Source organism: Lonchura striata, chromosome 9, assembly GCF_050655825.1.
Source record: "Lonchura striata isolate lonStrDom1 chromosome 9, ASM5065582v1, whole genome shotgun sequence".
NCBI lineage: Eukaryota > Metazoa > Chordata > Aves > Passeriformes > Estrildidae > Lonchura > Lonchura striata.
In genome coordinates this window covers 19,238,166-19,382,344 of record NC_140711.1, presented here as the reverse complement: position 1 = coordinate 19,382,344, position 144,179 = coordinate 19,238,166, and the positions used below count along the sequence as shown (strand labels likewise).

Below are 144,179 nucleotides of genomic sequence, written 5' to 3'. Positions count from 1 at the left end.
GTAATCTGGGCAGGCAAGACTGGCTTCATACCTGCAGCTCTAAGGGTTGTGTGGATTTGTGGTGGTGCTGCCAAGGCAGCAGAGCCCCAGTGCTTGTGCCAGGCATCCAGCTGTTGCTAGAAAAGCTGTGAGCTGAGGCAGAGGAATTCCAGGACCTACAAAGGGAGGGGAGGAAGAGGAGGCACTCCCTGGCACAAGGGCAGCCAGGCTGGGTTTCTGCCCAAAAGGATGCCCTGGTGCAGGGAGGGCAGCAGCCAGGATGTTGGCATGGCCATGGTCACAGGACCCAGTGCATTTAACTAGGAAATCCTTGCTTTAAAGCAAGAGCAGCATCAGCACTGGCCTTGCAAACCTCAAGCCCTGGCAGTAACTTCTCCCCACAGCAAGGGGGAACAAGCTGTTCCACAGGACCCGAGCCCATCACTGCTGCAGCTCCTCAGGCCCCACTGCCAGTCTCTGCCAGGATGCAGCACTGGCATCAGCATGGGGACACCCAGAGAGTGCTGAGAACAGCTGGCACATTGCTGCTGTCCAGGGCTGTTCTGAGGCCCTTCCATTTTGTCTGAGATACTCAGACTATATAAAATTAGATTTAGCCTTAGTGCTAAAAAAGAAGTGCTAATACCATTCAGCTGAGGGCTAAAGATGGGGCCACATCTATTAATACCCTGTCATTTTCACTCTGGAGTGGCATTTCAAGCCAGCCTGCTCCAGCACAGCTGAAGACTCTCTGTTACTTGAGAGCCACTTTTAGCCATGACTCCATTTCATGCAGGGTGGCAAGAGCCCTCCCTGCAGGTACATCTCATTACAGGGATGCTGCTTCTCCTGGGGTGTTTAGTTAGTGCTGATCAGCAGACAGATGCCATTAGAGCTGGGGCAATCTCTGCTGGTCAGCTGGTCTGGAAGATGGTCAGGCAGCCCTGGGAGCAGGGCAGGAGGAACAGAGAGCTCAGGGCATGGGCTGCACTCAGCAGGCACAGGTTGGTCCAGCAGTACCAGAGGCTTTGGGGCCCCAGGGACATCAGTGTCAAGCTGGGAAGGCAATCTGTGCCAGCAACAGCAGGGAAAGAGAAGAAGGCCTGGACAATTCACAGTGTTCATGTTCTCATGCAATGCATGTTGCAGATGGGGAAGGGAAAGTTCACTGCCACTGCTCCCCTCCCAGTGGCACCTGCCCTGTCTCAGGTGGAGCAGGGAGACATGAGATAAGATGAGGTGATGATCCTGTTTTCTCCAGTCCTGCCTGCATTCTCATATTATTTGACTTCTCAGAGCCCAGAAAAAAAAACCCCAAAACAACTCCTATGGTCCATGTGAGGGTTAAGTATATTAATCAGCTGTTAAACTAAAGTTTTGAGTTAAAAGGTTCCCAGAAAGGTGCCAACTGCATGCAAAACAGGAGTTACCCAGTTCACATTTGGCTGAGCAGGAGTACAAAACATACCCCTTGCAGTGAAACAAAAAAGCCATTGGTGGATAACATACCCAGAGAGCAGAGCTTTGCTTCTTCCCAGGCATAAATCATCCCTGAGTGGGCTGTGATGTTCTCTGCTGTGCCTGTTATCTGCAGTGTGAAGCTCCCTGCAAACATTCCCAGCTCTGCAGGCAGCTTGAGTGCTGCCTCTGGGATGAGCAGGCAGCACCCTGACTTGATTATTTTACTGTCAACATCCCCAGGGTCCCTGGGCTACCACAGCCTCATGAAGCAGGGCATCAGCTATCCACCAGGCTGCCTCCATGCTGAGCCAAGGACGATTTTTCTTGTTCTGCCTCAAAGCATGTCCCATGAACATGAAAAGCACCTTATATCTCCACAACAGCTACACCTCTTCCCCACAGACCCTCCATTGCTGCAATGCCCACAAAACCCCCAGTAGATTGCCCTCAGCTGCTTCCTGCCCCCCAAACCTGCTGGGTGGGGGGCTGCTGGTTGCAGTCTGCATGGTGAGCGAGTGCCAGGCACCTGCTGCAGCCCTGCCAGGCACAGAGACCCCCACAGTGCCTGCTCCTGCTGCTCCTGGGGCCCCAGGAGGAGGCATGCCAGCAGCCATGGCTGGAAGGGGAGGAGATGACCTCCCAGGCACCCATGGTTGCACAGCCCCTAGTTTCCTTAGGAAACCAGCACAACAGCAGCCCTACTTCTGCCTGAACAGGTGAAAGCAGGGATGGAGCTTGTTGAGGGAGAAAAAGAGCAGTGCCAGAGACAGTCACTTGAGTCACCAAGGAGAGGACAGTCCTGCTGTGGCAGCACAGCCAAGCTCTGCAGGCTTGCAGTGGCCAGGCTTGGTCCCCGTGGATGCACCCAGGGAATGGCTGTCCTGCACTACAAGCCCTGCCTGCAAGGAAGGGCTGGCTGCTCTTCCCAAAAGCAGCCAGAGCCATAAATGTTGGGTTGTGCCAACAGCTCTGTTGCTCATTTACCCATCCCTGGTGCTGCTGGTGGCTGCACTGGAAGCACTGAGCACAGCATGTGCTGTCCACCAGCCAGCTTCACACTTCTGATGAGCAAAGAGCAGGAGGGATGGCAGGTTTCTCCATGCCACGGGGTGCTGGGAACCATCAGTCTGACTGGGAGACTGCAGGTGGGGCTGCAGGGCGGCCGGGAGAATTTATTAATTGCTTGCTTTCAGATGCTGTAGTTTGTGTGAAACGGGACAGAGACCTGCTCGCTTTCAGGCACCCTGCCAAGGCACACCGACCTCGAGGGGCTGCTGGGGCACGAGCCCAGCCTGGCTCTGCCTGTTTCCTACCGAACTATTTCCCTGGCAGCAGGCATGCTGCACTGGCAGGGCCAAGGCCAGAGCTGTTGCTAGCAGACAGTCAGGGATGCTGGGGGCTGTGCAGTCTCCAGGCTGGGTCCCTGCATGCATCAGGCCAATGCAAACCTTCAGGAGCATCCTTAGCCCTTACTCCTGGTGGTCCTTGCTCTTCCTTGGGACCTTCATGTACCCCAAAGGCAAGCTGATGGGCAGCACACCCACCATTTGCTCTCCAGCCATCCCAGCGTGGCTCTGGCTGCTCCAGCCTCCCCATTCAGGCTGGCAGGGGGGCAGCAGAGCCGTGCACCGAGCACAAATCCCATTAAACGCTCCACGGTGCTGAGCTGCAGCTCCAAGCTCTGAGCCTCCCAAAGGACATAAGGCTGCTTAGGACACCCTAAGCTCTTCATGCAGATGAGTACTTGAGGCCATCAAAGAGCTCTTAAAAGCTTAAGGCAGGTAAATGTTTAAACTGCTCTAAGCCTTCAGTGTCACAGCCGGGCCAGAGGGAAGTCCCCAGCTAAAAGCCATCTCTGCTAGTCACCCTCTGCCACAGCAGCAGCACTCAAGGGCCACCAGGCCCTCGCCTCCTCAGCTGCATTGCTCCCCCAGGTCCGTCCTTCTGTCCCTGCCATCCTTCCCCAGCCACATCCTCAGTGCAAAGGCTCAGCCTGCCGTGTCTCTCCCACCATATTTATTTTCTGTCTAGACAGTGGTAGTTTTGATATGCAGCCCTCCAAATCCCAGCTGTGCATTCTGCTACCTCTCATCAGGAGAGTAATGAAATGAATGCTTTTTCGTGGGCAGTTACACACTTAATTCAAGCTCTACCCCTGAAAAGCCTGAATGAAATTGCATGGAGTATAGCTGATGCCCCAGGAGTGTTTTCATAAATAAATCTGGAGGTTTCAGTGGGATCTTTAATACACACTAAATAGCAGTCTGTCACAAACTTGTCCTCTTGCAAAGACACAGCAGAATATCTTTTATCCACAACAGCAGATCAATGCACACAGATTTTCCTCAAGTGGTTTCTTGCTGTCACTAATGACTTATTCCTTCTGGTTGCAAAGAACTGTATTTGCACTAACAGGATACCACAAATTACTTCACTTGCTTCCAAGATGCTGAAGCTGCCCTTAAGCTTAATACTTCAAGTTATTGCAGGTATCTGCACCTCTTGCCTCTGAGGTACCATGAGAAAAGCCTTGCTGTTGGTCTCCTTCCCAGGTCTTGTGTTCCTACATGTTTATTGTTAGTGTGGGAACAAACTCAACTTTTCAGTTTTAACTGTGCGTTTGCCCTGGAGAGGACCCTGGACGTGGAATGCTCACCAGCTGAGCTTCCATCCTGCACCTGCAGCCATTTCCCTCCCCAGGCTCTGTTAACTCAGGAAGTGCCACCAATGTAGCATTTCCAAGCACAATCCCACAGAGCAGGATTGCTGTGCCCCTTCTGAGAGCTGCGTGCCTTAGGGCAGGACTTACTTTCAAACTACCTCTTCATTTTTAGGAATATTTGTTCTGCCTTGTTATTCACTGGACTTGACAGTCCTAGAGGTCTTTTCCGTCCTAAATTATTTTTTTCCCACATCATCAACCTTCAGTTTGCTGTTTAACTGTGCTGGGATACACACCACCTGCAGCACACATGCATTGCAAAATCAAAGCAAATCAATGTTTTACTTTAACACAAGAAACAGCACATCCAGCCAAGAGGGCTGACACCTGCACACGTCCTTTTCAGCATCCTCCCCAGCCCAAGCCACTTTTCCACCTTCCCATCTTCATCTCATCTAGTGCACAGCACTGCTGCTCCTCCTGTGGTCAGTCTGGTCCCAGTGTAAAATGACCCCATAAAGGACATCTTGTGACCTTCCCAGCTTTTGCAAGGAGCAGTAGTGATCAATGCTACCTAGCAATAAGCACCATTCCCTCAGTCATCCCCAGTGCTGTGCGAGGGAGGGAGGGATGGATGGATGGATGGATGGATGGATGGATGAATGGATGGATGGATGGATGGATGGATGGATGGATGGATGGATGGCCAGCATGCATCACCATTTTTAGCCCTCCGACAGGCATGGGAATCTACTGTTGGGTCTTTCATAGGTTTTATCTCAATGCAGAGCCATAAAGAAAGTGGAAAATGCAGCCAAGCATTTTGATGTGGATTGGCACAGAGAGTTCCCAGTGTTCAGGCAGTCACCTCAGACTCCCCAGGTCACCAGAGGATGTTTTCTTCTCCCAGCTAAGAGCAGAGACCTCTGAGAAAACCCTTCTCCAGCCCCAGGAACCTGGCATGCATGAAAATATATTTGGAGGGAGGGGATAATTTCCATATGAAAGAAGGAATTGACTTCAGAAGAAGTAGGGAGACTGCAGCATGACACTAACATGAAAAGCACATTCATGAATATGGACTGGGTAGGAGAGCCCAGAAACACTTACTTCCACATTTGCAAATGCAGATTTATTTTGCATGCAGGACAAATGCTAAAGGGGCTCCAGGTCCTTCCAGCAGAAACCTGCAGCAGCCTGCTTGGGATGCTCCTGGGCTGCTGTACCAAGCTCAGGCCCTATGGATGGGGACACATCTGCAGGTTTCCTCCTAAAAAGCATTGCATGTCACAAATCCCACTGTGGGGATAGGAATGAGGGATCTTTGACACACTGCTTGCAACACCACCTATTCTTCCTCTTCCCCTCTGTAAAACTTTGCTTTCTAACTCACAGTCTGGGAGACTCCAGACCCCCAGCACAGCAAATACTGGGATATATGATTCATTAAGGTTGAGGTTCCCTTTCTGTTAAGGATTCTCACATGTACTTCACAGTTTCTTTTAAAAAATCCAAGCCTGGTCCAGCAAATTGAATCTTTTACCATGGTGCTAATTTTCATATCATTTCTAAATCTAAAAAAGCAATTTATTAAGATGCTATAAACATGCCATTTCATCATGAGACAGGAAAACAGTGAGAGAACTTATTAAAAAAAAAAAAAAAAAAAAAAAAAAGCCAGGCTTACTCAGCTCTTAATGTAGCCCAAGTGATCACTCTGGCATCCTTGGAATGAGAATTTTGAATTAAGGGTGATGATAGCCTTAAATAATAACCTCCATACTGTCTACAAGGCTTTTATTCTACTAACTCAAGCATCTCAAGCAGGATGATAAATTCACTCACTAATGGTCAAATAGCACTTTTTCTTAATAGCTTGTATTTTATTTCTTTTTGGCAGATACCATCTCTGCAATCCAGCCTGTGCCGGTGCTGACAGCACTTGCAAGAAGCCTTTCTATTCAACTGACTTTTAATGACTGAGCAGCTTTGCTGCTAGGGAAGTTTTGGTCCCTGGGATGAAAATAAATGGGATATGCCTTTATTTCTAACTACTCTGTGCTTTGCCAGTTCTTTTTTTTTGCACAGAAATATCACCCGAGTCCCCAGGACATGAAGGAGCACATTCACAAACCCAACCCTCTGGTCTCTGCTGCCTGGTTCAGCTTCACTTCTCTTTTCTAGATTCACATACCTTCATATTTTTTAGAAGTTCATGATCCCCTGTACTATCATTTATATCCCACACCTGGTCTGTCACTAAGTTTGTGTCAAAATTGCTTCAAGAGTGACAAGGACCCTGCCACTGCTCTGGAAATGCAGTGATTCAAACAAAACCTTGCCTAAATGCCATGTCTTGTCTATGGACAAGGCAGGCAGCAGCAAATAACTTTTTTGATTTATCCTCAGGACACAGGTACAATAAACAATTCAGTAAATAATATGAAATGCTAGCTGGGAAAGGCTGAGGCTCTCTGGGAATTTTTATCTTCAGAAAAGCTGACTATTCAACAATATGACATTTAAAGTATCTTAAATTTCTTAAACTGGACACATATCTGGAAAATGCAGTGGTGGCTATCACCTCTGTAGTGACAAAGGGGAAAATCCAAGTTCTGATTCCCCTGGCCCCTTCCCCTGCCTGGTATTTTTCCATGGCCTGGTTACCCTTTGGACACATCCCAAGTTCCTTCCTGTGGTGGTCTCTGAAATTCATTTAAATCAGGAAATTACTCTGCCTGTTTTTCTCCACAGACTACACGTGTCCATGCTGACAAATCACAGCAGGATGGATGTCAACCATGATTTAACCCTTCATGTCCATGGCTGGGCCCTTCTGAAGGCTGCCTTTCCTCTCAGTTCAGTGTGCCAAGACCACAGCTTCTGGAAAGGATAATTTTATTTACCCTGGCCTCCAGTTCATCATGCTCAGGACTGCTCACAGCCCTGGGGATTCAGGTGTTTTCTGTAGGTGCCTGCTTGGCTCCCGGTGGTGGCCCGTGGGTGCCATGGGCACTGCAGCACTGCCAGGACCCACGGCAGAGAGACCGACAGCCCTGGTGCCACAGCCTGGGCAGGAGGGAAGGAGCCACAGGGCTGTGCAGAGGCTGTTGCTCAAAGAGATCAGAGGTTTGCAGGTGTTGCTGCAGGATGGGACATGGCAGCTGCAGCCAGGCTTGGGGCAGCTGAGCAGGTCCCATCTGCCTGAGAGACGAGCGAGCCACAAGTGCCTTCAGTGATTAACACCAGCTCCTGACAGCTCCATCAGCCTGACAGCATCAGCCCCATGGGGAGGACCAGGGGCTTTTCCAAGTCTGGAGGCACAAATGCCTCTGCAATGACCTGGCAGAGGTGCCACCTGAGCTCTTGCAGTGAGCACTGGCAGGTGTGGAGGCCAGACCTGTTCAACAAGGTCACTTCTGCTTTTTTGAAGGACTTTCCCAATCCCCATGTGGGAACAGATCACACCCACAGTGGGGCATAGCAGCTGTGGCAGATAGCCAGGCATAGATTTGGGGTTGGCTGTGGCCTTTAAATTCACATTGGGAATGATTTGGAGAGACCCCAGGTCCGCATGCAGCCATGATTAATTTGGCAAGGTCACGTACGTGGGAAACCTCCCAACCTGGACCATTATTCCAAGCAGGACAAATAGATGGTGCCCACTCTCACCACCAGCAAACTGCCCAGGCTGGTGCATCCTGCCTGGCATGGCTTTCTGCAGGGGACCAGGGTCAGGAGGAGGGAACTTAAAGAGATGGGCTACACCAAGGATAAGGCAGCCAAGGTTCCCATATCCTCCAGCTCAAACAGCCAAGCAGAGTCTGCTGCTAGAAGACAAGAAGTTGGAAAAGATGATTAATAGAGGCTTGGGAACAAAGTTGTCTTGATTTCTTTTGAAATGGAGAGCAGTTCCTCAGACAGCAGCTGGCATGAGCCTGCACAGCTTCCAGTGGGATGGGAGATAAACGCCTGCCTGGACACAGTCCAACCCAGTGTGAAAGGAGACACATTAAGGAAGCAAACAAACCTGTTGCTCTCAGTCCCAAGGCGCTGAGATGGGCTTGTAAGCCAGCTTGGGCAGGGGCCACCCCAGAACATGCTGCCCTCTGCCATTACCCCGGCAGGCAGTGCCAGGCAGAGTCACAGCCACTTATACACTCATCCCTGTGTGAGCAGAGCAGGGGCAAGCAGGAAACAAACCCTTCCATCAAAGGCAGCTGGACCAGGAGATGTGGGCAGCTGCTTTACAGCCCCTGGAAAAAAGTTCCAGAGGTTGGCCAAAATGGATATCAGAGCTGCTGGTTGTTTCAAAGCCTACATTGCATTCACCCTATAAATCAAACAGGAAGATGCAGCAAACTCATCAGTGAGATTAAATGGATTTCTCACTGATGTTATGCCAATGCCATGGAGCTTTGCTTCATCTGACTTGTTTCCAGGGGTTTTAACTAAAAGCTTTTTCCCTGCACTGTTTGTGATGTGGGTAAACAAAGCACTAACTCCTCGCCAGAGTGACAGGGAAAGCAAGACTGAGCATCTGTGCTGCACAGCACCTTCTGCTCAGTGGGGATAGATTGGGGTAAGTACTCCAAACCCATGTGAGGGTGGGGCTCCAGTCCCCCTCATTCAGGAGGATTAAAAAAGACCTGCTGGTCTCCACTGAACTGCTCCAGCTTGCAGCTGTGGCAGGTAGTCAAGCCACAAACCACATAAGTGAAGGGAATTATTATTTTAATTAGAAACAAGCCCCAGCTCTTGAGTAGCCTGCAACACCTAAAGGGCTGTTTGTGAAGAAAATGTTTTAGTTTCAGGAAGATGGCTCGCTTTTGATGGCTGTAAAACCCATTAATGAATGGGTAAGGTTTCTAGAGCTGTTATAAAATCCACTAGCTCATTTCTTCCTTTAGTGCTGCTTGCTATTCAATTTTCACACAGAATCATTTGTTTAGCAGACGTTAATGCAGCAAAGGTGAGCTAACTGCATCCAGCATTCACTTACTCCCAAGGCACACTCACATGCTCCCAAAAACCTGTCTGCATAGCTCCTCTGCCAGGATGGGGCCAGCACACAGCCTCTCCCCACCACAAGCACTGGTGCACATGGTCCCAGTGCTGCTTGCTGGTCCCTTAGCAGTTCCCTGGGTCTCACCAGGCAGCTGTCCCTCTCCAGCCCACCTCCACCCAGGGGCACACATACGTGACTGCCTGGGGCAGATCTGCAGAGTCCCAGCATCATCTTCTGGGCTTTGCTCCTCATCTTCACGGTGCTCAGAGTACCCTGCAAAACCCAGCCCAGGAGGACAGGTCCCTTCTTGGCAGCTACTTTCTTGTACAGGGCAGCCTGGACTATTTTATCACAGCAAATGGGAGTGGGAAGAATGAGGCAGCTACCCATCCTAATGCTAATCCCTCTTGCATAGGGACAATAAAAAAACACATCTATTCCCATAGGAACACCACTCAGCTTTGCTACATTGAACAGAGAGTCTATTAAACCAGACAGCTTCTCCTGAAGCTGGTTCTGTACAGTTCAGCTAAACTCTACAGACAGCTTCACACACCCAGCTTTAACAGGAAGGCAGAAAAACCCCACTGCAAAAGCTCCAGCAAAGTCACACCAGGGCAGAGACATGGCTCCCCATGGGTAGGAGATGTCTGGGGCAGAGGCACCACTGTCAGTGCCAGTCCTGGGCACCTTCTGTCAGCGATGCCCCCGCGATGCAGAGCTGTGAGTGCAGCCTGGGCTGGCTGCTGCCTGCACTGAATTGCAGTGCACTGTCTCCATTTATTTGATTTGTATCGCCTGAAGGAAAATGCTTTTGCTGTCTTCATGCACTCTAAGCATTTGGCTTCAAAATAAAAGCTCTTGGGACTTGTCATCACATGCTTTCCTTCCCATAAAGAAAAGGCAAGTTCCAGTCTTTTTGAGCTGAATTGCAGAAAAGTGCTCAAGCCCACCACTGGTGCTCCGCCTTGCTCAGGGATGACCTTGCAAAGGTTATTTTTGAAAGCTGCTGCCTCCTCCTGCTGCAGTCTGACATTGGAACTGTCACATCCTGCCTTCCTGCTTTACCTGGAGAACTTTTTGGAGGAGTCAGAAAAGTAGCAGCATGGCTCAGGTTCTTCCCCCTGAGCAAATGCTCTCAGAACTTGATCCTACATACCCACACGCATGAGTGCCCCCGCTCTTCCACTGGCATCACATGGATGCCCACGTGCATGGCAGAGCCCTGGGCCTCGGTGGGATGGGAACAGGTCATGTCTGCTGGAGGCCTGGGTCATTCCCCTCTGTATCCGGTGAGCTCTGGCAGGATTTCCTCCTCTCCAGACATGCAGGGGCCATGGGGGAGGCATGAGATGGTGTGTGCTTGTGTGCTGTGCTCAGTGCTGCTCCTCCTGCCCCATACACACACACATGACCCAGACCTCGGCTCCCGGGGACAGTGGCGTGGATGTCAATGGCCTGGGTGGGTCCAAAATGAAAACCCAGATCAGAGTTGCTGGGAAAGAATTTCTCTGTTCTTGGGAATAAGGAGAGGAAATTCAGTCCCCTGATTTCTCCCAGTGCAGATACTGGTTTCTTTCTCACCTCAGACACTTTTGTGCAGTACACTTTCTGTGGTCCATTACACAGACACACAGACCATGGAGGATGTCACAGCTGGCAGGGACACCAGACAGCTGCAGCGTGCTCTGGGCTCCACTTTCTTCAGACACCTTCACACAGCTGCCTGGCACCTCTAGAGCTACCCCGGCAACCAACCACGGGAGCACAACTTCCCTGCCAGCCCACCACCAGCCAGGGAACTCATTCCTTAGTCTAAGAGGAAGAAAAAGAAAATTTTAATTATTTAATTTGCAATTGACTCCAGTCCCTCAGATCAAGACAATCAGTACAGCATGGCCAAAAAACCCAACCTCTGTTTTGCTCTAAAATATTTCGCTTGCTTCAACAACACTGTTACTGCAGTAGCAGATCTCACTCCTTCTGTCTCTCACTTTATCTTTGCCTCTGCTCCCTCCCCCTCCTGTTTTTCCCATCTGTGTTTGGAGCAGAGGAAGCGGAGATGAAACACAGGCTGCTGACTCTTCCTGCAGGCTCTGGATTGCCCAAACCAATCGACTTCGTTCAGCCTCTGCCTTTCCCTGCCCGCCTCTGACAAGCTCTGCAAAGATCACAATGCATTTACTCTTCCCCCAGCGCAGGGAGGAAGATGAAGCACGAGTGCTCAGTGTACTGGTGCAGAAACTACAAAGAAACGCTCTGCAAATGCAGTGGTCAAAGGATTCTGAAAGCTCTGGCCTGACCCAGCACAGGGCCCTGGTTAAACAATTTGCTGAGAGCTGCCAAGAGGCTGTGCAAGCATCAAGCAATGTGCTGCTGGCTGCACAAACTACCTGCTTATTCCCTTTGTTAGGGTTTACACACACACACCGTGCCCTCTGAAGGAATAAAAAATGGGTCTTGAAAGCTCCTACCGATTCTGCAGTGAACTGTGGCAGTAAGGATGTGGAGGGAGGTGACCCCACCAGCTCACGGTTCATTCAGCAGCAGCTCGTGGGTGTTGCTCACCAGAGAGTGGAGCCGTCTCTGGCAGCTCCCTGCCCTACTTCTCTTTCAGAAATACATAATTCTGACACTGTGTTACATAATTTATCATGTTACATCGAGATTGGGGCCGTCCTTGTGCAGCTTATTCTTCTGGGTATTTGAGCTGCCAGGGAGGAGAGACAAGAAGTGCAACCCCACAAACAGCCACTACTTTAGAGAAAGCTTTTAGAGTTTGGAACAGTCTGAGACAGCCCTATCCTTGAGCACACAGTGAAAAGGAATTGCGCAAGCAGAGCTTGGTCTGACCAGTGAGATGGCAGCTGCCTGCACCATGTATGTGCACAGCTCCCTGGCACACTGCTCTAACTTCAGGGTGTTGGAAAGGACCCCAGTGCATCAGCAGAGCTCTCCCCAGACAGCCTGTTCCTTTTCCAGTGCTTCCTTATGTGCTGACCAAAGGCCCAAGAAAAAGGCAGCTGTGAGTGGGTGAAATCCTCCCCACACTGCCAACCTCACTGGCAGCACCTGCAAGGTGGGCTGCTGCAGAGCCAAACCAGCCAGTGTTTGCTGGCCAGGCACCCTCCCAGGGCAGGGTTACACACTCACAGCCACAGACAGGCTAAACTGGCCAGAAAACATCTGTGCAGAGTAGCAGGAACTGTGGTGCAAGGGCTCATCTCCCTGAAGGTGCTAATGCACGCAGAGGCTCCAGGTGCCAGCACCCCATGGCAGCCCCACACCTCCCACAGGACAAGCTCCTTGTGCACTGTGTTTCCTCCTCCTTCCCTCACCAGGAGGATGAGGTTCAGGCACTGCCTGGAGCCCTGTCTTTGCACTCCCAGTGCAGCCTGAGCTGCATCTCCCTGTCCTTGGCATGTGGGATGTCACTGGTGTCCAACACTCCAGGCTGGCATCTGCCTCTCTTATCCCACCAGTGGCAGGATGGGCAGCTCCAGCCTTCATCCTCCCCCGTGCCAGAGTGGCAGGTGTGTGTCACCTGTTCGGGTCATGAGTTTTGCAGGCACAGCAGAAATTCCTGCACCAACCCATCCAGCTGTTTAACCTGGAAATGAGTCTATTAGCCCCAGGAATTGTGACACTGCCCCATCCCTGGGGCCTCCAGCCTTCACCCAAGCAAAGCATGTCCAGCTACAGGACCATCAGGAAGGGGATACTGACCATGCCCAGGCCAGAGCAGAGGTGCTGTGGACAGTCACTGCTCATGACTCACTGCTCACTTGTCCCAGTGCCACCTGTGTGCCCTGTGCCCAGTGTGGCCCTGTATATGCCCACCATTGGTGAGCCCCAGAACAGCCTTACAACCACTGCCTTACAACCACTGCCTATCCCAGACCTTGTCACAGGACAGGGATGCTCAGCAAGGCATGCCCAGGAGCTGATGGCAGGTAGCAAACGTCTTTGCTGTTCCCAGAGGGAGCTCCCTTGTCCCATTAATGTTTCTAAGCAATTGCCACAGGCAGCCAGTGGGACCCTGCAGCTGTGGGAAGGATGGATGCAAACCCAGCAACAAGCAGAGCATGGAGGCCTCAGCTGGAAGAGTCACAGGGCAAGAAATCTCCCAATACCACCAATCCTCCCAATAGCCCAACAGCCAAGGCACTCAGTTAAGCATCTTATTGTCAGGAGAGAGAGGACAGGAAAACAGAGCTGTTGTCCTTCATTTCTGAAGAAGACCACAGCTTGTCCTGCCTGACAGGCTGGGTTGATGCCTTGCAATCCACTTTCCTCAAGGGTTTTTAATGCCATCTGACATGACTTAAAAACACTGCATACAAACAGATGCTCTGACCAAGTCTGAAGGGCAGAAGAGAATTAGAGATGCCATTTGGCTATTACAAGCAGCTCCAAGGGGATCAGCTCATGGTGTTGCATAATTTAATACTTTAACCAATTAACTAAATGACTAGAAAAGTCTTTCCTGGTAAGACAAGCAGATGACAGAAGCTGGTGGTGCCATAAACAGCAAGGAGCACATGCTGCTAGTGCCAGTGATCTGAGTCACCCAGGGAACAGCCCCAAATACACCTTGAAACTGTGAGCACAAGGGCAGGCAGGGACCTGAGGGCACAAGTGCTGTGAAGGATGAGACTCTGTACAGGAAGCAATGGCTGAGGACGTGACCTAGGGAGCACAGCTGATGGAAGCAACCAGGCTGCCCTGCGGTGATGAGGTCATTGACAAATCACTGCTCTGTGCAAGACACAGCACACAGAGAAAAATAAAATAAAGGTTAGAAAAGATCTCTGGAGGTCTCTGGTCCAACTTTCTGCTCCCACCAAGACTGTTACAAACACTGGACCAAGACATTTGAGTTTTGGAGATCTCCAAGAACAGAGACATTGCCCTGCACCCTCTCCCTCAGTGACTCCTCCAGTGACCTGGCCCAAGCCCACACAAAGATCCTGGCACCAAAAAAATGGGGGAGAGCTGCCTGACCAATAAAACAAGGCTTCAAAGTGAAGGGGATGAAGGATCAGATGTTCTAGGTGTAGTTGGTGTACACAGACATGTCAGAGGAAGAAATGAATGTTCCATCACTAGAGACCAAATAGCACCTCATGGCTAAAATGTAACACCTAACAAAAGTCACTTGAATAGCATTAGCAAATGCAGTGAGATAGATCAGACACTGACAAACTTACTGCAAACTGGAGGAACCAACTGTTGCTGCAGATCTCAAGCATAAGGAAAAGCCACCCCTTCAGCATGAGCAGAGGGGTATTTGTACCTGCCTGCATCCACCTAAATAGCCTAAATACCTGCAACCACCTAAACAGCCTCACCAGAAGCATCTGGGTGCATGCAGCCAGTGGATGGCCAAAAACAAAAGCCAGTGAGGGCAAAGTTCAGGTGTGCTGTGCCATGGGACTGGGCTGGGTGCCAGGAGAGTTGTCAGCCTTATGCAGCTGTCCTTCCAAGGTGGCAGCTGATGTGCAGCTGTGAGGAGGCCCTGTACCAGCTGAATCAGCCTTCCATCATAGCTCTGTTAAGCCTTTTTGTGCTGCTCATACCTACAGCCATCTGTCATTGCATCTGCCCAGGGTGTGGGTGCAGGGCAGGGGTGGGGAACAGCAACCTGTGCTCTGGGATGTTGTCCTTCCCGTGGCCATCTTCCTATTTCCTTCCCCCTTCTTGTGACTGAGTCAGCCCCTGAGCAATCCCAGAGTGATGACAGCAAGCCAGGCACACGAGCTCTCACACGGGGCCTGCATCCCTGTGGACATGTCCTGGGGCTGGGGTGGCTGGGGACCTTTTTGGGATGCGGGGCAGCAAGCTGGGAGACAAGTGATGCTGGACACACAGCTTGGGGCTACCACACAATGTGGTCCCCACTCTGTGGATGTGCAGCCCTTGGGTTGCAGCAAACTCTGCTTCTGCTTGCAGCTCTGCTCAGGAAGTGCTAAGAGGCATTAGGGATGCAGAGCAAGCCATGCATTTGTTAGGACAAGGGTGGCCAGGCAGGGCAGGTGCAGGGGGCTGCAGCAGGGTCACGGCCCAGGGCTGCTTTCATTTAGCCCAGCTGGAGACCTCACCATTCCCAGACACCTAAAATATCTGCCACCTAGCTCTTGGGTGATCCACAGGCAGAACTGTGCCCCAGCCATGCAGTGACCTCCTTCAAAGAGTATAATTAAAAAGCAAGTTTGTAATTTGATAATTTGTAGAGAGGAAATTAATTGCTAGATGTATCTTGCCTATCTGCTGTGATGACTGGGGCACCTGCTGGCTTGGGAGCCCTTGGGAAGGGTAATTACTGGGGAGGGATCCTCAGGATTGCAGCTCAGTAGTGGGAGATGCTGCTCACCTGACAACCTCAGCCTTGGCCATGCACACGTGTGCACCCAGCAGTGTTAGAGATATTCTAACTAGGGATACAGCATCTATTTCTGTTCTAACAAAGCATTCAGCAACTATTTCTATTCTAACTAGGGATACAGCATCTATTTCCTGCAGCAGGGGCAGGACCCTTCCTAGATGTCAAATGGGAGTGTCCCCTGCTCTGCCACAGCCCCTGTGGGCAATCAACAACCTGCTCCAGGTCATCTTCTTTTGGGGAAAGAGGGAGCTGTACACCTTCAAAAGCAGGTTTCTTTGTATCTTCTTATTGCTATTGGAACCAAACTTGTTTTCTGCATAAGATCCCATCATCAGAGCCAATGTGCTGCCTGGGAGGGGTGCATGGAGGGACCCCATGCCTGCAGAGAACAGCAGTGAGGAGCCACTTGCCTCATGGGGCTGCTCCTTCAGAGCATTGCCTCACAGGGTGCCCACATTTCCACTCCCAGGAGAGCCCCCTCCCAGTGCTTTGGGTGTTGGCTCCTGTGCTGTAAATCATGTGTGGGGGTAGCACAAAAGGCTTATCTGCCCCTCCTGGGAAGAAAGGCAGCCACTGCACCCACCTGCAGGAACCTGCCCAGCCACCCACCTCCACCTCTGCTCTGCCTTGGTGCAATGGCTGGAGAGCCCAAGGGGAGCAGCACCTGCTGGTCCATGCCCACAGAGAGCAGGAGAGCACCGCAGCCCACTGGAGCAACCAGAGGGCTGGAAATCTGGAAATCATTGTCCAGAACAGGGTGTGCAAATAGACACCCCAAAGCAGAGGCCAAGAACTGCCCCAACACATGCCAGCTTAACCCCCAAAACTGTGACCAGAACAAGATACAGGTCTGCACATCTCAGGATAAAGGCAGTTGCAAAAATAAGGATCAGAATAAAAGGCATAAGTCTGACAAGCTGCTTGAACATCACGAGACTGTTGAAGGAAGCGGTGAGCACAAGGAAAAATCTCTGCCCAGACCAGAAAGGCAGAGGGTGACAAATCATGTAGGCAGCAACCCAGAAAAGGAGAGGTATTTGATAAATATTTCTGTTCAGCATTTGGGAGGCAAAAGCCAAACAACACATCATGCTATGAAATAAAATATAATCACAATAAAACACTTTCCATCCTACGAGGGCTTCAGGAAGATGTTAAACAATAGCTACTGGGGTTAGATGTTTCAATCGGCAGGTCTGACACATCGGCGAGCGTAGAAAGGAGCACCTGATTAGCTCCTGTGGGTCCCTGGGACTTCCCCTGGGGTCCCAGCGCTGGCACACTGCCCGTGCCTCCATGGAGTAAACAGGATGTCCCAGGCCCCTCCAGCTGACATTAGTCCTGTGCCGAGGGCTGGAACGGCCCCGGCCGGATTTGGTTCATAAAGGTTTGAAATGGGGAATTATCATTAGTGTCAATTAGCACTGTTTTATGAAAAAGAAGTCTTGGCATATCTCTGTTCTTGCAATTGTCCCTATCAGTCACGCTGGTGACGGCGCTGATGTAAGCAGCTTTGGCAACCCCAGCGGCCGGAGCGAATGTGCCGAGTCCCTGCTTTGGAAATCCAGGCTCTGGAATGGAAATCCAGGCTCTGCATTGGAAACCCAGGCTCTGCATTGGAAATCCAGGCTCTGGAATGGAAATCCAGGCTCTGCCTTGGAAATCCGGGCTCTGCATTGGAAACTGGGCTCTTCACTGCAAGCACAACCCTGCCCTCAGCCAGGTGGTTCCAGCAGCCTCCTGTGGGGATTCGTGCTCAGCCCTCCATTATTTAACACCAAGAAGGTGTTTTAAATAATTATTAAATAATTATTTAACACCCTCTTGGTTTCCCAGCAAAGGCTGGAGTTGCCCAGGCTCTGGTGAAGCTGTCCTGGCACAGGTAGCAGGAGCAGGCTGTGCTGACAGCACCTGGCACTGTGTCCTGGGTGCCAAGGGACAGTCCCCGCTGAAAAAAGGTGTCTCTGGTAGGGAAGGGACTGAACAGAGCTGTCCAGGAGGGATCTGCAGCCTCCCTGGGGGCCAAGCCCAGTGCAGGGGCAGCATCTCAGGAGGCAGGGAAACTGGAAAAAGCCCAAAGGAAAAGCCAAAAACCAACGAAGGGATCAGAAGATGGAGAGAAATTTCTGGGACACCATCAGTGTGGGCCAGAAAAAGAGGTTAAAGGGCTAACTTGATCCCAGCTTATTAAAGCTCTTTTTGATGTGATTAAATGTTTGGCAGTGCCTCTGTTTGGCAGACAAGGATGAGAGAAGGCTGTGGTTATAAATAAGGCATGGATTCAGTGTGTGAGCACCTTCTGAAACACCCTGACAAAGCCTGGGTGAGTTCCCCATCCAAGGTGACCAAGGTGTGGGTAGGCTCAGCATGACACAGCCCTGCAGTTTCACTATGGACAAAATCTGTGCTGACAGAGCAGCTCCCTGCCTTGGGCCTTGTCCTTGTGCCAGCCCTGCTTGGTGGGATGCACTGGGGCTGCAGGCAGAGGGAGAAGCTGTTGATGGGCTTTCATAACTATTGACATAACAACAGTATGAGGGAGGGATCTGGATTTACAGCTGGCCTCTCCCTGCCTGGCTAAGCCCTGTCCTTCATCATTTACCTGGAGCAACAAATCATGCTTCCCATGGGCTTGTCACTTACTGGCTTTTGATGGACACCTCTCCTAGGCAATTCCAGGTGAAGGCAACTGGTTGCTCCATTTTAGAAGACAGTTTGCTGCTGACAAGAAGCAGTGAAGAAAGCTTGGCTGATTAATATACTGTCTCTTTTGACATGCAGGCTAGAAATAGAGGAGTGGATAAAAAGGTGATGATAAGCAGTGTGATTACAGACCCACGAGGGAAATGAACATATACTTCAAACTGGAGGCAGCAGAGCACAGCCCAAGCGACAATTAAAGATGGATTCTGCAATCTGTCCTTGTGTGGAGGCCACTGGCTTCCCTGTAATTTGGAGTGTAATTGGAGTAATTACTTAGAGCTCACCCTAAGGAGCATGGTGGAACATCATTTTGGGTTGTTTCTCTTGCTGGTGATGTGACAGCTCCTTGTAAATCACTCTGAAGTACCTGGGTGTGATGCTGAAGGAACTGGGCATAGGCTGTGCTGGCTTCTGTGTCCAACCTGTGAGAATAGAGCAAAAGTCCTTCAGCAGCAGAGGTAGTGCTCAGAAATTAATTGCTGGGCAATTTAATTCATACTCCTGTTTCCTCCTCAGTTTTCCCAATAAGCATTGCTTGGCAGGCTGGGCTGCCTGTAATCCCTACTCCACATTCAGAGCTGTATCTAATCCCTTCCAGCAGGCAGCTGCCTTTCCTGTTTTTCCCCCATCCCAGTCTCAGCACACCCCTCCTACTAAACAGCTTCTGCCAGTGAGTGGCTGCCTCTTCCCTGGTGGTTCAGTGCTGCTGCAAACCATCCCTCAGTGGTGCAGCAGTGCTCACTCACTCCAGTGAAGGTGTCACATGCATGCCATGGTATGGTTATCATGGCAATGCCAGATACTGATCCATGGGCTGCTGCTGGCACTGACCAGTCCCCAGACAAGCTCTGTGGCTGCAGTGAGTCTGCAGCATCCCCTGCATCCCTGTCCCACTGGAGACTGGGCACTGGAGCTGGCAAACCCCCCCAGCATCCCACCAGTGAGCCAGCTGGGCTGAGGCGCCTCCCAGCTGTGAGCCATGGGCAGACAGGCAAAGCAAAGAGGGTGAAGCCACACACCCACCCAGGGAACACAGCACAGCTATTTGCCACCTTGGGAATATCAGCTGAGCAATGGGTTTTGCAGAGGACACTGGGCAGTGTATGGCTACAAGGTGCCCACGCCATGAAGCCAGTGGGACAGCAAAGCAGGGGCAGATGCACCTGTCCTGTCTCAACGTGTCCATCTCCAGCAAAGCCAAGAGCAGCACTGACAGGCCTAAGGTGGGGGTGATCCAGGGGGAGCAGGAGGATGCTGTATTTTGAAAGTCAAAGGGCAGAAGGCTTTGTGCTTCATGAGCAACAGGGCCCAGACTGGCCCACAGCCCAGTTTCTGTGTCTCCTCTTTCCAGTGGAGCAGCTCAGCAGCACTGGAAATCAGACCGTGGCATTATGCAAGACTGGTCGTGGCTGTTTATGGCTTCCCAGAAGCCACGTAGCAATCCTGCTCCCCGGAGTTAACCTGCGAGAAGCACGTGTGCTGCAAGCCATGAGGGTCCTTCCCTAGGGCCCTGCTCTCAGGGAGCCTGGGACATCCCACCCCAGCAGGCAGGGAGCCTTCCCTGAGGGGTGCCCCCTTGGCTGGGGCTCCTGCTGCTTCCCAGCACCGGATCGAGAGCACAGTCATTCTTCCCGGCTGGGGCAGTGCTCTGCCAGGAGGTGCTGATTAGCCTGGAGCTTGCTGATTGCCAGGAAGGGCCCAGCACAGAGGTCAGGGTGGCTGATCCCTGGGAAGGGGGAGGTCGGGACACCTTGGTTAAGTGTGTGGATTCTTGGGGAGAAGGAGTTGCACCAGTGCCAGGGCTGAGAGAGCTCTGCTGCTGAAGCATGGCTCTCTTTTCATCTCCACTGGGTTTGAAAAAACACAGCCAAATGTCCATCTGTGTTTCACCTTGAATCAGCACCTCTCGTGCTGGAGGAAAACAAAGTCCACAATATCCCAAAAAGCTCCTCCAAGGTGCACTAAGACAGCTGGGCAACAGCTGCATGGTGAGCTTCTCCTTGCCCTGTGCTTAATAACAACCAGCACCTCCCTCCCCAATTTTAATGTCTTTCTTTTACATTATTTTTCCCCCAAATCACCTGCAGCTCTGTTCTGAGGCTCCTGCCTCAGCTTATCCCAGCAAAACATGGAGCAAACATCCTGTTCTGCAGCAAAGCCCCCTGTGCCTGTGTGCCAGGAAAAGCACCTTCTCACCCTCCCGTGGGACACTGGCCAGGACTCAGAGGCTGGAGAGGGTGGCATGAGGAACCTCACATAGCCACACACCCATGCACAAACTCACACCCACGTGCACTTGCCCTCCCTCAGACACTGGCTCCCCTCAGCCAAATGTTCCATCGCCCAGACAAAAGGGACACCTGACATTTTTGGCCAGCTATTGAATGATGGTGGTCTGATGGTGAGGGTGTTGAAAGGCTTTTGTTTATGATGTCTGCTAAAGATAAGCCTCCAAGAAAGATGAAAGATGCCCTTTGGAAGCAAGAGCAAGGCAGGTAGGAGTGCCAGCCTTAAATTACTGTGAAAGCTGACACTAGCTTTTAACATTTAATGTGCAAAAAGCCTGTGTCCCACCACATCTTGAAAGAGCCTCTTGGATTATGAGCATGACCAATAATGACTGGAGGTAATTCCTGCCTCCTCCTGGCAAGTGCATAAGCTGACAGTAGAAATTGTCTTCCACACTATTGCTTTTCCCTTGGAGGCAGAGGTTCACAAGGTGTGAATATAAATCCATGCAGAAAGCCCAACTGATGTTCTCCTAATGTGGAATAAACAGTGGAGAAGATGAGCCCTGGCTGAAGCAAGGTCTGGGAGCAAGGAATGGCCAAAGCTTAGGGCTTTCACCTGGGCAGGCAGAATAAAGCATCACTTCTTGATCTATTTTACATATTGATTTATACTCTCAGACTCTCAATGCAAAGCCTTCTGTGCAACACACATGGCAAGTGTTTTTTCAGGGATGAAATTGTTTACTGGACTTATTACAATCAGCAGCAGGTTTTGAGTTTCCTCTCAGGCTCTCAAGGCTTTAAAGACAACACTGTTGGCAGGTATTTCACCTGGCATCAGTCTGAAGGAAGAAAGATATCTGAGGCCTCCAAGATTAACTGTCCTCTCTGTGAGAAACATTTATCATTGTTCATTCTGCTCTCCCCAATCTTTATTTCTATCAAATGCCTCTGACCAAAGGTCTTTGCCCTATCTGAAAGCATTTCTTCCCCATCAAACTCAGATCATGCAATGCTCTCCCACACATACAAATTTCATGTTGCTAGAAAATTACAGTTTCCAGATCAGCCATGGAAGCACTTTTGCTGTCCCACTGTACTCTGTGGAAGCCTAGAGGGGAGGGGAGGACATGGGGACTCTTAATTAGTGGTGATGCTTCCATCCTCCTCATCCACAGAACCCTGAGATGCCCAGCTCCAGGAGAAGGGGTCTCCAGTCCTCAGGACCTCCCCAGCATCTTCTCATCCTGGTTTGAAGCATTCCCCAGCAAGAACCATCCCCAGGCCAGGAGGGCATCATGGACCTTCCCAGGAGATGTTCCAGGGAGCCAGGAACCCACCCACTCCCTTTTCCAACACGGGTGCTCAGAGAGGTCCCACAGGCTTGGCACTGGCGCCAGAGAGCTGGGAATGAGCTGAGTCCTGAGATCAAATTTCCTCCTAAACCAGTAAAACAGCCTCTGGTTGTTTGCAAGGGCTGTGGGACAGCTGTGACCCACATCTCTGTCCTGCAGTGGGACATTGCAGAGGGACAGGAAGCAACCTCACAGCCTTCCCCACTCTATTCCAGCCACAGGCAAAAGAATGAAATTGTGAGGGACCCCTCTGATGTACTTTGCTTTGTTTGACCAAGGACAAAAGTGGTGCAAGCAGAGGAGCTGCAGGAGAGCCATCCCAAACAGCACCAGAGACCTCACACTCAGGGGGGAGCTGGGCTGGGAAGTCCAAACCCTTGCACACAAACCCAGGACAAACCCTGCTGGCAGTTTTCCTGCTACACTGAACAGAGAAATACAATGGCAGTGATCCATGTTTATCCATAACTATGGAAAAACACCTATCTGTCTCCACCAAATCCCCCTCCCCCAGCCCTCCCCCAAATTGTTGCAGAGGTTTATCCAGGGGCTGGAAGGTAACAGGAAGCCTGGTTTTATATCAGTGCTGGGTATGGCTGTGTTCCCAGAAGGGTGTAGGAGACACCAGAGATGAGCAGCAGACAGAAGCTATGTGCATTAGATACAATACCTTGGATCTTCTTTCATCCAGAAAATAAACTATTAAAGATTTGCTTGAAAGGGTCGTTTTCCTTGCCATTGATACTTTGAGCTGTAGAAATAACAACATATTTCCAATGCTTGTTTGTTACAGCAGTTTGCAAGGAGAAAAAAACCTTGCCTGATTATTTCCAAGGCAGAAATGAAACTGAATTTACAATATTTGATAATATAAAAAGTAAACTACAAGTAAATAGTTTGAACTTCAGCAATATTTGCAGTTCATAATGATAATGTTGAACTGGTGAAATGCTATCCTAATGACACAGTCACAGAAAATGAGGAGGAATATTTGCTTCCAGCTAATTGCTGAGCCTGTATACCATGTAACACCACAAAGCACATTCTGAATAAATCATCATTTGATCTTGAAGGTTATGCAACAAAACTTTTCAATAGCCTTTTCTCATCATCAAAAGAATTTTATGATTACAGGAGAGAATTCATTTTTTCAGCTCTGAGAGCGTGGCAAAGCAGAGGTGTGCCCTGACAAACCAGTTATCTGTGTGCTTTGCCACCTGCGAGGACCCGGGCACGATTCCCAGCTCAGACATTTCCTCGTGTGGAAGGGCAGGGATGGTGGCACTGGGCAGAGAAGCTGCCAGTGCTGGAATCCCACTGGTGCTGCTGCCCAGCCCCTGCGCTGGGCACACTCCAGAGGCTGGGCAGGGGGAAGCAGAGCAGCCCTTGGCATCACCCTTAGCCCAGAGCCATTCCTCCAGCAGAGCTCCACAGAGCTCCAAAGCCAAGGAGGCAGGTGCAGCTCCTGTGCCCCTGCCCAGGGAGGCTCACGAGGCTCTGGGGCAGCAGCTCCTCCCTCCAGTGCCCACTGCACCCAGCCCTGCAGCTGAGCCCTGTGTGTGCCACCTCGGACCACTCCTGTGCACCACCAGCTCCTCACCATTTGCCCTTGATATTTTTCAGCACAATCCATCATTTCAGCATAAATGCTGTCTCACCTGGCCTTGCAGCTCACTTTGTACCATACAAAGCAGGTGTCCAGGACAAAGGCTCCCCTCTCCTGGGGCCAGCACCTGCATCCTCCCCTGCCAAGCTGAGCCTCTTGGCTCTATACATGACTCAGCTTTCCTCACAATGCACCATATACATTTTTTTACAAGGATGGTTAAAAATATCACAGTTTGATCTTCCTTATGCAAAGGACTGTGACATTTAAGGGAGAAATTAGAAAAAACTGGGCTCTTAACTAAAACTGGACAGCAGCAGAGCACAGCACTCCTCCACAGCATCATGCCACTCCCAGGGAGCTTCTGCAAGCAAAATGAATGAGCTCAGAAGCTCTCCCCGCTTCTGGAATTTGGAGAAATTAGCATGCACCTTACTGTGTCTTCCAGTCTGAGCCCAGATGGTGTGTAGGAGGAACTCTGAGAGCTTGGTGCATGCCCATGTGTTGGGCAGTGTGCTCTGGGCAGGCTGGTGGCAGTGCTGGGACCCCAGGGTGTCACAAATATCCCAGTGCCCTCCCACAGCTGACAGCTGCAGATGGGCCCCATGGGACAAATGCCTTCCCTGGGCCTGTGTGGGTCAGCCACAAGCATCCCCTCCTTCAGCCCAGCCCTGCTGCTGGCCACAGCACTGATTTAGCTCTGGTCAGGTCCTCCACCCTGCTCTGGCAGTACCAGAAGGTTGCTATTCTACAAGCATCTATAAAGGGCTCGAGCACTAGGACAGTATCAATTGTGGTTTTCTGACAATGGTTCCACAAAAAGCAAAGTTATTTTGAGAAGGGTAAATGCAGCCCAGACCATTATATTTAATTCATGTCCACCCACAGCCCCCCTGCTCTGCTGAGCACGGTGGCACTTCAGACTCCATGTCCTGCCCTAGATACGACTGTGGGGGCAGGGGGACTTCACTTTATAGTGCTGCTGCTCCTCCAGGAGGAATTCTGGCTGCAGAAGGTCTCCCCCAGACATGCTCTGCCACCCTCCCATGCCACTCTGGGCACCCATGTGCACCCTACCTGGTGCTGCAACAGGCATGTCCCCAGCATCCTGCACCACATCCTTCCCAGCCTGTGCAGGAGGCTCTGGGTTCCTGCTGAGCTGCCCAAACCACCAGAGCAGGACGGGCATCACTCCCCTGGGAGGAATATGGAAGTGACACTGGGAGAAAGACCCACATCACCTCTGGACACTGGCTCCAGGTCAGCCTCCCATACCTCTAGTCTGGGACTTTTGGGATTGGAAGCTGAAAGGACAGCCAGAAAATCTTGAAATACTTCTAGGCCCCATGTTGGACAGTGTTTTCTCAGCCTCTGCTTCTTTTTCACTCCTAGAATCAGGACAATGTGGTCCCTTTGCAGGGAGGCTTGGCTGAGCACAGACTGCAGAAACTCCTGGGCAAGGATGAGCTGCAAACAGCAGTAATCTCATACTGGAGACCAGAGAGTAATTTTTCAGGATTTGTACTTGATGCTACCAGCCCAAATCCACCTGACACATTTATTCATTAAGAACCTGGTACTGTGTTTTTATGACAAATGTATGACTGCCTTGGTACTCGCTAGTCAGCCCAGCATTATTTAAAATCTTCCCTTATTATGATTATCTGATAATGCAGTCTATTATACACAGCTCTTCAGGGAAGGAGAGGATGAAACACTGCATTTTATATCCTCTTTTTTATTTGCTGGTAAAACTTCACCAGAGCAATGACTGGTGAAAGAAATTTAGTGGCATCTGCTGAAAAATATTTGAGGTTTAAAAGTAAATGACTCATGATAGGATATTTCATTACATTTGCTTTAATAATGCTGACTTCTATTTCCTATTTTTGCAACATTGGCTGCTTTAAAAATGTGAAACACTGAGGTGTGTCAGCACAGGCAGGTTTGCTGGCCTCAGTTTCTTTTCCACCACATGGAATTTTCTTTTAGATCTGTTCCTGCATCTTTTTGACCTGGAAAATTTACTATCTGGTGAATCTTACACCAGTTTTCCCATCCTTTTGCCTAACTTGGGAATCAAGCTGCTAACTTGGGGTTGACAGCCTTCTCTGTTGACACTGGTGCAGTACTGGCATCCTCCTTGCCTTCTGCATAGGTGTTACAGTGAATTCCCATTACGTAACTGGAATACACTCCAGCCCTGCTGGACTCCAGGCACTGCTGTTTCCCTTATGCAGAGCAGTGGTTCACAATGCTGTAAAATCGTTATGTCTATTCCAATTACTGAGCAAAAATTGCAGCTGGACACCCTTGCTTTTCTGTAGCACTAAGAGTTCCCCAAACTGCTGAGCACAGACCCTGCAGAATTGCAAGGTTTTGTTTTTTCCCAGGAGAGGGTGTGAACGTTGCTGATTCTCTCAGCTGCACCACCCTCGTCCACAACCTGAAGGCTGCTTTAATCCCTGGGCGATTCCCCAGAGCTGATGCACCTGTCCCAGCTCCAGGGGCTGATGGAGCACAGACCAAGGGTGGTTCAAGGCCAGAGCCGTGGCTCTGTAAGTGCAGCCTGCAGGATACAGTCAGGCAGAGCACAGCCTGGCGTTTTGGCCATGCAGCCCACCTGCCTGCTCTGCACCAGCGTTCCCCCTGCCCTGTGCCCACAGAACAGCTGCTGCAGTGGGTGCTCCTGCTGAGCCCACTGGGGCAAGGCTGGGCATTAGCAGCAAGGAGGGAGATCCCATCCTGGTCTCCCTCCCAGGTGGGTGCTTGGCTTCAGCAAGGAGAGGAACTGGGGGATGTGCTGCCTCCCAGATCACCTTCCTGCTCTCCTCAGCTCTTGTCTGTACCCTTGGGTTATGCCCTTCTACATCTGCACTACCCAGCATCTACCGGTGATGAATTTTGTTCCCATTTTATTACCTACTGCTCCATATCATCCATATTTTCTGCAGTTCTTCACATTGGCTCTACATTTCCCTCTCCTGAATAGCTCAGCATCATGGCAGGTTCTGCCATGGCACCATTATACCCTATTTTCCAGATAATGGTTTTTATTGCAGGACCATAGGGCCTGTCAGGTCAGCTGAGCATCCTTTACCTGGCCAGCTCTCCATGTCCCCATTCCACAGCTGAGGGCCCAATCTCACATTTTTTCCCTACTGCTGCTGGTTTTTAAGCATTTCGTATAAAACTCCCCTCTCTCTTGAGCTCAGTGCATTATGCTGGAAGGATATGTCTTTGCTCTGTTTCCAAGGTATCCAGAGAAGTCCTCCAGCACAGATAAGAAATGAATTTTAAAGGAAAAAGCACATTGGGAAAAAAAAAATTACACCTTTTTTTTTTTCTGACACATTGCCTAGAGCCCCATGTGCCACAGAGCACCCACCAATGATTTATTCTCTAAACTGATCCTGTCCTTAGGACCTGAACGTGTCCCTTTATCCTGACCAGCTCTAAGGAGGGGATGTGTTGTGACAAAGGCCACAAACATTTCAACAGCTGCAGAATGCACTAAGAGCAAGAGGTCTGTAAGTGATAAATGGAGGCAGTTCATGCACTGTCTTCTGAGAACAGGGCTCTGCTGGCAGCCTGTGGCTTGCACAGCTTCAGGATTGTCCCCAGCAGGGTTACAAATTTTTGCTAAATGATGGCTGACCAGGAGTAGGAAGAGAAGCTGGCACTGGAGCTGTGCTGGTGAAGACTCCAAGACAAGCACCCTGCCAGGGCTGCACGGAGCCAAATCCATCAGGAATGAGCCAGGAAAAGAGCTCGAAGGTGTCCATCTGTTCTGAGGGGATTTGGAACACCAGGACATGGTTTTCTACCTGCCACAGTGGCAACATCTGCCCCAGGAAAAACACATCTGGCTCTCAGAAACCCCCCACAAATGGCTGAGCGTTCCCTCTTTGGTGGGCAATGCCAAAGCCTCCTGCAGGTCCAGACCCTTGGCTCATTCTGGCAGCTCCAGGCTCTGCTTTGTTACAGCTTTTCCTTCAGGTAGGCAAATTGTCTAAATTAACACTGAGACTTTTGGTACAATACAGCTAATGCCCATGAAATACCTCAGGAAGGTAATTTGCTCCAAGTGCTTCCCTCGTTAGCAGCTGATTAGTGGATAAATAATTTCCAGAGGAGAACTGGACAAAGCAAACCCTGCTGGCAATGCAAAGCCTACAGGACTGGGCAGCAATTTCTTTGCAATTAGTAATTAAATCTGCAGAGGGTCGTGATGGTCAGAGATAGAGCTACTGAAAACCTGGCTGAAATATCTACAGGTGCTGGGGAATGTGTCCCTCCATGGCTCTGCAAAGCTTTTGAGGAAACGCTCACAAAACATTGCAACAAGCTAATAAAATCCATATTAAAAGGAAAAGCAGGCAGTTGCTGACCCGTGTCCCAGGCTTACCGCTCTATTTTTTTTTGCCTTTTTCTGTGTCCCTCAGGACAGATTTCAGGCTGCCCATGGCTCTGTTGAAGGCTGAGGGGTGGTTCTGGCGCCTGCCTGCTCTGCTACTGCCAGGCATTTCTCAGCAAAGGCAAAATAATAGGTTGGCTTTTTATTTTTTTGGTTTGTAAAGCCAGGAACTCCATCTTAGTGCTGAAGCCCGTTGTTAGGCTTTGTGTTATTCTTGGCACGCTGACCGAAGTGCGCTCAGTATGAATAGCAGAGCTGAAAAGTAAATACTGGATCCTCTGGGATCTGTGGAGAGGGAGGGCAGTGATATTTCTTAATGGTGCACCCCGGTGCCTGTTTGGGTTAGGCTCACAGTAATTGCTCCCTAGGTGAGTTTATACTAACAATTGATTATTTCAAATGGGAAAGAAGTACAAATGAGTAAGAGAATAAACACTGATGGTGTTACGAAACACAGGAGAGGAGAGCAAAAATCTCATGCGGCTCCAGGACAGGGCTAGAAGCAAAGCTGGGCAGAAAATCATGAATACTGTTTTCTGTATATGCAATTTCTTATGCATGCTGAATAACATAAGAAACTGCATTTTCCCCCAAAGCTTAAGCTAAAGAGATATTTCTAAAGTCTGATCTTCTACAAAGGACACCTCTTTGCTCTCCTGTCTCCTTCTCCACACTGGAAAAACATGGGGCTCTTGACATGAGCAGCACTTTGCTGTGAGCCAGCAGGTGAGAAGACAAGGAGCAGGAATATGTGATGGAGGAGCTCTGGGCTGAGTAACCTGAAGATAAAGCCCACCACGTCCTTGCAGAGACACTGGCTGGGCCACTGCAGCTCTCCCATGGCTGCAATGCGCCCCATCCCTTGTCACCAGCCTGTGCTGCTGGGACTGGTGTCCTGCTCCCCACAGCTGTGTCCCCACACTGCTGCGTGTCACAGCAGCGTGCCCTCACTTGCCACTCACCAAGGGCTGCCTTTAGCCTGCTGCATCTCCAGAGGGGCTCCAGGCAACCCATAAGCAGGCTCTGGAGTCTGCAGATGCCCTTCGCTAGGCAGGGGACCAGCGCTGGCCCAAGGACATGGTGCCAGCCCTCTGTCGATGAGGAGCTGCCTGTCAGTCCCAGTGCTGCTGCCTCAGGGTCACCACAGCAAATCCCCAGTGCCCAGGGGCAAACTGGTGCTGTTTAATGGTTTCTGGGCATCTTTCACCATGATTGAACTGACAGCTGCTAAGTGCTGGCTGTCCTGGCCTTGGGCCAGCATCACAGGACCAGGAGGGGATGCTCAGGTCTGAATTTGTGTGCCTGGAGCAGCACCTGTGTGAGGATGGGCTGCAGCAGGAGGGTGGGCAAAGAAGGGTTGGGAAGGAGAATCCCCATTCTTCCAGGAAGGGAAGGAAACGCAGCCGACCGGGCACTCGGTGCAGGAGCTGCCTGTGGGTGAGGGCTCCTGGGCCGGCGGAGCCCTCAGGGACGGCTGCAAGCTCTGCTTCTCCCCAGAGCTCACCCTGCGCCGGGCTGCACGGGCTCCCCGCAGCTGAGCTCATTAGTGCGGCAATCAGCAGGGCATGAAGGGGAGATAATTACACAGAGCAGGGCTCGGGCTACGTGCGGGCTCCATAAATAGCTCGGTGCGGTGCCCGGGGCTCACTCACGGCCCCGGGCACCGCGCGGCTCGGACGGGCTCTGCGCTGCCTGGGGAAAACCCATAAACCTCCATTAAATGTTTCATTTAACTACGCTTTTCCTAGCGGAAAAAAAAAATGCAGTGAGTTTCCCAGTGGACTCTGATTTTGAACCAAAAAAAAAAAATAAAATAAAAAAATTATTTTTGGGAAAATACCCAAGCAAAAGGTTTCAGCCTGGGGTGATACGGTCACGTGTAGATGTTCCCCCACATAGACTCTGGGACTCCAGAGAGGGAGAAGTGCTCCTAACCCTACAGAGAGCATCCCCTGGCTGCAGGTAGAGGGGGCCTGGCCCAGCTGCAGGGATGGCTGCGGGGCAGGGAGGGCACCTGGCCCCACACAGCCTTGTCTCCTAAGATGCCACCCTGCAGCACCCATCATGGTCCTTCTGGGCCAGCTCTGACACCCACAGCCACCCCAGAGCAGCTCAGTCACCAGTAAAAGCCATGTTTGCTCACCACCCCACCCCTCCCCAGTGCTGGTGACACAAGCAGCCTGGCCTGTATTTCCAGCATGGCCATTTCCAAACTGATGGCAAGGTCCTGCCCTAGCATGTGATGACCCATGTGTCACCGGTGCCACCAGTGTGCCCTGACCAGTGAGCACCAGTAACCCTCCTCATCCTTCAGGGAGCATCATCACAGTGCATCACCTGCCCCAAATCCTCCTCTGCTGCAGCTTCCAGCAAGGCTGGCTGCTTTGCCTTGCATAGCGAGGCTGGATCACCTTGTTTTTTTCATGAAAATGTGAGTCTAACACAGCAAGGTACTGCATCTTTCCCTTACCTTTAATCACCTCTTTGCTGTTCCTTCCCTGGGGATGAGAAAATACTTGAAGACAAGGTTTTGTGCTACTCGGACATGGATTGGTTCAGCACATCAGAGAGGGCAGGGTTCAGGATTCAGCCCATACCACAGCCTGCTGTCTCTGCACATCAGTTTGAGGGAGGAGAGCCTCTCCCCCAGTAAACTCATCCATGGGCAAGAGAGAAGGAGCCCAGGAAACTCCTGCCACGTATATGGTGCATTCTGTTATTAGGCTAAGCCACAATTGGGTCCCCACGCCTCTTTCTTGCATGTGCACATCACACAGATGCACACACAGTGTAAAATAAGCTGGGTTGGGCTGGACATGCTTAATGAGCCGTGGGCTGGACGTGGTTAACGAGCCATGCACATCCCTGACACAGACCTGTGCAGGAGCTCACCCACCAGCCAGGCTCACCAAGGCAGCATTTATTCAAGGAACAGCGTGCTCAGCCTGAAGCTCACTCACTCACAGCACAGGCAGCTCCCAGCTCCCTCCAAACCAACCCTGGCTAGGGTGGCAATCATCTTTAAAAATCCAGCTTGTTTATTTGCAACATCACATAGGACAGATCAACTATGTGGGTCACCACACTCAACTGCCCAGCAGATACACATCAGCTACTTTTTAAGCATGATAAGTACAGGAAACCTCCTATTGCACAGGACTTCAGTTGTGCCACAGAAAAACAGCCAAGTGTGTCTGATATCTGCAGCTTTATTCTTGTATAAAAGATTAAAGGCAAAGCTAGAAAAATGAACCTATTGCTACACACTCACTGAACACTTCTAGGACAACATAGGGCAGTAAAGCTTTTATTGCTAATAAGAACCAACAGAAGGCTTTAAAGCTTATCTAGCATTCAATTTTTGTTTGTAAGTAACCCAATTTAAAGCAGCTTTCAGTCTTTAAAGCCCTCTCGCCTTTCTGGAATGCTTCAAAAGTAAGATGGCCTGAGGACAGTGTCTGCTTTCCAGAGGGACCAGACCAATTCTCTGCATGAGGTGCAGAAATGGGCCACCCAAGGAGTGACAAATGAAATCCAACTGCCCACTGGGGACTCCTGCCAACCATCAGACAAGCCCAAGCTGCACAGCACCCAGGGAGCTGGACCCTGCCTCGTGCAAAAGCAGCAGTCTCTGATGGCCCCTAGGTTGTTCCCATGCGCCAGCAGCTGAGGCACAGATGAACTTAGACTTGGCACCATGGACTCGGCCAAGCAGAGCCAAGAGCTGAGCCCTGGATACAGGGGCTGTGGAGGTCCTGTTCCAAGAACTGAACTGCCTTTCCTCTTGAAGGGTGAGGCTACAGGCAGTGGGATACTGAATGCTCTTGGGATCCTAGATTCCCTTAGACTATGCTGGATCAGCACTGTTCACCCTTCCTGAGGGACTGTTAGTGCCACTATGGCTTTACAGGCCTTGCTGCAGTCAAGAGCTGCCCCTGGGGGCAGCGGGTGCCTTAGTCTTCAGGGATCGGGGTGTTGCAGTTGCCATGGTAAATTCTGACCTCCCCCTCACACTGGAAGTACTGGTCAAACACATCGCTGTAGCCATGGTCCCTCCACCACGTGCAAAGCTGCCGGTTCCATGTGCAGTCAAGAACATGGAAAAGCTCTGGATGCTCCATCCCCACCATAGTGAAGAAATCCTGGTCCCCAAGGTGGCCCTTGAAGTGGTACTTCTCCGTCAGCTTCTGCACCATGCTGGGCTCCAGCAGCTGGTTGTAGAGCTTGGATTGCCTCATGGCTTCCAGGTTCAGGAGCAGGACACCACTGTTGAAGCCTGGCAGCCCATCAGGAGGGGGCTCCCCCACTTTGGTTTGGGGGTTCTCACGGCGATACTGCCAGAAGGTGTGCCTGGAAAGAGAGGAAGAACAGGCACAGGGATATCAGGGAGGGCAGCCTGAAAAGCAGCCACCTCAAGTCTAGGCAGGTCTGGGTCACAGCACAGGATCTACCACACAACCAAGGGATCTCACCATGCTTGTCTTCTGTCTGGAGGCACCCAGCCTACCAGAACAGCCAGTGCTTCACAGGCTGCTTTTCTCTCCATCCCCATGCACAGGATATTGTCCAGACTTCAAACCACACTGCTTACCATATCCCAAAGCTCCTTTTGTTTCTACCAGCATCACTCTGGTGAGTCAAGTGGACACAGGATCGTGTGACTGCTCACACGGCTGTGCAGAGAGACAAAACCACATCCCCAGTGCCTTGGGTGAACCATCAGAAGTGTCCTAATTTCAATTACCTAAGCAAGCAACCAAGAAATTTCTTTGGCTCCTTTCTCAGTCCTGTGTCAGAGCATATGCCTCACCATACATACACTGGCTACTTGCAGGAATTGAATTAATCCCATGCTATTCCCCAGGTAGTTAGATCTGCCCTCCAAAATTGCACCCATTCAATCTGAAAGTCTTCTTCCCTCACACAGCATCCTCTGCTGCAAAGCTGAGCACCTGAGAGCAGTCTGAGCCTGTTGTTTTAGAGGAAGGCAAGAGGGACCCATGACCCCACCACCATCTCACAGCCCAGGGCTGCCAGCACTGCTCTCTCCTTCCAGCCCTCACACTTAAAGTTACAGATGGGTTTTTTTACACCTTGCTGTGAAAATGTCAAGGAGAAACACTGTTAGAAAGAATAAGGCAAGCCTGCCACTGGTTCCTCTTCAAACCTGTCAGACACCATCCAAGTCTCCATGCAGCTCAAGGCAACGAGAACTTGGAAGATTTAGCACCCAAATGTTTAAAGTGGTCTCATGCTTGGAAGCTGAAGCTGGACTCCCTCAGATGTAAGAAGATGCAGGGACATTTGCCCCTGGGACAGCTCCAGATGCAATGCTCTCTACTCTAAGCATTTAAATTTAAATTTTTCTTCTAAGAAGACGTGTTGACCTCCCACAGGCACTTCCTCAGGGATTCCTACAGCTTATACAGAGATCAGACTATCAAATCCATCCTTCTGGCCTGTGCTCTGGGTCCCGTCCCCAGCAAAGCAACTGGCCAAGGATTACACAGCCACCAGCAGAATTATCCCAGCAGAAAAAGGATCTATTTTTTTTCTATTTTTTTTCCTCAGCAGAAATGTGGATGTGTTAATGATGTGAACTGTGAATATCTTTTTTATTTCCTGATCTGGAGAACCACAAGAATCATGCAGCATCACTTCCTTAAAACTTTCCATTAAAGCATAGATATTTCCCATTTCATTAAGGGTCTTGACACCACTCCCTTCCACCTGATTCAGAATGGAAAGGGTTTTTCCCAGTGCCAGTTTTCCATGGAAGGAGGGCACAGTCTTGTAGCAGTCATATCCATGCTTCCTAGGGAAGGGGAGTGAAGGACAGACTGCCTCATCAGAGCTCATGGGCAGCAGTGCTTGTTGGATCTGAAGGGTGGGGAAAGGATAAAGAGCTCTGCCTCTGTGAAGAGCAGCTGTGTCTTGAGGACAGGCAAAGACAACTCATGGATGAGTTGCTCCTTAGAAAAGGGAGGCAAAACATTCTCCATGCAGCATTAGAGGGAAGCTAAACCTGCAAAGATAAGCCCCAGCCATGTACCAATCAGCCTCCTGAAGTGCTCAGATCCAGGGAGTGGCTCAAGCCCAGCTCTGCATCCTCTGCTCTCTGCTTCTCCCTAGCAGTGCCAAAGTCATCCCCCTGCCCAGAACATTACGCTGGAAGCTGACAGGAGGGAGAGGTTAAGCAGTGCCACAGAGGGAGCACATTTCCAGCTCCCCAGCAGTGAAGCTGATTTCTTTCACATTCTTACCTCCAAACATGCTGCCCAAGCTAAGGGACAAGATTACAGCCACTGCAAGCAGCCAGGATAAAAACATTGGATGCACCCAGGCGCTCAGCATTGCCAGGCCATGGTAGGGCTAAAGCAAACCTGTATCACATGACTCAATTTTTCAGCAATGCTGTTCCCTAGATGATTTGTGGATGGCTGATAACGTGCCCTTTTCTACAGGAAGAGGAGACAGACTGACTGACAAGCAGCAATTGTTCAGCCCTTCCTCCCAGCACTGGCTGTGACAGGGCTGTTCTCCCCCCGCTCTGTGAGGGGTGTGGGGCTGACAGGGAGGGCAGGGCCGTCCACAGGGAGTGATGCTGAGGTGAGATCCAGGATGTGATGAGCTGCAGGTGGCTCTGCAGTGCTGATGTTTTGGCAACCTGCTCACAGCTGAGCACAACAGCCTCTCCCTTACCAAGGGAAAGGTATCCTGGCAGGGCCACTGGCAGCAGCTGTTTAGACAGGATTTATCTTGGCTTTTGTCTTTCAAGCAATTTTGGTCCTGTCCTGTAGGAGCCAGGACAGAGAAGAGCATGGCTGAAAGGCACCTCCACCCAGTTAGAAGTGGAAGGAGTGACGAGTATGAGAGCATTGTTCTCTTTGGAGGAGATGGGACTGGCAAAGCACAACAACCAGCCAAACAGCTGACACAGCCTGCACCCACTCCACTCTGTCCTGCTTGACATTGCCCCTTGGCACCCACCTCAAATTTTGGCAAAACATAAGGGCAAAACTCCAGGGGCTGGATGAGTGTGCTGTCAGGATGTGTCCTTGAGATAATCATCAAGGAACTGAACCTCAGCTGGATGCAATGGAAATGTCTCCCTGACCCAAGCCCCTGGAGTGGCTAGGATCTCCCTGGGAACGGGCAGCTCAGGCAGGGCAGTGTGCCCTCCTCTCTGTGCCCCCAGCAGCAAAAGCCTGGGCAGGAAGGCAGCACCACCAGGATGCATTGGGACAGGAAGCTGTTAGCCAGGAGAAAGGGAGGAGAAAGGAAGAGGAGACATTTGGGGCTTTTGTTAACTGCTCTAACCCATCTAGATGGGAGGGGACAGAGGTGACCTGTGGCCCCAGACCCCGTGCCATGGTGCAGGGGAGCCGTGCGGGGCCTGCCGCGAGCACCCGCCTGCAGCCCCAACAGGCTTTGCTTTGAGGAGCTGTTTATAAACAGAGCTGGCGTGTGCTAGGAAACATCTGGAGAAGAGCATTTCCAAGCATTCAAAAGCAGCCCAGATAAAAAACGCTGCTTCCAGCAGGACTTCCCTTGTTGGCCCAGCACAGGGCGCTGCGGCCGCACCTCCCCTGCCTCGCAGCCCAGCAGTCACGAGCCCCAGCTCACAAAGCTGCCATCACACCTTCCAAATCGCTGGGGACAGCGGCCAGGCCAGCAGGGACCCCTCCACCCACCATCTGTACTCTGTAGGGCCTTCTCAGCAGCAAGGGGCAAACAAGTATGGGAAAAACTTTGTTAAAATCTGTGAACTTCCACTCATGTACTTCAGCTCTGGGTTATGGAACAACTTCATGGGATAAGCCGGAAACCTCTGCTAAAGCAGCTGGATGCCCGAGCTTCCAGCCATCCCTCTCTGAGCCACTCTGACAGCAGCCCTGCCAGCCCAAACACCAACTAAAACAAGCATACACTCTCCTACCTCCAAATATGTTGTTCAGCTCCTGAATCAGAACATGGATGGCTGCCCGTGTTATCCCCAGCTGCAGGCACTTACCCAGCTGGCAAACACTACTGCTCCTGTGCAATGAGCAGCGAGGCACAAGTGCACCTTGCTCCCTGCTCCGTGTGCTGCCAGGACTCCCCCAGGGTGGCAGGAGGACATGGCACCTGGCTGTGGTCCCACCAAGCAATCCCTGGCTGAGCTGTCCATCTGGTGGTGCCTGAGACCTGCAGGGCCCCAGAGAGCTGCTCTAAGAGGCAGATGGGATGGGGACTCCAATGTGAAGTATGCAGTGTCCCGATGGGGACAGGGGATGTGCTTGAAATGGCAGAAAGCAAAGGGGAGACCCTGATAGCAGCTTCTGCCCTGCCTGGAGGAGAGGGTATGGGCAGTGGGAAGGGAAGAGTGATGGAAATGATGGCATGGTACATTCAGAGGGTGATGGTGGCTTTCCCCCTTCATCCTTAGCACAAAGTAAGATCACAGCCAAGAAACCTCCCTGCACCCTTCTCCTCTTGGCTAATCCTCACTGTGGCAGGCAGCTGTCAGCCCCTTACCATCTCTGTGTTCAATTAAGATTAACATGCAGGAAAAGGACAGCTCCCCTTCTTCCCTCTGCTCCCACCTCCAGAAGATAGTGCTGCAATGAAAGTGGGCCTTTCCAAGCTTCTGCCACACAAAGGGAGGCAACCATTCGGGGCAACATCCAACCCAGCTCCCTCCTCCTGCCCTAGCAGCCAGACCTCAGCCTGGTGAGCTCAGCGGCTTTGCAACAAAGCAGCCCTTGTTACTAAATGCTTATTTTCCATGTGCAATTGCTAAACCCCTTAACGAGTCAGGGCAGCAGGTTCAGTACCAGCCCATGCCACAGCACCTGAGCTGAGGCTGAACAGCTTGTGCAACCCAGGAAATCCCGGCTCCATGCTTCTCAGGAGCACCATGTACCCAGTGATATGCAGTGGCATCACCAACACAGCAGTAGTCCTTGCCCTGCAGGGGAAAATGTCAACTCGAGGTAAAACAATGCCAATTTCCATCCTAGAACAAAGGGCAGGATGTGTTGGTGTGCACACCAGGACTACCTTACACTTCTCTGATGGGTTCAGGGTAAAGGTCCAACTCAGGCAGACCTTCAGCCCTCCCATGGAAAATACTGATGAAGCAACAGACTGAGCTCTTTGATGAGGACATTAGTAATTCCTTAATAAACTTCTCACGTAATGCACAAATTATGTCTGTACAGTGCTGGTTTCTACCACAGCCCAGCCAGCATGCCAAACTTTTAAAAGGCCTGTATTTAGAGCAGCAAATTGATTCTCACTGATGACATTTCTCCGTGGACTTAGTCCAAAAATGGGAACTCTTAAATAGATGACAAATGACAACTTGTGAACACAGCCTGTGAGCAAAACCTTTCTTTGGGACAGATTTTCAGGTGCGGCCCTCCACACCACCAAACATTTGTACACCCCACACCAGTGCTAAAATCATCTGCAAAACAGAGGTGGGACCACCTCTGGGCCACAAATTCCTGTCTGGGTCACAGCAGTTCCCTTCCATCTGTACAGCAAATGGCACTCATGGCACCACAGAGCAACAACTTGTGTGTGTGAGACCATCCTCTATCAGCACCAGTACAGGAAGGGGGGCAACCCATCCACAGGGACACTCTAGAACACTGTGGGCCTAATTACTGCTAAAATGGCAGATTTCTATTAACAACAGCAAATAAACTCTGTTCTGGCAGTGTTTTCCTGCATGCCTTGGAAGCACAGGCTGCCTGTTCTGGGACACCTTTGCCTGCCAGTGGAACTCAGGAACAGGGAAGATGCTCTCCCTTCACAGAAGCTCACCTGCTGCTTAATATTATTAATACTATTTGTGCTAATCAATGCACAGCTCTGGTTGTCAGATCTCATCCAATTTACTCATTGTTTTAAATAACATTTCAAGTTTGCATCGTAGTGGGAATAAATTGGACAGGTCCTATATATTAATGATATTCACAGTTGTAAACAACACAACCCTTTACCTCTTTGGATAATTTTTTAAATCAGAGGTAAAGCTGAATTCCTGAAATTAATTCTGCTTCCAATTCCTTGCTGGTTCTGTTTGTTCTGTAATTTTGGCTGCTTCTTGGCAGCCACTGCCAAACCAATTCCTAGAACCGTTTTCCCCATGCATTGAACAGGAGTGCTTGCTACAAACCAAATCAAAGTCTTGAAATGGTTTAAAATCCAAAGTGCACAGGGTTTGGGGCTTGCAGGACTGTGGGCAGGCAGCATTGACATCACCATGGCACAAATGGCAGGAACAAATTCTCCTGCCTTTACTCCTGAAGGGCCTGGGGAACAGAACCTTTTGTGGAAGCCAGATCCCTGCTTCCTCAGGGCAAAAGCCCTTGGAAAAGAGTAAAGTCTCCAAGTCAGGGCCACCTGCCTGCATGAAAAGTTCACAAAACCAGGAAAACTCAGACAGGAGGACCTGCCTGCTGGAGATGGTTATCTTCAGTTCTGGAAAGCTCCATCGCAGGCAGCAGCCCACCTGCAGTGTTACATCTTACAACCACCACTGCTGCCTCAGCAAGGGAAAATCCAGCTGCTCCTGGCTCGCAGCTGTCAGCTGTACTTTGGGGATTTTTTTAGATCCCAAGAGAAGGTACAGAATGTACCGTCTCAGCCCAGACTCTGACAGCCTGGCCCAGCTATGGATTTAGCATTAGCCTGCTCACAGTCCAGGATAACTCCTTTCCTCTTCCAAACATCTGACAACGTGACTTAGCGCCGGTGCCGCTGAGGTCCCACAAACACCCAGCACCGCAAGCGCCGCGGCTCCGTGTCCGGAGCTGCACAGTCCCGCTTCCACCCACTAATGGGCCTCTCTGGGTTGTTTCAGCAGCTCTCAAACAAACAAAACTCATGTCACTGAGCACACAGCACACTTACAGCAGCTCCCACATGATTACAAGCAGAAACAAAGCCTTTCCTTTCTACAAAATAATGTCCTGTTTGAGTTCTTCCTAGGTTGTAGGCAGAGGCAAAGGTGAATGGCCTTGCAGCCACACAGAGACCCAAGTGTCGGCCCTTTGTAGTCTGCAGCTGCCCCTTTGATGTAGATATCCCTTCCTACTGGACAAACTTTTATCATTTCCAACACTGTAGATTCCCAAGACGCCTCAAGCTTTAATTAACTTCTTGACATGGGAGATAGCAGTAAAGATCTCACCCAACAGCAGAAATGGAAGCAGTAGCCACCCTTCCAGCCCTGGCTGTGTGCATTCCCGGACCTGTGAAGCTCTGGGACTTCTCCTGAGGCCCATCTTCACAGCAGATATCTTCCTCCTACCTGGAGGGGGTAAAAGCACCCATCTGAGGACCTGTGGGTTAAGTCCTCCCTGTTGCCAGCTGACCATTCCTTCCCAAGGAGACCTTCAAGGGGAGTGTGATGGGGGCAGTTCTGAGGGCCCCAGGTGGTGCTGGCACACTGGTGAGCACCCAGAGCCCACTGCCACTGGCAGTGCCAGCAGCAGCAGTGCTTAGGCAGAGGAGAGGCTGGGATGGCTGTGGGAATGGGAGCAGGGAGCACAGCGTGGCACACGGGCCCAGGGTCAGGCCAAGAGCAGCTGTGCAATCAATACCACTGCTCTGCTTCCTCTCATATGCCACCAGTGTGACCAGACGGGTCTAGAACCAGGAAACACAGTAAGAATAGGGCTTAAGCTCTGCCTTTAGTAATCTGAGAGCTTTCAGGACATTTTGGGGAGTGCCAGAGTATTTCCCCACCCTGTTCCTCTCAATCACAAGGCTGCTTTGAAATGAGGAATACTATCCTTTAGCACCTGGCAGCACTGAGCTCCTGTGTCTGGGAACAGGTGCTGAGCCAAGCTAGGCTGGCAGGGAGGCACAGATAGGTCCGGGCTGCACTGGTGTGAGGATGCCATTGTCATGCCCTGCTGGAGACTCTGCTATGCCCCAGGTGAGGCCCCAGTGCTCACACCTGGCCAGCAGGCTGAGGGGCAGCAGGCCGTGCTTCCATCACCAGCCATGGCACAGCTACACTGCTGGGAGCACGGCTGAGCTGCTCCACAGGTCGGGCATGTACCCACACACCCCCCCAAAGGACAGTGACCTGCCTGCCCATCTGGTCACTCCCATGCAGGCTACATCTGCAATGCTTCTCTGCAGGTTTCTTAGCAGGGCTCAAGAGCACCAGAGAGCTTAGACTTCTCAATTTGACCACGATCTGGCACGGAAGGCTCAGTACAACATAAATATTTATACAGACCATTATCACTCACTCTATGTAGCCTGGTGAGCAGGATTGGCCAGCAAAACTGAACAGCTGAAATGCTGCAGGGGACAACAGGACTTTTAATTAAGATTCTGACTCTGAAGAAGCACCTCCTCGCATGGAAAGCCTTTTGGATGATGCAAACGTCAGAAGCAGAGTCTAATCTTTAGATCAGAATCACTCCCACTGAAGCCAGAGCTCCTGATCTTGGCCACAGTCTGAACCCTCTGCAGGCAGACACATGAGCAGACATAAGTTGGCCTGGGAAGAGGTTCTTCTGCAGGTCAATATTCAAACAACAGCCTGCCAGGGCGAATCTGGTGCTGCCATGGAAAGCCCAGAAGCATCTAGAAGGCGACTGCACAGTACCAGTGTCCTCAACAACCCCACCATGGTGGCAGCCTCTTGTGGGATGAAACTCTGCCCGCAACCCTATCCACAGAGGTGTTGACCATAGCCCATGTCCCACGCTGGATCCAAAAGCCACAGGAAGGACAACATGCCTGACCCATGGACGGGTGCCTCTTTTCCCTGCCGTGGCTGGAGACAGAAACCTGACGCCGGAGGCTCGGACCTCAGATCACTTCCTGCACATGACACAGGCTCCTGCCACCTGCCCCCCTGCATCCAGGGACTCCCTGCCAGACACTGCAAAGTAATCTATGTCCAGCTTCAGCAGGAGCTACTGCTCTCCACAGGCCCCTCCAACTCACCCTGAATGGCCCTGAAGGACAGATCAACTCCAGACTGTGCAACAGTTAAATCCCAGCACTGGCCTGGCAGGAGGGCCGGGAGATCCTGTTGCTCAGAGAAATGTGTTTGTCCAAGACAAACAGTGGCCGGGCATTTTTTCAGCATGAGTCAAGCCAGTGGAAACACTCCCGTGCCATCCTGTTTTGCTGTCTGGAGGTTTCCCCTACCTTCAGGATATGCAGACAGGCTCCGGGATGTTTCCGATTCGCTGTTCTCTTACTCCTCCATTTCCCGTAAATGTCTGTGCCCAGCGCTGCTCACTGCACTGGTGCAGCAGCCTGAGCCTTCTGCAGCCCCAACCTGTGCCTGCAAAGAGCAGCCCACAGCCAGGCAGCCAACAGGTAGCTGATGGAAACAGATGGTGGGTTGATCTCCATCCATCTTTCCCATTGCTACACAGCAGGAAAGATGGCACCCAGAGCCTTTCTGGCTTACTCTGACCCAGGGAACAAGTCCACAGCTCCATCAGCAAGCTCAGGACAGCTCTGCTAATTTGCCCCAGGTCCTCTGATGCTTTGGGGCAGTGCTAGTGCTGCAGAGAGCTGTGTGAAACGGTGAGGAAAATGTGAGTGGCAACGCAGAGACCCCACAATTGCCCTGTAGTCCTCCTCCCTCCCCACAACCATCTTCCCAACTGATGCTTCAAGCCTGCACACATGGCAAACAACACAGCTGGAATTGACACCTGTTATTTCACACCTACAAGATATTTTTTATCTTTCTAAAAGTATAAAAATAGTCAAGAAGTTTTTTTTTTTTACAATGACATCCATGCTTTGTCAGCTCATGTTTGTGTCTAGAAACCCTTTTAGCAGTGAGGTGCGAGCCCCACAGGGTGCAGGGTTTGGCAGGAGGGCAGGTTGGAGTTTGCACAGCTCGCCCCACAACGGGTGATCTGGCGACAAGAAAGATCAAGAACTTGTTTTCACATGAAGATCAAAACAACACAAGAAGAAAAGCACAACATAGCCCAAAGTGACCCAAAATGTCAAAAATGCAACAACAGAAAGTTCAGCCCAAGAATGCAGCCTGTGAGGGCTGTTATTGCTTGGCATGTTTGTCCCCACCGCGGGTGGCAGGAGGGGGAGAACAGAGCTATGGCTTGGGTCAGGTATTCAGTGCTCAGCCCCATGATCCCCTGCCTTGTCCCCTGCCATGCTGAAAGGCTCTCCAGCAGAGCACCCCAAACCTTAATTCAGTCCCCTCAAGGCACACCCAGTCCCACAAACCACATCCAGGCAGCAGATCACCATCCCCTCTCCTTAGTTATGCAGTGAAATAATGCAAAACCCTGCAGAGACAAAAACAAAGTGATTCCACCCTGTACTAATTGCAGGCAAACGAGTGCTTGATTTACCCCGTTCCAGCACCACTAACAACAGGGATCTGCCCTGCTGGGCCGAGCAGCCCCGCAGGCTGTGGCTCTTCACTCCATCCCCCTTCAAGCCCTAACAATTGGATATGATTAACTGGGGCTGGATTTACCATTCTGGGCACCAAAATCCTGTCAGGACACCCAAAGCAGATACAGGAGCCCTCTACTCTCTGAGCATGGTGCCACCCTATGGAGACAAGATCTCAGCATCTGTGCTCCTCTAGTCCCAGCTCTTCCTGCCAAGAGTACAAACCAGGAGAGAGGCAACACTTAAGCCACAGAGAGATGTCTTTTTTCTAGCTCAGAAATAGTAGTGACTTCTGCAGTTTGAGCAATCACATTCTGTCATACGGTTTAGGCTTCCAGGAAGCAATTGGTGGTGATTAACAACCATCAACCCCTGTTGATGAACCTCTCTCTGCCTCTATCCTCTTCTCATCTGTATGCACAAGCAGCAAGAAAGGCTGGTCCAGATCTTTGCAGCTCAGCCTTTGCCCAAGAGTGCTGCTGGTCATGTCTTAAGAGGCTCAGTAGGGAAGTAGGCTTCCAGCAGGGAAGGAAAAGACATACAGACCTCTTAGGCTTTTTTATCTTTCTCCAAGAACTTTTCCATTAGGATTAGCAAATCTAGCCAACCCATCTCAGATGCTCAAACTCAACTCTGCTGAGATCCATTAAGGCATTCTGCACAGTTGGCAGTGGCTGGTGGACCAAGGGTCTGAAAAGCAAGGGACCATATGGCCACCTTCATGCTTGCAAGCCCAGGTCAGCAAGAGTTGTATCTTCAACCTTCCCTGGGGCAAGCAGGAAGTGCACTCCAGGGACACAGAACCTCACTGTTGCCCAACCTCAATCCCTATTCTCTGCAATACTCTCAGCCAAAACTTCAGAGTGCCAACACACAAACAATTACAGCACCTCAGCAGGCAGCGCTGGGCAAACATGCCTCTAGATGTACTAGAGTCCAGGCATGGATTTTGGCACTGATGATCAAGAATTTGTCTCTTGAAGTCTTGTGATGGTGTGTGAGAACAAGTAAACAAACCACAGCAACACTGTATGGTTTGCTCAAGTTTCAGATTAAGTCCCCCTCTAGGGATTAAAGCAAGGAGACCATTGCTCCCCAGGTATTTTTCCAAAGAGCAACCTGAGCTGAAGAGAAGCCACCAGCCACCTGCTGCCCACTCCCTGCTCCCCACGGGAATGGGCTGTACCTGTACACTGGTTGCATTTCCCTGGCAATCCCAATGACTGCTCCCTCTGGGAAGTTGTCAAACTCATCAAACAGGTCTCGGATGTTGGTCTTGTACTTCAGGTCCAAGTCTACCTGGATGATCCGTGTTATTTCTAAAAGCACAAAGAGAAAAATCAGCACTGTAAGACAAGCCTGTAACCTGTGATTACCACCAGCTACCGGAGGAGCTGAACCCAATGAGCATTTGGTGGTCTGCTCCATGGGCAAGACTCAACCAACTCAGAGCAAACACAATCCAGCTGCAACCTCTGCATGAAACAAATAAACTTCAACTACCATTAAGCATTTACCACTGTGTGCTTACTTCAGAAATAATTTCTGGTGACTCCCTGCTTTTATCCACTCCCTCCTTCCTTCCAGAAGACTTGTTTTCCATATAGCTGACAAAAACAAGAACTTCAACCCAGCCTCTCTCCCTTTCTGGAAGTGCTTCTGTAGCACCAGCCCTGCAAAATCCCATGTTTACTTTCAGGTACCAACTCCATGAGTGTTTCCCACCTGCAGCCCAGAGAGCATCCATCCCTGGCCCAACATACCAAAGCAATTCCATCATTGACAACATCAGTTTGCCACATGACACCTCCAGAATCACCTGCACAAACCCATTCGCTCTCAGCAGCTTGCCATGGGCTCCCTGAGGAAGAGATTACAGAGACTGCAGCCCTCTGCCTGCACAGAACTGCTGGTGATCTGCAGCAGCCTGGAAGACTATTATTGATGGTGGAATCCTCAGAGGCAAGGGGGGTTGCAAAACATGGAAGCATCTTCCACTGGCAGTGAGACATCAAGAGCAGGGAAAAGCTGGAGGACATTATTCTCAAGACTGGGCCTAAGTCCTTAACACAGCAAATGCCCCTACCCAAATTTGTCCCAGTCTTCTCTGCAGCACACAAGACTGAAGGATGGAGATGCTGCTGGGGAGAGTGTGTAAGGAGATGTGTCTTGACAAGACTGCTGATCCCAGGTGGATCTGGGGATGCTGCATGGATTGCAGCAGGCCAAGTGCAATGCAGCAAGTACAAGCACTACAAAAGATCAAACCATCAGATCTCCCAACCACGAGCAAAGCCATGGTTATCTTCTGGCCAGGCCAGCTCAGCCCTTCTCAGGGACTGCGAGTGGAGCCATCTCCAGGGCATTATGTAATGCCCCCTCTATTTATATGTGTTATAAAAGCCAAAAGCAAATTGGCCAGGTTGCTTAGCACTCGGCACTAATTGGATTGTAAGGCCATGTCAACATGTTTTGGTCCCACTCATCATGCACAGGTGCCCTTACAGCTCCCTGCAGGCTAGACCTGCCTGTCACCACCACTTCCAGAGCAATTAGCAAACCAAGCCTTCATCATTCCTCCTGCCCAGTTCCTGCAGGCAGGAGAAGCCCTGCCTGCCCTCACCTTCTGCTGCCTGCATCTGCTGTGCCTACGGGCAGGCTTCCCATCAGGCTGGTGTTGCTGAGGCAGTGCCACCATGGTTCCTCATCCCCCCACCCTGTTATGCTCGGGACAGGCCTACTCCTGGCTGCTAGAAGGCAATGGTTCTATTTTCAGCCCCCAAAGCCACCATGGAACTAGAGACCCAGAGGCACTGAGAGCAGCCAGGCACCAGCACAGGAGTGCAGATTTGCATTTTCAAAAGTATTCATTGCTTGGTGTTTGTGTTTCAAGCAGATGCTGGACTGTACAGCAGCTCCCAGACTGTACAGCAGCTCTGAATTTTTTACAGATCTTGCACTAATCTGGGACTCTTGGCAATTGGTCATACCTACCACATTGTCCTCATTTAAGAACTAAAAGGTCCTGTGAGGTTAAGCAAGAAATATACTGCTTACACTGCGAAGCACCCAAGCAGAAATATAAATCAAGGAGAAATAGTACTACAACTTGGGCTGTATCTTATTTTTTTAACACCCACCACGTTCTATCTGCTAAAGGGAAAGGCCATACTCCCTTCAGCTGTCAGTATGGCAATCCTCAGGCCTACCTAGTATTTACCATCACCATAATCCTCTGTTTGCAAAGATTTAAACCCCAGGCACAGTAATTCACCACAGGCTAAAGCAGGTCTTGACCCGAAAGCAATTTCCCCCAGCCTTCTGGACTGCCTCAGAAATGGCCAGTGCAACTCAAGCATATGAATCAACAGAGCAGTGGATTTCTGCAGTGAGGAACAAGTATCCCAAATGCACTAAACCTCCCCAGTGGCTCAAACTACAGTGGGACAAACCCCCAAATCCAAAACATTATCACACTTGAGAATACCCAGACTGGTCACAAAACTCCAGGACAAGAGGACCTTGGACTTACAGCACAAGCTCAGCTCCAAAGAAATGTGGGGAGCCTGAGCCCTACAAGGCCGAGGCTGGGAAGAGGGGATGGGATTCCCAGGAGCATCCCAGCACCACTCACCCTGGTGCACAGCGGCCTCATCAGGTTTCAATTAAATCAACTGTGAGCCACGTCATCCAATTGTTCTCTAAAATTACAGCTGAACACCAACTGCAATCAATCACAGTGGAGAATGAAAGCTGAACTTGGAGGAAGCTCCAACTCCAACCCTGCCTGTCCCAGCACCTCAGTGGGTGAAAGGCTCTGGAGAGTCCCTGTAGCTCAGCCAGCTGTCCCAGAAGCCTCAGCTGAGCTGAGCACAGCTGCAGTGCCAGGCAGGGATGTAGTGCCACAAGATCCCAGCATTGAGACACACAGTTTATTTACACAAACACCCTGGGTTCTCAAGCCTGCCCTTCGTGAGAGGCTTCCCATGTTTGGCTCACCCCAGCACACTGGTCCATGCTGTGCCTGTGCTTCCCCCAGGAAATACTCACTAAGAAATTAGACCCAGAAAGCACCAAGTACTTTTTTTGTTTCGATTTTTTGTAATTTTAGGGGCTTTTTTGAACTGCAACACTGAGACGTAAGTGATCATGAGTGACATTAAGCATCACTTTGCCAGATGCAGCCTGCACGCACAGATTAATGGCCGAGATGATTTCTCTGCCTGGGACTGGCAAGGGGCCAGGCACTAATATTTATGATGTATCATGCTCTTTCACCCTTCTGCCAAGTGCTTTGTCCTGCCTGCCATGTGGGGGTGGAGGAATCGCATGCTCTCTTAGGCACAAGCTGCTCAGAGGGATCCAGCTGGAAATGTGGGAAAAGGCTGAGTGTTCTGCTCAGCAGTAAGTTTTCTAACTTTGCCACACTGTGTAGAACCCTCCACTTTGTTCAGCTCCAGCTCTTCCAGCCACGGCATGGAGAGGGGAACCGTGCCATTCAGACCAGAGATGGTCTCCATTAGCAGTGACAGCTTTATAGCACAGGTTGGCCCCATTTAAAGCTCGTAATCTTTTACTGTAGCCTTCTATCAGCAGCTACAGCAGGGCTGTGCTCCAGGCTTGGCTCAAAACCTCCCCCCAGCCCTGCCCAGAGGTGAATGGCCAGGTTCAGAGATGCCTCACCCCGCAGCATCAATCAGTGAGGGGGCAGAGGCAGGCAGAGGTCATGTCCCTATGCCCTGCTGCCCACATTCTCTGCCAGGACCCAGTGGGGCTATGACAGCACACAGGCATCCCTTTGGTGTGCTGGGGGCACAGCAGGTTGTCTGGATGCTCAGAAAGGCAACCAGGAGCCCCTGTGGCAGCAGACAGCTTCTGCAGCAGGTCTGACAGCCCTTCCAAGGAAGCATGGACTCCAAAAACTGCCCCAAGGCACAGCAGGGGTAGAGGAGGTATGCAGTGAGCCAGGCTACCCCACCACTCGAATGACACTGAGTAGCAAACTTGGTCTAGATGAGCAATCTGATCTACCAGGAGGCACACCTGTCCATGGCAGGGGGGCTGGACACAGATGAACTTTAGGGTTCATTCCAAAACAAACCATTGTAAGACTCTATGAAATTGCTTTTCCCAGAAATGTCAGGCATGATCATGATAAAAAATGGCAGCAGGGGGCACAGGGAGGAGGTGAGCTGCTTTGGTGGATCTAGCCAGAGCTCTGGGCATGTCATGCAGTGAGCCAGCAGCAGCAGCTATTACCCCTGTAGGACCTGCTCCCATTGCTCAGAGCACCTGGGGATGCGCAGCCTTGAACCTGCCCATATAGTAGGACTACTTTCCCCTAACCTGAGATGAGAGGATGGACTCTTAAGAAATGTAAATAGTGGGTTTATGACTACAGGATAATGGATGAAGGGTCAGGTGAAGAGGAGATGCAAAGGCAGGAGTCTGCTGAGAGCAGCACAGTCTGTTCTGCAGCCAAATTAATTTAAGCTCATCCCAACAACTTTCTCTGTATAAGGGTCACTCCCCTGGCAAAGCTGAGTCCAGACAGAAGGAGCAGGGCTGGGATCTAAGTGCTGGCCTTGGCTCCAAACCCTCCACTTCCATACAAACCACACCAGATCCAGGGAAACAGCATGTCACCACTGGCAGTGGAGAGGGGAAGAGCTGTGTCCAGGAACTTAACAGTGAAATGGAGAGCTGCCATCACAGCACAAAGGGCAAAAGCTGTCCAGCAAACATTGCAGTCTGTATTGTTGATAACTGAAAAGTGGTTTAATAGATGTAGAGTAGAAGCAAGAATCAAAATACTGGAAGTGCTGTAACTCTCCAGCCCACTGACAGACTCATGTTAGCACAAGCTCAGCACCCTCAGAGTAAAAAATCCTGCCTGCAGCTGGTCTGGCAGAGGAGATGCTGCAAGCAACAGTGGGATACCAGGAGGGGATAGGACATCACTCCACCAGGCTGCACTGTGCTCAAATCTCACACACACTCCTGAGGCCTGCCTCCAAAACTGGTGGTAATTTGGCCATGCTCCTGCCATCCTCTGCACTGGCACCTCCACCTGTCTCAGCAAACCTGTTTTTAAGGACTTATGCATTCTGATGCTTCATGCCAATGAGGAGAGACTTCTCCAACACAGAATAATGAAATTATTTAGACTGGAAAAGACCTTTAAGATCATAGAGTCCAGCTGTTAACCTGGCACTTGGCACATACCAGGTGGGAGCACCTTGACCTCCCCACACCTCCGCATCACAGCAGTGACTTCTGGAACCAGAGGTACTTCAAGAGGTCAGATCAACAAGAGCACTGCTGGGATTGCTGCCCCAGCTGTGTGACTCAGGCACACCACTTTGCCTTTTCCCACGGAGCCAACACCTGCCAGTCCTGCGACACAAGGAGGCAAGACCCCACTCCATCCTTCAGGAGGCAGAGCGGGGTGGTGGCCAGACAGGGCTGGGACAGGGAGCTGCTGGAGGCAGAGCAGCTCAAAGAACCTTCTGCAGGGCCAGCAGCAGCTGCAGCCAGCATGGGTCACACAGTGCAGCCAAGTGACGGGAGTGTCCCCTGCTGGCTGCAGCTCTGGGTGTTGCAGGGCTGCAGCAGGCTGTGGGGAAGGGCCAGAGGCTGGCTGTTCATTTTGCCATTTGACTTGGACCACCAGAAGGAAGAAAGCCAAGTAATCAAAGCTCTCTGAGTTGGAGTCAGAAGGGCTGGGGATCTCTGGTCTGCTGGTTTACAAATGCTGGGCACATCTGGACAGCTGCCCCTCCACCTCTCTGAATTGTTCTTTTTCAGTCAGGTTTTTTAGCTACCCCCATCGTGACAGGACAAGATCCCAAGGGAAGAAGGAGCTGTAAAGGACCAGAAGAGACTTTTAGAGGGCTGCTTTGGAGCAGGGCAGTGGCCACCAGCTCCAATGGGCAGTGTGCCTGCAGGAGCAACAAGTGGATCCACAAAGCTGCCTGTGCTGGCTGTGAAAGCAGAATCCTCCGCCCTCACTGGCTCAGAGAGACGTGTGGCCAAGAAAAACTCCACTCCCACAGCCAGCACCATGGCCAAGCAAGGATGCAGAGTGGGTGACAGACTCCAGAGGTCCCTGTGTAACCCAGAGGGTACTGCCTAGCAGCAGCAGACAGCTGTCCCTAAAAGCCTCAGCTGCAGCAGGACACAAGAACAGCTGCAGTGCCAGGCAGGGATGCCAGCACCTCAACAAGCCCAGTGTAGAGGCACACAGTTTATTTACACAAACATGCTGGGTTCTCCATCCTGCCCTTCATTACAGGCTCCCTGGGTTTGGCTTGCCCCCTGCACTGGCAGTTGCCCCTGGCCGCTCTCCCTGCTGCTGTCAGCAGGGTTGTCAGCAGCTTCCTCTCTGGCTGTGTGCTCCCCTGGCCAGGCCTTGTTTCCTCCACACACAGCCTCCCCTCTGTGCCCAGGATTAATCACTGCTGCCTGCCCAGCTGACCTTGGCAGCACCAGAGAGCCTCGCCCAGAGGAAGCAGCCAAGGCAGGGGCAAACGTGCATGTGTGCAAGCACGACACGCTCCGCAGAGCATGCTGCCACTGTGCTGGCAACTGGGGGGGCTGCAGTCCCCCTTCCCAGGCCATGGTGCTGCTCCAGAGCCCACCCTCCCAAGAGATGAGGCTACAAAGCACCATCAGCAGAGCTTGCCAAGGTGCAGAGCAGCTTACCTTGCAGCTGCGTGCTTCAACTCGGGTCCTCCCGTCTGCCGTGCAGCCAAGGGTCCCCTCTGCTCCCCAGGACAGCCCTGCAGCCTCCTCCCCATCACACAGCCTCCTTCTCTGCACACAGAGCTCCAGGGAAGTGCAGGGGCCAATGTGCTCCAGTGGCCCGGCTGATAACCAGGTTTCTGCAGCACTGATTAGGCACCAGCAGAGCAGAGCAGTGGCTGCAGCACAGCAGCTAATCAGCCTATCAGCTAATTAAAAAATTAGGCTGTCTGCCAGGGATAGATGACAAATCATTGCTACCACCCACACAGGGCAGGCACCTGGGTGAGCTCAGGGGTCTGGAGCAGCAGCAATGTTCCCAGGTATTGACAGCAGCATCACTTTGATCACCTTGCTCCACACCCTACAGCCATCTCCTGAGGGAAGGGGAAGACTCAGCAGGAGATGGATGTGTTTTGTTTCAGGAAATTAATTTTTCCTGTGCATCCAAGTGTCCCCTTGTAATCCATCAAGATCTGAGGGACTAATATTTAGCACTACTCAACACTTTGGCTCTTAACTGGACTCAAAGGCAGCAACATTGCTAAGCATGCAATAGGTTTCAGGATGGAGGTGGAAATGCTGTTTGCCTTGTATTTAATATATGCTACTGCTGGGGGAGGAGTGTGGAAACACTTTTTGGAGCTGGAGGAAGAGCAGCAGGAAACCTTTTAATCAGACAAAATAAGGTTTGATTCTAGGTTGCTATAAATTACAAAAGAGTGGATGGAAAACTGCAAAGTAAAGAGCAAGTGAAATGGAAAGGGAAACCAAAAAGAGATAGAGGAAAACAAATTTTCTGGGCTCACATCCCAGTTAACTGCACACACTGGGGGAAAGGGCTGCAGGCAGATTTTGTCCTTGTTTCTTCCTGCTAATCTCTAATGAGCTATGGCAGGGCAGGGAGAGGCTGTGGGGGAGAGCAGCCCTGGCATCAACACTGGGTGACCCCCAGCAGCTCCCAACCCTTTGGGAATGGGGCAGCTGGTCTGGCTGGGGAGACAGGAGGGCAGCACCCACCACAGCACTGGGTGATGAGACCCTGCTGCTCTGTGGGAGCGGGGGGAGCAGCCAGTCCTGGCCTGACAGATCTAGGACATCCAAAAATAATCAATGGTGACACTGCGGCAAGGGGCAGGCAGTGGAAACGATGAGAAGTGACACCACCCCCGGGAGCTGCAGGCCACACTGGCCCCAGAGGCAGCAGTGCTGCAGGGAAGGGGTCTGTGCTGTGATGCAGCACCCAGGAGGCTTCCAGGCACTTGCTGAGCAGCAGCCACATCCCCCTCATCACAGCAGCCCTTCCTGGCACCTCCTCCACACCAGGGCTGGGGCCAAGGAGCTCTCCTGCCAGGACAGGCCTGTCCCACAGGCAGCCAGATGGGGTTAGTAGCTCATTTCAGCAGATGTGGACCCCTCTAAAAGGTCACAGGTGCCAGTGTTTACCTGGGGTGAGCTTATTCAGAGGTCTGCTCTTGTATGCTCCTGAAAAGCATAATGAAAAAAACTCTGTCAGCACAACAGGCTCACCCCAGCAAGGAACAATGGCTGGCTATAATAGCTATCCCTATTGCTTGCAAAATGATCACTCCAGCGTCTTCCCTTCCCATCACAGGACTTGACATAAGTGCATGCTGCTCAGAGACAGGCTGGGAAGGGAATCTGTCTGTTTTTCATGTGCTTGTGGCACAAAGCAGGGAGGGAGGTTACGAGAGCACATCAGAAACTATTAATGCTCCCTCCATCCCTGTAAAGATGGAAAAAATTTTGCCAGAAAGCAAACCCTTCAGCTACTGCAGCATCCTTTGGGAACTGTGGTTTGGGAGCACATGGCTCTGGAGCCAACTCCCATGACTCCACCACAGAATCCAATTTTCTGTGCCTTTTTCCAACATCTCCCCGTTGGTAGCACACAATCAAGCCTGAAGCATCTGGGACATGGGCACTCTCCTTCCATTCCTTTCCCACCCAACAGCTGCATCTCTGCATTCCCTGATGTGGTGGGGCTCAGCAATGATGGCAGTGCTCAGCCAGCAGGAAAGGATCAGGAGTGACGCACATTCAAAATGCTCACTTATTACAATTATTACAGTGATTTGCTGAGTTCTCTGGGCAGTTGCCCTGTGCACCAGGAATTGCTCTGCAGCTGACAGGAGGAAGAAGGGCTAGTGGTGCCTCCCCATCTCCTCTGCCAGGCTCCACCTCAAGACCTCTGATGCCCTGTGTGATGCAGGATGTGTGCAGTGCAGCTCTGCATGTGGGTGCTGTTGAGGGGACACACCACACATGGGCACCTGGCACCCTACAGGCAAACAGAGTCTGACCTGGGCAATCCCATGCTGTGGATTCAAACAGTGCAGATGCAACAATGAATGCTCATGCACACATCCCTACCAAAGCAATCAACGTCTTCAGGATGCTGCCTGTAGGACAGAATTCCTCTCCAGAAGGACAGTAGCAGAAGACAGTTACTAGTCGAGGCATTATTCCAGTACACAGACTGTTTTCCTGGTACCTCTGTGCTTAACCCTTCCCCCAGCTCCCAGGCTCTCCACCTCCACAGCCAGTGCCAGGAGTGCTCCAGGTACCCAGCCTTGGCACAGGCAAAATGCCCTGAGACAGCACAGCACAGCTCAGCTCAGTGCCTGCTCCAACACGTCTCCTGGCTGGCCTTTGCCTTCCCTCCAGCTCTGCTTGGTGGGAAAGGCATAAGCTGATGTTCACAGAGGCCTCTGTCTCTGGGCTGGTAATCCCAGAGCAGACAAAGGCTGATATCAGTTGCGTGGGAGACCAAGCTGGAGCCAGCAGCTGGATCCTGCTGCAAGCAGCACCAAACCCCAAGTAACTGAGGCTTGGTCATTATCAGGCTGCCTGGACAAACATCATTATAATCTAGTTTATATTAACTATCAGTACAGCTGTTGATAATGAGCTGGAGAAATTGCCCCATTCAGAGTCTAAAGCCAGGGAGAACACTGGACTTCCCATGGATCCTGATGTGTCACAAGTGCTGTCTGGACACCTGCTATGAAGCCAGGAAACTCTGCTACCTCCAATTTGTCAAATACCATCTTCAGTCACGTTCTGCTGAATACCCTCACTCCATGTGAAGCACAGTACTGTCAGCCAGGTTTCTGAGCCTCCCCTGAACTAATGGGACTCCACTCCTCTAAGGTGGCAGAGATAAGCCACAGAGCTGCTTCTGTGTCATGTCTCATTTTCCCTCTGCTCCTTTTTCTCCCACATGGCCATCCTGGTGCAGCACCATCAGCAACACCAATGGAGTTGAACATCAAGTGACAGTTTTCAAAACTCGATCCAAGCTGCTGGATGCTGCTGGCTCCTCCCTTGGCCCACCAGCTCCTGAGGAAGAACACCTGTTAAACAGCTTTTTTCTAAAAACTACCTTGGGCCAAGAATGGGCTTCAAGAATTCCCTGGGGAGCTCCCAGCTTTCCCAGGCTGCCCTTCTGTCACCTCAACTCCTCCTGCCCTCACTTGTGGCACCAGGAGTCTGTCCCTAGACCTTGCCTGTCAGACAGACCTGATCAGACATTACTCCTTCATGTACCCATAGAAGGGTGATAGAAAGCCTGTTGGGCTGCCTGAAGTTACACAACTAAAATGACAAGTGATAGAGGGATCAAAGCCAGTCAGGAAGGAAGAGGTCCCCTCTGGATGAGCATACTGAAAAGGAAAGTGAAAAGTTTGTTCTCCCTCCTCCTCTTTGCAGTGCTCTGTAAGTCTCAAGACCATTTCATGCTGGCATTGTCCTCATCCTGGCAGCTCCTTCTAAGCTTGAACCTGCTTGTCCTCTCTGTGTAACTTTCCCCTGACTTCCCCCTTGCAGAACCATTCTGATGGATCAAGCACCGCTCCAGCTCCCTGGGTCTGGCCACACCACATTAAAACAGGATTTATTAGCCTCGAGCACAGACAAGAGTTATGCAGTCTGCACTTCTGCGTGCTGCATACCAACTCCCCAGCTGGTTTAAATCAGATTAACTCCACTGATGTAAGACATTTAAGGCAAGAGTGTTCCATGATTTACACCAGCTAAGAAGCTGTTATATTATAACTTGGCAGCTGCAGGTTTTAGATGTGAAGTTTTTTGGGCAAAGATCCCAAGCAACAATAAACGACAGCAGCAGAGTGGCAAACCCTATTTAACCTCAGTGCAATGTGCATGCAGCCAGCACATGTCCCACAGAAGTCCCTAAAAAAAATAGAAACAACCTGGTGTTCAGTTTTCAATGCCACCAGTCTGCAAAGTCAATACCCCATCACAATCCATAGATTCCAAACAAATCACTAAATCTTTAATCTATGGAAATGCCTCTCTTCAAAAAATTATATATTTGGTAAACTGAAGCCTGGCAATTTTAGTAGAAAGGTTGCTTGCTACTGAAAAAAGCACTATAGACTGATTAATGCAAATGAACACACCAGGGAGTTTAATATTCAGATCAGGGCCTTCATTTCTGCTAGAGGATGCTCAAGCTTCCAATCAAATCTGGATTCCACAAAAAGTGGTGCCAATGCTATGGAGCCAGATGTGTTTGGAGAGGTGCACAAAAAGTCACAGCACTAAGGGCAGGACACAGCATTCAAAGCAGAAGAAATAGTAAAGAAATTCACCAGGAAAACTGGTAATACTGCCTGAAAAAGAGGGTTTGGTCCTTTCTCCTCCAACTTACCAAAGTGCTTTCTCCAGACCAGTAGATACCAGCTTGTCAGGTCAGGAGGGCAGCAATGTGCCATTCCCACATCACCTGCAAGTCTGCGAGTGGGCAGCACTTTCCTGGTGCCTCTCACTCAGTGCTGGCTGCACAGGGAGGAGACCCGTGAGCCCTGCCAGCACCATAAATCACCAGGCACCCAGCACAGTAAACCTGACCTCCCTGGCAAGGGAAATATAAATCAGCTTTACTAGCAGCTTCTGAAACAAAAACTAAACTCACTAAACTGTAAAAATGCCTCTTTAAACATCCTGTGCCCGGAACAGACCATTGAAACCCCTGTCAGGCTGAGGGAGAGCAAACAAGCTTTCCAAGAGATGAGGGTTGATGAACTGAGAAAAGGCATTTCAGACTGAGCAGCTTCTTGCTGGCAGGCAGCACGACAGGGATATCTTTAGCTCACAGCAAAGACAGAGTAGGGAATCAGGAGGAGTGAATTAGCCAGCATTAATACCATCATTTGTATGCAGTGTACTTCAAAGTGTTCACAGTGCAGACAGCACCAGACACACACAAAATTACCCAAGTCTGAGGAAGAGCACATTTGCTGGAGCCCAAAGAGTAATGATCAGTGAGCTTGGATGGCCCCCTCAGGGCCACCACTGCCCCACTGTTAAATGAGCTAGTGTGGGAAGGCCATGCCAGCAGCACAGGGGCAAGTCCACAAAGGACAGAGGAAATCTCATGAAGCAGAGCAGAAGTAAGAGCTCCTGAGTAGAGCCAAACTGGGACAGGACTCAGCAGGGGCAAAGGGGGACTTGTATCTGCTCACGTCCCAGCAACAGTGCACCTGAGATCCATGGTAGGCAGTCTGCAGGGAGTATTAGAGCTGGGCAGAGGCTCCAGATGCCAAGGAAGCTGCTGGCGCCAGCAGTGCTAGCCCTGAGAACATGCACACATGTGGAACAGGCAGCCCACATCCACAAACAGCTTTGAGAGGCTGGTCACCTCCTCCTGGGGCAGGTGTATGGCCAGGCAGGGTCCTGGGGCTCCCTGCCACCACTGCCACCTGCAGCCTGCCATGCCCAGGCAGGACATGTGACCAGCCCAGGAAGGGAGGCTGCCATCACTGGTGTGTCAGGCCACCAGGCAGCTGGCAAGGAGAGCCCAGGGACCAGCACTGGGAATGAACAAGTAGGGCTGCAGGAGCGCCAGTGAAGGGGTTTGGAGCCCAAGGACACAAAACTCTACTTGTGCAACCAAAGATTAAACAGCATGTTGGTTCCACAAGAGGCAACTGCACAAGGCAGGGGAGGAAAACAGCATCAGCTGAGCCGAGCCCCTTCTGCCAGTTGCCTTGTTTTCCTGCAGAGTTCTTGGTGTTTCTGCACTTGATAACAGCAGAGGCACAATAACTTAAGTGATCAGTGGCTGCTAATCAGCAAAAGCTCCATAAAGCCAAGGGAAAAGACTCAACAACTACTCTCTGCTGATACTCCAGAGTACACAGCTACACCAGACACACAGCACCTCTTTCTGCTGGCACCACAAGGGGAAGGGGGCTGTAAACACACACTGAACAGTGCTTGCTCCTGTCTCACCTCTCCTATCATCTCAGGGTGTAAAGGCAGGCCAGCTGCCATGTGACAAGGAGAACCTACTGTCACTCATGCCAGTGGAGACCTGGATGTGATCATGGACTGATGAGTCCATCACTCTGCAGAAAGGAGCAGAATCCCATGAGTCCATCCTAAAAGTTTATTAACTTTGTATTTGAAATAGCACCAGATAACTTCTCTGTGCAGAAGAGAAAGAGAGCCTGTGTTGCTGGAGGGAGCACAGCAGAGACCTACCTTTGGGCATGATGCGATGCATTGCAACTGACAGGAAGAAGATGGAGTCGCTGTAGTAGGTCCCCGATCCAGCGCTGAAGTGTTTCTGCATGGCCTCAACGATAGGAAACAGCTTTTCTGTCAGCTCATTCACATCATGGACGATTACCTGGCAGAGACACCAGAAACACCACTCAGCTGCTGCTTCTGGGGACAGGCCCAGCTCCAGCAGCTATTGAAGCAGTGTGACTCCCCTCCACTCTGGCTCCATGTTGCAGAAGGCTGAATAAATTGTTTTTGTTATATTAAATTATATTACATTAATACTCTACTATACTAGAACTATATGATACTAAAAAGATACTAAAGAAAAACCTATGATTGTCTCCAGACAGTTGCAACACAGCTTTGACCCAATTGGCCAATCAATCCAAATAACCTTCACCAGTGTCCAATTAACAAATCACTCTTTGGTAAACAATCTCCATAACACATTCCACATGTGCCAAAAAACAGCACAGTGAATAGAGATAAGAAATGTTTTCTTCTTTCTCTGAGCTTTCTCACTGCATCTCACAACTTCCCAGGAAAAATCCTGGGAGAAAGAATCATGTCTCTCTCTCTATTCAGAGAATGTGAATACCACACAGCAGCCTTTGCCCAGCCCTCACCAGCATGGGGCAAGGGGTAGGTTGGTAAAGCACAAACAGTGCTGGTGGCACTGCCGCTGCACAAAGCGGCCTGGCTGCCCCGGCCCCTGCACATCATCTTAATGTAAGAATAGGTCAAGTGCAGGGAACGGAGAAAGACTTTTCCAGCCATTTTGTAACTGTAAGGTGGGCAGAGACTGGAATCCCCTCACACAACCAAGTGTGTTCCATGTTTTGGGCTATTTCTCTGGCTGTTCCCCCTGCCTGATACAAGCACATATCTGGTCTCCCATATGGAGTCCATCAGAAGAGGCAACAGTTTGCTCCAGGCTCTGGTGTGCTGCTGTTCAGAGCCAAGCCAGACCACATCACTTACCCTGAGGACCAAGGCTTGCTCTCTCCTACAGAAGCAGGCTGTGACAGGGCCAGGGACACAGCCCAGATTTGCTGCTCCTCAGCCTGGCATGGAGGCAAGCTCTGCAGCACGTCCTGGTGGGGCTGCAGGGGGAAAGGGAGGACAGGCCACAGCACGCTGATGAAAATCCGAACATCAGGAGCTACAGCAGAGCAGAGCAACTTCTGTAGATGGATCTCAGCCTGCCTGTGCTGGAATTCTGCTGGTGCTCAGCCAGCACTGCTCTGCATCCCTCAGCCCTGTGGGAGCCCATGCACCAGCACAGGCCCTGGCACGCCTGCGCCAGCTGTGGCTACGTCCTAGAAACAGGAGCAACCCCAAATGCACCTTGCCAGCTACTGACATTTTACAAGCTTATAATTTATTTTGGTCAAAGTCCAATGAACAGGAACTTTCATGCAGCTTGTTATACTCACAGAAGGATACAGGTCACTGAATCACACAAGATAATTGAGAGGGATTTTCAGGATAATTAAGAGAGATGAGGGACACGACCCTGGTGCAGATAAGGGGGAGTGCAGGAACTTGAGTGTGGAGACTTGAGGTCGTGCCGCCTTCTTCTGGTCAGGGAAAGCAAGAAAAGCCCTGCTGGAACTAAAGTACAGCAAGGACATGACATTGCAGCAGTACTTGAATTTTGTATAGGGGAACCTATCGCTCTTGTTTGAGGGATACCAAGACGCTTCCACAAGGTGGCACCGCCTTCAGCAGGGAACACAAACCACAGTCTTTGTAGATCGCTTTCAAATTAAATTATTTCAACAGTTCTACAGTCTCACTTCTTTCCTCTACTTAAACTTCATCTGCTTAAGAAAAAGGGGCTCTGTACTATATACTTAAAACATGCAGGATAGAGCACTTACTTTTTAATTATTTTTTTTAATTAAAAGAAAAGCTAAACTAAGCCAAATGCTTCGCAGGAGAAGGTAGCTCTGGAGCCTGTGCTGGTGCAATGACCATCCTCTCCATGGGGTGCACAAGGGGCTGCACTGATTGAGGCAGTGAGCAGTCTGGAGCTTCTCCTTCCACAGCTTTTTGCAGAACACATTGCTCAGACCAGCACGCTCTCAGCGCAGAGCACAGCTCGCTGGATGCAGGGTTGTGCTCGTGGCACCCACGGTACGCTGAACGCGCTGAGGCGATGCCTGTCCTGGCAGTGGCCAGGACGGCTGAGCCCATGGCAGGGCAGTGCAGGACAGGCACAGCTGAGGCTCTGTGGACCTGTCCTGGGGAGGGCCCCCTGAACACCCACGCTCAGCCCTGGCCCTGGCCACCAGCCGGGTGCCGCAGGAGCCCTCACGCAGGCCCCGTGGCCAGCACGTCCCTCGGCGGGGCGGCCCCGCTGCTGCCGTCCGGCTGCTGGGCTCGCAGCCAAGGCCTGCAGCAGAACAGCAGGAAAGACACAGAACAACACGTACCAGGAAAGTCCATTGGGAGAGCTCGTCAGCAGTCACACCTGGCTTTGGATAGCACAGCACAGTCCCCAAGACACCGCAGGGAAGGAAACTCCGTTACCATTAGACAGCACCTCACCCTGGCCCTGCTGAGCTGTGTCGTTGGTTGTACCACGGCGGTGACAGCGGCCACCCCAGGGGACCAAACAAGCAAACCACCACTACTCTCCAGGTACAAAGGCACAGACAGCCTGTTCATGAAACTGAGCACCACCAGCACAGGGATGTGAAATGCTCTGCTCCCAGCCCAGCTTGGCAGGGGCAGGTTTGGGGTCTGGCTGGGCTGGAGAAGCATGGAAGAGAAATACAGCACCTGTAACCACCCTTCTGCATCCAGCAAAGGCAGCCTGAGGTGTGTACAGTACCTAGGAAAGCAGGAAAAATACCAAACCAATTCCAGTCACCTCTAAAGTGAGCACAGTGCCAAGCACCAGTGGACAAAAGTTATAGGAAAGATACTCCTGAAACTTCAGACACAGCATCATCTGCCTTTTCACTCCTGCCAAAGAAAACAGGAAAAACGTGTCTTTTGTACTTCTGCAAAGCAAACTCCTGAGCAGCTGAATTTTGCTCCTGCAGCCACAGGCCAGGCAGCCTCTCTGGGACTGTGAAGGCTTCTTCCCTCCTCACTGCTGACTTTAGCACAGCTTGTTGATCTGCTGCTAATTTTGTACTTCGTTATTTATTTGTGTAACAGCTCTTAGTAAATCCCTGTAGCTAAATCCAACCACGTTTGCTGAGGACATTAAGAAAAGTTCTAGGGGTTTCCTGTGCAAACATAGTTTTATAAACACACATCCCACACTGATGACAGATACTTTCTACTGATTCACTAGGAAAAAACAACCTGCATTTCTTTTCCCTTTAACTCTCCCTCCTTCCCATGTCAATCATCCTCGCAGGTCTTTGTAAGCGTGGCGTGATGGCAGCCCAGTTACATCCACCCAGCAGTGTCCTTCGTGGGGCTCATCTGAACAGGAAACCAGGATGAGCAGAGAGCCGAACATGCAGTCCGTGTTATTATGGTAAGGAAATGGAATCAATAAGAGATAGGAATCGTGCAAGGAGTTGCAGCACACAGCCTGGAGTGGCAGGAAACGGGGCAAGCTGCTGCTCTGTGTAAGCAGCGTCAGCCGAGGCTGGCCCAGGCTCGCTGCCGGACACCTCCCGCTGGCCGGGGGTCGGGAGAGGCTACAGAGATCCTCCTGCCAGCCGTGTGCTGTCACAAAGCCCCGGTAAAGCCCACCGAGGCCCCGCACGGGCAGGAAAGCCGCGGGCTGGGTCCTGCCGCCGCCTCCCGGCCGCAGAGGCGGAGCAGGAGCTCCCTCTGCCGCCAGCTGCGTTCCCGGCTGCACATCTGGGCACATCTGCACGGCCAGCGCGGGCGGTGACTGCCCACGCCCGGCCAGCCCTGCCCTGCTGGGTGGCTCCAGTGCCTAAGCTGCTCCCACACACCCACCGCCTGCACCCCACAGCCCCTCTGCCCTCACTCTGCACACTGCCCCCGGGCTGCAGCCGGCTGCCGCAGTCTCCAGGACACGCTGAAAGCCCTGAATCTGCCTAGGGAGAGAGAAAAGCTGCCCATAACCTCCCCCAGTGGTTATGATCCATATCTGACTCTGGGCTTCACTCCAATAGAGAAGCTAATTGATCCCAGCTTTGCTAGGATGGGAGGGCAAGGGCAGCTCCAAAAGCTGGGCCTGAATCACTTCCTCATGAAGAAAAGGTAAAGTTCAGGGAGTTTTATCAGTCTGGCCTTAGTGGTTTCAGCTGCCCACTGAGCCCTTTATCAAGCCTTATATCTGGGCCTGTGCTAGGAAAACAGCATAACAAGCAGCAGAGAGTTCTGCACGCACCATGAGGAGCAGGAAACGAGAGGTTTCAGGATAGAGATGGGTTACTGCTGGAGCTAGCCAAGCATCAGGATCAATCATCTTCAACATTTTAGCAGGGACACCAGAAATCCAAGCTAGGCATAAGTTTCCTGCTGATAGAGAAGAGGAATGGGGTGCTACAACAAGAATAAAGAGGTGCTGTCACCTGCTGGTGTTGCAGTAACTGGCACAGGATTAGGACAAGGCTGCATGCTTGAGAAGCAGCCTCTGCACTGTACCTAAAAGCAGAGAAATGGTCCGGTCCAAAACACACTGGCAACCACAGGCTGGCCATTGAAACCAGGGCACATCAGGCTCTGCCAGGAAAGAGAAGCAGCTGTCCCACTGAGCAGATCTCAGTGAGATCTCACCTGAGGCCTCCAGATCATGCTGCCCTGCTTACACCCAGGAGACCAGTTCTGGTACCAGACATACTCACCAAGCCATGAGCCAGGTTTCACTGTGACTCCACAGGCACCTACAGACAGGGGCCAATCCACAACAGACAAATCACTTCATGCCTCCAACTCCCAGCCATGTTACTCTGGAGAAAGGAGGCTGGCAAGGCTGCCTGCTGAGAAGCTTGTTTCCCAGAGGGGCAGATGGCAGTAAGGCAGTTGCCTACACAAAGGGGTGACTGCAAGGGATGTGCACACCATAGTGGCATGGGGGTCCTCCCACTCCAGGAGACATAATACCACCAGCCTGGGTTAGGCTGTTGCACCACATCAGCACAGCACCATCATGGGGCACTCAGTCCATCCTGCTGTGGAGTGCAAGAATCCTCCTGTGGGAACTGTGCACACCCTCCAGATAGCCAAGCACTGCTGCATGGGTCTCCCAACATGGGTGCATAACCTGAGGGCCACTACTAGGAAAGGACTTGTTTAAAGAAAACCAGTGGTAGAATTTACCAGGAAAGTGTCTGTATGAAAAATGTTAGGGTTACACTTCTAGTTTCATCTTGGCAGAGTTCAGCTAATATGAAATACAGGATTTATGAGCAATAAAAGTTACATCAGGACTAGAGGAAACTTCCAAACAATGCTCTGCAGCAGCAGCTTCAGGACAGGAGAGTCAAGTTACCTGGAATCTCTGAACTTAACACTCCTCCAGTTTTCAGACACCTGTTTAATGAGAAGGAAAGCCAAACCTCGCATAAACTACACTAGCTGTGGATTTGGGAAGCAGAACCATTTCCCTGTAAGTAGAAACATTTGGACGTAGATGCACTAGAGCCCCTGCAGGCTCTCCATTCCTGCTCTCAAGAGCCACCAGCAGCAGGCCAACCTTCTCTCCTGCTCGGGAACCCATCGAGATACAAGCACACGTGGTCCTTGTGTCGAGATGCTGAAGCGGCACCAACAGGGCCTGCAAGAGGGCAGCACTGCTTAGAGCAACTGCTCCTCTCCAGCACAGGTGGTGTGCCAGTGGTGCTCCCAGGCCACGCTGCTGCCCAGTCCCAGCTGAGAACCGCCGGGCTGCACCAGGCCAGCTCCCCGGAGGCAGCAGCGGCGGGGACACTGAACGAGCCCCGCAAGACTCCCGGGACCGGAGCAGGGGGCGCTGCTCCAGCAGAGAGCGGGAGCGAGCTGCTCTGCTGGGAGCCGCACAGGGCCGCTGGTTGAGGGACTCCTTCCCGCCGGCCTGCGGTTCCCAGCGGGAAGAGCACCCGGGACACGCGGGCAGACCCCGCTCGCTCCCCGCGGGCCCGGCCCGCCCCTCGGCCCCCGCGCACCTGGTGGCGGAAGGCGGCGCCGCGCAGCAGGTCCCGCAGCAGCCCGAGCCCGATGTCGCGGCTGGCGCCCTCGGTGACGAGGTGGAGGTGCAGCACGTCGGCGGCGCCCAGGCGGCCGTGCCGCAGCAGCGAGCGCAGCGCCGCCTGCGCCTTGTCGCGGAGCGCGGGGCTGCGCTCCGCCTTGGTGAACATCAACAGGAGGTGCAGCCCGCGGGGCCCCGGGCCCGCCGGGGCGGGCGGCGTGGCGCGCAGGCGGCGGGTGGCGCTGGAGAAGGTCTCGCCGCCGCCGCCCAGGTAGTAGAAGGCGCAGACGGCCACGGCCGCGGCCGCCGCCAGGGCCGCGGGCTGCGGGCAGCGCGGGCAGCCCCGGCGCGCCGAGCCCCGCAGCGCCGCCATGGCGGGGCGGCACCGCGCCCGGCCCGCCCGCAGCAGGGCGGGGCCGCCGCCGGGCCGGCCCGCGCGATGACACACCACACACACCGCAGCCAAGTTTAGATACAAAGTCTACAGCCGTACATAACGCGAAGGAGGGCGAGGTATACAGTCTGTACAATTACAGCTTAAGGGGAGGGGTTTTTTACATTTTACTGCTGGAATGCTTGAAAAACACCGAGTACAGAGGAAGGCGCGGAGAAAAAAAAAAGTTCATTATTTTGGAGAAAGTAACGTCTCTGCTTGAGGAAACGATGATTTCTTGGCGATTTCTGTCAAAACGCGGAAAACTTAGGCTCCTAACAGAAAAGTGAGTGGAATTTTTCCTCCTCTATCATCTCCTTCCATGGGAAGAGAAACAAGAAAATACTGTATGCAGAAAGATAAAGCAAGCATATGAAAGGTTATATACCAAAGTGGTACACTCATCCTTTTCCCCAGTAGTGCCTCTCCAGAGTTGACCCTGTTTTAAAACTGTGCCGCTGTGTAAGCACGGGAGCAAGGCATGTTGGTTGTCAGACTGCACAAGCCATAAACTCCAACTTGGGAAAAAGTGTCCATAATGAATGGGGCAGACTGTAGCCTGAAAAATTGATTCTCAAAATACTTTGTGTGTTGAAGAATCAGAATAATTAGCTAAGTCCTTCTGACACTGTAAAAATATCATGTCCTTTGTACTTATATATTATTTGCAGTTTCATCAAAGGGTCATGTTATAGTCACTGTGTAATTTGAGATTATCAAATTGAAGCAGCAGAGGTAACATCCACAATTTAAAACAGATGGCTGCACAGAAGCACCGAAGTCCTGGAAACATGACCTCAACCCTCCGCTCGTTCTAGTTCTCACCTTTTTAGTTTAGTGCTACAAAGTTTGTGCTCTATCCAGGAGACCTAGTAATTTGGACAACACGTGTACTGATGCCATAATGCAAAACAGGAGAAACTTCCTCTTGTACAGGGATTTGCTGACAGCAGTTGGAAGGTCTGGTTGCATTTTCTAAAACTATTTCAGCTCAGTATACAAACAGGTAAAATATAAAACCCCACAGAGCAAAAAATGCAGTATTAATACAGGATCCTTTAGCAGTCTAACATTAAAAGCCCCAAATGGTATAATCCATAATCTCAAAAATCAGTGGAAAGACTGCCACTGATATCAGCGACTTCCTGGATCAGGTCCTAATGGACAGAGGGGCTGAAGTCCACAATGCACTAATGAGCACCTGGAACACACATCCATCTGATTGCAATGTGGGCTGTTTGTGAAGGCGAAGAAATACCTCTACAATCCAAATACACCTTCATCCAAATTAATGTAAACAAATTCCAACTCTCTAGCACAGACAGTGGCATAATTCAATATGATAATTCAGAAATTTAAGTTTGTATGCAATGTACTGACACTAACATAAAACATGAAACCTTATGAACAGTCAAAACAATTGATACTATTAATGAGCCACCACAGACACTACTTTAATCAATATGCAATGGACATACATTACACCTCTGAAATCAAGATGAATTAGAATGTAAGTTGAATTCCTCAACATTTGTTGTTCCAAGAGACTTTTGGAACACATAGGAAAGATATTATACTATCCTTCAATGGGCTAATATAGAAAATTACTAAAAATCCATATGAAGAATGGTTTTAAAATGTGCTGGGGATCTTCTGCTTTGTCCCGCACTACTGTATTTCATACCTACAGAGAAACATGAACTGGAATTGAACCTTTCTATTGTCTGGTACAAAGTACAAGATGTTAACCCACAATGGAACCTTACTATCTACTATTTCACTTAGATTCCCCTTGGAATAGAAATAGAAGTTTCCTAACATTACTGAGCAGAATATTAACATGAGTCAAAACTCGATATGGAATCCAGATCTTCAGAGCTGTGGTGTTAATCACACTATTGAGGGCTGAAACCTGTGAGTCGCAGAGGACCTAGAACACAGAGCCTACCAGAGCCTGGTGACACTGAGCCATCAAATTTAATGGTACATTCATTTCTGCCGATAAGCAACATGTTACCATTGCACCTGACCTGAAAAAGGCTTTAATTGAGTGCAGTTTATACTGGACATCCTATCATACCCAAAAGGACAGGGGAACAAGGCTGAGGATCACAAGTTACACAGCTACTCCCTAAGCCATTAAAACTCCAGTGCTCCTGATGAGTCACACCAGCTGTCAGTCAGGTGGGATTCATCCTTTAGCACAGAGACCGATACTGTTTCCCAGACAGATGAGAGTCGGGAACAGAATACATAATGTGTAGAGCTACAGGGAAGCAACTTCTTAGTCTAGAGAAGTCATCCTGGAGAATTTGTCACAGAGGTTTTGTGGCCAGTGAAGATCTCCAGCAGCCTGGACTGAGACAGCAATTATGCCACTAAGCTTTAGGCAGCTTTACATTCCAGCCAATCACACTACACACTGCCTGCCAGCCAGGCTGAGAAAAACAAACATTTAGAAAAACCTATGTCTAAGGTGGATATTATGCAGTTATATTGTCACATGGTCCCATCTGTACACCAGGAGTCTTACTTTCTCCAAGATCTACTAAAACACCCATTTGCTCGTAAATACTGCTGATTAGGAAGTATATTATCAATTCATAGGCAGCTATCTAAAAACCAACTTACTAAAAATTACTGCTTACAGGTGATATCCTTAAGTTTCTTTTTATTCAGACTAAATGTGCACTTTAAATGGGCAGAATTTGCTTTTCCTACCATAATTAGACCACATACAAAGCAAGAACTGTCTTGTAAGATTATTCTGCTTGGAAATAAAATCCACTGGACAATTCTACAACACTACTAATTTTGTAGCAATAATAATATGCAGACTATTACACATTTGATTCAGAATTATAAATGTTTGAAATACTTCTTAAAACTCAACATGCCAGAAAGTTTAACGTTACCATAGTTTACAGATTTCAATTTGTTTTATCCCAGTTTTGCTTATCTTTCCATGGAGAAAAGCCAATTAATTTCCTAAATACACTTAAACAGCAGGTCAACATAATGCCACAGCTTTCAGAATTACTGAAAACTGATTACTGAAAACTCACATTGGTACTGTGTCACCTAAAAACTCTGTTTAAGTTGTCTCCATAGGGTAAACAAAGAAGAGGATAAAGAATTGCATCTGCTGATTTGAGGTTTAGGAGGATTATTATCTAGGTATAAATAATCTGATATATAAGCATATATCTAGAGACACCATTTATACATGCACAAGGGCAGAGTGGGGCTCACAACTACATAAAGCAAATTGTCTTTGCATAAAGCAAATTGTTGTGCCCTCACAACACAGTTGTAGACTGTGATCATTCATTACTTGACAGAAATGTGCACTGAAATTCTAGTTTTTCTTGTGCTCACCTAAGTTTAGACAACACAAACATCCTTGAAAATTATACAAGGGCTACTGCTTCCTAATACAAAGGCTTGATTGCCCTAAACTTAGTGTGGCTGCAAGACATGAGACTTTTATACTAAGCTTAGGGCCTGTAATGAGAACAGCAAAAAGTAGAAACAGCCTTTCTACAACTATTCTACACAAACTTTGTTGGCTCAACATTTACTTTCATGTCTCAAATTTCAAGTTTTCATGTCAAAATACTACAAACAAACCCCATATCATGTCCAAAAGGATTGTTTATTTTTCATGAAAGGTTCCACATGCTCATTTAGAAGGATACTTGCTGCACTGGAAGTTTAAGAGGAAAAGAAAAAAAAGGAAAATAGTCTGCTCTTAGGAATTTGGTCCCCAGGATATATCCCTTTGCGACTGACCTGCAGTCACCAGCATAAAGGCCAGCCTGGTGCTAGAGCTCCCAGTGTGAAAGAGCTTGCAGAAGAGCAGGAGCTATCACATCTGTTACAGCCTACCTCCAACCAGAGCCACCGCAGGAACAAGAGAATCTGTTGAGCTGCAGTCCCACAAATGGAAGGACAACTCAGTAAATCATTACCCAAATTCCCTTCCAAACAGTCCCAGAAAATGCAACCCAGACCTTCTTGTCAGAGGCACATTCTTTATGGTGACAGGGGACAGAGGGCAGTGGATGACCCTGGGTGGCAAAGCTGCTGTGACCACCCTGTGCTCAGAGCCCACAGCGCTCCAGCCGTGCTCTGCCACCCCCGAGTGCGAGCTGCAAATGCTGGGCGTGGAACAGGGGCTGCTTTGCACTCAGCTAGCAGGGACTCAGGCTTTGAAACATCTTCAGCTGCTGAGGTATATGTACTGTAGAACATAAACCAACTCATACACTTCCCCAGCTACCACAATCTAAAGCTACATTGGAGTGGTCATTTTATCCAAACTATCTAACAAAATGCATACAATTCATTCTGTTAAAGTAAAAAAAGACTTGCACTATAAGCTTCAGGTTCTTTTCCTTCTTGACACTTAAGACTTCTGGGAATCTGACTGCTGGAAGCGGTTTAACTTCTCTGGATTATTTGATGCCATTTGAGAAAAGTCACGAAAAATGTCCTGATAAATTTCATCTCCTAGACAGAAAAGAGAAGAGAAACAGTTTTAAACATTTGTAATAGTCAACATCACCCACCATTGCACAAATGCCCTACTGTGCTATCAATTACTGCATAACAATTCATGTATGAATACTGCTTCTAGATGGAGTGATGCTGATGTGAACTCTGAAAGACTGGTTACTTGCATGCATGTTCTGTAGAAGCAAATTAAACAAAGCCAAACTATACCTGAAATAGTACCTCACAGGCAGCCACACAGAGGAAAGTTCAGAGTTAGAAAGGAAAAGTTAAAGCACTTTAAAGCAACTTAAAAAGAAAAAATATTTATTAGCAGTTAAAGGATATAATCCTTGTTTGGGCAAGGAAATGCTAACCAAGATTTTCTACAGAAAAAAAGATTTATGACATAAATAAAGATTTACTTGGAAACAAAGATCAGAATTCTTACAGCCAAACAGAATTCTTCATGAAAGAAACAATCAGCAAGCAATAAAATATATATTTAAAAAGAGCAGTCTTACGTAGATAAATTATTGTACATAAATTATTTTTGTCTATTACTTCAGCAAAAATAAAATTTCTACATTCACTTCATCTACATCTTTCATTACATTTTTCAGTTTGATCTCTAAGAACAATGATACTTCCCCTAAAAATCTTTTCTTTTTCTTTAAATCTTCTCCCTTTGTGCTTAAACACAACCCTACTACTAAAACATATTCCAAAATGTGTTCCTCCCCCTCCCTGTCTACACAGGAAAACACATTGAGGAGTGATTATTTCTTGAGTCATTGCCAAGTCACTATTTTGCCACTTTAAAATGGACTTTTTTTTCATTCATTCTCACATTTTTTCACCTACCGGAGAATTTTGGGCTTTGAGTTCAAGTTCTGTTTTAAAACATGAACCATACCCTTTCATCTTCAAGAGGAATTAAATGCATCAAACATTGGGTTGGGCCAGGAGCTATGTAGCCATTCAAATTTTAGAGTCTTCCCAACACAATGGTCACACAGGACACAAGATCCCAGCACTACTGTTTCTTGCTGACAGCTTGATTAATAGCATGACAAAGAAATCAACCCCAAATCCCTCTCATCTTGTATGTTGAATATGAAGATTTTTTTTTCCTAACATGATTGTGGAAGAAAATAATGTTGTGCTTAAAAGTTTGCACTACTGGGAAAAGTTACATTGTTTTGTTTTTCTATTTTTTAATGCACATTTCCAATGTCAAAACTATCATTCTTTTGGAGATGAGACTCCATTCTTTTAAAAAAACTTTCACAAATAATAACTGACCTTCCAGAAATATTTAACACGGCAGTAACTCAATTTTTCCCAGACTTTAAAATATTAATACATTCAATACTGCTCTATTAGGAAAAGTCAGTTCTAGAGAAATTCTCTTTTGGTTTTCAGATTTAATTTCAAGTATGGTGTCCCTGCTCATGGCAGGGGGGTTCGAACTAGATGATCTTTAAGGTCCCTTTCAACCCAAACCATTCAGTGATTCTGTGCTCTAGAGATGAAGCAAGCACAGGACAGGTGAGAACTTCTTCCACTGGGAGACCAGCACAGAATGGAGCTGTAACATTTACCAAAAGAACAGCTACAAAGGGCAAAAGCAGAATTAGGCTTCTGTGACAAAAAGCCAATGATGCTTTTAATACAGAAGTGGTCTCCACTGGTGAATGAGAACTGCAGTTCAAATTGCCACATTTGGTTCTTTCAAATTAAGTTGAAAGAAGAAAAAGCTATTTTTGGAAGATAGATTGGCTCTAGCTTTGTCTCTATTACATAACAAAAATGTTACATACAAAAATAGACTAAAATAAAGTGCCCCTTTAGTTTGTACGTTGCATTAATATGCTTAATACTGTAAACCTTATAATTATTTTTAAATTCTACTTTAAAATTGAATTCTGGAAGTTCCCGTTCCAAGCAATGTTTTCCCTAAAGTGCAGCTTATATGTACAAAAATACTGTAACACTGCTTTACCATTTCACACCAGAGTAACTCAAAAGGCACACATCATACATTCAAGAAAAGGTAGGAAGAAAAAGTAGCAATGCTAATATCAAAGAGTTAGCAAGACATAGTGTAGCACCAGGAGATGAGCACTCAAGTATTATACAGAAACAGTACCATGGTGTAATATGGCTTCTACACCAGAAATAACTTTTTAAAGCTGGTTTCAGCTAGTTCCCATTCCAGGAATGTTTTGGAAGACCAACTGTACTTTGCAAAGCAATATATCCATTCTCTCAGTAGCTCAAACCAGCCATATATATTTAAATTATAAATTTTGATGCCATTAGCTACATGAGCAGTTGTTTATCAGCTGCATTGCCAGAGCTGGGAAGTAGGCAGTTGGCTTCACTCTGATGACAACCAATTCATACAATGATATTTACCCTCACACAGCTACCAGCAAATATACAATTATCTTGCAAATCCTTATTTTCTTCTAGAATCATAATTTTGGAACACTGGAGTTCTAAAGTAAGGGCAGTGCAGGTAAATTAACATGTATAAGCAATGAAAAAGACCTGCATCCCTTAAAACCACAGAAAGGTGTGACACCTCATGACAGCAGACAGGTTCTTACACTGACACAACCCTTCTATAGCAGAAAAAGCATTCAAAACACTCAAATATTAACTCCAACTTTTAAAAGAAACTTCAACAAGGGTGCAGAGCTGTGCTATCCGAAGATACGGAAAGTTCTCTGGCTGAGACTCTGTGCTCCAGCTTGTGGCATTAATTTCAGAAGTTACTCTAATGAAAGCCTGCCCCTGATTTTGGTCAAGCTCTGCCTGTTGTGGCAAATCTACTCTTTACTGTCAATCTCACCTTACCAGCTGTAAAGTATCTGGATCAGATTGCATCAGCTGCAGTCTCTAGATTCTACAGCTCCAATCTGGTAACATCCCCCCTGCCCAATCCTCATGAGTCAGTGGAAAACACATGAGGGCTTTATAGGAGTGAACTGAGTACCCAGCACTCAACCTGAAAAATAAGGTTCACCTTTCACTTCTGCCAGGAATAGCAGGGTATTTTTAGCTGTCTAACTTCACAATCAAGAGTGCCTTCATTATTGGTACTTGCATGATATTAAATTACCTTCCTATGGAAGCAAATATCACATCAGAACATGGTTTAAATTAGATCTGAGTGCCTGAGAATAAAGTTGCACATATGCATTAAATGTAATTTGTTACTTTCTTGCTGGAGTTGGCTCAAGTATCTGCCAGCTTCTATTTTTTTTTAACCAAACAGAAAGAAACTCTGCATACAAAAATACATAGTTAAGAATGACTGCTTTGTTTCTTATTAGTATCTTAACAAATAAAAATATTTAAAAATAAAATTTAAGGAAATAATACTTTCCTATTTTTGTCTGGAGGCAGTTTGAAATATCTGATGTACATTTTTTACACTGGTGTGCAAGCATTTTTTTCTTAAAAAAGAAAAAGCAGACCATTCCACAGGAAGGAGAATGGTGTCCTGGAATAAGATGAACTCTTCAACAGTCTCTAAGCAAGCTGAGTCAAAAAGCTGCTACTAAACAATGTCAGGTAAATCCTAACATGACACAAATGTCAATGGAACAGCAATAGGAGAAAACTGTGGACAGCTACTAGCAAAATAGGGTGGTCATGGCTGTAGTAACACACTGCTATAAGGATGCTCTTTAAACAGTCTCCTTTTAGGTTCCCTAAGTACTCTGATGAAGTCACACCACTGAATTTCTATGAAGCTTTAGAATGTGTTGGTTTATAAAAAACATTATTGTATGAAGCAATCTTAAATTTCCCTCAGACACTAAGAATCTAATTGCAAACTGATAAATTCCTGTATACACTTCTTATACTGCATTTCAGTGTGGTTATTAGAAGAGTATTGACCTGGCTGCCCATAGAGTCCTTCTGATTCACGCATTTCTTCATTCATCCTTGCTAAACGCAACCTGCCATTCAGAAAACAAAAGGAACAACATCATCTTTAAAGCACAAAAAAGACTACAATGCAAGACCTGCAACACTCTCCCGAATCTCACATCAAAGAGGTCATCTACAGATAGAGTATTTTGACTTTTCTTTTGTTCTCCCTGTTTTTATGTACAGGAACTTTGACATTTCTTTTATTTTTAACTTGAAACAGAATAGGAAAATATAAGTTACCAAGTCAGAAAACAGAATGTACAACTTACAGTGTAACAATATCTGCATTTGCAGCTTCCACTGCTATACTCAATGGATCTTTCCCGTCTTCATCAGTGGCATGCTGGTTTGCTCCTCGTTTTAGGAATAAGCACACTTGTCTGTTTAGAAAAAAAAAATTGAAGAATATTTTTGACAATAAAGGAAGAAAGCTAATAAAGTTAAGCTAGATACAATGTATTTAGCCTAAATCATCAAAAGTCTCATGTATATCAAAATAGTGCAGTTCATCTAGAACATGTTAACAGGGTAGTAAGCAAACAATTTCTTTAACCCACGTGAGAAAACACATATGTTTTGCTATTGGATGAGACTGCTAAATCAAAATATTATTTCCTTTCTCACAACTAGAGCTTGAGAAAAACTTGTATCACCTGAAATAGTACTAAAATGTCAGAATATCTGGGGCCATGAAGAAGCTTCCCATGAACAACTACAGTAAAGGATGGCCATGTACAAACTGTGGGGCAGTGAGTTACCCAGTGTGTCCTAGAACTGTGGCATGGTGCAGGGGCCCCCTTCCTTTCATGTCTCTGATGTTCACGTTGGCCCCATTCTGCAGCAAAAATTCACAAGTAACCAGTGAACCCTATGGAATCAAAACAAAGAAACAACTCAGCACCAGATCTCTAGAATCAAACCAAACCTTTTCTGCCTTCTCACCACTGAGCCACCCAGTAAATGAAACAAAAGGGAGTTGCTTCCAACTTTAAACACAGAATTCATAAACATTCTACTAGACATAGAATTCCAAACAAAGCATTAACAAGAAAAAATATTCCAGAAACAACTCTGAAAGAACACTGTAAGCATAATTTCAGCATCACATTATCATTCATTATGGAAGCAAACAGCTCACAGTGACACAGAAATATCATCATTTCCCTTGCTCTCCTCCCCCATATCACTAGTGCTGTATATCACATACCCCTCGCACTGCCTGAATCAGTGGTGTTGCTTTGTTTTCTTCCATGTTGACCCAATTTACTTCAGCTCCATGAGCCAATGCTTCTGCCATGTGAGGAAGATTTTTCTCAAAGGCAGCTTGATACAACTGCAATCCTGGACTAGACTGCTTGGAGTCACAGAAAACTGGAGACTCTTGCTTGTCTCCTTCTGAAAAGAAAAAAAATTGCTTACCTAATTCCTGTTTTAATAAGGTACCTCTTGGAAATCTGATCAAAACATCATTTCTCTGGCAATAGGTAGCTCAGCTTTTGCAGAATGCTATGTATTGTTGCCCCATTCTGCCAGGGGAATTTCACAGATGCCTTCAGCTCCAGTGTTCAGGCACAGTCTCTTCATGGAATTATTACTGCATTGAAAACCTTCTCTCCACATTACTGACACTTGTATATACTTCAATCTACATATTCCATGTAATTTCTAAGAAATTATTTAAGGTCAGAATGTGTTTTATTGTAAACTGAAACATATGAATAAAACTCATTTTCTGCAAAGATGTAGTCATACAAATGTATCTTTATGTGAAACACCAGAGTATGAGGCTAATACTATTCTGACCTAATTTTTGTTAATAGATACCATTGTCATTTACCAATTACTTGCTGTGGCTATAATCTTTTGGACTAATGCACAGTCTTTCTCTTCATCTCAGTTATGGTTATATGGAGTGAAGTCTGGGAGATAAAGAGGTTACTACATAGAAGCTTTTGTGAGTTACAGCATCATAAATATTTCTACAACATAATCACAAAAAATCCAAGCCACATGCTGCCTGTCCGCAATAACACCTGTGAACTACTGGATTTAAAACATACCTTAAAAAAGAGTTTGATGTAGAATAATAGGTCTGCTTTATAAACAAATGTTTTGGAAATTTTGAGAAGCCATACTCAATATATCTGTCAGAACAGCATGCTAAAAATAGCATATAATTTCATTCATCAACTTATAGAATTTCTGAGTTGAAGGAACAATGTTTAAAGACTTGGTCAATTCCACAGAAATAAGAAACAGAAAAATTAAGCAAGAATGCACAAATAACACATAAAAACCTACTATCTGTGACTCAAGAGGAATTCTACCTCTGTGGATTTATTTACTTATAAAAGGATCATGCATTTGGGATCAGCCTCATCTGACTGGGAAAAAACTATAGTTCTTTGAACCCATTTAGAAGGATTAAATGTCATTTTTGGTAGCAAGCCCAAAGAAAGATTGGTCAGGCAAATTTTACCCTTGCTAAAAGCATTTCAACCAGGATAGTAGACACGAATTGTATCACAAAGCATTAATCTGTTTTACAAAAAGAACATGCTGCCAAGTGATTAAATTTTCATCTTACAGTGCAAAGCCTAACACACCTGGTTCATACAAACTGTTGGCTGATATAGTAGAGGCAAGGTGTTCTCTGCTGTCATCAGTGCTTGGCTGGATCCCACTGTCACTGCTTCGGACTGTTTTGGGGAAAAACTGTAATTACTATGCAGAACTGAAGCTACCTGCTCCTCACGGATCCCATGATAATAAAGCAAGCTCTTATACTTGGTCCTGAATATAATTTTTTAAAAAATGGCTTGTTCTCATTCAGTATTCTTAAAACATTCATAGAAAAATATGAAGTTACATTTTGTAACCATAACATTTACAGTAATAATAACTGTCAAAGATAACTAGAAATTAAAAAAATCAGGATAAGTAAAAAAGCTTAAATTATTTCATGAAAATACTAAGCAATGCAGCAGCCTGGAGACAAGAGACAGAAGCAGGGAGATGGCCACAACACACAATGGATCACTAGTGCAAACAGAGAACACGCCACAGCTGTAGTACTTACTACTACGGAGTTTTGAAGAGGTATCAAAGTAGGAGAAGAGTGAATCAAGCTCATCAGGACAGAACAGAGACTCCCGCCTCGCCTCGTCGCTACTTACAGCAACCGCTGGGACATGCAGGTTAGCAAAGCACAAAGCGGGCAGTAAGGAAGGGACAGGGCAGGAAAGAAAGTTATTGGAAAAACCAAGAAGGATGAAATTACTGAGGAAAGAAGGTGGTTAATATGATTCTGAGTTATAAGCATCCCCATTCCAAATCCTTCCCCATGTGAAAAAAAAAATTGCATCTCTGAAGAAGTCTTTTCTTCCCTACACTCTACACTAGGCTACAACCCATTAATAAAATAGATTCCATAGTCTCTGCATGAGGCAGAAGTCAATTAATATAAAAATATATTACCTTAAAAAGAATATAGGTAATACAGCTAAGGAGAGAAGTGTGTAAATACCTTTTTGGGATGCTGCACCTTGTCCCCCTGCCAAAAGAGATTTTTCAGGGCCACTGTGCCTTTTCTCTTCCTGAATTTGAGGCAAAACTTTTGTTCCAGGCTCAGGCAGAGGTACTGATGCAGCTTGCTTCTCTACAAACTTTCTTTCCACATATTTTGCTCTGATGTATGCCTCCTTCTCCTGCCTGTCATATACAAAATTCTTGGAGTTAGTAAGCTAATATTTTAGTATTTTCATGTATTAAAAAAATATCTATTTTTACTAAAGTCAGTAACCAAAACTGTAGCTTGGCATTGCACATAAGACACACCTATAGAACATTGTCAGAAAGATGCAAAGCACACTGTCACTTTAAGGATTCTTGATTAAATTTTACAATAAGGCTCAAAAGGAAGTAATTTTTTTAAGTTCACAAACATGTATTTACTTACAGACAGAGACTTTAGAAAGTGGTATGTGGAAGAAATAAGCATTAGTTACTCTATGTTACCTGCATTAAACCTTTATACATGTTTATATTGTTAATAAACATATATTTAGTTTCTAATGTAAATATAAATTGCAGCATTTGTTACAGGAACATTAAAATTACAAAAGAAAACAATAAGTCCTAGGTAGGCACAGCAATCAGTTCCATATCACATATTGAAGTATTTTTCCTCATAACCTGAAGCTATCAGTTTAAAACACAACAGCAGTTGTTCCGAACTGATAAAAGTGGCTGTAATTATTGCACTGAAACTGCTGAAAAGCAGTTACCACTAGAAAAAATATCTCACAAATTCCTACTTTGTTTATATTATCATCACTGTCTCCAAATTGCCAACACTGCATAAAATGCAGTTTTCTATACTATAAAACTGCTGGGCAGCAAGCAGCACAGAACTGGAAAGGTAGTAAAAAAGCAAGTTTTAAGAGACAGCCTATACAGCAGCACAAAGCATTGGGAATCTACCTTCAAACACAGATTAGCATCAGAGAAATAGAAGACAGCAGTAGTATGATTTGAAGGCTGCTGTAAAGCAGCAGAGCTCATGTACAATGTAGGTAGGAAGATGAGAACATTCTGAGGCTCAGGGAACAAAAGGCAAAAAAGGTAAAAATGGAAGAACAAAGTCACTGTAAACAAAAGGAACAGACACAGGCTCCTTCCAGGAGCACTCCCACATCAAGTCCAGCTGGCTGAGCTGGTATCCAGCAGAGAGGAAACAAAACCCACATGTTCAAAGTGATACTGTCGAGCTATCATCAAAAGGAGGGAGTGTGACCACAAAAAGAACAAATGAAGAGGAGGAGCAGAAAGGGACCAACAGAAGGAATGCCCAATAAAGAGAGAGAGTGAGAAAAGGGAGAGAGCAAGACATAGTGGGGATACAGGAAAATGAGTACACTAAAGGAGTGTAACACAGTTAAGTGGCAGCATCTTTTACAGGTGGAGGCTGAAGGAAGCAACAACAAAAGGAAGCAACAGGCACTGCTGGTAAAATACTACCTTTGACTTCCAGATTGTGGCTTCTTTACTCCCACTTTTTCCAACTTTGCTTCATATATTCTATTTATAACATCGTTTCCCAATTCACACATAAGCTATAAAGCAAAATGAATAAATTAAAATATAGTTGCAAAAAGCTTTATCTACGTATTCAGTTGTTTTTAACCTCACTCAGCTTGTATTTACAACTTAGTGTTTTCACTGGTAAAGGTACACTTACAGAAATAAGCATTGGTTTATACAATAATAATGAAACAACCAGTGAATAGAAAGACCAAATTCTGAGTAAGGTAAGAAAAAAATCTAGTCACTTTTAAAGTACCTGGAAAAACAACCACCAGAATGACACCTGCAGGTCTCATTAACAAAGGTGTTTTTCCATCAGCTTTGCCAGGAGCTCTTCTTAGCCCCTTAGCAAAAGACAATTCAATCAACTGTATTCCACCTTACCCAATGGACATTTTTGCTAAACCATAATCTGATACAACTATGGAAAAGAAACAGAGACAAAAACCTACTTACAGGAGAATTTAACCCTATTGATTGCAGTTAACAGACTTCTTGTTTCTAATATCAGGTAGAATACTAGAACACTTAGCTCTGGTATTTACATGAACAGTACAAGAGGTACAGCTTTTTTTTTTTTTTTTGGACTGGGCAAGGGAGTTGGTTGATTGTTTTCTCAGCATGCACACATTGATAAAAAATTATTTAACCACAAAACACGTTGTTTTTTAATTATTCAGAATAGAGAAGCAATTTCTAAGTGCCAGGACATCAAAGCTAGAAACAAATGCTTGCATGAATTATCCAGTTGCATACATGCATCCATGCATGAGTTCCTATTTCAGGATTTCAGTGTCACATGATTTTTATAACCATGGTTCAAGCTAGAAATTTGGCACACAAGAGCAGTTGCATGAGTATTTTTCTATAGGCCAGAAACATCTCACTGTTAAGAGCTGACATTCAAATTTTTGAGTATGATTATGCTTTAGGCTGATATATCACTTCCAAAACTTTCAGCCCACTGAAACAACATTATTGGTATGTATACAGATTTGCCTTTTTATATGTTGAAAGTATCAGATGAAACTTGCTACTCAGAGTGCACTTGGAAACCTGAAGGTGTTGTAAGTTGTTCTGAATTGCAAGTTTGTAGCACAAATTACTGTGGAGTATAAGAAAGTATGAATTAAAATAAACCAACACACAAGTATAAACATTTTCTGCTCGAAACTGCAAGACATACACTGGGTTCAAATGTATTTCCTGCATTGAACTTTCTGATGCAGAGGCTTTAGAACAACAATCTAAGTACCAAAGAGAAACCTGTTTCAAAAACACTGTACCTTTAGTAGTTCAGGTTCCCATGAATCCAACGTTAAAGATCTTACTTTTGAAAAGTGGACTCCCAAGCTCCTAAACAACATGGAAAAAAGCATTACCTTGTAACTTGTTACACCTTACCTCAGACAGATTTACCATTAATTTATGCAAATAAAGCAGTTACCTTAATTCTATTTACAAACAAGGGTCTCTAATTTTCTTTAACTATACCTTAGAAGAGGCAAACACCACCCTTGCTAATTAAGCCAATGCACAAATGAACTGCAGTTGTGAGTGTCCCCAACCTGTGTATCCCAGAGCACTCGATGCACAGTGTGATTCCCAGGTTGATGCTGGCCCAGCGAGGATCTGCCAAACCACAGTCACAGCAGGCAGCATTACCAGCAATGCACTGGACTCGCTGCAGAGCACTCTCTCCTTTCAACAGCTTCTCTTTTGTCTCACTCCCAGATTCTAGGCTCCCAGTAGAAGGGGATGATTTCTTTTCCTGTTTCTAAAAGAGATAAGACACAAACAAACCAATTAAGAGACATGCTAAACTAAAGAAATTAAAGTCCCACAGATACTGACTGTACACTAAAATACAAGAAAAGTTCTCTTCTACCAAGGTCAAGGAAAGCCACAGAATTAAAAAAATGTTTAGGTTTTTAGAAGATATATAAAACTGAATATAAGAATATCCTATGATATTTAGTCACACTACAGAGATCTCAAAAAAATATACAGGCCATAGTGATATTAACATGATGAAGTGAAAGACAGATGAGATACAATTCATAGACTTCAAAATTTCATTGTATTTCCACTGGAAGACAAACAATGGTTTGTTTCTTTCCTTCTCTCTCATAAAAAACAGCTTTATGTATTTAGAATTTTCAGGATTTAAAGGGAGGTTGTTGTTTGGTGGATTGTTAAACTCACCTCAGATTCATCCCCTTTTTCTCTATATGCTGTGGCAATACTGGTCTGAACAGCTTTAATCCATGCCTGCCGCAGCTTTTCCGAGTCGGCCTGAAGCATGCAGCTCCTGTGACAAATCACAAAGTACTCAGAGACAGTGGCCAAGCAGCTGACATCCAACAACTCATTGTGCAGAGGTCTGTTTTCATGGAGCAAGATTCTTCCTATCACAAGTTTAGTAGGCATCATGCAATAAACACATTTATTTTAAGATAACAAAGCAGCTGAGCCTTTGTGAGCTGCAAACTCCTTATTTCAAAATTATCTGTAGGTAATGCTAATAGATACAGAAATGGCTCTTTCAGAAACACTGACAATGACTTAGCTTTCTTACTCCAAATTTTTCTTTTTTATGCCTTCAAATGCATTTTACACCCATGACACAAGATACAGGTATCAGTCCTTGAAAACACACTTTCATTCACTGAGATTAAGACAGAGTAATTTTAAAGCTCTCTGACAAAGAATGAACTACTTTTCTCATCAACAGTAAAAGAAGCAAGTCATGAAGTATAAAGCTGTTCCAATACTTATGGGTTGAAAAAGCACAGGCAAGCAAGAGCAAAATGCTGTGGCTCACATCTGGGAATGCAAACATCAGGATGGACAGCAATCTACTCCGAAGAGAAATGTAAGGAGCAGTGGAGAGTGTAGATAACCTCCAAACCTAAAAGCAAGTTGACCTCATATGGAAAACTTAAATAATCTTCACATCTCACAATTACTAACGAAGAATCCAAGTCCTGCCCTTGCTGTGGCAGGATGCCAAAATTTCCCAAGTACAGCCCATGCACTGCTGGAGCTGAAGAATAATTTTATTTGGTAGTTTCATTTAGTGCATTCTGAAGTATAATTTATCATCACTGAGACAACAACTTATTTATGTGCTTCTCTCTCATTGCACCAATCAAATGTGGAGAAACTGAGACCTATTTTCTACATTACTAAGCAGCTGATAGTATCAGCTACTACTAAGCCACAGCAGAGCTCTGCACCACAAGCCATTTCTGCAAAAAGCACAAGAACGCATGTTTATTTTAATGCCAAAAGTAAACTAAATACCAGGGACACTTCTCACAGCATCACTTACTCTCAGCCAAAATTTCAGAGAGCAGAATTTTTCAGATACTTTCCCTGTTTTGATCTATCCCAAGAGAAATATTAATCTTACATTTTAAAGCAACCACATGTAATGATTTTTATTTTTAAATTAACATACTCAATTGCTTCTCCTTACTTTGTTGGAGAAACCACCTCAAAACAGAAACGTCTTTCTATGTCTTCACAGTGTTTAACTGTGCAGAGCCGCAAGTCTTCAACAACTACTGTGGGATTATCCTAAGAGATAAAAGTTAACAAGAAAGTCAGAGAGAAAAAATAATATAGTTGATAAGAAGATAATAATTCAATCCTGAATCATTAATCATTGAATTCTATTTGCCTGGTTACACTAACTTTTTCCTTCAAAACTAAAATTTGAACTCAGTGGATTTGGAGATCTACAATCCGATCTACTGAATAATCAACACATTAAACTTAAACATTATTCAAGGAACAGCCTCTGATCCCAGTCGGTTTGCAGTGAGGAGGAGTTAATTGCCAGAAGCTCTTTCCTCTTTTTTTCCCCACCATCTCCATACAGTTTCTGTTTTTATTCCAACCTGAAGAACAGATACAGCTCCTTGGTGTAAAAGCAGATTCTAGAACAGCAAACAAAGGAGCAAGGGCCCAAAACCTGACTGAAAAGGCTTCTATGGCTTGGGGCAGAGCTGAACTTGCTGATTTAACATCAAACAGCTGCACTTCCCACCAGCAACAAGGCAGATACTGACTGCTGAGCCACTGTGCATTTTCAACACTAACTACGTGTATATAGCTGCCCTGACTGCTTTGTAACAAGCTTTTGTGCTTTTTTTCCCCCAGTTGCTGAATTGGGTGTGTGAACCAGTAAGTAACTGGTGGGAACAAGTCCTGAAAGAGTTAAACACAACTGCTCAGAGAACAGCATGGAATGACTGCCAGCAAGTAAGCACAAGCCCTTTGGGACCAACTTTTAAAGCTCTAACTAGGTTACCAAACCCACAGCAAAAAGAGTATGTGCTTACAATCAGTGCACAGGAATCTCAGAATCTGTCAGTGTAGCTATTAGGCTCATTTTACAAAGGGAGAAACTAATTTAGAAAAAACCAGTAGGTTGTTGAAGATCACACGGGAGGCACATCAGCAGTTTCCCCAATCAATCAGGAAAATCATCACCCAAACCCCAAACTATCCCAAGCCAGTTTTCAACTCCTACCTTAAACTTCTTCTGGTACACAAGTTGGTTATTTTGTATTGAGAACCAGCGCCTATTCAAATGAAGAGACAGCCAGAGAATACATAACTGATTTTACAGTGCTTATGGGACTGAGATGTGCTAACATACAGTCTACAAAGAGACTGCATAAAAAAATTCAGGAAAGTAATACTGCAGTCAATTTTGGCAAATATTTCATGAGAATAATGAACAAAGGGGAAGCAGACACAAAACAGAAAAGAAAGCAAGGTTCAAATAATTTGAGTCATAAACAAACACATTCATGTTATGACAACATTAGTTAAGCTATCACACAAAACATTTTCAGTTTAAATAACATTTCCTTCAGTATTTTAGCAGCAAGTTACAATTTTAAGTAGTTGTTTGATAAATGAATTCAGATAGTTTGAATAGAAAAAAATACTTAAACCCATGTAAACTAATCCTGAAACAATTTTGGGAGTAGAACTAACTTACTAAAGCAGTAAAAATGCTTCAGTGTTGTTATCCCATGCAGGTTTCATATCTGTCTACATTGGGCATGTCTGAAATAAAAACACTGCATATAAAAACTAAAAAAAAAAAAAATCCAATGAAAACCTTTTAAGTAGGATCCTAAATTAAGCCTCAGTTTTGATGGAAAATCAAATAAATCAAATAAAAGATTTAATGAAGGGATCCTGTAAAATTAAAAAGATAATATAATGCTTAAAAATTCCTCTGAACTGTATCCTTCCTTGTCAAACTCACTGTTCACACAGGATACATCTCAGAGAATGGAAAAAGCACTCACATTTTAGGAAAAAACCCTCTCAGATCTGTAACAATGACCACTTAATGAAAAAAAATCCATTAGATACAACCATGCCTTTCTAGCTCTTCAGGGATGTACAAAATAAAAGCTAACCAATTATCACAGTTTCATTTTCACTGACAAAAATGAAGGGAATGTAAAAGACAATTGAGTGAAATTTACACCTTGTTTTGTTCAGGCTTATAATGCAAACGTGTATTTACCACAGCATAATTCCTCATTTATCTCCAATACCCCACCTTTAGCACACATCACTTTTTCCTGCACTGCCAGTTAATTTGAATTGTAACAGTACACAAAATATTGTGTTGCAAGAGATCTTTTTATTCTCCATAGGCTGTTGAGCTTCAAGCTACAGTTTACTACAATTAGTAACAAGAGGGCTCCATGTATTTGTTCAACCACCACAAGCCATTCCTGGAAAGAAGTGCACAAAGATGGTTAGGAAAAATTAATATATACAAAAAATGTTAGATCCAAACCAGAAAAACTAGTATTTATTAGAAAGGTTAGTGTTTCATAGACAGATGAGATTCTACCTTTTAATAATCTTTTCAAATGTTGTGCAGATATATTTAATTTAAAAAGCAACAACAGGATCTCCTGTCATTCTTGACTTTTTAAATTTATTAACAGCAGTAGTTTTAGTCACTGCTATTGAAAAGGTGTCATCTTTACCATCTATTTGCAGATGCAGTAAGTATGCCCCAAATATAAGGCAGGTTATTGCTAATATAAGTATAGAAAGCTAAACAAAAAAGCAGACTTGAAAAGGAAATAAACTCATGTAATTTTTCATGTGCTTTTTTTGAATGTAACACAAAATAGAACAACATGAAAAGCGGTGCCTAAGTGATAAAGGGAGCGGTAAAGGAGAAAAAAAAAAGCAGCCTTGCCCCAAGACAACGAGCAATGGAGCAAATCCCTAGTAAGAGCCTTAGGAAGTGCAATTAACTTCATTAATGCAATGCTTCATTTGTTCTACAGCTAAATATTTCATGAGTTACTCTAGTAAACAAGCTCTAATCTCATCAGTTGGATATAAGTGAACACGCAAATTGTAACACGAATTTGTGCCATCTTTAAAATCTAGTCTAGAAGGTTTGAAAGTATTTCAGTCCCTTTTTTTTCCTAGTAGAGAAATTAAATCTGTTAAAGAAAAAATTTCCGTCCAGCTAGAAAAGGTACAGGTTTTAGTGCTTTTCTAAAATAAACTTTTACCAAATGAGATCAAGAATTTAGAATGTAGATCACAATTTAGAAGTAGGTGTCAGAGTTAATACATTTTGTTTTTTTCTTAATGAGATTAAAGTGTCAGACTGCCCTTCAAGGTGTCAGCACCACTGCAGCTTTATTCAGGCCAAAAACTTGGAATTATTCCTCATTAACCAAATAACATCAATAAACTCTACACTTTACTGAAACAAACAGACTGCTGGGGGTTTATACCAGCATCAGCCAGGAACTTCTGAGGTACAATCTCTGTACTGAAAGTGCTGCTGTAGGGTAACCCACATCTATCAGGTTCTAAGAATAATTTAATAAATCTCCAGGCATCATGTGTGCAATAAGTACTGACTATTACCAAATTTTCCTTAAATGTGTCATTCTGTCAAAAGCAAGAGAGAAGTATGGTGAAGGAGAAAACAGTCTTTGGAATATTACAGTAGTTTACACTGTTTTACTTCATAGTGGTTAAATACAGTTGTTCCTGTTTAGAAACTGAATACTTTCCACCATGTATACCTACACAATTCAAAACTGTATTTATTAAATAGGAAACAATGAAAAATCTATAGAAAAAAGTCCAATTTCTGAGAACTGAGAGTAATACTGAAAAAAATAATAAAATTTTAGTTTGACATAAAACAATGAATTGTGCTTTGTGATTCTCAGAAACAGTTTTCTCCTCTAGTTGCTACCAGCACACAATTAAAACAGAGTAATTAAGAAAGCACAACATTTAAAAGTACATGTCTATTCCCAATGCAGTTGATAAGACAAAAAAAAATCTCATCAACAGCAATTGGGAAAAGGCAAGGCAATGATCTTGTGCAGAAACTTGGCTTTAATTCCTTTTTTAGCTAAAAAGTAGCTCAATCTTTCTAAATCTTTTAAAGGAATTGAGTAGCAGGTATATGGGCATCCCAGGCAGAATCCTTCTGTTATTTTCTTAGACTGAGTCACTTACACATCCATTGCAAGTAATCAAAATTAAATGCAGGGTTAATGAAGAGCTTTTTGCGTGCCACGGAAACATTGGGAAGGTATAAAAGAAGCTGGTTGGTACCTGATGTGATCTGGCTTTTTCCTGTCATGTGAAAAAATGGGGTAGGATTAAAACATAAGGGAAAGGAGGAAAAGGGATGAAAAATGCAAAATGACCAAAATAAGAAAAGAATTAGCATGATCTGAAAATACAGCAGAATTAAAAAGGAATACATCTATTGCATCCAATCTATTTGGACTCAAGCTAGTGGTCTGACAAATGCTTTTCTCCCTACACACATTTATTATTTCTTTGTGATATGGACTTATTTTTCATTTGAATTTCTGGGAACCAAAAGAGCTTTCCAGCTACTGTTCCATAATAAATGCATCTAACTCTTGTCCTGATGCCTTAAGAAACCTGGTGTACAATAACGTGTATCATTTACCAACAGACAGACATACATTCTAAACACAGGTGTCCATACCTGTTACTCTAAAACTTTGCAGTACAAGGATATAATTTTGATTCCACTGAACTGTATTATCTGAAATACTTGGGTGCATTATGTCCTTTCAGTCATAACAAAGAGCGATTACAAAAGCTCCATCTCTTTCAAAATATAGTGACACTGAATTGCAAATAACTCAGGGTTTACTTTGCAGCCTGCTCAAACACTTATTTGTTTCTAAAGCCAGTGTCACACAGAAGTGTCCCAAGAAAGGAAACTTGATGCAAAAGCCCAAATAATTAAAGTCTTGAGATGATGAAACATGAGCTGCTAGGTGCCACAGGAAGAAATTTCATTATGCTAGCAAGACATTAGTTTGGACTGCAAACAAATTTTTATTCACCACAACAGATTTACCCCCTTCAAAGGGCTGTATTATAATCTTTTTTTTTTCTCTCCCCCCAGCAACCAGACTTTTCCCAGGATAATACCACTATGGGGTCCATGGATTCACTGACCAAGACATGTACACAGAAACACCACATTTCTCTCATTTGTCAGCTAGAATGATTCTGCTGTGTCAAACCCAGACAAAACCTATCATATCCTTATCTCTTCTCTGTTGATTTTAATGTTGGTAAGTATCTGCTAATAGTGGCTATTAGAATGGGTTTTGGTGCCTTTCATTCACTCTTGAAGGAGTTCTTAAAAAGGTCTAGAACAAACATAAGACCAACTGATACCAATGGGAGTAAAAGAGAAGCCTCCATTTAAAATCCTCATTACTACTGACTGCATTTAGCAGTTAGCAAGGAAGACCAGTGCTGTCACCTTTAGCTCAGAACAGCAGGAAATTCCAGTATTTCTAGACAAATTCTTCTAGTTTTGCTTCAGCTGGTTGATTTTCCACCCACCTTCCCCAAAGATGGGGATGTAATAAAGGAGAAAACTGCTAATCTGTAAGTATCTTGTCTGTCTTGACTTCAGCTCAGAATTCCCTAAAATAAAATACATAATTCTCTGAATGTTTCCTCCTTTGGTATTTTGTAAAACTTTACACACAAAACAATTTAATGCAATGACAAAATCCTTTCTTGTACTTTAATTAGCAATAGGAAAAACTTTATAATCTCTAATATACGATAAACTTCAAGCAGTACAATTCCCCACAGCTGAAACAGTAACACACACAAGTAAAATCTTCCATCACAGGAAACAGGCAGTGACCACTTCTGTGCCTACAGTATAGCAAGCAACTACAAATGTATTCAGAAATAACAAAAATATTTCTTTATTAAAACATAGCAAAAATGGCAGACTAGATTCAGAAATTAAAAACTGTCTTCATTAAATCTTAAATGTATATTTTATATATGATAAAAGTAGTTTAATAGCAATTAGTAATGGTTTGTGAATATGTGGAATACTAAATTTAAATGATTGATTCAATTTCAGAACTGTTTATAAATAGCATATCCAATCCTATTTCTTGCCTTAAAGCATCCAATTTGTCTATCTCAGTGAGATAAATTATCAAGGATCTAATACTAAAAAGGTTAAATGGTTTGCTTTATTGAATGCTCCTGTGAGAAACAGAAGAAAAAACTATAAGTAAATATCAATTATTTAATAAAAGTAGGCAGCTCTGACTCATTAACAAGCTGGTTATCTTTGCCCTCTTAAATTACTGCTTGGATATGCTTTTATTATACTTGTTCAAATCTGCAACCTAATCTGTAGGAATGTCATTGTGTATCTTGATTTAATTACAATGTCTGCTTATTTACTTTGTGTCCATTTAAATTACCAAGACACAGAGGTTAGTTTTAATTGAATCCTATTCTCTAATCACTTCAAGGTAAGATACATGTACAGTATTCCTAGGAATTAAGCCATGTGGAAGCAGACACTCCTGTCCTGCTCTCGCATGTCACTGCCCTGATATTCAGAGTTCCACCATCAGTCAATCCAGCAATAGCAAAAAGGACCCTTTAAGCCCCTTGGGAATCCAATAAAGGACAATCTCCTGCCCTATTACTGCATATTTTTCTCAGTATGATAACACTAACATTTTACTTTACACCAGAAAGGTGCTTTTGACACACATGTCCCAGTTTCCTCCCTTCACCATCCTTTGATGCTTCATAGATTTATCTTGGAGAACTCTGAATTCTGTGTGCATGAAACTAACCCAGAAAGTACATTACAATTACAGATGAGTAATAAGGCCAAAGGACCAGACCAGAATCAGCCCAAAGCAAAATCCTTTGTACTAGTTGCCCATGACTTGCTAATATAGATACAGTCTTATTGACTCCAGTAGCCCTTCCATCAGTCTATGGATTTAATGAAATGATCCCAATTTCTTACAAGCTTGTGGTGTGCTGAGATGCCCAAGGAAGTACAGAATAAGTAAGATTGGAAGGGACCACCCACTCAAATGCACATTTTGTCCTTTGAAACACAGCAAATAGTTTAACAGAGGCAACACGGAAAAATAGCAGAACATCAACAATAGAGAGCTATTTATCACAACCAATTACATCTAAAATTCAAGAACTGTATCCAACCACACTGTAAATGCTCCAGCATATATATTTCCTTGAAAAAAGCACACTCCCCTGGAAATGTAAAAGAAATCCTGTTCAGGAAGAAAAATATTTAAATAGTAGTAAAATATACATTGTTAAAGATAAATGACTAACAATATATTTTGAATTCCCAAAAGGGTCATCAAAACCACTAAGCAAAAGTCACTGCACAAGACAGGAATTTTAAAGGATAACAATTGCATTGCTTATCTTTCATTAAAAATAACTTGAGTGCTTGACTGTGTTTCTCTGCTTCCACTGATTATACAGCTTCTATTTTACTCTGTCTTCTAACACTTTCCTAGCATATGCTTTCACAAGGGAAAGGTTTGCAAATAACTAGTACAGAAAACAAGGAAAAATGGCTGTGAAGTGTGATCTGTAAGTTAACTAACAGAGTCACCCCAGTGTTCTGTCAAAACTATGGACTCAATGAGTTACAGAGATTATGAATCAGATGAGAATTCAGATTCAAAAGCAGTATTTTTATAAGCAGCAAATAGAGGTTCTGAATAATTACCTGTTCCAAGTCTTGAAGGCATTGCTGGCTCGCTTGAATAAATAACCTTCCATAACAATGCCATTGGCTGCATCTACATTGTATTCTAGTTTAGCATCATCACTGGAATAATCCTAGTACAAAGGAACAAGAAAAACACACTGCAGTTCAAATGAAACTTCAAGTATGAGCAGTACTGTTGTCAAAGAGTAAATATCTAAGAATAAGGTTTTGCTTGCAGCCCTTATTCGTCAAACCATGACTCTCAGCCCCTGATGGCTTTTTTTTAAAAAGCAATTTTAAGCAATGAGAATGCTGAAGATTTTTACTTTACCTGCAACAAGGGGAATTTCTTGTTCAGGTATTGGTGACCTCTACAGCCAAATAGAGGGCAAACATTGCTGACAGAGCATCTGATGCTTCAACTGTCTGGTCAAATGGTCTCTCATATATGCCCAAGAAAGGGGATAGAAAAGCAGAGGAGAAGAAGCCATGAAAGTTAGGAGTTAAAACTGAGAAACATCTGCAGCCTGTTGCAGATATGTATAAAGTCAGTTGTGCTTTAGCATTTTCTTCAGCTCTGTCATGTTGACAGCTGAGCTGCATAGGAACTTAGAAGATAAGTAATCAAATAAAGATGATGCTATCAGTTAACTCTGGAGTAAAGCAATCACGGTGCCGGCACTGACGACAAGACCTTGGCAGTAATTTTTTCTTTAAGATCTTGGGTAAGATTACAAAATTACAACTAGGATAAGGGAATATGTATTTCCATCAACCTAATAACAACTAAGCCGAGCTAATAACAATTAATAGCAGCTTTCTGAGCTTTAGAAAGGCTGATTGCTTCACATCTTTAGGAAAGGTAGGTTAGACTAATAATAATTGTGGCAATCATTTGCTTTCACATCTCATTGAGAACAGCATGGGCTCTTCCCAGGGAGGTAGAATTCAGATATTCAGAGAGTGGGAGGCTAACATCTACTAGGGGTGCATGAAAAAGCACACATGGAATGACATAATTTCTCACAACTTTGTCCAGAGCTGAAAATAATATACATGCTGTAATTTTATTTCACTGTTATTAAAATATATATCCTTAAAGTAGACTAGCAACATATGGCTTCTTCCCTTTAACATAGGTGTAAGAGACACATTACTGAAAATTAAATTCCGGAAGAAAAAAACCAAACAAGTTAAATATTGAAAAGACAGAATATTTTGTAACATGACTTTCCTGAAACTTCAGTAGTTACTTTTCATAAATTGCTAACATCAGCTTTGTGTGAAAAGTATATCTGAAAGTCTCTGTTTTGTACTTTGCTTCTTAGGAATTTGTCTATACATAAAGGAAAAGAGGCAAGAATTATATATAGAAAAGTAGCTTCAACACCAACGTGGTCATTATCCCGAGGAAATAGCCCAGGATGCACACAACTTTCGTGCTACACATGATGTTTACTCTTATACATGCAGATGGTTTGGTCCAATCCAAGGTTAATTACACATGATAGTGAAATGGTTACAAATATTCAAATGGACCCTTCAAGCTCCCCAGTCAGAACAGCACAAATTCCTTACAATTACTCACTGTTTTCATCTATTACTAATCTGGATAGATTACCTAACGTTGAAGGGTTAAATATAGATTTTTATTATTGAATTTACAGACGATCAGTGCAAGAGTTCTGAAAGAAAATGGAACTATCATATCACTACCATACACTGATCTGAATAAACATACTAGTTATAAATAAAAGCTTCACCAAAATAAAAGCAAATTTTTGTATTTATAATTCAGCAATTCATAACTTTGATTTTCTGCCTGTTTTCTAGATCAGAACATGCTGAACATAAAAGGCTTCATGTAAGCTCTCAAAATAAAAAGAGGAGAAAACCACTATGTACAAACTTAGACACACTGATGTCACATTCTCTACATTCCCCAAAAACTGATAAATTACTCTAACTTACCAGATCCCAAACATAATGAAATCTGCTAAAAATTTGCATCTTCTTGCCTCAGTGATGCCTGCAACTCCTTGTCTAGTTAAAGACAACACACATTTCCTCAGTCTTTTCTGTCCAATGTAATCACATTTTCCTCTGGGTTTGGAAAACTGCTGCAGAAAATGCAGCTGTCTTTTCCAATGACTCCAGATCTATGCTTTGAAGGTGTATATGGATCATTTATCATGCCACACTCTCAGTCAGAATTATCTAAAATACTGAGCCTTCTCATGAAATTTATTTTGTGTCATTTTTAATTACTTCTCTGATTGAATTCCACTTTTACAGAGCAGAAAAATACACCAGAGTAATAGAGGCAAATGTCAAATATCTCCTTAACTGAACATGGCAGACTACCAGCTGGAGCAGGGAGGGAATAAGGCTTCCATGTGCTTTATCCATAAAACTTTATTGACAAAGTTGTGATCAGTAAAAACAATCAGGGAAAAAAAAAAGCCTCATTTCAACTCACAGATAAAAGCAGAAAAAGATGTTAAATTAGCTATATTCTGATCTTAGTCTCTGCTATTCTACAATTTAAAAAATAGGACCAAAGCAGTCACATTATAGTTTATTTTTATCTTTGTGCATGGAAAAGTTTAATGAATCATGAAAAATAATCTGGGGTGGAGAAAAATCCACCCATATCTTTCCAGTGTCCTGCATAAGAGAATCACATGTTAATAAACTCAGTCACTGTATGTGATTCAGAATTGTGTATTCTACCAGCAGGCACACAACTGAGAAAGACTTCATTTTAAACATAATTAAACTAATTAGGTGTCAGTTAGGACTAAAGTAGACTTCACCTAACCAGAATTTTTAAAAAATTAGCCAGTATTATGTAATTTTTACTGAAGTGCTACATCACACATTTCATTCAGTTTTGAAAGAATAAACATCTATGGCTTCTCTTCTGACACTGATTTTTCACGGTTGGCTGCTACTGGAAGAGAAACACGTAGAAATGGGTTATGTAAGTGAAGCATACAGCATGCTTTCATGCCTTTTCTTTGCCCCTTTTTCTTTAAATGTCTATAGGGTACAGCAAACCAGCTGGCAATGGAAAAACAACTTTCATCTCCAGAAATAATACTAATCTGGTGTGTCACAGAACACTTAATATTCTTGACAGTGTTTCAGTGAATGCATTCTCGTATGAACGTATCAATTCATCACACATACTTGATTTATTCCAGAGCATGTTTTCTTTTTCTCCATGTATGATTTTCTTGTTCCCAAAACAAAACCCTCCATTACTTTTCAGCAGCAGAGCTTTTGATTTACTTTCAAAATTGCTATCAGGCCATGAAAGCTATTCAAAGCATTTTACCAGTATCTTAGGAACTATATTTTAACATTTAACATGCAACCAATTTATTTTTTACTTCTTTACTTTTTTACTTTTATTTTTATCCAATGTAACCCAAATTATCTTTTACTTAGAGAATCAGCATTTTTGAAGTTTTTTTAAAAAGGCAGTAAATGGGAGAGCATAAGTACTAAAGAAAACACTAACCTGAAAAATTAGGCCAGCATATAGTAAACAGGAGAAACTAATTGTGCAAAATCCCCATTTAGAAAGCTGCTCCCATTCCCTTTCCATTGGCAAGAGATGTTTGTCATGCTTAAGCAGAAAAGTCCCTTGAGGAAGGGTTTAAAACAACAGACACCACCAGTAACAAGATTTATAGTCCAAGACAGAGGGAGAGAATGCAAGATTGTCATTGAGCAAACAAGTCACTTGAAATACAAGCACATCTTTGGTTTTGGAGACAGGAGGTAGGATGTACAACTTTTCAACAGAGGCTCTGGTTTATGCTTACTTTGTGATTGTGGTAACAGCTGGTTTCCTATCACCTTGTTTACTCGAGATGTTAAAAATTTTCAAATCATTCTCACTCCAGCTGTTTCCTGAGCTCTCCTTTGGAAGCAGATTTTTACTTTAATGGAAAAGGGATTTGAATACAACAAAAACTATCTGAATTTCAATGCAAATACTTTTCCTGTATCATCTCCCTCATTTCAGAACAAAATATTAAGTCTGACAAAACACCAAAAAGCCATGAAGCTGTTTGCAGGTGCAACTGATTTTTAAAATATTTCTTAGTTAAACATGTTGCTACATCAATGAGCTGCAAACTGCTCAGAAAACATGAGTTATGTCTAATGTATTGACATTGTGACACCCCTCTTTTAATATTAATCTTTCCTTATAAAAATATATTGCAAAAAATTCCCAGAATGATCATGAAATTTCTACATTAATTCACAGCATGTGTTGCTCCTGTTTACTACAGAAAAATATTTTCTTACACTGAAAAAAATAAAGTTAAGAAAAATTTTTCCTGCACATTTGCTGAGTAAATAGACCATAAAGCTTATAAGCAATTAAAAAAAGTAAATCAGATTACCAGCTCTGCTAAAAAAGAAATCACACTGTATTGGTGACCAAGCCCTTCCATGACACTTTTAATAGCCTCTCCATCAACAGCCTAATTAAGTAGGACAATGATTATACAGAAAAGTGAGATGGGTTATTTAATTAGTGCAATTATTCTGCATGCATATGCACATATATGCAAACACAGGTAGTAGGTGGGTAGGTGTGTGCACGTATGCACTTACCTATACATTTCAGAAAAGGAACTGTTCTTTATCCACACAATGAAGGAAAGGCATCATTCTGAAGCATTAGATTAGAACTTCAGTATATTAAATACATATATACCTCATGGAATATTCAACACAATAAGCTTCAGAAGTTTCAGTTGTTAAAAAACATGGAAGGATTTGGCATTGGAAGATTTGGAAACATAGTGGAAAGCAACATGACAAGACATGAGAAGAGAATGGGGAATAAAGTTGTCATCTGGAACAGGGTGACCAGATGACAAGAAGTGATAAAAAGATCTAGAGTCTAAGGCAGTTCTGAAATCCTGATGAGCTGGAAGCTAACTTGGCATGAAGATTGGGAAAAGCAAGTAGGAGCAGACAAAAACAGACAACATGATTTGAATAAGAAACTAAGAACATGATTGGACAAGCTGTAAGAGGAATCTCCAATAAAGCACAGTCTAGACATTATCAGCACAAAATGCGACAGTGACTTCACTGATAAGGACAGGAGACAACACAACTCAAAACACAAAACTTAGGAGGACAACACACAGTACATTCTGACTGCCCTGATTATATTTTAGAGACAGCAATAAATTGTTAAAGTTTACTTTTATTGTTGTCAAAGCAACAATAAAAGTAACAGCATTGTGCTTATCACTCCTACTAGAAATCAAGAATATTTATTACACACAGATATGGCTTATAGAGTTTCATGAAGTTTAAAAAGTTTCAGTAATAATTGAAACTAGTAGAAGTAGTTTACCTGTAAAGCAGCCTTAAGCAGCATTTGAAGAAAAAACAAAGACTGTAAACACCATTGGCAACAGCAGTGACCATAATTCAAGGTAACTAGTTATTATTTCTATGGCTAATTAAAAGATAAAGTTATTGCTCATAACTTACATCCTTCAGCAAGCACCACTGCTCTCTTAACAGAGAACCTCTCAACTAATGTACATTCCTGAAACTGAGCTTTCAAGACCAAAAAACTTAAAATTTGACCTTCCACATTAATTCTCCAGTCCCATCTTTCCTATTTCTCCCCTTTCTTCCCCTTCCTTGCCTGTAGTTATCTCCTGACTCCAAGCACAGCATGTCAGCTCTACCCTCGTCATCACATCTGCTCAATTTCACAGCAATCCTAATGCTTTCCACCAACTCCTAAAAGGATGACAAGATGCACTGATAAAAATGTTTTCAGCAACCAAATATGCTATATTTTTCCCATTAGTATTAATATTAGGTCATACTAAGGTGACCCAACTTATAATCTCAGCATGTTTTCATTCCTTAATTTATTCAGTTATCAGATTTCATTTATATTGGGTGGGATTTTTTTAAAATTTATGTCACCTGAACATTTCCAGAACATATCTGAATGAGAGTAAGAAATACAGCATTATCTTTAAACTGGTATCTAATACCTTTCAAAAGTGCCTGTAGCTCACTACCAGAGAGTTCAGTAGAAATATTTTTAATTTCTAGTGTTATACCCATGAAACCAATACTGATCTAGAGCTTCTGAAACATCCAAACAACAGAAGTCATTCTCCCAACATGAATTACCTAAATTTTTCTCAAGAAGTAAAAAGAATTATTGCACAAATCTTCCCCAAAATACTAATTAAACTTTCTCAATTTCATATCTGTGCACAGGTGAACCAGCACATTAGACACTCTTTACAAAAGTTTACTTTTGCTCTTCATATGAACAGTAGCTGCCACACAAGCTCCAAGTGCTGCACTTGGATTTGGCAGAGTCCAAAGTGAAACTTATGGCTGTAGGGCTGTGCAGCACATAGACCTCTTCTACAAACACACAGCATAGAAAACAGAAACCTGTACAGCTTATTCAATTCAAGAGGTAAAAGGAATTAGGAGTGCTACTGAAATGCTAGAATCCAAGCATTCAAATAAATCCTGTTGTTCTATTTATATTTCAGTAAAAACTAAGCATAATATTTTGTTCAGTAACACAAAATTAGTATCTGCAATCCAACCTTACACTTGATGACATATCAGTCTGTCTCTGCACTAAAAATACCATCCCTCATAGTTCTGATGCAGAGATGATGGGGAGAGATGCTACAGATAAAAAAAAGCACGTGCAGCCTGCCTTTTACATTCTGTGAAGTACCTTTTGTTGAATAGTGGAGTGCTTTTGCTCCATATCTCTCTTCTCCTTTGCAGCATCTACAGCCAACTGATCCAGCTGTAAAGAGAAACAAAAAATTGGATCTTTAAATTATCCTAAGAAATTTGGCTCGGTAGATTTCACAATGATGACAAAAAAAAAAAGGAATGAACACATTATGTCTAGACATTGCAAGACTTATTTCATTTGCATAGTATAATTACTTCTTTGTCACGAATTGTTTACCTTGAATAACCACTGAAGCCTCGTTTAAAACACTGCTCTGCCACCCTGAATTAACCTCTACAAAGGTGTACATTTCTTGTAAGCATTAGGAGAACTGTTTCAAAGAACAGCATGGTGCCAAGCATATGCGACTCTGTACCGCATTGGTGCTCAGTCTCCCAAGAGGATGACTCATGCTTTAGCTGCTCTTGCTGGCCTATGCAGCAGCACTGGCAGGAGCAGCAAAAACTAGAAGGAGCAAATGCTATGGATTTTTTTCCCCCACAAAGTGAAAGAACTGTCTCAACCAGGATTTTGTATCAATAGTTTTGATCAGCTGACCAGCAGTACTTGAGCAAGACTGCTTGAGATCTTAGGTAGAGACAATCAAATTAATTTTGGAAATAAAAATATGGTTTTTAAAATAACTGAGATTGTCACAGCAAATATTAAGTTAGTATCCTTATAAAGTCTGTGATGATAAAAAGGACACTAGCTAAAAAATTTCCATTTACAATCACAAAAAAAAAAAAGAGAAAATTTAAGATACCCTGTAAGAGAAAGTTTGATGGCTTTCTTCTGTGGTTAGTTGCTTGTTTTGGTTGCTTTTGTTTTATAGTTTTCTTTTGATTCTTTTGGTTTTGTTGCTTGCTTGCTTTATGCAGGCCTTCATGTTTAAGTAAGAAATGCAGTGGAGAAGCAGATGTTGCCTGAAAGACCACTTGGTTCGGTAGCTATCTCCTTAGCGCTGCCATTAGGCACCGGAGCACGGCGTGCCCAGCGGTGCAGGCGCAGCGCCGAGCGCAGGGCTCAGCCCGCTCAGCTGGGCTGTGGCACTGCTGCCTCTGCTCCGGGCCCGCAGCACAACAGCAGGAGCAGCAGCAGCTCCCAGCTGGGTCCCTCACCTGGCACAGGGCACAATGACTAACATCTCTGATCCACCCACAGGGAGATCCCCTCCACCCGCTCTCAGAACCTCAAGTGGCAGCTCCTGCCAGCTCTGGCTGTTTCCCCAGCCTTTTACTTCCCCTGATTGACATGATATAAATAATAAAATAGGGACAAGAACAGGCCCTTACACCCTTGTGCTAGACATTCTCCAACAATTATGGAGCCATCAGAAAGCTGAAACATCTGGATCCAATTCCATAACCTTACTTTTTTAAACTCTTCTCTTCCTGTCTTCCCCTCTGGCTCAAAAGGCCGTATCAGCACTTGCACACCTTTACAGGTATTTGTAAGCAGGAACACATTGAAGGCTGAAGTATCCAAATGCCACATCTTTGTAGCTTCAGCACTTAACATAAGCCTCTAAAACAGACTTAGCTCAAAGATTGTTTTGCATCAACAACCCTTGATAAACCCGTTTTCTTGTGATAAAGATGAGAACTGGGTCAAGTGCTTTCAAAATTTTATAGGAATGAAGTTTCTTGCTAAAACTTCAGATTCAGGAATATGCACATGGCCCCCAAGAAATACTTCCTTCTACCCCATTAGATGAAACAGAAAGCAGTCACTCAGGGTAGGGCAATTACCTCTAATTTACCTTGAATACAAGTGATTGAGGGTACATTTACCACAGCCAAAACAAAATTCTTAACAGTAACTCATTCCATCAGTTACTTTTTTTACTATGAAGACAGCATTGCACCATTCTTGTTTTCAAGCTCAAACCAGAGTGTGTTCCTATCACTCAGGTGAGCAGCACATCAATTATCTTAGAAGAGACCAACAGCGTATAACTATCAAAAGCTGTAGCAAATCACAACTAAATTATTAAAATCTCAGTCATTATAGCATTACTGAATAATTTTCAGAAAATTAGGTTTTTCAAACTACTGCATTTACTGGAAAATGTATTTTTATAAACATAATGCTCTAACTGGCATTCTGAGGAGAATGAAGTCAGACTACAATATTTAGCTTTTTGAGTAGTGTTCTCAATGAAAATTCAAATGTCTTCTTTTTAAGCTAATACCACATTTCATATGAAAAGAACCAAAAAAACACAGTTTCCATGCAAAAGCTCATATTATGATTGCACACTATTGAAGATTCCCAAGGGATCCCTAGGGATCCTACCCTGACCTGAAGTATCCAGAAAGCAAAATTGCTTAATACTATTCCATCACAATAAAACAGTTATTCTGAAAATACAGACAAAAATAATTCAAAATCATAAGTACACTATTTAAGATAAATTTTATTACTTCAGGTGCTGTTAACCCTTGCAATTAAGATCATACACAAAATTCACCTAGGAATGAAAACTGACTCACCAACAGAAGGAATCTAACAGCATTTTCACAAAAATCCAGCAAATCCCCGTTATGTCACAACATACTTTGTTAAAGGCAGAAGCTTCAAACAGTACTAGCTGCAAAGCCATCAACTGTTAAAACTTTCAACAGTTATTTACAAATCCGCTTTTGTCATGAAAAATATCCATTACTTAAATGCCCAGGTCTCCTACAAAAGAACAATTCTGCAAGTTGTACAACTTTAGGGTCTTCAGTCCATCTTGCTCCAAATGCAATATATTTAAAACATTCTTAGCTATGGATTTTCTAAATTTAACTCCTTCAGTTGCTATGATACCAGCACCAAAATGAATGCTACACAGTGCTCTTTACCAGATCAAGCAAAAGCATGACCAGACATTCAAAAATAACCTTGTGTTTTCTTGCTCAAATCACGTCAATGAAATGGAAACACTGAAGCCTGGCTGATGGCATAACCCACTATCAACTCCATAGTTTGTGTCTCCTTTCCCTATCCCCTCTTCCACAGAAGTACAGAATACACGTGTTACACAGCCAGACACAACAGTTCAACACGTGCAACCCAAACTGCAAGGGTGCTGAAGAATAAAGGGCACAACTATGGAAGAGTAACATCCACCTGAACTGTTCAGGTGCCCCTGTTACATCAAGACCTGACATGTCTCTACACATAATTAAGACAACTGGGGCCTAGTTTAGCAGAAAAATAACTATTCAGCCATTGGGTTGTTGGAGTTATTTTCTACAGCTCCCAGTCTGCTCCACTGTGTAGCTCAGAACAATTTAGACATTCAATGACACATCTATTCAATATGAATGTTAAAGTCTGCGGTCATTTATTTGCTTTTTTTACCTGGACAGACCCTTAAAAATCTGGTTGGCTCCTTTGTGGATCTGTTTGGGAAGTGGCAATAGAGGGGTTTGTATCAGCGCATTTGTTGCAAGTCCTCAGGTAGAGGCAGATAGAAAGTGCTCATATAACCTGCACTGAAAAGCAAGTCAAGACACTGCTGAGTCTTCTTCCTGCACCACAGACAGATCTTCATTTCAATACTGTATTTTCCAATCTATTTGCATAACCATTTTCAATGTCTCTCTCCTGTGTGCAGTTGGCAGTGGTCCATCTAAGCTTTTCATGAGTTCCTCACTCATGAGAAGCCAGAAGTGTCAATTGTCTGTTCTTAAACAACAAAACTGGGCAAGAAGGATTCCATGTAGGAACTGTATTTTTCACTACTTATTAAAATCATACTTCCATTTAATGGTCTAAGTTGCTAACATCAAAGCTATATTTACACACATCAAAATTTAATTATGCAGACTGCATAAGTTATACAGAAAATAAAGTATAGGAGTAGAAGGAAAACCAGCCTAATCTACTTTTTATTATTAGGTATATTTATAAACATAGGTCATACACAAACAAATAATCCAGTATCCTGAATATCACAATGTGCATCACAGAGCAGTACATGATTATGCTAAGGTATGTAAATCCTAAAGGTAGTATTAATTTTAGTAAATAGACAACTTTCAGTTTGTAACTATTTTAATTCCTTTCATTACAGTATATTTTTAATGTTTTGCCTGTATCATACTACAATTCCCTTTTTGTTGAATAAATCTATGAAGTACCTGATATGCAGGCATATATCCAGATTTTTTCAATTTCAGCATATAGTTATGCATTTTTAAAATAATTTGTTACCTGTGCACCAAGCTCTTTCATGTAGGGCTCAAGTTCACTAAACAGATCATAGCCTTGATGGAAAAAAGCCAGATGTGCATACATAAATGATAACATCTAGAAGGAACAAAGTACATATTTATTCTCTCAAAAATTGTATCACATATAACATAAATATGTCACTTAATTCACATAACCTACAATTTCAGGTTTCATTTCTCCTCTCATGTCCTGACAGTTTTACATCAATACCTCACAGAGCTTCCAATGTTGTAAAATAAATGTGCAAAGTAAAGCAAGAACAGAACCAAGCCAAAAACCTCAGAAATCAGTTGATCACATTAACTCCTCGAGCAAAACAAAAGAAATCTACTTAATGACAGAAAACTACTTCTAATTCATGTCACCTGAAATTTTTATCTCTCTTTAACTGTGACATGAAAGGGGCTATAGAATATTTTACTAATGATCCAAACCCATAAGCTTTATAGCATAGCTGAAAATACTGTCCAGCCTTAAATTAGAAAATAAGTTGGGAAGGTGCAGAGCAGAATAGCAGGCAGTCATAAACTACCCAAAGTAAAGTTTCTGCTTTTTAAGGAATTAAGAAAATTATGGGAGAGCAACTTCAACAAATTTGAAAGAACAGCACTGTTTAATTTGTCACTCTCCATCTCAATAAACTTTCAACAGAGATTATATGAAGTAGAAAAAGGAATACAATGTGAAGCAAATTGGCATGCAGCTTTATATTAATGGTACAGCTTTATATTAATTTAGCAGATACCATACTATTAATATTAAAATTTTCCCCTTCTTAGAAAGAACAGAATTCATCTTAGAATAGATTATAAGTAGCACTTACTGTTTACAAAGTAATAAATCAGACCTAAACAGCAGAATTCACAGCAAACAAAGTTTGATTTTAACCATGGGACACATACCAAAGGATCAAGAGTAGTGAAAATCTACTAAGTGTTCAAGTCTGAACCAGATTGTCAAAACCAGTTAAACATGTATGCTCAGCTACAATAAAAGCCAAACTGACAGTCACTAAACTGCCAAATGTACTGATAACATTTTGATAAATAAAAGGACTAAATTTTTAAGATACTGCTTTGTGATCATATTTTTAATTTTGGATGGATTAAAATATTTAATATACAGAGAATAAAGTATACCTTACCGATTTTAAGATTTCTGCTCTCCTTTTTGATTGAAGAACATTGATCTAGGAGAAAAGAACAAACAAGCAATTCCTTTTATTCTAAAGTAATTTTATTTTCCATTTTCCCCCAAATAATCACATCCAAGCTTAAAACATTGCAAGATGACAGCTCAATATCAGACTTCCCAAAATACTTTTCAAAGAACATGCACTCTAATTCTGTCATTTCATCAATGTGATGTGATCAGAGAACACTTAAAAAGCTTGAGTTTCATGGTGATAGTCACAATTTTCTTATATCAGTAGGAAAAATACAGGACATCACTTGCTTGCTAGAAGTAATATAATACACCTTTCAAGGAATATTTGTTCTCATTTTCAAGAGATTGAATTTAAGATGTTTCAAGCAGATGAGCTAAGCCAGCCCACCAACTCTTTGGAGAAGTTGCACCGCTGCCAGGGCAGAGTGAAGGATGGGGGCAGGGTTACTTTTCCCCTCAGACTCACAGTATTTATGTATCCCAAAAATACTTAATAATAAATAGGCAAGCAAGAACATCATAGTTTCAATCACTAACTTTTTGTGTATACCTATGCTTTTAAGCCAGCTGAAGTCACTGATTAATGGTGCTGCCCTAGAACTTGAGGAATTCCACATTATTAGAAAAAGTGACCAATTTTTCACATTCACCTAGTTCCCCTATCTTCTTTATCTAATCTTAAAAGGTTGCCATCCAGAACTACAGATTTTACTTTAAAAGACTCACTTAGCAGAAACAGGCATGATTTTGTAACTTAACACCTCTAATGTCAGTTTAGAATTTCAGCAAAATAAATAAACCTACTGAAGCTATAATCAAAACCAGATTCTATTTCTACACTTAAGTGGTCATTATTTTGGAAAACTTTCTCCAGCATAAATAATTAAGATTTGCTTGTACAGAATAAACCCTCAGTCTGTGAGGCAAAGAAAAATAAAAATAAAAGGAAAGCAAAGGTTTTGAATTACCGTCTACAGCAAATCTAGCTACAAGGAAACAACTCTTGTGAAGCATTTTCCCAGAAGAATCACTCAAGTAGACACAATTCCTAAAGATTAATTGATTTTTGTCCGTGTTGAAAGATACTGAAACTGTTCCCAGTTACTCTAAATGCATCTTTATCCCATGAACTGCTCATACTTTGAACATAAAAATTCCAGGAGGCAAACAACCTGCAGTTCAAAGCACACACAAGGAACTGGCCTACTACAGTAGTGACTGCCAGCTGCCCCCACCATTTAGTGCTACTACAAATAATCCTGTGGGGAATAATTCACACAACTTTTCAAACACCAAAATGACCTTAGTGTTTAAAAAGCTGGAGTTCAGAGTTGACCACTGACCACCATGTCTGTGAACATGCCCAGGCTCACAGGCTCCACTTCATTTTACAACTCATAATGCAATTTATAGAGAAGTTAATTAACCTTTAAATAACTGACTGGACTGTCACAATAAAGATGATAATGTGTAATATAAAACCAACTTAATTGTAAAGAGCTGTTCTGTTTTTGATTATAGGAGAATTTCAGACCCATTTGGGAGTCCCCAACCTCTCACACCATCTGAATTGCAATAATCTTATTTTCTGTAGTTGTAAGTATGAAGCAGATGAATTTTACATATCAAAAGAAAATTTATTACTGTATTACAGAATTCAAAGCAGCATGACAAAGAACACCTTTCAATATCCTGTGGGAGATCTTCACTAAAAAGGTAAAGGATAGTTAAGTTCTTCACTCCCCTTAGAGTACAACGCCAAACTCTGAGGCATCTAGACAAGATGAATACAACCCAAAACATACAGCTAAGATTGCAGAAATACCAAACATCCTGTATGAGAATTATTCAGGTAATTTCTATTTCCTAGGCTAGCTTACAGTTTTTACTTTAAATATATTAAAATATTGCAGCATATCTAACTCATTAAATATTTAGGTATCAGGCAAATACTGTTGGTTTTTTTTTTTTTTTCAAAATTAATGTTCAACTTGAAAATTAAACTGCGTCATTGCAGCAAGAGCACTGAATACCACAGCATTAAAGCAATAGCAATGCATCAATTAATTTTCATCAGATTTTATTAAAAAATTAATTACTTGGAAATAAAGTTCTTCCTTTTTCTCTGAATCTCCACAGCTTCTAAGAAGCTTACAAAAACAACTTCTAACATTGTAAAGGACATGTCTCTAACCATATGTAACAAATGGTTTTGAAAAGTAACTTTTATTGCTGTCCTTACCTGAAGAACATAATCCAGAGCTATGTGTCGAAAACACTTCCGTGTTGCAGTCAAAATATTGGTGGCTTCCTCTACCTCATGTTGCTTATTTCTTTGAACTTGGGCATTTTTCACCAGAGCATTCTCCTTTTCTTCACTCACTTTTTCAAACTGTTTCTTTGCATCTTTGAATTTCCTAATATCTCTAGGAAATATGGATGACAAATTAATTCCAAAGCATCAAAAAGAGTTTAAACCTACACCAGACAGACCAAGCTTGTGACTGCTATAGCTGGTGTCTTTTTCAATTTTTGTATTCTTCAATACATGCTTGGGTCAAATGGAAATCCACAAATTATGACAGAAGCTCCTTGTCTTTCTTTTCCAAGGAAAGGACAAAACTAAAATGTAACTGAATACATCTAATGCCTACTGGAAAAAAGCTTTGTCCCCCAAGCTTAGACAATTATAACATGTAATTAGATCACTAATTCATCCTATTGCAACATTTCTGCAGCTGGATCTAAAGCCTCAGTGATTTGGGGTGATTTTTGACAAAACCTTAATACACACTTCTCAATTTATGGGTGACTATTTACAGAAGGATGTTCCACACACGCACTCAAATCAGATTTTTAAGTTTCCATTTTATATATATTTTTCCCATTACAAGTGCAAATTGACTTACTCTTTAACAAAGGTCTGAAGCTGTGTTTTAATTGATCTTTGGATTTGGTCAAATAGAATCTGAAAGAAAGCATGATTATGTAGGTCAGTAACTTAGAGGTACTCATACCTTCTGATTTTAGAAATACAAATGCAGTTAGGCAGAATTACATGAGAATTATTATTATACTACAGTGTCCCTAATATCAAAATATAAATCCCTTCACAGTAGTTTTGAAATAAATAAAAGATAAGAAAGAAAATAAGGAAAATAACACAAACCAAACATCTTTTGCTGCTCTTTTCTTAAAGACTGTGGTTATAAGGAGAGATAAGAGCTCCTGGCATCTTATTGTCTCATCCTGACAATATGAGATGTGCCTAGTTTCATAGAAGAAGTTTATTGATGTTAATTGTACAAAGTTGTTTCTTCAGGAACATTAATGTTAAGGAATAATTTTTTTTGTTCTTAAACTTTCACAATTTATCAACAATTAAAAAACAAATGACACCATAGAAGGAACATGCACTTCTGGCAAAAACCCCAAAACCATGGATTGAAATTAATGCTTGGATTGAAATGCATGGATTGAAAATATACCATACATGAGTATTCAGTACCATCTCCCTTACATGAAATGTTTGTAAAACACTCACTGTTGGACTACTAAAAAGAATGGCTGAATATTTATAAGAATAAGTGATCTAAGCAATGGTTCAAAAATTTCTTATGATTTGGGAAGGCTAGGGGCACAAAATATAATCAACTAATTTGAATTGTAAAGATATTTGTTAATTTTTTAAGGCCAAAGCACACCTGGATGTGAGACAATTTGTATGTTCTCTTATGACCCAAAAAATTCTAACTGGAAAATGAAAACACACGTTCCTCCAGCTTCTCATCTGCCCTCTGAGTTTTAGGATGGAGTGGAACAGGCCAATGGCTACTGGACAAATCCTTTTGTCACTTCTTATTGTGCAGACAAAAAATGTTGCCTCAATTTTCAACCCCGATAGACCTCCAATTCTGCATAACAGAAATACACAAGGCAGCATCACAAAAATAAAGTTGGTCCAGTTGAACAGAATCTCTCATAAAAGGTAAAAATCTTATAATATTAAATAATTTTCTTGAAAAAGCAAGCCAAAACCTCCAAGTTTAAGGTCAAAAAATGTTTTTCTTAAATCTTCTGAATCTTAGATTCTTTATTAAGATTTGGAAATGGGAAGCCATGCAATGCCAAGTACTGACAGCAAAACCTTTACCAGCTCATCTCTCTTTTTGAGAACCTGTGTTTAAGCCATTCATTAGCAGTGGTACTGTACCTTGCATTCAGTCTCCATGCTTGAAGGTTTTCAAGACCAAAGCAACCTGCTTCAACCTCATATCTGAGCCTGATTTAGGCAGACAGTCAAACCATCCACACCTCCTGAAGCCCCTTCCAACCAGAATTGTATCTACTAGTAACACATGGAAGAACCTGTTTGTATTCCCACTTTGGGAAACCAGAAAAGCAGACAACTAGTATAAAGAACTTCTTGACAAACTGGAAGTCAGGCTGAGACTACTCCCACTGCTGACATTTAAGCTTGCCAGTGCCTGGGGAGTGCACCAATCAAGATCACTACCAAAAGATAAAACCAGATGGGAACTCAAATGTTTAGAGGACTCCCAGAAATATAAGCCTTGCATTCTGCTTACTGTAATGAAGAGAAAAAATGTGCTGGGCAGAAAAATATATAGACATCATTTCCCCTGCAAGAACAGAAAGAAGCACCCAGACCATGATCTGATTAGATTTACAGCCTTGTCAACATACTACCTTTCATACACTCCAAGTCTAAGAAAACTGCTATTTGCCATAAGCTGTCACAGCTACTCCCCCACTGCTGAATCAGTGAAGATGCTGCATTAGTCTGGTCCCTGGCCTTATTTGTAGCAAAACCTCATATGAAAAAACTGCCAGTCATCCAGAGTTCAGTGGGAGCATCCATCTCCTACCCCTTCCATCCTTCCTTTCCTCTTTCTTCCTCTAGCTTCTCCCTCCTGATGGCTCTGTCACCTTGGTGAGCAACAGGCCTGTCACTCTGGGCCACAAAGCAGATTCTCAAAAAGCAGTGCAGGACCACAACAGGTCTGGCAAACCAATTGTGCCTCATTCCTGATGTTTGTGCCTTTGGTAAAAGCCACTTTGTCCTCACTATGCCTGAGCACAGCTAGGGCATGGAGGGGGAAAAAAAAGCAGGGTAGAAGTCAGATTGGTCCTACTTAGATTTGAAAAGAAATCTTCTTTAATATGGTTTGTTCTTTGCTTTCTGCCTTCAAACTGCCCAAAAGGAAGAGTTGCGCTATGCCAACTTTTACCAAAGCAGTGCAAGCCACTGTCATGTAGAACAACAGCAGCAATAATACAGAACCTATGTCAAAGGTGTCCAAAAGAGCAAGCCATAGATAAAATACATGGTTAAGAGGGATTACAGCACCAAGATGTGTTATGAAGGGCAGCCTGGGTTCACCTGCAGAAATTATTGACATGAAAGTAATAATTGCTCCAGTACTGCTGCTTTGAACCTTTGCACTCCCTTCTCTCTACAACCCAAGAACAACTGTTCACTTATTCCCTTTTTTACAGTTTTCATTAGATTAGCTGTAAATATGTACCCTTGGTATAATGGAAAGAAAATCAAACACAATGCTATTAATCTGCTTTGTTTTGCTTCCCTTCCATTTTAAAAGCATGCGTTAAAAAAAACCAAAAACACCTAATCAGACACTTTTAGAAAGCTAAATTAAAGCTAGCAAACTTCCATTCCATTCTCTCTATCTTGTCAATTTTTAAACTCCCAGTGGTATGAAAACCCCATATTTTAATTGTCCTGCATATTTTCAGCACTTTGGAGACACTTCAGTTCGTTTCCAGCAATTTCCTGGGAAATTAACAAAGAGCAGTTGGGCCAATGAAAGAGGAAAAAAACAGAACAACAAACTTCTGAATAAAAAAACAATGTCTTTAAAGGAAAAGATAACAAATTAATTTTCATACCAGAGAAAGCTGACATTTCTGATTAACTCTGACACGCTAAAAATTACAATTAGTCTTAAATCCTAGCATTTTCTCCTTTCTCCATATTTACCTAAATCTGCTACCCTTCCAAAAAGAATACTATATGCAAATCATAGGTGTTTCATTTTGTGTATTATAAAGAATAGGGGGAAAAAGTAGCAACTATGGAAAAGATAATCTTTATTTCAGACCAGCAAAGGTATGAGCTCATAGTCTGTAACTGTTACCATCAGTCTAATTCAAAAAGAAGAAACTATCCAGTATTTTCTGGCTTAGAGCACCAAAGCTTACAAATTCCAAATGAAAAATAAACCAAGATGGAAATTGGCAGTAAAGTGGATAATTATCAATACTTTGTAAACAAAACATTAATAAAATATTTATAAGTATAAAACAAGAGTTATTTAACACCATTTAAACCATTATTTTGCAAACACTATCAATAAGAAAGGCTTTACCATTAATCTATTATAAAAAATAACTGGAGGTGAGCTATCAGTGCCATGTTACAGCTAGAAATACTCACATTATGATAATTGATCATTTCCTGTAAGGTGTCAGAGAACTTCATCAAATTGGTCTACAGAGAGAAAATAAAAGTGGTTTAAAGTTAAGCCCTACTAAAAACACAGCACAAAAGAAACAGTTTAGAGGTTTATAGCTTTTCAGTAAATAATTTGAAAATTCATTACTGAATTAGTGCTTTTCCTTATAGCACTATTATGAGACTAAAACCACTAGGCTAGAAGGAGAACACAACTGTAATAGCAAATAAATATATTAAAAAAATATTACTTCTACCTACCTGTATATAAAGTACCAAACTGAAGAAAAGCAGGAAAAATTCAAATTTACTAAAGATATGGGAAGCTCACATAATCTATAACATTAATTTACAATATTTAATATTACAGTAATTAATATTTTTCATATTTAACACTCTTACTCAAAAAAACAGGTTAACATGTTGCAATCACCAGTATACATAATAATAATAATAATAATAATAATAATTTTCTGAAATTTGGCAGACCCATGTCACTGCTGAAACTAAACAGCACAGATGCCTGCAGCGCACCACAGCTGGAAAAACCTCCATTCTAAAAGAGATAGTAAAGAAAAAGCAGAAAATACTATAAACTTCAACTACTTATCTTGCCAACTCTTATGTTGTACCTTTTTTAAGTTCTGTTTCTCTCCCTCCACTTTCACCTCAAAGAACTTACCTCAACCAATGGATCTTTACAGGAATATTGTGCAAGGTCTCGAATTCCATTCATGAACTGCTTGTTGGCTGTACAAAATGCTTTCCCAGTATCAATCATTGCAATGCAAAGCTTCACCAGCTGAAATGAGTATAAAAAGAGAGAAAGCAGAAGGCTTATTTTGATTTGGTTTTTACACCATTATATAAACATGAAAACACTGAGCTTAGTTAAGGCTACAAAATAAAAATTTCAAAAGTAACGTTCTCACCCTCAGATTCTATGAAAAGCTTTCTACTGTATAGTAACAGCTATAAAAATACTACTCTAGGTCAATAGATATGCTATTGGGAAACCTACCACTCTAGAAACTTAAAATTAGTTTTTACTTGATTTATTGTTAACTGGCATGTTGTACATATTTCAAGAGAGAGTTTTACACGGGCAAAAAGTACAGCAACTAAAACATAACTGCTTAGAACCCAAGCAAATGATGAAGTTATTGTTGTTTCTGAGGAAAAACACCACTAAACAAACAAAAATAAAACCCACCCCAGTTGTTTCATCCTGAGACACTCAGAATACAGGCACAGGAAAGCAAAGACTGTGCACAAAGCACAGCTGAAGAGCCATGGTTACATCTCAGGAGGTGAAATCCATCATGCTTCCAACTCACATACAGACTAATCTCTGATGGCTTTCCATCTCTACCACTCACTGCTTCAGGCCTCATGGTACTGCAGTCTGATAGGAGGGTCCTCAGTATCTTGTGATGAATGTTTTCCCACTTCTTAAACCTTTATGCACTGGGCCATTAACGTAAGAGACAGTGGTTACTGCAATTGCCATGATGCTCTCTTGAGATGGGGCACATTAGGATTGAGTTCCCCCACGTTAAACCAAGCTGAGACTAAAACCAGAAGATTGAACCTTCATACCTTCATCTCTGAAAGATCTTTCAAGGATGGTAAATAAATTTTCATGAAAAGCAACACAGAAGCATTTGATCCTATGTTGCAGCAAAGAAACCATCCAAGCATCCTTCCTGCCTTAGTTATCCAGTAATTTTTATGTTGACTCAGATCCTTAGGAAAAATGGAAAGCTAAGCATGATCTTCCATATTATGAATGTCCAAGTTCCTTGAACAATGGACAGAAAAACAAAGTACTATTAATATTAACCTTTTCCCTTCACCTTTGCTTATAGTTCACAAGCCCGAACCAGGCTTGCTTTCTTCCAGAGAGCACAAAACTGCAGACAGTGTAGCCCAAAGTCAAAATTGTGAGACAATAAAACCAAGTTTAGTATGAACAACTGATCAGAAAAAGTTACCAACCAAGCCTAGACATATTATTACCCTCAGGCCATACTTGCTTCAGCTCACCCAAGAAGCTTAGCTTTCAACTTTAGTATTGTACTACAGGGCCCTGAATAATGCCATTTAAGGAATATGAGAATTCTTTTCCCCAAAAACAATCCTTTCAGACTGTTGGAAAAGCCAAATTTTCAAGTTTGATTTTTCAGATCATTTAAATACTTACACTGTTTGATCTACCAAAACAGATTCAACATTCCTACAGTAAAAATGTGTGTTACACCCAAAACTTTCACGAAGATTCACACCAAATCAAAATTATTTTGAATAATTTTGAATTTATTTTGCAAGAGCAAATTGTTAGATTATTAGCTACTAAAAACTAGAAATACTATTACAAGTAGTAAAGAAAAAGTCTTCAAGCTTGACACCATCATTATTTGTCTCCAGCTCTCTGCAGTCAACTCACAGCTGTAGGAAAAAAGGTTGTATTCAAAAAGCAGTTAAGGAGGTAAACAAATGCCACCTGCCTGCCATGTGAAAACACAGATAAAAATAATTTAAAACATTTAGACAAATGCAAAGGAAAGAAGACTTTATACAGATGAAAACCAAAAATAAGCCACTCTCAAAATAATAGCAAAGAAATAACAAAAGTTTCCAAAGGTGAGGAAACCAACGAACAATTATTAAGGAGTTGAAAAGAAGCTACGTATCATTTTTTGTATACATGCACAAAGCATGACAAAACACAGGATAAATTTTACAGACAGTGAAGGATATATATATATACATATACCTGGCTGCTGTGCCACAGATTACCAAGCAGCATGGATTTTAAACCTCTAAAGCAGAGTATCCAGATGTCCCCACAGCAAGAGAGCCGTTGTGGCCACAGGCTCTCGGGGCAGAATGACCAAGGGCCGGCTTTGATCTCCCGTGAAAGCCGAAGGAGTTTGCCGCAGCTCCCGGGCTGAGTCACAGGGCGCAGCGAGGGCCAGCCAGGAGGGAATTGCACAAGGAAGGCCCAGCCCGGGAAGGAGCGGGTTCAGCTGAGTTCAGCTGCCCGGGGCTGCTTTGCTCCAGCCTGGCCTCCGAGGCCAGCTGGGAGCTCCACCTGGATCCCTTCCCTCTGCAGAGCAGGGGCTTGGTGGACCACTGACACTTCCCAGCTGCGAACTTTAAAACAAAACCGAAACACACGGTCTGATGTTTCTGAGAATAAACACTGTTGAATTACAAACTTACCTTGTCAAGTTTCAGTTCCAGCTCCGTCACATCTCCTTCTACCTCTTCTAAAGCTGCCCTGCATGCATAAAAGAGGTTTTCCTTTAAAATTTTAAGCAAAAATATTCTGAATCTGGGGAGAAGGGGCAGACACACATTCATTTAACTCATTTATTGCCGTGACAATACTTAAATTTCACCTATAAAACAGCACAGATTTTAAAGAACCACAAGAATTGCAGGAAATTTTATGGTATAAAGAAGAAAAACTACATCACTGCTAAAATGTTGCCTATTGATAAAGATTTGAGATCAAATTTTATTAATCCTAATATTTGTCACACCAAAATAGGTTTCTTTGTTCTTGCATAGACAAGTCTATATGTTTGAAGCTAACAACAAAGGAAAGAAACTGAAAGTTGGAGGGAATTTTCTTAACTCTTTTGGTGACCTCCTGGCTCAAACCTGCAAATAGGGCAGCTATTTCATAAATAACCTTTCAATGAGATTAGAAAAAACAACACTTTCCATGGGTCAATTAACCTGCAGGGAGTTTGGATGGCACACTTGATTAGATCATTTACCTCTGGTCAAATTTTCCAGGCCAGTCAAATTTAACTTGCCAGTAAAAGCTGCTTTCATGGAGCATTGCTAAAGTTGCTAAAGCACAACTTTTTTTCTTTTTTTTTTGCTTCTAAGCTCATGTTTCTTTGTACGCCTCCTTCATTATTGCTACCTGAAAAAACAGGAGACTGAGGATGGATGACTCTTTGTTCTGAGTCTATGAACATTGCTGCTTCATCAGGCTGTTGCCTTGAGAGCCAAATGGACTCATTTCTGGCAAGGAGAGCCCCTGGTGCCATCACAGGGTGCCCATTCTTTCAGTCATTCCAGCATAACTGTTCATGGAGCCACACTGTTTACCAGTAGTAGCCTGCCTTGGGGAAAAAAAAGTAATAGGAAGTTTTCTGAAATGTTTTTTGGAAAATTGGATCAGACATTTCACATCTCGGTCCTACAGAAAAACCCAGCTCTTCCTGGAAAAAATTATATAGGCAGGGAAGAATGATTTGGAGCAGGAAATTCTTAAGCCAACTTTATACCACTGAGGAGAAACTACACACAACCACAGCTTTACTGTCTCTTGCTAATTCCATTCTAGTTCACATGAGTACAAGCCAAGAACACAAAAAAAAAAAAAAAAAAAAAGACTGGATCAGGCCCCAAGTTCAGGAAAAGCAGTTTTTTTTATAAGAACAGTTCTGAAAAACGCTGCCAATTGCTTGCAGATCTTGAACACTGAACATAACATTCCCAATTTTTGCAGATTTCACTACACATAGTTGCATTCCAGCTCTTGTACCTCAATGCATTCCCACAGTTATGTCCTACGTTTTATATCCAAGCAATCCCTGCAGCTATATTTTGGCTTTTCCCTCTTAGCTAGCTTCAGACCATGAAGGATTTCAGGCAACATCAATTTCTCATTTAGTTTCTTTATTTTCTTTCATAATTGATTCATTTCCACTTAAGTCTCTAGTTAATCTTGTTTCAGAAAGCATTAAAGAGAATTAAAAAATAACAAAACCCAAAGGAAGGAAAAGCATCTCAATATTTAGACTGCAATTTTGTATTAGTTTGTTTATAACCACAGTGCAACAAATTTTTATTTGTTTTTTTGGCATTAACATAAAAGCACAATTAAGTAGCTTGTTTACAGAACTGCAGCAAGATCTGATAAGAGTATTATTTTTTTGTGTCTTTAACTCCAGAAGAGTTCTAGCTCCACAGGACTTAATGAGCTAAAAATCTAAGATTCAAAACGAACAGAGATAAAGGCAGTTAGAGCAGGCAGAATAAAGATAACACATCTGTTCAGTAATTAAACCTCTATTCCAAGAGGCAAATTTTAAGACAGAATAAGCTCAAATGGAAGTACCAGCAGAACATTTAGAAACTGAAACAATGAAGGGTAGATCAAGCAAAAAGAAGTATAAAGCAAAGCAGATAGGAAAGATACATCCCACCACCACCCAATTTATTGCAGCTCTCTGAAATGCCACAGGCCCCTGAGGCACCAGCCTGATTCTCTGGCCTGTTTCCCACCACTGCCATATGATAGAGGGCATATCTGGGCCCTACATCTGGATACAGATTGAACAGCTGTAGGGTTCCAGGCAAACTCCACTTTAATTCTTTGTTTCTTTGCACAGAAATGATTACTTTACTGTTTCCACCACATAAAATCTTAGAAGTTATTATCATGCAAACATATTTACAGATATTAGTCCAAAACTGGATTGCAATCACCAAAACATGGAGAGGATGTCCTCAGACTATCAGAATATAGTATATACATCCAATTATGTACCCCCTAGTCACAAAAATTGTCTTCATGTCTTCATCCTGGGTTAGCAATACAGGATACATGAAAAACAGCTGATCTGAACCGTGCAATGTTAATGCTACCCTTGTTTTATTTAATTTAATACTTTTTGAAGCCACAGAATGCAAACGTGCATTTCTCTCTGAAACATCTGTGTCAGGCACAAAGTTCACAGAAAACTGTCCTAATTCTGAGTAAATGTCATGTCCACAGCCAAGCCCCACTGTCCAGCTATAAACACAGGAAGTGGTGGTGAAACAGCTGAGGATCAAGTACCAGACCTGACATGTAACAAAACTGTTGCTCCCTAGTGAAGTGGGAGCTGGGAGCAAGGTTTGAGTCACAGTGATCTCAGCCAGAAGGCTCCAGCAATAGGAATAAGGATCAAATCAGGTCCAGTTTATGAGTCAAACATCTGTGGCTTCCCAAGATGTTAAAATCCTGCATGGCAACGCACAAAACCAGAACAGCTGCTTAAGGGTGGAGGACAACTTTTACAAATGAGCAGTGTCCCATACTCTTCATGCTCTGTAATGAGGACTGTCAGGAATGTGTTTCTTTGCTGTGACTTCTCTCCTCCACCACCCCCCTAAAACACAGTTCAGTTTGCTAGATACAGTTTCCTGCACAGCTGCAGTGCAGGAGGAATACAGGAGATAATGGAAGAAAACTCAAGAGCTGACTTTGCAGCCTTTTTGAATGAGGATCATTTAATCAGTTACCCAGCCCAGCATATGTGAAGGACAGCTGAACCCTGACATCCATCACAGCACTCCCTTTAAGCAACCAGTGAAAGACTTTCTTCCAGGTTAAGGTACAACGAGAATCCCAGGAACCAAACAGATTGAAGATGGATAAACTCTCCTCTGAAAAAAGAATGGATCACTCTTAGACCAGAAGCTGCAGACACAAGCTAAGGAAATGATTTATGCTGGAGTAATCCACTGCACACTGCTGACCAGAACACCACACACACCATGGCCATTGACAGGGGTCTGCAGGGCCTGCTTACTCTCACAGAACAGTGGTGATCACCATTGCTTTTAAATTTAGCTCCTCTTCAAACAAAATCTGTCACTGAAGCCACACCCTGCCTTTAGTCTTTTGCTCATTCATTCATCATATTCTATCCTGCATTTTCAGACTGTGTTCCTGAAAATGAGGAGGCTGGAATCAGTTGCTGAAAAACAACAAACTGGAGAGGTCAAAGGTGCTATGGACAACTAACTAATAATTATTAATTCTAGAAAGAATACATCACTATTAAAAATATTCAGAATAATAAAAGCCCAACAATAAAATATCTTCTGATAGTGTGTGCTTATGTGTTTATTGTTTTGATTCATTTATTGAATATACTTTCAGAAGAACAGGAACAAGTCACAAAATCAATTGCTATTCATTCTGAGGCTTTTGAATGCATTCATGTATTTGGACTCATGACATGGAAATACCACTGCAGTTTCAATGGCACTAGTTCTAAAGTCTTGTCCTCAAATCTTAGAAAGACACAGCTCTCTTACTTGCACATATTCTATGCAGAACAGCTCCTTAATGCACAACTTAGACTTCACTAGAGATGACATCCTTTCAGCCAACATCCACTACACCTTCAAGACAGCTTGAAAAAGAAAAGATACTGAGTGTAAAAACCTGGAAATTAGATATGTAGTTGCAAGATAAGAATATGAACCTGATGATTTACATTAATGTCTCCTCCTCTATGTCAGAGCCTGTCAGGTGACAGATAGCAAAAAGGACAGTAGGCATTAATCAGAGGATAGACTATGCCTGTAGTGTGATGCAAAGGCAAATTAAAATGCAGAAGATGCTACACTTGCTCACCTGCTTGGTCTGGTTTGTCTCTTCCTCTGCCCCCACCTCCCTTTTCTCCCAGAGCAGTTGCACCTTGGGGTCACCCTTCAGATGCAAAGCAACTGCTCACAGACGAGTTCAGAAACAGCCACAGACAGACTGCTGAGGGCAGCCTCAGGCCAGGAGAACACACCACTGTGACTAATGCCACTGGACACTGCCACTTTTGACTGCTCACCAAGGGCCATTTGCTGGTCACCAGGTTGCCAAGGTCCCTGTCCACCAGCACAGCCACGCAGGGCTGTTACTTTTGAGAGGAAGTCTTCACATTTGTCTGGGATAAACTTAAGGAGCTTTCTACCTGTGCTTTCCCCTATCTTGCTGAGGTCCTGCTGGATGGCAGACCTACCCTTCAGCTTCTCAGAGTTCCCTCCAATCACTGTCTACTTCATTTCCTTCATATATAGTGACATATACAAAGGTGTCTGGAGGCACATTAACCAGCTTGCCAAGAAGGAATACAGTTGGTGCATGTGTTATGGCATCAGAAACCAGAGACTAAAAAAGAAACATGACGTATTGAGGGACAAAGAAAGCATACATGGAACATTTGGATAACAGCATGGCTAGAGATAAGAATGAGTTTTACAACTTATGGGATGTGCCATAACCATTAATATGGTCTGAAGAAAGAACAGTGTTGCAGCCTGTCATAGAGCCCATTGAAGTCCCGGTTTGGCACTGCAGAGTTTTTCCCCCACTGGCACAGAGCCCCTCCATACTGAGGAACAGATGATGAACTCTCCCTGACACACCCAGCTAAAATTCCTCATTCATGTTAGTACTCCATTATTAATTCTTCAGTCATTGCCACAAAACATTTTATCAATAGCTTGGAAAAACTTCCACGTGCCCTACAAGAACAATAGGGCTTTTAACCAGAAAGTTGAACCCCCACCCTGAAATCCCAGAAATTGTCTTTGAGCTTGGGGGGATTGAAATATGGAAATACATGAACAGAAGATTATGATGTTGATGAATAAGCCAAGTTTTCAGGTACATAGCAAGCACTATCTGCATTTCAAATTTCCCTGGAGACACAGGAACCAAATCCTCAATATTAAAAGGACCATTCCTCTACGGCTCTCAAGTCAGATTTCTCTTATAAAATAATCAAATTAAATAAAGCAAGGGCATTTACTGAATTTATAAAATTATTAAAGCAAAAGTCTGCTTGTAGATATCACTGCATCTACAAGGTTTTGTTTCTTCTCAATAATTCATATGGTCTGATATAACAAATAGGACGAATCCTTTAAATATGTGCACTTCATTTAATTTGTTCTTTACTGCTAGACTACACACAGCTCAAAGATAATGAACATTATAAACAAATCAATCTTCAAAAAGGAACAAGTTGTATTGCCCTTAACATATATGTCTGGAAGCCAAACTCATTACTACTAAACCTGCACTAGCATATAACAGTCTATATGATCCAGTCTATCACACACAGACTATAAGGACCTCTGTGCTACCTGCTGGGCCTAAATTTTTCAACTTTTCCTCTCAATACTCTTTTGCAGTAAATTGTCAGAAATGCCTAACAGTGCTATTTTCCCAATGGTTTCTCCTAATATTCCTCTCCTAAGCTTTTTCTACCCCAGGAGAGCCTGACAGTAAGCCTAAGTAGGAAATCAGCAACCTGTTTCCTCCACAAGAAGTCTGAGAAGCAGGATTTTCTTCATCTTTCAGTTTCAGTGTTTTGTTCATCAGGAGACAGCTGTTAACAAGATGGGGGCACAATGGTGACCATGAAAGCTTCATGGAAAATAAATTGATTACACTGCAAGTTGGGAAGAGTGCAACACATCACAATACATGTCCTGCACAACTTTTGACTAGTGATTCCAACATCCAAGATAGGGTCAAAAGCTTTTTAGGAGGACATACTACCAGATAAGGAAGAAGGACTACAGTATCAAGATCTTGCAACAAAAAAAAAAAAAAAAAAAAAAAAAAAGGCAGCAGAGAGAAGCTCAAGGAACTGATGGTGTTGTACAGAAAAGCCTTGCTGCTGAAAATCTGCCAACATCACAGAGCTGCTTTAATCTTTTAAATCTCAGCAACTACCCAGGATCTTGAACACAGAAGCAGCAGATGGAATGAAGGATTTCAACATTTGAAAACTCAAGTATGTAGTAAGGTCAGGAAGTGGAAGCATAAATATAACCATCAAGCAACCAACTGCAAAAGATACAAGATAGGACATCTAACGAATACACCCTGTTAGCCTCAAGATCTGGAGTTACCAGTCAGATGCTAAGGAGTCCTGTCAAAGTCCTTTATAAAAGCTGTAAGTAATAACAGTCTGAAGAACAGTGAAGATACTAATCCCTGATTTGGAAAGACACCCCTTATGTACCTCACCTGCAGCCAATGCAGAAAGAGTAAATGTCACTACACAGCCCCAGCATAGCATTCTCAGGATCAATATGCTCAGAACTGATACAGCAGCACTTCACCACCAACACAGGAAACCCCAAGCAAAGTACAGGCAACTGAAGGTCTGAGTACTGTCCAATGAAACAAAAGGATATCATACAATCTTAACATGAATCTTGTGTTTGCTTTGATTTCAGAATAATTAGGTAATATCTGTCCCTTTCTTTCTGTAACTCCCTTAGTTGCTAATTTAAACCTTATGCCATAGTTAGAGGGGCACTGCTGTGTACAAAGCAGCATAACCTGGCAAAGTCTGTGTAACCAGAGCTCACTCACCATGTTTCAGAAGAGCTGACAACCATTAGCTGTCTACAATTCCAGTTTTATCAGGTGGATCTTCTTTACTGAAACCTGAGGGAAGCTTCAGATTTGCTACGAAGACTGAGTCCTCAGCAAGCATTTACCCTTTTTGCCCATTTCAGAAGTTGAATATTTCAGCACAAATGCTCTATTTGACAGCCAGAGAGAAGGCTGCAGCTTTGTTGTAATACACAAATCCTGAACCTGAATTTTTTATTTAGCTATTAGGTGAATATACTTATATGGATATCACACTCAGTAACCTGAAGTACATTTTACATGTAAATTTAAGAGTTTTATTGTGCAGTTTTAACGTTCCCACATACTGCAAAAAGCAGTTTGTTTGCCCTTTATGCCTTTGCACTGAAGCAGCCAGTCAAACAAATTCAATCTCAAACCAAAAGAGTGCATAAGCATTAGAGCAGGACAACAGAGAAATGTGGTGGATTCATGTTTTTCTCAAATTTACTGTTCTCAAATTTGGAAAGGCCAGTTGCCTTTCCTTCTCATCCATTTCAAATGATGATAAACTATTAAAAACAAAGCATTTGGAACTTTATAATATAAAAACTACAAAATGCATGCAGTACACCCACAGCCCTGGAACTTCTCTGGGTACATTTAGTATCTTTTCTCCCACTACTTTTAGTCATCAAGAGATTTTAAAGACCCTAGGATTTCATTCATCTACCAAAGCTAACTGCAGGTAAGCTGTTTTTCAACCACACAGAAGCTTACCTATCCTTTAATTATCACATGTTAAAGGTTTTTCATTTCAAATCAACTGCAAATATTTTCAAACAAAATCTTGCAAGATTGGTATTTACAATACAGTGGATATTTTGTAATAGTAGGCACAGTCAATGCTTCCTCTTGTCATTTTTCATCATTCTTTTTGGGACAAATCAAGTAGGATAGAATAAATAGGCAGATACATTCTTCAAAATCAGACACTTGATAAAAGAAATTAAATTAAATTAAATTAATATTTTTAAAGATCATTCTTCACAAACTGGAGATTGTTCTCAAGAATAAACCTGTAGATTCTTTTGAGGAATAATCTCACGGAGTGGGTGTGTAAATGTGTGTAGTCTTTTTAAAGAGAGTCCAATTTAGCAACACACAAATTCAGCCAGAAGCTGCATGCTCAATGAAGCATCAGATTCCTCAGTCATCCTGAACAGTTTTTATCCTTAACAGCAACCCTGTCTGGCAAAGCCAATGCAAGTGTTCCATTATTGCTGTGGGCCCTATCTGATCAAACACTGGTATCTATGCACAGATACCCAAATTAGTCAACTAAAGCACCTTTGGAAATGACAGAGCAGAAACATCTGATTTCCAGGGCACAGGTCACCTTATCCTGACACATATGGCTAAAACAAAGCAAGAGCTGCTTGGGATCAAATCTTAATCAAGATCAGTAGTTGTAAGGAGCCTAAACCTAAGATCTGGCTTAAGAGGAGGGATGGTACACAGCAGATGAGATGCATTCTTCTTTTCCTGTTTAAGGAAGGGGCCTAGGTCATTATTTACTAAACACTTTCTATAGATAGGAACTCCAACATACATGAATGGTACATGAAGTCTAGGAAGGATATAAGCCACATTTCCAGCTGGCCCGTGAGTCTTTACAGTGCCTTTGCTAGTGCCAGTTAAGAACACAAGGCTCAACACTGCTGCACTTACATTACTTTTCTTCTTCATCCATTAGTTTTTATTTGGGTTATCTTAAACCAAAAGTATAATAAAAACAACATGTTTTACAGAACCAATAGCATTGTTATAACACCACACGTTCTTTACATTGAAGTTTATCACAAGAATCCAGTCAAATGCTGAGTCTGATTACTTACACAAAATACTCAAAACAAAAACCCCACACAAACTACATCTTTTTAAGTCAAAAATTACCAACATTCAGACACCCATTATTGCCCACTGACCAGTGGCTTGAGCAGCAAGGGAATGATTGGAGATCTGGAACCTAAGAAGGCATCAGAGGGTGGGACTTCCAGCACAGACTCACACCAGCCACCACCTCTGCCAAGCAGAGGGATCCCTGTCTGACGCAGGACAGGGACAGAGGGGCTCTGTGTCTCCCTGGGTAGAGCCCACAGGAGCAGAAACCCAAACCCCATATCCCAGGTCATATTGCACATCTCTTTTTTGGCAGACAGAAGGGACAACATTCATGGTCAGAACTCTGAATATAACACACTTTTCCTTTGTTCCAAAGGATTGAATTCAAATTTCCGTCTACAACACATCATTCTAAATACCAGGACACTAAAATCTGTTACATGATCTCCAGCATTACATAAGTTATCCATATTTTTAACAATAACTACAAGATCACTAAAAATTGAAGACTAGAACATTTCAAATGCAAAGAAATGCGTGTTTGATATGCATGTGTTCCTACTTAACATCTGGCAAGAAGAAAGATGGAAATCTGCAATTGTCTTGCATAGAATATGGTTTTTTAAATTTTAGCAGGCAGAAGACATTTCACTACATGTGACAACTTCAATTTTTTGGTATTATATCCAACTTAGAAACCTCAAATTCACACCATGCAAATTCTCACTAGCCCTTTATGTTTATCAAGAAAAAAATAAACAGAGGTCTTCCTTTAACAAAGGAAGTTTGTCATCCTTTAGATGACAAACTCATGAAATGAAAAGGTAGTTTGTGCATGTGCACCTACTGTCAGATTCTTGTCCAAAACCACAATACAACTATTTCACTGCCCATTAATATTGAAATGTGAACTACAAAAGTTATCCAAGGGTATTGTGCCTGAATACTACAGTCTTAAAATATCAAATAGATTAACTTAAAACATCAAAAAGGAATCCTGATTTGCAGAAAGACTGATGCTACTAGTATGCCACTTACTTGTTTAAGTTTACCAGTCATCTGACAGGTGTCTGCTCTGTTCAAAATATCCTCTCATTCATAAAGGGAACTTGAAGGAACTATTTTGCAACAAATTATTTTCTTAGTCTATCATTGTATCTAGTCAATATGAAAATGTATACATGAGACCACTCCATAAATCAGATTTCTCTTCACACAGTCAGTGCATCATAACTACAACTAATTTACTCTAGGTCTGAGGCTTGGCTACTTCTGATATTCATAAAGTAAATATTAACCATAAAATCATTATTCTGCCACGTACACAATGAATCCTCTTGAAAATATTATCAGGAAGGCAAAACAATGTTTGAGTCTTCTGGACTGCTTAAAATTGTCCAGTTTATGATCATAATGATATAATCTACTATTTCTTATGTTCATAATCTAATCTTTAAGTCATGTGAAAGAGTGACAACAAAACCAGGATTTACATTGCATCACACAGAAGTATGGAAAACTCCTGCATGTATTAAAATAACATTACAGTCCAACACTAATCTGCATGTCCTCCCCATGGTGTTCCATTGCAGATAGCAACTTCAGCCCTTGCTTTTGTTACAAATCTGCCACTTGCAAAAGGCAAAGCATCTAAACTGCCGCCTAAACTCACAGGAATATCTAAACCCCAAAATAGCAGTATCTACTTACAGAGATCAAAAATGCATTTTCACAGTTTAAACTTCTACACATGTTCATAAAATGAATTCTGCATGTACAAATGAGAGGCAAAAAAAAACCAAAAAAAAAACACCCAAATCCTGAATTACTCGGAATTTATTCTTCTATTTCCTGCCTATGTAAACATGACATTTCTGCATTTGTATCACCTTGAGATAGTAAACAAATTCAGGCAGCAAGGTCTGCATCAAGATTAAGACAAAGAGTTCTTGTCTGCAAACTGTAATTTCTGTTGCCAATGGAAATTAGATGTTTTCCTTTCCTTTTTTCTCCCAAAACAGGTTATAAGAACAAAGCTTGCTTTGGGAAATTTTTAGAACTATTTACTCTACTAAAAGTTTGCAATAATTCAAGCCATATTGTTCACTGCACAAAGTAAGAACTGGAAAAATGCTGACTAAATAATGTGGTTCTGAGTACAAGGTTGTCAAGAAGCTAAGCCTCAAAAAAGATCACAGGACGCTGCAAACATTGCTGAAATCAGCACCTTTGCTATTCAGAGGCCAACAGTTTCACAGATATGTACAGTGAAAAAACAGAGCCACCAAAAAGTCCATCTAACCCAAGACAGAGATTTCTATTTTATAGTTGCCACCTTCCCAATGAATATTCTATTGACTGATCTTCTTTTCCAGAGATTTTAACATTACTATTCCTCCCCTCCCAAAAAATATAAAACTACCATCTCCATAACTTTGGTTTCTTAATGCAATTACATGAGACGTGCTTAGCCAACATAAAGGAGACACTCCAGGCTAAAGAACCAAACCACTTCAAATCTATATTTAAAAATTGAAAGGCCATAAGGACTTGTATAATTACAGTTCCATTGCACACACACATAAATAAGCTGTCCTCTAATTCTGCAAGTACTCATTAAAGATCAGTTGTACAGGCTTAATTAACATCAGTTCTTCAGCAGCCATCCTGCTGCTTTGCTACAGCAATGTCATGGTAATGTGTAGATTTTGTCACTACTTTCACTGTAAGGTCTCTTCTCACAGTTGGGGTTTTTTAAAATATTTCCTTATAAAAATGTAAAAAGACCAAAACTGAGGAAGTTAAAGTGTTAAGTTCCTATTAGCAATTTGAGATACAGTTAAGATTTTTAAAGATTTTATAGTTTGCTCTTGCTAATATAAATCATAATTAAACAATAAAGAAAAATATTCAGCATTAATAACCCTATCCTTTGTTATGCATAACTGTGCCAGCCAATTTTTTGTTCTTTATTATAAATAACAAAAATACATTTTATTATAAAAATGTAAGTGCACTAACCAAATGAAGACATCCTGATTTCAGGACATTTCTCTAATCACCATTGAGAAGGATTATTAACAATTTACTACTAAGTTTTTTCAGATATTTCAGTGTGAGAGATTTTTCAGAGATGTATTTGAGAGTGATCTTTAATGAACCTTTTTCATTCTTGAATTATTTCCCTCAAAAAAAAATGCTCTAACATTGCACACTATGCTCAAATACATCCCCCTTTCTTAAGGTCAATCATTTTCTTAATGTACATTTGAAAGACATAGTTACAGATTTAAAAATAAATCCATTGACTATAGTCTGAGTAGAACAAGACAGTCACTGCAATCTCCACAAAAGTGCAGAATTAGAAACCTAGAATCAGTTTAACTGAATTTAACTCCACCAGACTCTCAACAGCATAAACAGGGATGTTGTACACGTGTAACTTACTGACACCCCACCGAGACTGTCCTCCACGTCACTTCAGCTACAAGAAGTGCACTTCTAGAGTCTCATACAGGAAATTATAAATGTTAACAACCACATAAGTATGAAATATGCGAAGTGCAAACTCACAAGGAAATGCTTGGCAGCTTTTTCTTTTGACTTATTGTATCTTTTTTCCTATTCTTCTGCAATTCTTTCCATCCTCTCTTGCCAAATACGCTACAAACTTGCTTTTCAGTCCCAAACACCAAGGGCAGAAAGCCCAGACCAAACATTTCTTTGGAAATTTGTTCTAAAACAGCTAGGTAAGTCTGAGCAAAATAGATTTTGTATGCAGAGTTCTTGGTCTCATTCCTCTCCACACTGGCCATGTGGCTGAGTTCAGCCCCAGGAGCAGCCTCAGTGATTTCCGTGGAGCCACATCCACGCAGGTGGGCTGAGCTATAAACCCAGGCTGAACACGAGGGTTTGTTGCCACTCGCAGAGGTTAGGAAGCAGCTGCCCTCCAGCACCCTTCCCACTGGAACTCAGCACTGAAGGGACAACTCTTCCCATGTTCCTACTTCTGCATTTTCTACAGAAGGTCATACGCAGACCAAAGTATATAGGTTAGGCACCTTTGATAATTTGTCTGACTACTGAACACAACATACTCCAAATAGGTTAAATAAATCACTTTCTTATGTTACTCATAGTTTAAGTGACAAAACATTTACTATTATTTGGGAAACAGATTCTTAGTGACAAATCTTTGGTGAAACAGTGCAAAAGAAGAAAGAAAGAAAACCATAATAACTCTAGAGAGCCAGAAATTGGCACAAGTGTCCTGTTCAACCTGCATCCCCAGGTACACCATGAGGTACACCTCAGCTGGCCCCACACAGAGCAGGGCCAAAACCACAGGAGAAGCCAACCAGCACATAGCAAGGAACTCGGGTGACAAGCCAGCCTCACACACAGGCCAGCCACCAGAGCAGTGCTTTAGCTCAGGCAAAATGGAAGACTCCTCACATGAGTCCCTTAGAATGGAATACACTATAACCTCAGTTATACCCAGAAACTACCCAAAAATACTTTTACTAAGAATGGTAATTGACAACAGTTTCATTTATGTTTTGATCTACCTCATTCACCCATCATCTGTTCTGCAGCTGGCGTCTCAGGAAATGAATAGAAATTTAAATGCAAAAAAATTTAAACATAGGCAACAGTGACAGATAAGGACAAAGAAATTATCTCAAAAACACAGCCATTTATTAAAGCATTTTTACAGACTGGATCAGCCTGAATGTTCTGGAAGAGAGTTCTACAATTGCACAGATTACAAGCAATTGAATTTTGCTTTTTCTATTATTTGTTGTTTATCAAAATTGTTAACTGCTACTTAGAGCAGCTGTATTTCCACGTCACTTAAAATTGCTTCTCCTTTCTAGTAATTTAGTTCCAATGATTCATGTGGTTGCTACAGTGATATCTCACTGAGAAAAAACATTCCATAGGTAGAAGAAAAACTGAAAATGAAACAGCAATGAAGAAGCCTGTTCCATTAAACTCTCATTGCTTAAAGGAGAAAGAATTATTTCACAATGCTATTTGCATATTTAAAAACTACTGCAGGAATGTGTGATTATGTACACAGAACTTGCCAGCACAGCTCAGTTCTTATTGTTCAAGGGCTGCTCCAAGGCCCCTCCTCAGCCAACTTCTTCATTTGATGGGAAGTCATTGACACAAACTGCAAACACATTTCCTCGCTAGATCCTTGCTTTGGCCATGTTTTAGGAGAAGGGATCATGACAGAAAAGCATGTGATTTCAGCAAGTATATTTTCAAAGCAAGTTTAGGAAAAACACATGGCTACACATTTGCAAAAGTGTGCCTGAACTCACAGCCTTTCCCACTACCTTAAAAATCAGTTTCTAAACATCAAGTCTCCAACTACAAACTGATTTGGCATGTTGAAAGTTTACAAATCTAGTGATGCAATAAGCCATTATTGCTTCAGGTTTTCTAATTCAGAGACTTCTTTATCATCTGGTAGAGGGCGAAAAAAAAAAAACAGTATGCCTTGCTATGAAATAACTCATCATACTTCTGATGTGAACCTTTATAGTCATTATTATCTAATCACATATGAGCACCTCAACAGCTACAATTCACCATCCTTTCACAAGCACTTTAAGCAAGGAAACAGATCTTAGGTGCTGTGATTTGGGGTCCAGTTAAATCTCAAAACCAAGAAATATCAATATGAACTTCATCAAAAACAGATAAGCAAGAATAAAAGCCATGTGGCTGAAGCTGCCTGTAGTAGCGTGTTTTGAAAGATTTAAATAGCTTCCCATGAAAACAGGGATTCAATGACTCAGGAACTCTGATTCACCCATGTCCTCCCAGTTATCACCACAACCATAAGAAAGTAGCCTGTGACATTTCTATTCATTACATACCTCCCAACAGTTGTATTTAAGAGCTCTGACAGGTATACTGACAGGAAGGACAGAGGCTACACCCTCCTCCTCAGCAAGGTCAGGAGAAAGCTGCAGCTCAGCTTTGCTACAAGGAACACAGAGCAAGAAGCTGCTTTATGTCCACACTCCCCCCTGGAAGAACATAGGACTTTGTCACAACCTTGCTCTACATTAGTGCCTCTATCATCCCTCAGTAAAACCACTGCAGTAACCTTCATTCAGAAGGTTTCTACTGTTTGGGTTGGGTAATTTATATGAACATTAAGAATAACCAAAATTATAACAAGTATTGATGACTAATAATGAAAGATATGAACCTTTTCAGAAATACTACAGGAATTCTGCCTTGCAATTTTACCCATTTCCTAACAGTTAAAGGTTTACTGGCATCAAGTGATTATGCCATAAGGTTTTCTGCAATTCATTCAAAGATAGTAGTATCAGACTGGGAAAAAGACCATGAGGTACTAGAAGACCCTAACAAAGCATTTTCTCCAGTTTATTTTCCTTGAAGGAAAGGAATCAAGAGAGGCAAAAGGAGATGATACAAAGTGAATTCAAATGAACTAGTAGGACTTACCTTGGAAAAACAGCAGCACACTTCTGCTCACAAATTTTAGTCACAACTTCTTGTTTGCTTGAGTGTCTTTAGTACTTTAGCAAGTATGAGTAATTAAAATAATGCAACTACTGGTACAGTTTTCTGATTAAATTATGCCAATCTACAACTGCATTGTCACCAAATGGGATGAACCAACACTAAATTCAGTTGTCTCAGAATGTATATACACTAGCAAGCATGTCCAGCTCAGGACATAGTTTTGTGAAAGACCTAAGCCAATGTAAAAGTTGCCTGCAGCCCTGAGGGAGGTCTTGCTCTCCACTGCCTTCCCCTAGCTTTGCTTCTGGCAGTGAAGTTTCTTCTCTCTACTCCCCATAAGCTTTAGGTTTCACACCCTCTGAGATGCTGACAGAACTCACTAACCTGGATGGCAGAGAACCATCCAGTCTCTTCCGCCAGGGCACCCAGACACTAAAGGATCCAACAACACACGTCACAGTCACCAAAAAACCCGTGGGAGAAGCAGCCAGTGACAAACTAGCAGCAGAGGCAGAAGCAAAGGAGGGAAGAACAGGAACTCCAACTTCTGCCAAGGGTAAGCCATTCAACCAACCTTCCTTCTCCAACTTCCTCTACATCCCAGATACCACAGGATTGCTAAAGCTGATACAAAAGAGGAGGCGTGAACATACAGCCAGAGAGTAGAGAAAGAGCAGTACTATTTTCCTCAACATCCAGAGCTCACCACAGAGCCACAAGCACTTGAGATATGAGCTTGGCATGGGACAGGAGGGGCACAGCAGTGCCACATCACATCACGGAGATGTTTGCATCTCCATCGTCTAGCAGGGTAATGGCAGGCACAGAAACTGGGTGAATGTAGGCACAGACCAGCCACACATCCCACAGGGAGGCACAATTACGTTGATTAGATACAACGGTGTAAAATACATATATAGAATGGGTAAAAACGTAAGGAAAGACAGGGGAATGTTGCCTGACATAAGCAGAAATAACCCTACAGCAACGATAGACAACCGGTCACTCGACTGGGGAAAAACAAAGGAGTGCGTGCCTTGCTCTGACAACAGGAAGTAAGACGATACTGAGCTTGTTTGCTACTGGCACCCCAACAGTGGCCACACCGAATACGGACACACAACAGAACGTAGGCAGGAGACACTGGGAAGTGAAATGTGAGCACAACTCTGAAGAACGGAAGACGGACCACCGAAGAGTTCACCCTCCCGAGCCTGAGTCTCAGCTGACATTGCCTCGGCTGGCAAGCACTGCCCGCACCAGCCGCCCGCCACCACTCACCCCATCTCCTCCAAGGCGTGACCCCGCGGCGCTCACTGCCCAGCACTGCCCAGCGCTGCCCCCGCCCGGAGCCCGCACCCGCCCGCCCGGCCCCAGCACCGCACACGCTGCCTCCCTTCCCCCCAGAGCCCCCAGGCCCGGCAGGACCCACACAGCCCCTGCCCGCCCCTCCGCTCAAGGCCGGCTGCCCACAGCTCGCCAGCACCTGTCAGCCCCAGCGCCCCACAGCCCGGCCCGCCCCGCACACAGCCGGCCCCGCTTCCTGTCCCACGGCACGACCCCGGCCCGGCCCCTTCTCGGCGGCACCTGAAGCGCGGCGAGTCCTTCAGACACTCCTCGAAGTCCACGGTCACCTTCATGGTGGCGGGGCGCGCCGCTGCCTCCGCTGCTGCGGCTGCTGGCGGTGGTGGCGAGGCGAGACCGGGCCAGGGCCGGCGGACGGGGCGGGGCAGGGGCGGTGCTCGGGGCAGGGGCGGTGCTCGGGGCGGGGGCGGTGCTCGGGGCAGGGGCGGTGCTCGGGGCAGGGGCGGTGCTCGGGGCAGGGGCGGTGCTCGGGGCAGGGGCGGTGCTCGGGGCGGGGGCGGTGCTCGGGGCAGGGGCGGTGCTCGGGGCAGGGGCGGTGGCCGCAGCGCCCGGGGCCCGCCCCGCCCGGGCGCGACTGACGGCCCGGGCAGCCAGCAGCGACCGCCTGCGAGAGCGGGGGGCGCGCCGGCCAATCACAACGCCAGAGGGGCGGGCTCAGTAGGCAGAGCGCCCAATGAGCGTAGCCGCTCGGAAGATGCAGCCAACCGCCGGCAGCGCAGCGATTGCTCCCGCCCCGGCGTGCTCAGAGCGACAGCTCGGGCCGCCAATGGGCAGGCGGCCGCGCCAAGCGGCAGCTCCATGGCCGTGGATGCCCCGCCACAGCCCGGCCCGGCGTTCGCCGCCTGACGCTGCCTGGGGGGGGCCGGGCCTGCTTGTTTTTTTTTAATTACAGCTCCCTCGGGGGTGAGACGCGCGGGAAGGCCCGGGCGGGCCCCGGAGCTGCTGCACCGGGTCGAGAGCGGCCTCGGTCAGCCGGGCTCCGCGCAGCGCCGGCGCGGGGCAGGGCCGGCGGGGCGGTACGGCCCTGCTGGGGGGCCAGCGGCGGGAGCAACGCTCCCGCTCAGTCCGCTCTCCGGCGTGATTCACTTCTACACAGAGGAAATAACTGGGGGGAGACTCAAAGGAGTCTCTGAAGGAGAAACGCAAACCGCAGGTTTTCCTGTCAAGGAATATCAAGCGTGCATGCTTGGGTTTCTTATGGAACCTTTGTCCGAGAATACTCCGAGCTAGAGCGGATCGTATTTTGAAGTGGAGTGATACAGAGTGAACAGGACCACGTTGCAGTCTCCAGGTTGCAGTGAAGGACAGCAGAACGTTGTAGATTTCTGATCGTTTAAGAGAAGAGAGAAAAAGATCTCTTAACCAGTTAGGTGTGCTTAATGTTCCCAGGTGTAAAACAGACAGACAGGAGCACCAGCCATCCCCACTCCTCTTCAAAAAGGAGCAACAGAGTAGCAAAAGTTGCTATCCAAGTTAACTTGTCAAAGATGAAGCAGTCACAGGGATGGTGCTGAGAAGCTGACCGAAGTAGATGATGTTCACTCTTGCCTCCTCCCAGAGTCTGACGAGCTGCCATACCTGCTTCCAGCGAGGCCATACCTGCTTCCAGCGAGCCCACAAACCCCCTACAGCTTTCATACCCTCCCTCATGCCAGCATCTCCACTAAGTTTCACCTCTTGTTTTAGCTCTTGTTTTTTCATATTCTTCCCATTCTCTCTCCCCCGCTTCCTTTCAATGCTACAATGAGAAACAGTCAACGTGGAAGGAGGGGTTCCAAGAGGCTGGATGCCTGCTGTACCTTTAGTGAGGGACACTTAGTTCAGTCAGTTGTAATTTAGAATGTCAGGGTTTTTTTTACAAGACTCATGAAATGTCAGAACCAAACTATAAGTTACATGGATGTAACTGTGTATTTTTGTGAGCTGTCCCTCACCAAAACTAGCCAAACTACCACTATTTTGATTAGGCATCCAAGTCACACCTACTCAGGAAAAGCAGCATGTTAATATTTGTGTAATTGAAGCTGCATTTATGTTGTGAAATCCACTTTTCAACTGAAGAATGCAATTGAAAAGAGCCCAGCTCTGTTTTGAGGAAGAGTTTTACTTCCTAAGAAGTAGCTGCTGTTAGTCATTTTCCATTACTCCATGCTAGTGAGTGATGACTCAGTGTTGACCGTGAAGAGACAGATCAGTTGTGGTTAAATCCTACAACACACAAAAACACCTTGAAAAATGCAGCCTTTTCTGAGGTACTGCTGTCTTAAGTTCCTGACTTAGGTTACCAGATCTACCCTCAGGCCTAGGCAAGCCAGCAAATCTGTGTGAACAAACAAATTTACATCAAAGTTACTATAAATGAGAGCCATAAGGAAATTACAATATTGGTTTAAGAATTTATCTATGAACACACGTGCAAATGTTAGCTGCCAGTTTCTACTGAAGAGCTCCAAGAAGCCAAACATTAGATTAGTATTAGTGTCATAAGGTAGTAATGAAAACAATTGTTTTATTTATGTTGTGACACTTAACACCAGTTTCAAACAATAATTACATTTGTGAGGTGGCATCATAATACCACAAAAAAGCATGTTACAGAAACAAAGAGTTCTGGTAAGATATACAAATTTCACATGAGAGAGGTTAGCTGTGGAAAAAGTATCTGCAGTTTCCATGAATTATACAAGTTGGTGGGAAAGAAGCTATAGACAGAAAAAAAAAAATCTATACACATGAGTTAAGGCTCTTATTTGTAAGTGATCTTCCTACTGGAAGCATATTGAAAATGCCTTCTCTAAACAGGATGCAGCTTGAGGACTTAAACCTTTGCAAGAAAATTCACAATTATGGTACTGTGGAGCTCACTGTCCACATAAGTAAGTACTGTGTTTGTTTCCTCTTTACACCACTCTGTATTGTACACGAGTATTTACCATATGCAAGCTAGCTAAGTCCTCATCAAATGTAAAAAGAGAAAGCACATTTCTTCTCTTGTCCCCATTCAACAGGGAACTCCTGATATTTCTCAAGCAGAGGGAAATCAGATATCCCTTTGTAAAAAAAGCTGTATGGAACTTCTGGAGCTACCGCAAAGTAAAACTTGCATGATTTAGTTTTTAAAATGCATCAAGGTGTAAGCAAAGTAAACCAGCCTTTCACTTAGAAGCAGTGGTAGGGACATTGGCTTGCACTTCTGCTGAGGAAGACAAAGAAGCACTGTGAACAGAATTTCTGCGAGCACTGAGGAAAATGAAGAGAACAAAGCCTTTAAAAAAACCCCAAACTAAATCAAGTTTCAAAATAGCATCAAACTCAGAATTTAGGTGCTTGGAGGCACAGAAAAAGGAGATCACCCAAGCAGCTCAAAATCACCTGAGTGATGAAGGAACCTAGTATACATTATGTGGTTAATTTAAAACCGTCTTCATGCATTTGTGTACCTCCCTCAAAGCTGCATACTCATTTCATCTAGATTTGTGGAAGCCATTACAGGAAAGGTCTTTATTGGAAGAAGTTTGAGAGAAGTTTGTTTGTTAAAGAAAATACTTTCTAGACCTTGTAAGATACAAAGGAGCCCTGCTGAGCACCAAATGGCCTTGGACACAAGAAAGTGGGGGGGTTAAGGAGGGCAGGACATTAGCTCGGGTAAGAGCTGCTGCTGCTGGATTCTACCTTAATTTCAGAATTTCAGTGCCCAGCTGGGGCAGGCCAGGCCAGCAGCTGCTCAGTCTGAAATACAGCTCAGTGCACACAGGCCAACATTCTGAACACTGCAAGCTGGTTTATAAAAGGTACAAACAAAGTTTTGAAATCCTATTCTTAGGAGCCAAATTGAAAGCTGCAGTACGTGACTTGATGAGTCAAAGTATCTAAATGCTTACCCTTTACCACTGTTTACTCCATGGAAGTGACCACATTTGATACAAGAAGTAATAGCACTCAGCATGTTGAAAAAGTAGCATCACCACACTGGCCAGAATCAAGAGTTCAGCTCTTTTTTGTGAAAAGACCCTATCAATCTCAATTCAGGACCTTAGAAGATTAACTAACCCAAAACTGACCACCCTACTAAGGAGAGGAGATAGCTGGGAAAGGCACCCTACAAAACACAGCATAATTCACAGGTATCTTTGGCAATGCGTCCAGTCTAATTAATCATTCCTGTAAAAATCTTTCAAATGACAGCATCCTATTGCCTTATTCACTCTCAATTTCTCTGGGACTCCAGGAAAGCTCACACTTGAGAATGTATGTAACTGTAAAATAACTTTCATTCCTTTATTCAAACTTCACATATACAGTGGAGAAAAAGACATTTTAAAATTGATCCATATAATTATATGGATTTTTGCAACATATCAAATTCAGATCAAAATTAAGATATACACTGTATTTCATAATCAAGCTGAAGCTTAAGTGTGTACTTCGTTTGTATAATAAATCCCAGGAACTACTCTGAATACTGGAACATTCACCAGTCAAATTCCACCCAGTGGGAAGTTTTTACAGCAATTTGGAGGTGCAGAATCCCTCTTTACAGCTATACAACCACACTGTAAACAAGTATTTGAATTAGGCAGTTTCCCTTCTCGCTTCAAAAAAGCCTTCATTTTACAAAAGCAGTTGCTGTAAGTTGCAATGACACAGGAAGATTTAGACCAATGGTTTTCAGTGTGGACGTTGCCAACCCCAAAAGAGTAGATCAACAGCAGTTATCTTTAATAAAGAACAGCCAGAGCCTAGGCTCAGCACATCTTCAGTCCTGATTTATACACTCATGGCTGGGTGTTTTTCCTCAGGTGCTAACAGCACAAACACTGTTCATGCAACTGGAAAGAACCAAACATTTGAAACAAGAGCCAGAAGAGTAACAGTGGTTGTGATTTAAGAGAAAAGCTGTAAGGAACTTGCATGGCCTCACAATAAGCCAGAGAGAGCTCCACAAAACAACCAGTCCTGATGGAAGAGGTTATGACAGTTAAATGCAAAGTTCAAGTTAGCTGCTTCCAGTGTAAAAACACTCCCTCAACCAGATGCTAGTACTGCTTTAGTCAGAAACTAACAACCAATTCCAAACACCACTCTTAAGAAATAGCACAGCTCTTGTTCTAAACACTGGGAAGGTGCAGGCAAAAACATACTGAAATCTAGATTAACAGGTCAATACTTTACAAAAAAAAAAAAAAGTTGTAGGACTTGAATAATCCCTTTTTAAACTGCTTAACACATCTGATAAATAGCTTACATGTCAATCTGATATTCGCTGTACCGTTTGGCTCTTGAATCCCAAAACTTTCCATATGAGACACTACATCTAGAACACTCTCAAATAAATAGTGTAAAACCGAAAGATAGTGAGTGTTTCAAAGCAAGAGTAACAGTACATCACGCAAGATAATCAGTGCTATACATACAGGGAATGCCATTCTGGTTGAACAAATTATGAAGCAGTATTCTCCATGAAATACTAGGCACAAGAATAAATCGATTAGACAGTGTTTTCTGCCTAATGGACAAATCTAAAATTAACATTCTTGGCAATACAACATTGTAACGGATATGCTTCTTAACATTTAAGAGCCTTAATTGCAAAAATCATGAAGCGATGTTTATATTTGTGTCTTTGACAAGCAGTTACAGTTCTGGACAGATTTCTTCTATGCTGTGTGCTCCACTTTCCAGCTGGTCACGAGTAACATGTGCTGCATAAGAAAAATTACAAAAAACAGATAATTCTTCACACCTGTTCAATATTTTCACAACACACACAACTATCCTCCTGAAACCATCTTTGCTTCTCCAAAGATGTTTGCCAACCCATCTTAGCAATGTATAAGCTTTTAGTTATAGAGTGCAGAAATATCTAAAACACTTATTAGACTCTTATGCCCTAAATGATGGGCAACACCACTGTTGAGCACACCAAGCACTGCGTGCTCATTTCCTCGGAAGTGGGAGGATTTAACTCAGGTGTTTAGAACTAATGCACGAGGTTCCTGAAACACCAGCAAGCACAGTACTTCTCAGGTCAAATTTCAGTTCCAGATGAGGCACTTGAAATAAAAGAACCCCAAGCTTATGAAGGAGTACAGTAATGTGTTTTCAGGAAGTTGTTAACTCATGCTTTTGAGCAAAAGCACTGCAATAAATCAGAGGAAACTCCTCCTCAGTGCTGATCAAAGAATACCTCATTTAAAGGACAATATTCTTTTTAAAATGTCAGTTAGGCATGGGCATGAGTTAGATTTGGTAACATGCAGTTTAACAAGCAAACAACTCAGTTAACCAGCAGAGCTGATTGCTGTGTGCTCCCAGCCTTCTCACTTATTTCATCTTTAGGGTGATGCTTGCTCTGTTTAAGAAAACACAATACATTCTGTATCTACCAAAGGCCAAAGGGCACACCCAGTCAGTGACAGCTCAGCTACTGGGTGCCATCTGAGCAGGGTTAGCAGAGCAATGCAGCTAAATGAACCAGAGGAAGAGAACAATAGTCTTACTTCCTGTCAATTGAACTGCTATAGGCAACACCCTCTGGCTGATACTTTTGTGTAGCAGAAGACGGGTCTGCACTGAAATCACCATGCTTAAATTTACCTACATCAGGAATATTTCCTTCAGTGATTTCAAAGAGAATTTCTAAAGGGAAAGTTTTTATGGAGAGAAACAAAGGTCACTTCTGCTAGCAAAGTCTATTTATGTTATTCATGGAGTCATAAATAGCAAGTACCCAGAGAAGGTGAAATGCTGAAGCAAGCAAATGTAGAATCATAGAATGGTTTGGGTTAGAAGGAATCTTACAGGACACCCAGCTCCAACCCCCCTGCCATATGCAGTCTACAACTTATACTTTCCACAAAAAAGCTTGGCTGCTGGAATCCATACAACATGGCTACTTGAGGCAAGAAAGGAATGATCCATCCATTTAAAACAACTGGTAGTCACAACGGAAAGAGGAGCAAAAATATACAGAGTTCTCACCATCACTGACTGGACTGGCCATCTTCATTTTATCAGCAAGAAATCTCAGTCTGTAACCAAGAAGTGCAACTTGCATTAGTGGACCTGGTGGTATCTGACAGGAGCCTCCTTCAACCTGCCCTAAGTCTTTAGCCCCTTCTTTGAAAGCAGACTGTAGAGATTAGAAGTGTACTGTTAGTTTTACTCAAATACAAAGCAGACTGAATTAGGGAGTAGAAAGAAGTATCAGGTAAGAGAAGCATAGAATCTTTAAAGGATCTTCATGGATAGAAAAAATTCCAAGTGAGAAGACATTCTCAAATTGGCTGAAAAACAACCCAGGAGCCAGTGGAACCCCAGAGTCACAACAGGCCACTAAGAAATGTCTCTTATGTCACATCTTTACCTGCAACAATCATCAATACTACAGAAGTCATGTTACTCCATTGGAATAAAAGAACATTGCATGGCACCTCTCACTCACATAGACTGACTGGCATAATAGCTGAGTGGCAGCCACATCATGTCATGATCTCCACAACTACCCAAGAACTCAAGTCAAATGGAAGAATTTATAAAAATATAGCTAGAATACATGCAAAAAACCCAGGACATTTTCATTGAAGTTAAAAGCAAGCATCAGGGCTGTTAGTCAGTTTGATGCCAAAACAAGCCATTGCAAAAAATCAACTCCTGTATCATCCAGTACAAGAGTAAGGAAACCCTCCCTTTACTACTCTAGACAAAAGTACTTTAAAATACAGTTTCAAGTCAGAGAGCTCTTTGAAAGTTATCCAGGTGAATAATCTTTCCATATACTGGTCTCAGGAACATATTAATAGGATTTTGATTTCCTTCCATGAAGGAAACAGCCTAATTTTTAAATACTCAAGTGCTTAATGTAACCAAAAGCACACCATGACCAAAAATACAATGGCCAAAAACCCCAAGTAGCAAGTGTTAAAGCCATCTATTTGAGAAACCTTCTGTAGCTCCAATTAACACTTATGAATAAGGAGATTTTTCTGTTTCCTCAGAATACAGATGAGAGAGCAATAAATAATGTAATCTCAAAAAAGTTATTTCAGAAAAATTTTGACATTAACATAGATGCGTGCTGAACATTTCTCATCTCAATGTAGGAATTTCTTAAAATGTGGGCAGGACAGAAGACTGGTTTATTAACATTTTTTTTTTTTCGTATCTCATCATCCTTTGCCCAACCCTGTCTCATTATCCATCTGAGGGCATTCAATTCACCACCTGCTACAAAAGTGAGACCAGTGCTTAACCTCAGAAGAACTGATCAAGGACAGGGATTAAAGGCTGTGATAGCTGATACAGAGATTGGGAGATAACAGAACATGAAGGTTTAAGCAGAATGATAGAAAAGTGAAGAACTGAGAACTACATCAGCTTAATGGAAAGCATTTCTATATGCTATGGTGTGGAGGTGAACCAGTTAGTTGACAGGTTGCTACACTGGCAGACAAGTTACACTTATGGAATCTATTAGCCATGAGCAGTCTAAAATTGATAATTACCAGTTGTGGCTCTGAAGCTGGTTATGAGGAAGGTGGAATGGACTTCAACAATAGAGATGGAAAAATGCTGCAAAGGTCTGCCTTCTTTCCACTGGCGAATGCAGCTGGGGAGCGAGGTTGCCTCTGTTTTACAGCAGAGTGCAGAGAGCTGGCAGCTTCAGGCTATGCAGAAGGCTCATACGGTTGGCTACTGCAGCCCTCCTTTCCCCTGGAGAGTGAAGTTCTAGTAAATAGCCATTATAAGGCCTATGTTCAGTTACTGGATAAAGTCAGTCCAGTAATGGGTCTCAGACACGTACCAAGTGACCCTTTCAGAGCAATTGTGAAGGAATTAGTCCTCCTGTAGTAAATAACAGGACGAAAAGGTGCAATCCACAGAACTTAAACACGCAACTTTGCAAATCACCTTTTTATTGAGTGGGATTTAAATGAATTTTAGATGAGTTCCTAGTTCACATGGTTGTGAAAAGCAGATGTGAACCAAGTTAAACCCATGCAGCATCTTCCCAAGTCTGCAGACCATGCTAATATCTCATAGCTTTGCCAACCATAGATGAACAAGGCTTACAGACTTCACTGCCACCAGTCTCATGAGCAACAGATGCGTGGTTTGTTTATGTCAAAAATTTATTCAAAGTGCTGTTACATAAAGAGGTGGGGAGTGAACTGTAATTATTCACCAGAATACCACCACAGAAGTCTAAGACTTTTCACCCAGAAAGAAGTTTAAAGATGAAAGAGAAGGTGTCAGCCTCTATAGTTTTAGGAGTTTCCTATGAAGAGACAGCAACAGCTCCCACTTAAACATCCCAGACTTTCTTCCAGTAGCTGCACTAAAAGCAAAGTTATCCCAGAGTCTTATCTCATACTATAGCAATGAACATTTCTGCTCAAGGACAAGTCTGTATTGAAGACCTAGCAGCAGTTTTACATTACAGTGTTTTTCCTCAGCAAGATAAATACAGTTCTCTCAACAGGGAGGAAACATTGATGGTAATCTCCCATTGCTGGCTACAGTATGGATTTGGAGCAGAATGGGAAATGAATGACCCACAACAAAAAGCCAGGCTCTCCCATGTGGCCATTAAAGTGTTCACTACAAGACAGCTCTTCCTTTAAAAAGGATGCTGGCAACTTCATTACCCAAAGTCAGCTATTTTGGGGAAATGGTAAGAAGCAGAAATGTTTGTTTTTCTGTTATGCCACAACAAACAAAAGCCTACATGCTGTTTATCAACACTGAGTTTTTGTTCCATGTTACAAGTCTACCTATCAAGACAGAGTGCAACAGTACTCATTGAGTGTTACATACATACTGTACTCCTTCTAGTCATCTTACACTTGAGTATATTCACTTCCCAACAGCTCAGAAGGCCACCAGTACTTACAGGTGCTTTTTAATTCATCAGTAGCTCACCATGTTCGGTAGGTTCTGTACTCATTGTTTCTACATCTGCAGCATCACGCATCTCTTCATCCTCATCATCTTCCTCTTCTTCACCATGTAGTTCTTTTGCAATGAGCTGCCTTGCCAGTTTGATGTTTCTTCCTTCATTATAGTGCATTTTTCTCTTCATTTCAAACTGTTTCTTTTTCTCTGTGGGCAAAAAAAATGGAAATAGTTGATCCTTCCCTTAAAAAAATCAACGTTTCTTCTTTGAAGACGAACTCAATGAATAAAAATTATTGTCTTCAAGCAGTGGAGTGTTCTTTTAAAATGAGTCTGACTTACAAAAAGGATAGTAATTGGAATCTCAGAAGCACTTTTCTAAGAACCTGTTTGCAACTAAGAGTAAGTCTGAACCACAAGAAGCATCTGGTAAAAGTACACAAAACTCCAAAGTTTCACAAGCTTGTTTCTAAGTAAACTCAAGGACAAATTGAGACATACTGCTGGGATAGAAGATGAACTTTTGCAGATGTGTGGCTTGACTCCTGGCTAGCCACCAAAGGTCAGTTATGAGAGATATATTTACCACATGTAGAAGAAAATATTTTCCACTTTCCCCATGGCCTGAAGCCAGCTCTGCTCCATATATTAAACATTGGCATATCCAGCAGTAATGCATTATAATTCAAGTAAATTTTGCTTACTGCCAGCCCCAACGCTTTGTTCATTTCCTTCCTGTAGTATAGCATGGTTTCACACTCAAAGTTAAGGCCAGGAAATTTGAGAAGCGCCAGCTAGATAATACAAGCCTGAAACCTTAGAAGTATTGTTGTTTCACTGTTCCCTCAAAACGTTCTAGTCCAAGTCAACATGAAACAATATTGTTGTTAAAGATGCTATTTGCTTCGGAATAACTGTAGTCTTCCTATTACATACATCTACCAATTGCACTGAGAACAACAGAAGCATCATTTGCAAGCAATTAGCAGCATTTTATTTGTTGTACTCATTGAATTAAGTCTACCTGAAATATGTACAGATGAAGAACTATTCCTTCAATCCCAAACCAGAACTTATTTGAGGTGTCTTAGCAGGAATTCCCATACTTTAATCTTGTATACAGGGAGGCAGCCAACAACAGCAAATTCCTGTTTATATGTAGATCTCAAACCAAACATTCTGACTAGAAAAAAGCAGCGTATTTGTTCAAACACTATTTATCTCTTTTTTAAAATAATAACATTTTTCTGAAAGCATTTCTTCTTCGCAAATATTTCTAACAGAAAACCTGAGACTATTTGTAGGAAAAGAGTCTAAACAAAAGAAAGAAAATAACTTTGCATACCCCGTTCTTCAGGTGTTAATTCTTCATCCTCGTCCTCCTCCTCACTGCTTTCTTCTTGCCTTGCTATAACCTTGGGTCCTCTACCTTCAGCTGCAGCTGCCAGTCTACATAAATCATGCAATACAAAATGCTGAAACAGCAAGTTTTTCACTATTTAAAATACATGACATTTCAGAATACTCATACGAACAGTTTTGTTCATTATTTTTGCCATATTTGTATGTAGTAATAATGTGCAAGTCTGAATTACAAGCAGCACTATCAAACACTGAAAAACACTGCATTTGACAATAGCAAAAATGCAGCTTCTAGAGAAACCAGCAACAGCTTTCCATAAAGAGCATCTACCGCAGGAAAGAGCAGATTTTCTTCACATTTAGTCAGTTTTTATAATTACAATACTTACTTTTTACTCAATACATCTGCTTTTAAGGGCTCATATTCTGAATCACTCACTGCATCCTCATCATCTTCTCCTACCATGCTTGAAGGACAAACAAAAAGTAGCTGCTTTTAGTAGTTTGCTCAAGAAAACAGCCAAAACCTTACAACACTCAATTAGAAGACTCCTTTAATGCTTTAAAAGCTTTCCAAATCAACTTTAAATATTGATATGACATTATATTCTAGTACTGAAAAAAATAAAATCAATAGAAGTCAGACTTACTTACTCCATTCAAAGGCTAAAGCCTGCTAGAGCAAACCTTCTAAACCTTGTCCTTCACACTTTGTCCTTTCTGACTGTTCTCCTTATTTAGAAGCTTTGTAGATCTGAGTATGTTGCACACACCCAGCAGGCCTGCACAGTAATACTACATCACCCACAAAGTAAACTTTGCTCTAAACCCACAATTCCACCTGGCAGCACACAGACCAACACTTAAGCAAGCATACCTGTGGTAAGGAGTACTTGGCTCATCAATTTTCATCAAGCCATAATCTTTGCCTGGAGGGTGGTATGTAGCTATGATGTTCATTTCATCCCACTTCTGTGATTTTTTACTGAAATAAGAAAAGAAAATAAAATTTTCTTATTTTCTAAAACAATTACCTCTGCTTTACCAGAGAAGGAATTTTTAAAACATCATCTGATCTTTACTACACACTAAGCACAAAAAATATCCTTATGACACAGACATGTTCAAAGTACAATTATTAAATACTGCTCTGTGCATACTGAAGTCATAACAAATTTTCAGTGCAACTTAAATTTCCCTAACAAGTCACAATAGCTAAACAAAGTCAATTATCTATAAACATATTAATATAATTCAGAGACTCCTGGTCTTGTTCAATGATTATCTTGTGAACTATTTGATTTTACAGTTAACTTGTAAAAAGAGAATTCTTCCCCTTATTACAACCCACAAGACTTCACCAGAATCCAATGCTTTTCAGTTCATCTCTGCTGAAGGAGCTGGAATAATTATTAGCAAAACTGTTGCTTAAACAATAGCAACCAACATATCCCCTCCTGCAGTGAAATCAGTAGCATAGAACAAGGTGATTATTAATACTGCTTTTGACATCCAAAATTGGAATAATAAGCCAAGTGAGTCACTGCTATAATTAAGCCGAGGGAGTTTCACATCTTAAACAGACAGGCACCAGTGATGCTATTTTATCTAGAATTTTCTTAGTCAACCAGAAAAATGTACCATTTTATGTATATTTGAAGAAACTAAAGCTCACCCACACTGACTGCTCACTGACAAAATATATAAGCCACAAGAAAAGCAATTGCCTTGAGGCCAGAGAAAGAGCCATTCCTCCCCTGATCTAAAAGCCACAAAAATATTTAATCAACACAAACCACTATGTTCCATATTTTCTCTAAAAAGGTTACTGCAAATTTCATATAAGGTGGTCTTTCCCTTAGATTAAGCCAATAAATTTAATTTCAGAATAATACAAAAATTTGACTAATTAATATATTCTTGTTGTAAATTATTAGTTAAGGAAGCAAACATTAAAGGACTTTGTGGGTTTCGTGGGGCTTTTTATTTGGTTTGGGGTGGTTGTTGGGGTTTTTTTGGGGGGTGGGAAGGGGCAGTTAGCTGGGAGACTTCAATTTAACTGCTCTTGTTTAAACACAGACTGCTCCAATAACAGATCTGAAAGATATATTAAATCTCAATAACACCAGTGCTCTTAGAATAACATCTGTAAAACAAACTTGATAAAGCAAAATTCCAAGCACAAACTACATCCTACATTTACAGCATCACTGCATAATACAGTGGGGGGGGGGAAACTAAAAAGAAAAAAAAATAGATTTGGGGGTTGATGCTGAATCCTACATGCCACAGGCTTATACTCCAGAAATTAATACAGATTGAATGATCTTAATCCCCTCAGCATACAGTACCCAGTGCCAAGGTCTCATGTTTGAAGCTTCAGGTCCATTTCATCATTTTGTGCAAACACAAGGACTGCAGCATAAGCGGACAACACGTGAGTCAGATCGTGGCTCTGGCAGGGCAGGGAGTCATGAGCTTCGTGATGACAAAGCAAGAGCTCCGGTCTAGGGATGCCACTCATTCAAAACTGTCTGGTTAGGAGTCAAAAAAATCCTCAGTTTACCCAGTTTAACACAGCCTGAAGTTCCTCCATGACCAACACAAGATGCTCAGTGTGGAATTTTACCAGCCAGAGCACTTAGTCAATGGTACACAGGGTACACAGCTGCTGTAAAGGGACAGAGCTCAGCTGACAAGGAAATAGAACAGATGGGAGAGATTCCCTTCACATGCCTTGTGTTCACTTGCCCAGAGCACATCAAGGTTTATAGTCCAGGCTCACAACTCCACCTAATAATAATACTGGCAATCTTGGAACAATCCCTTTGGCATGCACTGTGCTGGAAATCAGACAGCCCACACTGAGCAAGTCAGTGAGTCATAAATAAAAGACTGAACAAGTTTTTAGTGGCTTTATTTTTCACACTTGTTTTTTTAAACTCAGATTCCGACACTAAAAGCCTTGGCTGTGGAACACCTCCCAAAGTACAACTTAAGTCAACCTGGGGGAAAAAAAGTCATTAGAGGCAGAGACAACCATGTAATTTCACCCCTGCCTGTAAAAAGCCCTCACAGAAGAATGACTAAGTGCTCTGAAAACCCACACCTCTCCTGTTTGTTTCAAATTTTGCATGCTTATGCATGTCTGCAAAGCACAACACTAATGACATGGCTTAGGACCATCACAGGGAAATGCATCCTCACACCCCTTCAGATACAGAAATAGGAAATCTAATCTTCCTTAGGAAAATGAGATTTGAAAAAATCTCATAAGTGTTCATTTGTATGTTCTCACATCTTTAAAAATATACAATAACTTCATTTGACATCACACCAGGTGGTGTGGACAAGCAAGAAGTTTCAGCAGCAGTGACAGCCAAGGAACACCTCTCACACCTGCCTTGCTCCTGCCATAGCAGACTCACCTCTTCCAACACAGCTGCTTGTGCGCACACACACTTCCATAATTGCTTTGTAAAATACCACATCCACTCGCTCACAGGCGTACCTCAGTGTGTATGCCAAGAACACATCTGCCATAAAACCATGATCTCAGCTCTCAGGATGCATTCCAGTGGTATCCCAATCTCTCAAGCTTCCTTCTTATCATATTTTCATGAAGGAAATTTTCCAAACAATGTTACCATCAGTAACAGCAGTGCAAGGTCAGTAATGATGCAAGTACATGAGAGCTCTACTGAACATCGTGCTTTAAAAGATTGATAGCTGACACAATGAGCTCTTTCATCTACAGATATTTTTAAGGATCTGCAGACCTCAATTTCAATATTAGAAATAAGCAGAAGAATTAAGAAAACAGATACCTGAATTTATTAACTACTCTTCAGTCTCAAAGGAAAATCACAACTGTGCTATATCATTCTTCTAAAACCAAAATTCTTTAGCTGAAATCAGAAAAAACACTGATATATTGATACATTGCCAACCAAAAATAATACCTGCACAGAAACCAGCTTTATATTCCCTGTACTGGTCTTTCCAGGAAATTTTCTAATGCAGCCTGCCAGGTTTAGCCAGTATCTTTCAACTTGCAAGGCTATTTCAGAATTAATCTGACTTTATTGGCTCACATTGGTAAACAGGAAATAGAAACTGGACTCTAGCCCACTAACTGCTTCCCAGGAAATTACTGTGTGCAACAACCAATATACCATACTTTCATCACTTCATAGTCCAATTTCTACTCAGTTTTCAAGATGATACAAAAGAAACTGTAGAAAATTAAACACAGGCTACCAACAGTCAATTGTAATTTATGTCTGGTGTGGTGTTAAACACATCAAGCTACATAATATTAGAACTAAAGGAAAATTAAAAAATCACATTTGTGTAACATATTGCTACTTACACTCGCCTGTTTCAAAAACACCATCTCATTCATTCAGTTGAATTTTTTCTCTGGAAAGCAGGAGCAGCTAACACATGCAACACTGCAACCCAAAAGCTCTTCTTTCTTACCTTGCTGACTTTAGACTACATTCATCACTTAACTAGGCAAAGATGAAAGGAGTATTACCATAATAATTAAAAGACTGACCAGCATGACTATTTTATTTCTCTCCTTGCAATACTGAATAAGGTACCAAAAAGAGAAAACTGTCAAAAGCAAATTTGTAAACACTGAGTTCAGGTCAAACCTTGCTCATCATAACTTTATGGAGAATCAGAACAACGGCAGGCAGCACATGCTGGGTGCATCAGGAAAAGTGTAGGATTCTTAATCATCAAGGACAGGTCATGACCAGCTGAAGAACACTTCTGGCGTGTCTGGACTAACTCGGCCAAGATTTTCATGTCATTTAAATAACCTCAAGGCGGTGTGCATTCTCAAGCGTGAGATTTTTACAGATGGATCCTGCCCAACCGAGAATACATCTTGATTATGTTTCAACCCAGGAGAGGTCCCTTCTCCAGAGACATGCTTTAGATTACAAGAAATGAGCTACCTATGAGAAGGCTGAGAATAAATCAAACGCATTTCCCAAACTGCGAACCAGCCTCGTAGCATCGGTGAAACCCTTTGTGAGCTGCCACACTCAGCAGGTGACCGCCACTCCTCGATAGGAGCCACGGCGACAGCTCCCGCCGGCCTCATGCGAGCAGCGCTCCCCGGCTCCGCTCAGGTGCACGCCCGGCATCCCCCCGCTCCCTGCGGGCTCCGGGCTCGGCGGGAGCTGCCCCCGCCGGGCCCCGGCATCCCCCCGCTCCCAGCGGAGCCCCGGCTTCGGCAGGAGCTGCCCCGCCGGGCCCCGGCATCCCCCCGCTCCCAGCGGGGTCCGGGCTCGGCAGGCGCTGCCCCGGCCGGGCCCCGGCATCCCCCCGCTCCCAGCGGAGCCCCGGCTTCGGCAGGAGCTGCCCCCGCCGGGCCCCGGCATCCCCCCGCTCCCTGCGGGCTCCGGGCTCGGCGGGAGCTGCCCCCGCCGGGCCCGCACCGCCGAGCGGAGCCGAGCTCCGGCCGCCGCCGCACGGGGGGCACGGCTCGGACCCCGCCCCGCCCCGCAGCATCCCCCGGGCACGGGGCGCAGCAGCAGCCCCAGCTGGAGACGCCGCCCGGCTGCTCCCGCCCCGCGGGCCCCTCCAAGGAGCGGGGCGGCCGGAGCGGGGCCCTGCGGGGACCGGCCGCCGCCCACCACCACCACCGGGGCCTCACCCGTGATCGTCCTCGTCACAGGCTTGGCTGGGCTGTCGCGCTCCCACGGCCGCTCCCGACGAAGCCTTGCTGCCGCTCTTCTTCAGGATGCCCTTGATGGGCCCCCGCCCCGCCGCCGAGGCGTCCGGTACCGACGGCTCCTCCATGGCCGCGCCGCCCTCCCGGTTCCGCCGCCGCCGCCGCCCCGGCCGGGCCCGCCCCGCGCCGCCGCCGCCCGCGCGCCTGCGCCCCCTGGCGGCCGGCGGACCGACAGCGCCCCTGCTGCCGTGCGCCCGCGCGACCGCCAGGGGGCGCTCTGCGCGCGCGGGGAGCGCGGCACGGACACCGGGACAGCGCGAGAGACGGACACACGGACACCGGGACAGCGCGAGAGACGGACACATGGACACCGGGACGGAGGGAGAGACGGACACACGGACACCGGGACAGAGGGAGAGATGGACACACGGACACCGGGACAGAGGGAGAGATGGACACACGGACACCGGGACAGAGAGACACACGGACACACGGACACCGGGACAGAGGGAGAGATGGACACACGGACACCGGGACAGAGGGAGAGATGGACACACGGACACCGGGACGGAGGGAGAGATGGACACACGGACACCGGGACAGAGAGACACACGGACACACGGACACCGGGACAGCGCGAGAGACGGACACACGGACACCGGGACAGAGGGAGAGATGGACACACGGACACCGGGACAGCGGGAGAGACGGACACACGGACACCGGGACAGAGGGAGAGATGGACACACGGACACACGGACACCGGGACAGCGCGAGAGACGGACACACGGACACCGGGACGGAGGGAGAGATGGACACACGGACACTGGGATAGAGGGACACACAGACATGGCAGAGACACGGATAGAGGGATAAATGGACACACGGACACAGCAGGGACACGGACACAGGGATAGAGGGACAC

At 44.3% G+C, this 144,179-nt stretch overlaps 3 protein-coding genes across 18 annotated transcripts; all 3 read right to left on the bottom strand.

Annotated features, from left to right (window-relative positions):
* Positions 1-30,996: 30,996 nt before the first annotated feature.
* On the bottom strand, positions 30,997-62,998 carry XXYLT1 (xyloside xylosyltransferase 1). Its single transcript, XM_021536792.3, has 4 exons — positions 62,598-62,998; positions 56,488-56,635; positions 43,400-43,532; positions 30,997-32,157 (listed from the first exon to the last, which is right to left on the bottom strand). Exons 1-4 carry the CDS (start codon positions 62,991-62,993, stop codon positions 31,761-31,763), a joined length of 1,074 nt encoding a protein of 357 aa, XP_021392467.3. The 5' UTR covers positions 62,994-62,998; the 3' UTR covers positions 30,997-31,760.
* Positions 62,999-63,087: 89 nt separating this feature from the next.
* ACAP2 (ArfGAP with coiled-coil, ankyrin repeat and PH domains 2) lies at positions 63,088-126,695 on the bottom strand. 11 transcript variants are annotated; one of them, XM_085587744.1, is made up of 25 exons: positions 126,502-126,695; positions 109,578-109,635; positions 107,035-107,154; positions 106,335-106,388; positions 102,766-102,824; positions 102,099-102,282; positions 99,834-99,878; positions 98,669-98,764; positions 94,457-94,531; positions 87,709-87,821; positions 84,228-84,248; positions 81,124-81,175; positions 80,065-80,165; positions 78,789-78,894; positions 78,152-78,360; positions 77,870-77,939; positions 76,518-76,612; positions 75,025-75,209; positions 74,578-74,682; positions 74,105-74,197; positions 72,706-72,893; positions 72,257-72,366; positions 71,768-71,878; positions 71,463-71,524; positions 63,088-67,565 (listed from the first exon to the last, which is right to left on the bottom strand). In XM_085587744.1, exons 1-25 carry the CDS (start codon positions 126,579-126,581, stop codon positions 67,462-67,464), a joined length of 2,496 nt encoding a protein of 831 aa, XP_085443870.1. In that variant the 5' UTR covers positions 126,582-126,695; the 3' UTR covers positions 63,088-67,461. The 11 variants fall into 11 exon arrangements, with proteins under 11 accessions (XP_085443870.1, XP_085443872.1, XP_085443877.1 ...); XM_085587746.1 differs by having other exon boundaries at positions 126,529-126,694; XM_085587751.1 differs by lacking the exon at positions 71,463-71,524.
* A 2,100-nt stretch (positions 126,696-128,795) lies between these two features.
* PPP1R2 (protein phosphatase 1 regulatory inhibitor subunit 2) lies at positions 128,796-143,417 on the bottom strand. Of its 6 annotated transcripts, none has more exons than XR_014957386.1 (8): positions 143,237-143,417; positions 138,440-138,547; positions 137,952-138,029; positions 137,546-137,649; positions 136,199-136,407; positions 134,811-135,018; positions 133,288-133,337; positions 128,796-132,008 (listed from the first exon to the last, which is right to left on the bottom strand). XR_014957386.1 is itself a non-coding variant. In XM_021536882.4 (7 exons), exons 1-6 carry the CDS (start codon positions 143,380-143,382, stop codon positions 133,333-133,335), a joined length of 621 nt encoding a protein of 206 aa, XP_021392557.1. In that variant the 5' UTR covers positions 143,383-143,417; the 3' UTR covers positions 128,796-132,008; positions 133,288-133,332. The 6 variants fall into 6 exon arrangements, 2 of the variants coding, with proteins under 2 accessions (XP_021392557.1, XP_077641804.1); XR_014957384.1 differs by having other exon boundaries at positions 136,228-136,407; XR_002465987.4 differs by lacking the exon at positions 134,811-135,018.
* Between the last annotated feature and the right edge of the window lie 762 nt (positions 143,418-144,179).

What these genes read in the sequence shown, in the direction of transcription:
- XXYLT1 (XM_021536792.3), bottom strand. Translation starts at nt 62,993, where the DNA reads ATGGCGGCGCTGCGGGGCTCGGCGCGCCGGGGCTGCCCGCGCTGCCCG. An exon ending in GCGCCGCCTTCCGCCACCAG is followed by an intron (nt 56,636 to 62,597) that starts GTGCGCGGGGGC and finishes TGTCTCTGCCAG; the next exon opens with GTAATCGTCCATGATGTGAA. An exon ending in GAAATGCAACCAGTGTACAG is followed by an intron (nt 32,158 to 43,399) that starts GTACAGCCCATT and finishes CTCTCTTTCCAG; the next exon opens with GCACACCTTCTGGCAGTATC.
- PPP1R2 (XM_077785678.2), bottom strand. Translation starts at nt 143,382, where the DNA reads ATGGAGGAGCCGTCGGTACCGGACGCCTCGGCGGCGGGGCGGGGGCCC. An exon ending in ATTAACACCTGAAGAACGGG is followed by an intron (nt 136,408 to 137,545) that starts GTATGCAAAGTT and finishes TTTTGCCCACAG; the next exon opens with AGAAAAAGAAACAGTTTGAA. An exon ending in TACAGAACCTACCGAACATG is followed by an intron (nt 132,009 to 136,227) that starts GTGAGCTACTGA and finishes TTTCTTATGCAG; the next exon opens with CACATGTTACTCGTGACCAG.
- ACAP2 (XM_085587744.1), bottom strand. Translation starts at nt 126,581, where the DNA reads ATGAAGGTGACCGTGGACTTCGAGGAGTGTCTGAAGGACTCGCCGCGC. An exon ending in TGTACCAGAAGAAGTTTAAG is followed by an intron (nt 80,166 to 81,123) that starts GTAGGAGTTGAA and finishes TTTATCTCTTAG; the next exon opens with GATAATCCCACAGTAGTTGT. An exon ending in CAACAGTTTGTATGAACCAG is followed by an intron (nt 72,894 to 74,104) that starts GTGTGTTAGGCT and finishes TTTTCTTTTCAG; the next exon opens with AAGGAGACAAGCAAGAGTCT.